Source organism: Dasypus novemcinctus, chromosome 15, assembly GCF_030445035.2.
Source record: "Dasypus novemcinctus isolate mDasNov1 chromosome 15, mDasNov1.1.hap2, whole genome shotgun sequence".
NCBI lineage: Eukaryota > Metazoa > Chordata > Mammalia > Cingulata > Dasypodidae > Dasypus > Dasypus novemcinctus.
The window spans coordinates 57162366-57306544 of NC_080687.1; the positions used below are offsets into that span (position 1 = coordinate 57162366).

Here is a 144179-nt window from a genome sequence, read left to right on the forward strand (position 1 = left end):
TGCAATACCATTGACTTCCCAATGTTACAACTAAGATCTACTTGTTATAATCATGTCTATTGTATTTTCAGTGAAGAATCTCAAGCCATGCCATCTCCAAATATCAAATACTATTTTCAAGTGGATAAACTAAAGAACAGAGACAGGAATTTCTAGTGGCTCTTATTTTTGTCTGCTCAGTCTTCCTTCTCTTCTTTTGGGTACATGACCCATGCTACTTGCATTTTGGTCCGGATTAGTTTCTCACTGAGAAAACAAGTACTTTACAAAGGGTTGGCTGAAATAATGGGAATTTATTGGATACAGTTTTGAGGGTAGGCTAAGTTCAAAGCCAGGACATCAGCAAGGTGATGCTTTCTTCCCAAAGACTGTGGTGTGGTGTTCTGGGGCTAGTTCCTGGCAATCCTTCAGTCCTTGGCTTTTCTGTCACATGGTGTTTTCATTTCCTGGGCTGCTCAAGCAAATATCATGCAAAAGACTGGTATAAACAAAGGGAATTTATTAGCTCACAGTTTTGAGGCTAGGAGTAAATTCAAATCAAGGCATCATTAAGGGGATGCTTTCTTCTCAAAGGCTCACATTCTGGGGCTGGCTGCTGGCAACCCCTTGGTCCTTTGCTCCTCTGTGCATGGCAATGCAAATGGCAGCCTCTCCTGGACTCTCAGTTCTTTTCTGGGTTCCATTGAATTTCATCTTCTTGCTTCTCATTGCTTCCTTCCTCTCTGTCTGAATTTTCTTCTGTTTATAAAGGACTGCAGTAATAGAAACTAAAAACCATCCTGATTGAGTTGGACCACACCTTAACTGAAGTAACCTCATCAAAAGGTCCTACTTACAATGGGCTTGCATCCTCAGGAATGAGTTAAGTTTAAGAACATGTTTTCTGGGTTGTACTGAGCTCTAAAACATCACACATGGCAAAGCACATTGCGGCACCTTTTCCTTCTGTTCCAAGTTCTACTGACTTCCAGCTTCTTGCTCTTCCTTTGGCTTTCTCGCTCATGTCCATTTCACTTTACTTACAAGAACTTCAGTCATATTGGATTGAGGCCCACCCTCATTCAATTTGAGTATACCTTAACCAGTAGCAACTTTCAAGGTCCTATTTACAACTGAGTTTACACCCACACGACCAGGGATTGGGATCTAAACATGCTTTTTGTGGGGGACATGATTCAATCCCCAACATGATCAGAAATGGGTTCATAACTTGAATGAGGCCAATTATAAATGCCTCATCTCAATGTCCAAAGTAATTGATCCAAGAAGAGGGAATTTCCCAAGCCAAGCAAACCTCAGTGCTTCTCTAAAGTAATCTTAAGTTTGACGCTAGAGTAATCCTTTCATCTCTTTGATCTTAGAGATGTAACTGATGCTGAAAATTTCATTAGCCACATTTCTAGCTATGGTTCCAGGTGACCCAGAAAAAAAGGCCAAACCAAAGAAAAAGCACAGTTGAGAGCAGGAAGGAGAAAGAGAATCCAGATAAGAACCTAAGTCCCCAGTTCCAGTAATCCTTAAAAACAGTTCCACACATTACCTTCTTATAGTTTAGATAAGGCATTCAAAAATGTCTTTCTTTTCCTTCAGCTAGCTCAAGCCTGTCACCTGCAACCAAGCTTCTTAGCTCATATGGCCAGACAATCTTCAGCAAAGGCAGAAAACAGTTCTAACTTTGTGAATGCTGGCACATCTATGCCTTAGGAGGCAAAAATGGCAACAAAATCTGAATAGTATTGCTGGTTTTTTTTTAAACTCTTTCCTTCCCTTCCCTTAGTTTTAGTCAGGAAATGAAAAAAAAAAAATTGAAAACAGAAGGAAAGTATTGGCAAAACAACAATTCTTAGCCCAATTTAACATCTAGTAATTTGACCTGCGAATCACTGGTCAAAACAGATTAATTCTTATCATACAGCCTTCTTCTCCATTGAATTTTCCAATTTTTTGGTCCTGCTTCACTTCTCATAAACTTTTTATGTCTGAAAGTTTCAAAAGTAATTCATGCCAGGCTGACTATAAGCATTTAGCTTGAATATCAAATTCATTTATATGCTGTTAGATATAAGAAGAGAAAAACCTCTTTTACTCGTGTGTAAGGTAAAACTGTAGAGCAAGACAAAAAAGGTAATATACATAAGAGCCAAATTTTTAACTTGGTCAATATTCTTCTGCTGTGTGCGTCTGATATGTTGCCTCTGAGAATTGAACTTATTAGTAGCCCTAAAGTAAAAAAGACAGGATATTTTTCAACAAGGGCCTCCACTTTGCCAAATATCCCAGAGTTTGTCTCCAAGGACTTGAAAAGAAAGGAAAGAATGAAGAACGGAAACCATAAAGCATGCAGTAAGGCTATCATCTAATTACTGAATGAATGGCACAGTTGTTTTGTCTGATTGCACTAAGCAAGTTATCCACTGCTAGCTTCATTGACAAAAAGGGAATCTACACAAATTATAGGGAAATTCAAACACTAAAGGAATGTTTTGGTTCAGAGGTTTGCAACGACATTGGCTTTGGTTTTTGGCAAAGTCTGCCTTTGCCTTATGAACTCGGCTCTGCTGGGTCAGCCCGAAGCATTCCCAAAAGCCTAGAAGAGGACAGACTTCCTTGTCATCTGTATCCCATCAATAAATTAAAGTGATGTTCTCCAGCTCGTATTTGTTTCTTGGCAGGCTAATCTACAATCAGAAAAAGAAAAGCCTTTCATTTGCGGACTCCAGCTAAGGAAGGAAGCTTTTGTATGTGAATTCACCGGAGACCAAAATATTAAAAAGTGGAAGAGGAAAACCATATGTTGCAGTTCTCCCAAGCAAGCAGCTCAAAGTCCTGGTTAAAGAGATGCTTTAATTTGTTATGCAGAAAAGAAATAATTTTACTATAAACGAGGATATACTAATAGCAATAATGATCCCACTGAATGTTATAAATATTGCTCTTGTAAGTGGTGTTCTGTTTTCTCAGATTATTTTTATATCAGAAAAACCTACAGGTTAGCTATTTCAAAGAAACTTAAGCTGGTCAAACATTTTTACATAATACTTTCAGATTTGCACTTCAATTAGCACGGCAGTGAGAGACCATAGAATTACTACTGAGTGGAATGGAGGATAATCTTCATAAACCCACATCTCCCTCTCTTATAGATAGTAGTCACAAAGTTAGCTGATACTTCATACTTGTAATAATGGAGTACAGAGTAATGTAAGAGGTAGGAAAGAGTCGCTATAATGATTTAGCTATTTTATGTAATCTGAACCCTATTTCATAGTCTATTAAATAATGTACTTTTAAAAAAACTAATTTATTAAAGTATATCACTCATACATAAACAATAACTGTATAATAATTGTTGCGAACAGTAATGTACCTTTAAGAACCTCTTCTTGTCTCTTTTGATTCTTGAAGGGTTAAAGTTGCCCTTGTTCATTTGTGAATGGGTACATTGGTGGTGTCCTCTTCCAACTGCCTATAAAGGATCTTAGCCTGACTACGTCTATGCTTGCTGTCCTTTTTATCTTTTTGAAGCTGCCAAGCAAGTAGATCCTACTTTAATACCTGTATCAGTTTGAATGGTTGAATGGGATTCTAGCACAAGATTTCAGTACTCTCTGACATGTACAAGTGGTTCAGTTTCTTGTAGAAGGGAATTGATTTTTTTTCTTTTGTGGTAGAGTCAGTTATAAAGATCAGCAGCAGACCAAAGTATAAGGATAAAATTAGTAAGAATGCAGGATAAAATATTCATAAAGTAGGTATGTCTGGCAGAAATCTGGATCTGGCTTTGGGTACTCAGTAGATAGTTGAATGTATACTTACTTAGTTTATTGGAGGGACCAACCCACAAGTCAGAGGATTTTACAACTAGTTCTAGCCTTGCGCAGTAGTGAATAATACAATCTCCAGGGCTAGGCTACCTGGATTTGAATCTTGACTCTTACCAGCTGTATGACTTGGGTTAGTTACTTAACTTCCCTAAGCCTCAGCTTCCTCATCTTAAAATGGGGATAAAAATAACACTTACCTAATAGGTTTGTTATAAGGATTAAATAAGTTAATCTGCCTGGCACATAATAAATTATTTTCTTTCTGACAATAAAGATCAGACCTTAGCCTCTCTATGTTCAGTTATTCTACTTATAAAGAGAGGTAATAACCAGAGCTCCTTACATCAGGGACGTCTCCAAAGAATAAATTACCTTATCTTTTAACCCATTTTGGCTTCCAGATACAGGAAATGTGTTATCTAAAGATGAGGCTCTAAATACTTCTGGCAAAACAAACAACAATAAAAACCTCTGGCCCCCATTGCTCCAGGCATTGAGCAATGGACTGCCAATGGCATTTAGAGTGGAATTTAAAGTGGTAGCGATAACATTCCAGCAGGGTCTGATTGTGAACAATTGAGTAATGCTTTCCACCAAACAGAATGACTTGAGGAATTCTCCATTAAAGGAACAAAGAAATTTTCTCTTAATTTTAATTCCCCTGAAGAATCCTTTGTCTCTTTTCTGTGGCATATCAAGCAATAGGGAGAAATGATGAGCCCTTGAAAGAGAGTCACTTTAAAAGCTAACAGCATGGGGGGTACATGGGAACCTCATATTTTTTTAATATAACATTTAAAAATAAATAAATAAAGAGATGGTAGAACCAAAAAATAAAACAAACAAAAAAAGCTATCAGCAGTTCAAGGTAGAGGAGTTTAATTTGTGCCTTTGGACTAATTATTTCTTTTTGAAAGAAAATTGCTTTTTTTTCCTTAAAGATTTATTTTAACATATTTTTCTCTCCTTCCCTCCCCATCCCCTTTCTCTCCCCCACCCCGTTTTCTGCTCTCTGTGTCCATTCCCTGTGTGTTCTCTGTGTCTCTTGCATTCTTGTCAGGCAGCACGGGAAATCTGTGTCTCTTTTTGTTGCGTCATGCTGCACTAGCTGTCTGTGTGTGCAGCACCACTCCTGGACAGGCTGCACTTTTTGCACACAGGGCAGCTCTCCTTGCAGGGTGCACTCCTTGCACACGGGACACCCCACATAGGGGGCACCCCTGTGTGGCACAGCACTCCTTGCATGCAGCAGTACAGTGTGTGGGCCAGCTCACCACATGGGCCTGGAGCCCCTGGATACAGAACCCTGGACCTCCTATATGGTAGGCAGACACTATCAGTTGAGCCACATCTGCTTCCCAGAAAACTGCTTTTTAAATAAAATAAATCTTTCATTTAGCTCTACTTTATTATTTTTTAAATTACTTATCGTCCCTGTTCTCTGTTATTAGTCATCTGAACAGCAATGAAGAGTTTATTCCTCTTAGAAATTCTTCCATAATCAAAGAATAGACACACATAGTTATGCTTCAAAATTCATTTTTTTCTTGACCCTCAAGTTTGAAACAATTCCTAAAACATATTCCAATTCAACCCATTGAAATTTGACACGCATAATAGAATAAATGTCCTGTATACTTTTCCCTCCAAGAATAAGAAAACATACCATCTCTGGACAGCTCTGATCATTTTTTAAATATTCCTTGGCATTAATGATTAAAAACTTGGTAAAAGAGAGAAAGAGGTGGGGGAGGAGAGAGAGAAACACAGAGAGAGAAGAAAGACAGAGAGGTGTAGGACGGGAGAGAGAGAGATACTTCACATTATACACAAAAATATTTTGTTGACTCAAATTGTGCATTCCTTTTATAAATTCAATCAAATCATAGAACACTAGAAGAGAAATTAATATTTATCATATCTTTGGAGAGGTGATGGCTTTTAATGTTTAAATGTAATAGAAACAAAAAATCTTAGACTTCACAACACAGAAACTTAAACTTTGTAGGCATCAACAAAGTAACTAAAATGATAAGGCAAACAGCTAAATGACCAAAAATACAGATAACCAATTAACACAAAAGGATTTACAAATAGGGAGGAACTCTCAGGGAAGAGGTGAAGTAGGGAGCTCTGGGACTCGTTCCTCACTCCAAAACACTATTAAACAGGCAGAAATTGTCTGAAACAACCCTTTTGGGGACATGGAAGCCAGAAGAATACTGCATGGCATCCAGGGAAGAGCAGGATGAAGAGTCTGATAAACTATGGTAAAGAACAGTAAATAGGTCTCTCCCTGTGGTGGCTGCCAGTGACCATCCCTCCCTCTCATGGCAGGGCATGTTAGGGCCCAGTCCCTGGCTTGCTGCTGCTGACAGAAAGAAACATAAAAATTCTCTTCCCCAAGACCAGAAGTGGGCACCACTGAACACTGATCACTTCTTCTGTTTAGAAAATTTGCATCACTGGGTCCTGATTCTGAGCTATTATTTCAACCCACCCTGGAGAAAGGCTGTGGCAACCATTGTTTCAACATTGACCCAGATTTGGGGGAGGAGGGGCTGGTGAAGTGGAGATTTAAAAACCAGTGCCTCTTCAGAGTTGCAGGGATAAGTTGCTGAAGGGCAGCATCTGTAGGCAGGCCAGGAAAGCCCAGTTTTAGAGAGCCATCAAAGAGGCTTCTAGCATTCTTCCTGATGCCCCGCTCCTGGCACTTTGCAGTTGATCTATATCCCAGTAATGGGTCCCTGGGCTTGTTTCATCTGGGAAATACAGACTTGGGAAATTCCTCTCCCTGGTGTGCTTCACCCCAGAATTGATCGTCCAGGTAAAAGCAGCTAGAGACAATAAAAGGAATGTAAAAAAGCTACTAAGGCTAATAAAAACAAACAGTGTGGGGACCCAGGACCTCTCCCCAAGTCTTCAGCACAACCCCCTGTATGACCTAGGCATAAGTTAAAGGTTAACAACCTTTCCAAGAAGGAAGAGAATGTATAGATGACAATCCTCTCCAGAGAGAAAATAATGTATAGATGTTATCATAAACTATGATCTTCCCAAAGCAGTAAACATCCTTGGTAAATGTCCTTCCTAAGAGCTTAGTGAAAAATATCACCATACCCCATGTGTACACATCACATGACCCTAGCAGGAATTCTGTTCTCATACCCTATGGAATGCCCTTGTTATCACCCCTATGGAATATCCTTGTTCTGAGACTCCTTATATCACCCCTCATTTCTCTTATCTCTGTGCAGAGCTCTAACCTCATTCATTCTTGACTGGCTGCCCTCAAAAGTTTCTCTCCTATCTGTAAGTCCCAATAAACCTCATGCCTGACTAAATGCCAAATGTGTTCTTTGGTCTTGTGGCCTCACCAACTCATGCCCTTCAGGAGTTGGATTGTAACAAACAGAACAGATCAAGATTCCCTGAGAAGAAACAGGGAAAAGGAAGTTTTCTCTTGGAGATGAAACAATTGCACAAAAATTCTAGCCAGAGCAGTTAAGGAAGAAAAACATATAAAAGGTATCCAAACTGAAAAGGAAGAAGAAAAATGCTCATTATTTGCAGATTACATGATCCTATAAATGGAAAGTCCCAAAAAAATCTACGACAAAACTACTAGAGCTAATAAAAAAGTTTAGCGAAGTGGTGGGCTACATGATTAATATGCAAAAATCAGCAGGTACTGGTATTCTACTATAGAATTGTTGTGACTCTAGGAATGGAAGAAATTATATCATTGATGTGGAGACAGTGGCCAAGAGAGTTGCTGAATGCATGGAGAGGGAAAAAGAGGTGTGATATTGGGGCATCTTGGGTACTTGGAGTTGTCCTGAATAATATTGCAGGGACAGATGCAGGACATTATATATCCTGCCATAACCCCTGGACCGGGAGAGATTGTAAACTACAACATAAACTATAATCCTTGCTGTGTAGCAATGTTCAAAAATGTACTCATCAAATACAATGAGTGTACCACAATGAAAGAAGTTGTCAATGTGGGAGGAGTAAGGGGTGTGGGGAGTAGGGTATATGGGAACCTCTTATTTTTTTTTAATGTAACATTTTGTATGATTTATATATCCTTTAAAAAAGATAATTTAAAAAGTGAATGAAAATTTTAAAAAAGATTAAAAAATAAATAAATACATATATATTTTTTAAAAATCAGTGTTTCTATATGTTAGGAATGAGCAATCTGAGGAAGAAGTCAGGAAAAAAATTCCAATTGTAATAGAGACTAAAAGAATCAAATATTTAGGAATAAACTTAACCAAGGACATAAAACTATAAAACATTGCTAAAAGAAGACTTAAATAAGTGGAAGTACATTCTATGCTCATGGACTGGGAGACTAAATGCCATTAAGATGTCAATTCTACCCAGATTGATTTACAGATTCAATGCTATCTCAATAAAAATCCCAACAGCCTTTTTTGCAGAAATGGAAAAGTCAATAATCAAATGTTTCTGGAAGGGTAAGGCACCCTGAACAGCCAAAAACATCTGAGGCAGAAGAAAAGAATTAGAAGACTCATATTAACTGACTTTAAACCATATTACTTAGCTACAGTGGTAAAGACAGCATGGCACTGGCATAAAGATCAATATATAGACCAATTGAATTGAACTAAGGGTTCAGATATAGACCCTCTTATTTATGACCAATTGATTTTGGCAAGGCTTTCAAGTCCACCAAGGTGGGTCAGAACAGTCTATTTAACAAATCATGCTAGGAAAACTGGATATCCATATCCAAAAAAAAAAGAAAGATGACCCCCATCTCACACCTTACACAGTAATGAACTCACAATGGACCAAGGACCTAAATATAAAAGCTACAACCATGAAACTCCTAGAAGAAAATGTAAGGAAACATCTTCAAGTTCTTGTGGTAGAAGGTGGTTTCTTAAACATTATATCCAAAGCACAAGAACTGAAAGAAAAATAGATAAATGGGACCATCTCAAAATTAAATTCTTTTCATGGCCCAATGACATTGTCAAGAAGTGAAAAGGCAGCCTAGTCAATGGGAGGAAATACTTGAAAACCACATATGAAACAAAGGTTTGCTTTCCATGAAATATAAAGAGATCATACAATTCAATGATAAAGAGACAAGCAACTGAATTTTAAAATGGGCAAAAAACTTGAATAGACATTTCTTCAAAGAGGAAATACAAATGGCTAAAAAGCACATGAAAAGTTGTTCAATATCACTAAAGAAATACAGCTCAAAACTACCATCAGATTCCATTTCATACCATATAGAACGGCCATTATTGAAAAATCAGAAAACTACAAGTGCTGGAGAGGATATGGAGAAATAGAAACACTCCTTCACTGTTGGAGAGAAATAAGTAAATAAGTCAGACACGAAAGGACAAACAGTGTATGTTCTAACTAATATGATCTAAATAAAATGAGTAAACTCATGGAGTTACAACCTAGAATATAGGTTACTTGGAGATAGAATGAGCGTTGAGAAGGGGAAGCTGGTGCTTAATGCTTGTAGAATTTTTAATAAGTTTGAATGTAAAGGTTTTGAAATGTATAGAGATAATGGGTAACACATTACAGTGAGTATAATTAACACAGCTGATTTATAGATGTAATAGTGGCTGACAGGGGTAGTCTCTGGTCATAATTATCAATAGAATGAAAGCTAGAGGATAAATTGGGGACTGTATAATATAGTGAACCTTGGTAGTGGATAGTACAAATCCAAGAGTGTTCTTCCATGAGTTAAAACAAATGTACATCATTATTACAAGGTATTAATAATATCGTGATATATATAAAAATACAACTAATGGAATTTATGGACTATAGTTTACAGTAATACTTTAGTATCTTCATCAATTGCAACAAAAGGATCATATCAATGGTAAGGGTCAACAACAGGGGGGTCTAAGAGAGTTTGTGATTTTTGTTTTTGGAGTAGTGAAAATGTTCTAAAATTGACTGTGGTGGTGACAGTACAACTCTGTAATTAGACTGAAAGTCATTGAGTGTATACTTAGGAAGGATGGTTCAACACATGGGACTGTACAACATGGTGAATCCTGTGGTGGAGGATGGACTGTTGTTAACAATACTAACACAAGAACATTCTTTCATGAAGTATAACAGATATACAATACGATTACATGGTGTTAATAATAGGGTGGTATATGGGGAAAATGCTTCTAATGTAAGCAATGGACTATAGTTAGTAGTAGTATTTTAATATTCTTTTATCAGTTGTAATAAAAGTACCACACTGCTGAAATGGGGGTATATTGGGAAGGGGTATGAGAATGTGATATTTTGCATGACTTTTCTGTAAACCTACACCTTTTCCACAAGTTTGTCCACAAGTGTTCTCTGTTATACAGTCCTGTATACTGTATACAGTATAAGACTGTATACAGTCTCTGTTATACAGTATAACAGAGAACACTTGTGGACAATGACTCCTATTAATATTACACATATAAGAATGTTCTTTCATGGACTAGAACAATTGAACGTTGCTATTACAAGGTGTTAATAATAAGGTGGTATACGGGAAAATATACTCCTAATGCAAACTATGGATGATAGTAAAAGTAGAAATATGCTTGATCAATTGTAGCAAAGTTACCATTTCAATGCTAAATGTCAATTATCGGGGGTATAAGGGGCATAGGGTTTTTCTTTTTGGGGTAATGAATATGTTCCGAAATTGTGGTGACAAATGCACAACTCTGTGATTATACTGAAAGCCATTGATTGTACACTTTAGATGGATTGTATGGTGGGTGTGTGAATATATTTCAATAAAACTACCTAAGAAAAAATTGTTTTAAAAAAGGACATACAAGTAAATAAGTAAAATAATAAAGGACTACTAATATATTTCAATAAAATTACCTAATAAAAAATTGTTTTAAAAAAAGGACATATAACTAAATAAGTAAAATAGTAAAGGACTTGGCCTCACACATAAAATTATGTAATTTTTAAAAAATATGTGTTTTATGCCTAATAATTATTTTCATTGAAATTATGTAATACAGTGGTAACAAAGTAAATATACACAGTTTTGCTGGAGATAAAAATTATACAATTCTTTGGAAAGAAATTTGCTGGTACACAGTAAAAATATTAAATGAATGAATGAATGAATGAATAAATAAATAAGAGTATAATATGCACCTTTACCAAGTAATCCTCCCTGTGGGAATTCTAGTCTATGTAAAAATCCAAGAGGAAAGCAGTTATGGCTTGACTGATAGAGCGTCCGCCTACCATATAGGAGGTCCAGGTTTCTAACCCAGGGTCTCCTGGCCCATGTGGTAAGAGGGCCCACATGCAGTGCTGCCACATGCAAGGAGTGCCATGCCACTCAAGAGTGTCTCCCAAGTAGGGCAGCCCCACATGCAAGGAATGCACCTTGCAAGGAGAGTCGCCCCACATGAAAAAAGCACAGCCCACCCAGGAGTGGTGCCGCACACACGGAGAGCTGAGGCAGCAAGATGACACAACAAAGAGACACAGATTCCCAGTGCCACTGAGAATGCAAGTGAACACAGAAGAGCACACAGCAAATGGACACAAGAGAGCAGACAACGGGGGAGGGGAGGGGTAAGGGGAGAGAAAAAAATCCCAAAGAGAAAAGAACCTATCTATATTTTCAAGTTCCTAAGAGTATGATTAGAAATACTAAAATATTGAACATAACTTAGGGTAAACCCATATCTCCCCTCAAAAGGACAGTTTAAAGCCATTTCAAAGGATTAATTTGGGTGCTATGTAGCAATATAAAAATGCTATGTTGCTGATTGGTCTATTTTACTATTCAATTGGCCAAAGAAAATTATATGGACAAGCCCAGAAACAGTGTAGTGGAGCACTATCGAAGGGTGCAGGTACAGGGAGCAAGACAAATTTGGACCGTGAGTGCAATTAATATACATACTTCAACTAATGTGCTTAGAAAAAGTTAAGCTTGCGTAGAAAGCCAAATTAACCTGTACTCTGACCATCTCTGAAACTTGTTCACAGGCATGTTTCTAGCAACCTGCATGGTTGGCATCTGCTGACGACAATACATAACCTACTTTCTAGGATCTGTGCACCTTTGTCAAGACCCTCTTTTTCTCTGTGTGCCCTTGTCAAGAAACTCTGGCACCCACAGGCTCTTGACAATGGTCTCACATGTCTCCATACACTATTAATAAAGACTCAGCACATGAGCAGGTTTCAAAATCCTGAAAAGTCCCCTGAATTTACAGAGAAATTCTCACTCACTTGTGCATCAGAAGGTACAATCACACACCAAAGTCATATACTATGTTTCCAGAGGCAGTAGCAATGGAAAGCTGACACAATATATACTTCTGGGAAATGCCAATATCAAATGAATCTGTCCACAGTATAACAGTGACCCATGTCGTGGAAGATGAACTGCAGTTAACAGTATAAATATGAGTGTCCTCTCATGAGCTGCAACAAATGTACAATACTATTATATGGTGTTAATAATAGGGGGTGTATAAAAAACCATTTACCAAATGTTAAGTCATGTTTGTAGTAGTAGTTTGATGATGTTCTTTCTGTAAACAAATGTTCCACAATGGTTTAGGTTGTGGTGGAGGGGTGCTGTATGGGATATCTGCACATTATGCATGATTCTTTTGTAAGCTCCCAACTTCTGTAATAAAAAATATGCATTAAAAAAATCAAATGTCTAAGCTATACCAAAATCATCTTCATGTTTTATTTTTTTTTCTGCAAATTCTACCCTAAAATATCTCTTAATGTTTCTGACCTATATACCAAATTCTGGCATTTTCAAGACATCTTAATAAAAATAACTCCCCTCTCTCTTGTTGCGAATATTTTAAAAATTATAAAGGCAGAAAGCAGCAGCAGATAGTCAACAAAAATAACACCTTTATGTTTGATAAAGGCAAAACTAGAGAATGTAATTTAGTATAAGAAACAAATGTGCCTGTTAGATGAACCAGAACCCTAAAATTAGGTAGAATTATTTACTCAGGCAGTAATAGTACTAATGGGACTTGGTCTTTTCATGATGGCAGCTGGGTGGTCTGTTCCAATAAGAGTCACTTCATGGAAAGCAGAAGTATCCTGCTTTCTGGATCTTGCTTCCTGCAGGCTTTTCCTCCCCACAGGAAAAAGAGTGAAACTCAAGCCAAGCAGTTTTCATTTATTCATCACAATAAATACATAAATCTAAAATCTGTTTTAAATAAATAAATGTTATCATGGGGACTTTTTAACTTCATGGTACTCTTGAGTTAATAGTTGTCTATCCCAAGCCTACAATTTTGTTTTTCCAAGTATTCTTAACATTTGACAAAAAAGATATGGAGCTGGTTCTATAATCCTTAAAATTTCCAATCTCCACAAACTGTTTGAATGATTCTACTTCCAAAGAAGTGAATGTTTCATCTTCCACCTGTCTCATCTCATTTCATCACCAATGAAAATTTTGGAAATTGTCATGCCATTACACACCACATGTTATTATTCACCCAATTGCCACTAGAAATGAATCATTATCAAGTGATCCAGTTCCAGAACCTGGCAACTCTCTTTGCCTACATACCATACTCTGTGTCAGAAAGCAGAGTTTGAGACAAAGATTTTTGTGAAAATAGTTCCAGGAAGGGTTAACAAATAAAGTCCAATATCTTACATGCATACTATAAAAGCAAATACTAGAAATGCACTTCGGTGAATAGTTGTGTATTGGTCAGCCAAAGGGGTGCTGATGCAAAATACCAGAAATTGGTTGGCTTTTATAAATGGTATTTTTTTGGGGTAGGAGCTTACAGATACCAGGCCATTAAGCATAAGTTACTTTCCTCACCAAAGTCTATTTTCACGTGTTGGAGCAAAATGGCTGCTGACATCTGCCAGAGTTCAGGCTTCCTAGGTTCCTCTGGGCTCAGCTCCTCTGTTTTCTTCACAAGGCCAACTGTAGACTATGAGGCTGTCTAGGCTTCACCTCTCTCCATGTGGTCAGCTATAGACTATCAGGCAAATGGTTCTGTCTCTTTCCCCAGGGCTTCAGCTTAAGACTTCAGCCTCAAACTCCAACATCAAAACTCCAACATTAAGAACCCCCAACTATGTCCTTTGCCATGTCTTTTATCCATGTCCTTTGCCAATGCCCTAATGATGTGGCCCAATCAAAGTCCAATCATAACTCAATTATGCCCAGGTACAGACCAGATCACAAACATAATCCAATATCTATTTGTGGAGTTCATAACCATATCAAACTGCTACACTCCACCCTCTGAATGTCAAAAAGACATTACAATATTCAAAAAAACCTTAAATCAGTAACAATGCAAGTACTAACTCATATCACAATCAATTTAAAGAAATACAGTTTGTCTTGGGACAAAGTCCTGTTTGCTATAGACCTCTGAAAGTCACAAAACAATTCATCTACTTCCAATACACAATGGACAGACAAAGGATAAACATTTTCATTACAATAAGGAGAAACTGGGAGGGAAACACAGGTCATGGATTCTCCACAGTTCAGTAAACCTACAGGGTATCCTCCATTCAATTTCAGTCTGAGAGTCATTCTTAAGATGATGATTTCTTCTCCTTGGGGCCATATGGGGACCCACTCTTTCCACTAGCTTTCCCAATGGTCATTTTCTTGGTTCCACCCTCATCAAGCATCTGGGTGTCCAGCAAGCTCCAGACCTCTCTCTCCAAGAGTGTTGGGGTGATTGCCACACCATACGCAATCTTTGGGTTAGAGTCTTAATCCCCCTAGCACAGTGATGTGAAGAAAACATTCCCCCTTTAGCATACAGGCTCAACACTCTCAGAGTAATGAGTTGACCACCTGGCCTTCCTTAACCTTTGGGGGACAGGTCCACCTCTCTCAGACCTATGGGGTGCTGACCTTAACTGCCCTAATTCTTGGGGAATGTGCTCCACCCTCTCTGTACCCTGAGACAGCAAAACTCTCCCAGAACGTCAGACAGGAACATCCACTCTCTTCAACTGTTGGGGCAAACTCACCCTATCTGTGCACATGGATGAGATTCCTCTCTTGGCCCAAGGTGATATCTTAATTCCAGATCTCAACTTCCATGGTTTTCCTCGTAAAGCTGTTTCTCTTTCAATCTCTCCTTTCCATGTCCTTTTTATTCCAGGCTGACAGTGGTTTTATTCATAGAGCTCTCTCAAAAACCTTGTTGGTTTAGCATACAAGATGCAGGGATCCAAGCCATCAGACTGTAACACTTTCCACAAGTCTTTCTGCGATAACTGAATCTTCAATCCTGATTTACAAGTTCCAAGTTTAGTTAAGTCCTCCAATGGGGCACTTTCATCTGGGAACTTGATTTCCAGAGGCTTGGAATTTCCAGATTCAGTTTCTGTTTTCTTTGAACCCAACAGTTCAGTCCTCAGCATATCTCTCTCATCTAGTATTTTGCTATACACTGCAAGCAGAAGCCAAGCCACATTCTCCAGGTTTACTTTGGAAATTTCTTTAGCTAAATGCCCAGGCTTACCATTTTCAAATTCTGCCTTCCACAAAACACCAGGAGTTAATCTTGCTAAGTTCTCCTCAACTTTAAAACATGGATTGCCTTTCCTCCAGTTTCCAATAATAGTTTCATCATTTACTTCTAAGGCATCATAAAAAGCATCCCTATTGCTATCAACAGTCTCTTCAAAGCACTGTAGGTCTTTTCTTTCAAGCATCTCACAATTCCTCCAAAAAATACCTCTTACCCATTTATAAACCATTACAGCATTTTGGTAATTGCAAAAGCACTACCCTACTACCAAATTCTGTATTAGTAAGCCTAAGAGGTATTGATACAAAATACCAGAAATTGGTATACTTAAAAAGCAACACATGGCTGAAGTCTAGACAATTATCTTCATTTCCAGTATTATCATTATTAGAACTCAGTCATTATTATCCTTAAAAAATAAATTGCCCTCAGTGTACTCAAAGGCATTATTAAGTCTACTTTTTAAAATGATTTCACTATTATGTCTTGCTTTTCATCTCTTCATGCAGTTTTAAATCACTCACCAAATTATGTAAAACTGGGCTTTGTCCTTTGGTATCTCTTTAAAATCTGAAAGCTATACCTACCTATTCTACTACTTCCCCATCTCTTTTAAATGGCTTACTAACGGCAATATCAACAAGTTGGGTCTTTTTGTAGAACTTCTGGGATTTGAATTTACATGGTCTAATTCCATTCTCAGAGACCTCAGTTAAAGATGTCCTAAAATGGACCCAGACTAAGATGACATGTTCTTCAATAGATATCTGGATATATGGGCTACAATATAGATAAAGATAGAGATAGGTTAGATAGATAGATAGATAGATAGATAGATAGATAGATAGATAGATAGATAGATAGGTAGATAGATAAATAGATAGATAGATAGATATAGACAGACAGACAGACAGACAGATAGACAGAACCTCACTATCTTCTTACCCCTGTAAATTTTGGTATATAAATTTTGTGGCAATTTTATTTTTTAGTAAAACTTTTGAAGAGTCTGATTCTAGCCCAAAATCTTATGTATGATATTTCAGGCCTAACTTTAGGTAATTACAAAGGCTATAATTGACTGACCTCAATGGGAATGCTGTTGTCCTCACACCAGACTTGGTGTACAGTCTGGCAGAGTTTGCAGTCAAGAAATCAGGTATCTAAGGCTGGCCATGCTCTCTGCACATCTTCATTTCTATCCCAAATGCCCCCATTTGGGGGCCTCCTGTGGCAGTCTAATATTATTTATGAATTCCAAAAAAGATCATTGATTATGTCTGTACACTGGTCTAGTTCCCTGATTGTGATACCCTTTGATTGTATTAGATTCATCTGATTAAAGTATGTATAGATTAGGGTTTTAATTCAACTATGTCATTAAAGCACCGGTGACTCAGTATTGAGGTTGAGTCCCAGGCCCTTGGGCTAATAAAATAGACTCTCAAATGGAAGTAGACACAGACAGACAGGAGAAGAACACAAAGGAATATAGGCAGTTCATTAAACATGGTAAAAGCCCAGGAAGAGAGATGAGACTATTGTCTATAGCTGACCTTATGAAGAGAACAGAGTAGCTGAGCCCAGGAAGAAATGAGCCTCAGGGAGAGACAAGCTCTACGCCAACCTACAGCTGAGATCAGAAGAAGCTGGGACAATGGAGCCTTAAGAGGAAGGAGAAAGGCTGAACCCTTACAGCCATTGCCAACCATCTTGTGTCAATACATAGCAACAGACTTTGGGTGAGAAAGTACCTCTAATGATACATTGACTTGGACTCTTTAGGCCCTGGTAACTGCAATTTTCTACCCCAAATAAATGCCCTTTAAAAAGCCAATAGATCTCTGGTACTTTGCATCAGCACTCCTTTGGCTGACTAATAACATCTCTTTATAAAGGGACCCTTAACCCTTCCCAGGTGTCTTTGCTGAGACCTCCTTATTGAGAAGTATGAAGACATTTGTTCCACTTTGACAGAGTACTAAGTGCTTTTCTACTCCTAGCCTTTCTCTCAGTCCCTGGGACCATAAAATGATGGGACCCCTTTGTTTGGGGTACCTTCTACAGTGATATCCCATCTGAGTTGACACATCTGATCCTCTACTGGTGTCATTCTGTGGGAAAAAGTGGAAAATTAGGAGAGTTGGCACTCTTCTTTCCTTTGTGACCTCTTGCTTAGACTATCACAGTAAATAAATAAAGCCTTAATTCTTGCTTTCAGTTTGGCTTATTGTCTTAATTGATCACCATGACACCTGGCACCTCTCAACATTTCCTTTTTAAAAATTAAGAAAGTTAACAAACATCACAGTTTAGAGCCATCATCATAACATGATAATATAATTGTGAGATGTGTTTACTCATGTTCACAAGTTTCAAAGTGCCAGTTAAAGTTCAGAGTAGTATTAGTCATATATTTATAAAAGTTATTGTTTAATCTCCATGTACAGATGGCATCTTTCACATGGTTCCTACCCTCATGCACATGCAACGTATACATAAAAAATTACATGAAGCACAATGGTGCTTAAAATCCTCCATGCCTCTGGTTTATTGCTCAGTCTTTAATTTTAAATTTTTACTTTATGAATGTTACCTTCTTCAAGTTTCTTTTGTCAAATACAAAGAAAATTTATATTTTTAAAGATTTTAAGTTTTTATGCCCTTTCTCATAGTAGCAATAATTTTAAATTGTTAAATTATTCAATTATATATCAGAAACAAAAATAAACTAGAGAAATCTTCAAATATTTGAAAATTTAAAAACAAACTTTTAAATAATACTTGGGTAAGCACTTCAAATCCAGGAAGACATGAAGATATAATAGAGGTGCTTTTCCCCAACTTCCTTCAAAGTACAACTGAAATGTTTGGATATTATATATGAAACAAAGCAAGAAAACAATAAAAGTTGGAGAGAAGTCAAACCAGCTGGGGGCCATGGGGCACAGGAAAACGAGTTACCTGGGTTTTATTTTTGCCTGATATATCCCAGACTGCTTGTTTCTTTTCCAAGGACCTCTACCATGTCTAATGGAGTCTTCTCCCTTTTCTCATGTATCTGCTTCTCTATGTGTTTACTTCCCAGGGCTCCAGCATCAAAACTCCAACTCTCTCTTCTGCATGTCATTTTCTCTGTGACTCTACACCAACTAAGGGGGAAGGGACTCAACATCCTACTGATATGACCAAATCAAAACCTTAATCATAATTTAGTTAAGTATAAGTGAAACCTCTGATTTAATACAATCAAAGGGAACAGACCAGTTTACAAACATAATCCAATATGTATTTTTGGATTTCATAAATAATATCAAACTGCTACACTTCCCTCAAACTGGAAAATTGCAAAACCAGTACACTGTGATAAATTACGTATATACATTTAACACCTAGAGTAACCACTATAATGTTATACAATTAGATACAATAAAAAACACTAGAGATAAATCAAAATGAAATTCTAAAAAAATGTCAAGGAAAACACAGGAAGGTGAAAAAGAAAACAGAGAAATTAAAAACAAACAAAATAAACAGAAAACAAAAAATAAAATGGCAGACTTAAGTCTTAACATATCAATAATCCTTCAGTCTGAAGTGAAAGGACACTAGAGAGTAACTTGAGTCCAAAGAAATAAAATACACTGGTAAAGTTAGCTATATATGTAAATGTAAAAATGAGTTGTAATGCATTTCTGGTCAGCACTTTTTTTCTATATGATTTTAAAGATAGCTACATAAAATAATAATAAATCAATGTCCATGGACACACAATGTATAACGATGTAATTTATAGCAATAGCAGGAAGAGTGGGGAATGGATCCCTATAGGAACAGTTTCTATGTAACATGAAGGCAGCAATGGAGGAATCAAGCAACAGAAATACCTAGAAAGCAAGAGCACATGACAACTTGACCCCTTTCTTATCAGCAATTACATTAGATATGGATTAGTTAAACTCTAATTAAAAGGCAGAGATAGGCAGAAGAATGGCTTTTAAAAAACCATGAGTCAATTTTTTGCTGTGTACAAGAGACTCTTTTTAGAACCAAAGGCACAAATGTGTTGAAAGTGAAAGAATGAATAAAGATATTCCATTCAACACTAACCAAAAGAGAACTGAAGTGGCCATACTAGTATCAGACAAGATAGACATTAAGACAAAAATTGCCATAAGAAATAAAGGACATAATATATTGATAAAAGGGTCAATACATCAAGAAGATATAACAATTATAAACATACATGTACATACCAGCAAAGTCCCAATGCCTGTGAAGCAAAAATAATAGGTGAAGTAAAAAATAATAATTGTAGTTGGAGACTTCACCACTTCAACTTTCTGTTGGCTAGAACAACTGGACAAAACATAAACCAAGAAACAGAAAACTTGAACAACATATAAACCAACTAGACCCAACATATAGAACTCTATAACCAACAACAGCAAAATATACATTTCTTTCAAGTGCACATGGAATGTTCTTCTGGATTGATGATGATAAGCCACAAAATGTATCAATAAGTTTTCAAAGATTGAAATCATACAAAGTATTTTCTCTCACCACAATGGCATGGAATTCGAAATCAATAGGAGGAAAATTGACAAATATGTGGAAGTTAAAAAACACACTCAACCAATGCATCAAAGAAATTAATAAATGCTTGCAGGTGAGTGGAAATGAAAACAATACACCAAAACTAATGGAATGAAGTGAAAACAGTGCTCAAAGGGATTACTGCTTTTATTGCTATGGCTGCATTAAAGTAAAACAATTTCAACTCATTAACCTTTCTTTTTGCCTTAATGAACTAGAAAAGAAGAGCAAACCCAAAGTCAACAAAAGGAAGGAAATAAAGTTTAGAGTGGAGATAAGTGAAATAAGAAAACAATAGAATCTATGAAACAAAAAAAAAATTGATTCTTTGAAAAGAGAAACAATATTGATAAACTTTTAGCTAGACTGACCAAGAACAAAAGAAAAATCAAATTACTAAAATCAGCAAAAAAGCGGGAACATTACTACCAATGTTTACAAGAATAAAAAGGGACTATAAGAGAATACTATGACCAATATATGCCAACAAAATAAATAACCTAGATGAAATGGATAACTTCCTAGAAACAAACTACCAAAACTGACTCAAGAAGAATTAGAAAATCTGAATATGCCCATAAGAGATAGAATCAGTAAAAAAAAAATCTTCCAACAACAAAAATGACCAAGACCAGATGACTTCACTGGTGAATCTGTCAAACACTTAAAAAACATCAGTCTTTCTTTAATTCTGCCAAACAAAAAATAGAGGAGGGGGAGCTGACATAGCTCAAGAGGTTTAGCACCTACTTCCCATATATGAGATCCTGGGTTCAATCCCCAGTACCTTTTAAAAACAAACAAACAAATGAAAAAGCCAACTCTTATTGGGGAGTGATGTAGCTGACTGGCTGAGTGCCTGCTGCCCATGTATAAGGTCAGGGATTTAATCCCTGGTATCTCTTTAAAAAAGAAAAAGAGGGAATGCTTCCTAATTTGTTCTATAATGCCTTATTAAACTATGTTTTAGGCCAAAAGGATGCTGATACAAAGTATCAGAAATATGCTAGCTTTTTAAAGGGTATTTATTTGGAGTAAAAGCTTACAGTTCCAAGCCTGTGAAAAGTCCAATTCAAAGCACCAAAGGAGTGCTTTCTCACCCAAGTCAGCTGCCATGTGTTGGAGCAAGATTGCGGGTGATCTCTGCCTGGTCTCTGCCTTCTCCTCTGAGCTGTAACATCTCCTGGAGCTCAGCTGAGGGCAACCATGCATAGGGTTTTTCTCTTTCTGGGCCTCTTACATCAGTCTTGGCTGTTGGGTCCTTTCCCAAGTTCAGCTGTAAACTATCAGGCCTATATAGAGGGCTGGTCTCCTCTCAAGCTGCTTCATGGGCCTGACCTCTTGGGGACTTTGTGATTAAGCAATCCTCTCTCTCACAATGCAGAATCAAACAGGTCAGCTTCCTTTTTCTTCTGTCTGTGTAAGTGTCTGTTTATATCAGACCCAGCAAGGGGGCAGAGACTCACCCTGAGTCACACCTCACTGACATAGTATAATCAAAAGCCTTAAAGCAATCTCATCAAGTAATCTAATCAATGGTGCCTCAACTGAACTTGATACAATCAAAGAGTATCACATCCAGAGGAACAGATTAGTCTACAAGCATAATCTTTCTCTTTTTGGATTCATAAAATAAACTCAACTGCCACATGCTAATACCAAAACAGAACAAGAAAGGAAAACTACAGACCAGTATCACTAACAAATACACATACAAAAACCCTCAACAAAATGATAGGAAACTGAATCCAGCACCATATTAAGAGGATTAGCATACACCACGACTTAATTCCAACCTGAAGTATATAGCCAGGAGAATGGAAAATAAAAAGTCATTCACAAATGTTTATAGCAGCATTTTTCACAACAGCCAAAAACTGAAAACAACCAAAATGTCCATTAACTAATGAATGGATAAATTAAATATGGCATATCCAGACAAATGGATATTATTCAGCCATAAATAGGAATTATTTACTGATGTATGCTACAACATGGAACCAGGAAAACATTCTATGTAAAAGAAACTAGATATAAAAGGCCACAAATTGCAGGATTCCATTGATATGACCTGTCAGAATAGTCAAATCCATAGACACTGAAAGCAGATTAGTAGTGCCATGGACTGGGGAAAGAGGAAATGGGGTTTGACTGCTTAATGGGTATGGGGTTCCTTTTGGGAGTGCTGAAAATGTTCTCTGATTCAATAGTGGTGATGACTGCACAACATTGAGAATGTGCTGAAAATACTGAACTATATACTTTAAAATAGTTAAAATGGTTAATCTCATTGAAATTTTACCTCGATAAAAAGAAATTATTTCTTCTCACTAAAAAAAAATCAATAAATAAAATAAAATGGCAGACATAAGCCTTAAATATCAGTAATTCCATTAAATGTAATAGTCTTAGTACACCAGTTAAAAGACATAGATTGACAGAATAGTTTAAAAAAATCATATGACTGTATGCTCCAAATAAAAAACTCACTTCAAATTTACCAATATTGGTGGACTTCATTAATTAAAATGTAGCCGAAATGGATAATATTAATATCAGAGAAATACCTGATAATATCAGACCAAAGAAAAGTTATTAGAGACAAAAAGGGCCATTACATAATAATAAAAGCATCAATACACAAAGAAAGCATAGCAATCTGATATGTGTATGCATCAAACAAGAAAGCTGCAAAGCATATAAAGTAAAAACTGAAAAACTGGAAAGAGCAATAGGTGAATTGTCTTTTCTAGTTGAATATTTCAACACTGTTCTCTTAACAATGGATACAGCAACTAAACAGAAAATCAGCAAGGATATAGAAGATCTCAGCAATATTATCAACAACAGGATCTCTTCAACATTTATTTAACTTTCCACACAAGACAGCAGAATAGACATTTTTTTAAAGAGCACATGGAACTTAAATCAAGACAGACCATATCTTAGTCCATAAAACAAATTTAGGAGCGAAATTATACAGAGTGCATTCTTTGGCAACAATCAATAAAGAGACCAATAACAAAATAATAGGAAGGAAGCAGATTTTGCTCAACTGGTAGAGCTTCTGCCTACTACATAGGAGGTCCAGGATTCAAACCCAGGTCCTCCTGACCATGTAGTGAGCTGGCCCACACACAGTGCTCAAGTGCACAAGGAGTGCTGTGCCACACAGGGGTGTCCCCTGCATAGGGGAGCCCCATGTGCAAGGAGTATGCCCCGTAAGGAGAGCCATCCCACTCAAAAAAATAAAAGCACAGCCTGCCCAGGAGTCATGCAGCACACATGGAGAGCTGATGCAGCAAGATGATGCAACAAAAAGAGACACAGATTCCCAGTGCTGCTGACAAGAATCCAAACGGACACAGAGGAATACACACAGCAAATGGGCACAGAGAGCAGTCAATGTGGAGGGAGGGGGAAGGGGAGAGAAATAAATAAAAAATAAATCTTAAAAAAAAAGTTAATAGGAAAAGATCCAAATATCCAAACACTTGGAAAGTAAAAGACACACCTATAAATGATACATTGGTAAAGAGGTAGTCATAAAACAAATAAAAACTTATTTTGAAATAAATGAAAAATTAAATACAATGTATCAACATTACTCGACCACAGTTCAAGCAGTGTTGAGAAGGAAATTTGTAGCATAAAATGCTTATATCAGAAAAGAGTAAAAGTCTCAAATCAATCATCTAAATTCTTACCTCAAGAATCTGGAAATAGAAAAGTGAAATAAAGGGAAGTGGATGTTGCTCAATGATAGAATGTCTGCCTACCATATAGGAGGTCCAGGGTTCAATACCCAGGGCCCCTGGCTGGTGTGGTGAGCTGGCTCACGTGCAATGCTGCCATGGATTGCCATGCCACAGAGGGGTGTCCCCCACATAGGGATGCCCTATGCACAAGGAGTGCACCCCGCGAGGAGTGACACCCCACATCAAAAAAGCACAGCCTGCCCAGGAGTGGTGCCACACACACGGAGAACTGACCCAACAAGAAGTCATGACAAAAAGAGATACAGATTCCCAGTGCCACCTGACACAGAAAAATGCAAGTGGATACAGAAGAACACATAGCGAATGGACACAAAGAGCAGACAATGGTGGGGGGGAAGAAGAGAGAAATAAATAAATCTTTTAAAAAGTGAAATAAAGCTAACACAAGTAGAATGAAGGGAATAATAAAGAGAAGAGAGAAAATCATGAAATTGAAAATTGAAAAGTAATACAAAAAAATCAATGTAACAGAATTGGTTTTCTCAAAATATCAATAAAATTGGCAAGCCTCTAGTAAGGACTAAAAAAAATGAACACACAAATTACTGATATAAGAATGAAATTAGGAATATCACTATACACCCTGCAAAAAGGTTAAAAGACTAAGGAGACACTATAAACAATTCCACACATACATACATCTGTTAACTTAGATAACATGGACCAATTCTTTGAAAAGCACAAACTTTAACTATCACACCTTATTAATTTTGAAATAGACACCTTGAATTTAAGAAAAATTAAATTTGTAATTTAAAACCTCCCCAAAAGAGTAACTTCCAGTCCAATATGATATCAGTGGAGAATTCCATCAAACATTTAACAAAGAATTAAAACTAGTTCTACACATACTCTTTCAGAAAATGGAGCAGGAAAAAATACTTCTCAGTTCTTTTTATTAAGCTAATATTCACCTGATACTAAAACCAAACAAAGACAATACAAAAGAGAAAACAACAGATCAATGTACTTCATGAAAATAAATGCAAAATTTCTTATCAAAATATTAACAAATAGAATTCAGCAATAATAAAATGAACTATACATGAGCAACTAGGACTTATTCCGGGTATGTAAGACAAGTTCAATATTTGAAAATTGATAGATATAATCCACTATAATAAGACTCTAAAGAAAATTCACATGATCATATCAGAAAAAAACCATTTGGCAAAATTCAACACTGATTCATGGTAAATGCTTTCCACGAAATAGAGGAGCTCTTTCTCAGCTTGATAAAAAGCACCTACAAAAGCCCAATAATTGGGAGCTGATATGGCTTGGTGGTTGAGTGCTGGTTTCCCACATATGAGGTCCCAGGTTCAATTCCCAGCCCTGGTACCTAAAAAAAAAAAAAAAAAAAAAAAAAAAGTTCAATAATTAACACTATGAATAAGAGTGACAGTTGAATAATTTCCTCCTAAGATCAGGAAAAGGCAACATGCTAATTCCCATCACTTTATTAAAAAGGTATGGGAAGTCCTAGTCAGTGCAATAAGGCAAGAAAATAAAATAAAAGGCATACACATTGGAAAGGCAGAAATAAAGCAGCCTAAATTTGTAGATGAAGTTGAAAATCTAAAGGAATTTTGAAAAACTGCTAGAACTAATAACTGAGTTAGCATGATCGTGGGATATAAGATAAATTTTTTAAAAAATATATTTCTATAGCCTAGTAATGAGTGTGTGGAAACTGAAATGAAATATACAATATCATTTAAAATCACTCAAACATGTAATAATTAAATCTAGATCTAACAAATAATGTGCAGGACTTGTAAACTACAAAACACTAATAAAAGAAATAATAGAATATTAAATAAATGGAGAGGTATACCATATGCATAAATTGGAAGACTCAAAATAGAAAAGATGTCAATTTTCCCCAAATTGATATACAGGTTTACAAAATGCCTATCAAAATCTCAGCAAGATTTTTTGTAGATATAGGCAAGATTATTCTAAAATTCATATGACAAGGCAAAGAAATAGAATAGCTAAAATAGTTTTTTAAAAGAACAATAAAGTGGGAAGAATAAGTTTACCTGATTTCAAAACTTATATAACTGAAGTAATCAAGACTATGTTGACTTGGAGGAGTGATATGGGCAAAAATTAATGCAGCAGAACATAGAGTTCAAAACATATACACACAAATATTCCCAACTGATTTTTGAGAAAGGTGAAAAAGCAATTCCATAAAAGATATATAATCTTTGCAACAATTGGTGCTAAAGTAATAGATATCAACAGGTCTAAAAAAGTGAATCCCCTGTCTACATAAAATAACATGACTTTAAAATGCAGTTTGACCTAATGCAAGGGGGAAATGGAAAGGAGAAATGAGTTTATATGGCTACGAGTCTCAAAAAAAAAAAAGAGTCTGGAGGCTGTCAGAAGGATTGCCCTTATGCACAACTGAGCAGAGTCTAAGAGACAGATAAAGTAGATACAACCCCCAGGTATTGGTTCCTTTGAGGGCTAAAGAGATCCATGGGTGTTATGGTCATGGCAGATGGGGTTAACTGCCATGTCAGACGGCCCTTCTTTGGAGCTGGTGTTTATGCGTGATGAAACTGGACTCAGATGGGATCTCTCTTCATAAGACTTTCATGCTACTGTGCTGGAGTTGTAGTTGGTGCCGGGGTTTAAGATATATTTAGGGGATCTGAATCTCTGGACTGACAATGTGATAGCCAGGCCCTGAGCCTCAACAGACTCCAGCACCTACAATCTGATTTATTGGACTCATCTCACTCAGCTAAGATGGAGTTGAAGAAGGACAACCACCACACCGTGGAGCCTAGAGTGCCTACAACTGAAAGCGGGAGGATTGCATCCAGTATCCATGTGGAATCTGAGCCTCCTCTTGACATAGAGGTGCAATGGACACAACCAATCCAATGTCCACAGAGAAAAGGTGGCATTGGAGTGGGAAAAGTGGACATGGTGGCTAATGGGCATGGGGAATGGCAGGAAGAGACGAGATTGGAGGCGTCTTTGGGACTTGGAGCTGCCCTGGATGGTGCTTCAGGGGCAATCACTGGACATTGTAAATCCTCACAGGGCCCACTGGATGGAATGGGGGAGAGTATGGGCCATGATGTGGACCATTGACCATGAGGTGCAGAGGTGCCCAGAGATGTACTTACCAAATGCAATGGATGTGTCATGATGATGGGAATGAGTGTTGCTGGGGGGGGGAGTGGTGGGGTGGGGGTGGTGGGGTTGAATGGGTCCTCATATATTTTTTTTAATGTAATATTTTTACAGAATCAATAATAAAAAAAATAAATTTAAAAAAAATAAATAAATAAATAAATAAGTGAATCTTGGGGGAGTGAATGTGTCTCAAGTAATTACATGCCACCTCCAGGTTTCATTCCCAGTGCTTCCTGAAAATATAAAAACAGACAACAAGCAAAACAAGTGAAAAAATCAACTCAGGGAAGCCAATGTGGCTCAATGGTTGAGTGCCAGGTTCTCACATATGAGGTCCCAGGTTCAGTCCCCAGCCCCAGCCCCAGACCCAACCCCAGCCCCAGTAAAGGAAGGAAGGAAGGGAGGAAGGGAGGAAGGGAGGAAGGGAGGAAGGGAGGAAGGGAGGAAGGGAGGAAGGGAGGGAGGAAAAGAAACCCAAGAATGGGAAACTTTATGGAGCATCTATGTTACCACTAATTTTAAAAAAGAGAAGGAAAAACTCAATCTAAACCACAGATCTCATATAAAATTTCCTGAAAATGGATCATATACTTAAATATAAAACAAAAAGCCATAAAACTTTTAGGAAAAGCATAAGAGGAAATCTTCAAATTCTAGGACTAGGCAAAGAGTTCTTAGACTTGACAGCAAAATCACATTATAAAAGGAAGAACCAACAAATGGGATTTCATCAAAATTAAAAACTATGAAAGACATATTTTAAAAATATGAAAAAATAAGCTACAGACTGGGAGAAAATATTTCCATGTCATATATCAAGCAAAGAACTAATATCTATAATTTGTGAAGAATTTTTAAAACTCAACAGTAAAATAGCGAAACAAACAAAATCATGAAGTGGATTGTATATAGCAAATAGGCACATGAAAAGATGTAACATCTTTACCCTTTAGGGAAATGCATATTAAAACCACAAGAAATGACAGACTTCTGGTCAACCTAGATGATAGTGTAAGACACCACAGGTTTTGCTTTCCCACAGTATTTTAAACAACTGTCATAAACTGGTAGAGGGAAGCAGACTTGGACCAATAGATAGAGCATCTGTCTACCACATGGGAGGTCCGTGGTTCAAACCCCGGACCTCCTTGACCCGTGTGGAGCTGACCCATGCACAGTGCTGATGTATGCAAGGAGTGTTGTGCCATGCAGGGGTGTCCCCCACATAGGGGAGCCCCATGTGCAAAGAGTGCACCCTGTAAGGAGAGCTGCCCAATGTGAAAGAAAGTTCAGCCTGCCCAAGAATGGTGCCACACACACGGAAAGCTGACACAACAATATGATGCACCAAAAAGAAACACAGATTCGTGGTGCCATTGATAAGGATAGAAGCAGTCACAGAAGAACACACAGCAAATGGACACAGAGAGCAGACAACTGGGGGGAGGGGGGAAGGGAGAGAAATAAATAGAAAATAAATCTTAAAAAAAAAAACTGATAGAGCTGTTACCCTCAAAACTCCAGAAAACAATTAAAGTGTCTTAGTACTTGGGTGAGTGCTGGATCAAGAAAATGCAACTTAATACTAGTAGGAGAAACTTATAACAAAACCATCCTGCCCTGTCACAAATACCCTCCCCAGCCTGGTGATGAGTTGTCCTGTGCTCCATTGTGGAACCTGGCCATGTTCCAGAGGAAGCAGAGTACCAACAAAGCACATACTGGTATTGCCTATATGTTAGTGCCAATCAATCAATGGGCAGTGTGAAGGAGTAAACCAGGACACACTTCTCTGTTTAACCTCCCTGTAGGCAGAAGTCACCTGCTCACAGTCAAAACAGTGGAAGAAAAAATTAAATCAAAGTGGCCTAGGTAAAAGGATTACTGCTTTAAGACATACAAGAGAGCACCATGAAGTGGGCAAGTCCGTTTCATAGTGAGTAGAGAAGTCATTCAGATTCTTGTAAATGGGGTAATACTTAATGCCAAGAGTACAAAGAAAAGACAGAGAGGACTCACACTTTAGCTTCAGGCTGACCATGGTAGGAGAGATGAACTCTGAAGGAGAGTACCAGCCAACACAAAGTCATTTTGAAAAGTCTGTTAAAGGTGTTTTGTTTTTGTTCTTGTTTTATTTTTGTATTTGCATTGGTTTGTTTTTGCTAACTCCTGGAATGCAAGGGAATTTTTGTTACATTACTAACTGGATGCAAACTTAAGGAATAGACAGCTTAGGGACTAAATTTCAGTTGACACTTTAAAATATTAAAATGTATAATGTGCAACAAAAGACTACAAGACAAAGAAACAGGAAATGATGTTTCATCCAAAGGGACAAGCTAAAACTTCAGGTGCCATCAATGAAAAATACTAGACTTTGGACATACCAGACAAAACTTTTAAAAAATTATCTTTGATGCCTAAAGAGATAAAGGAAAACATGAAGAATTAAAGGATAGCAAGAAAATGAAAGAATAATATGAAAATCTTAATAAAGATATGGAAATTTTAAAAAGAAACCAAAGAGAAATAATAGAGTTAATGACTACAATAAGTGAAATAAAAAATTCCCTACATGGTTTCAACAGCAAATTAGACCTGGCAGAAGAAAGAATCAATGAACTCAAAGATTAGATTATTGAAATACTCAGGCTGAGAATAAGAAAGGGGAAAAAAGAAAAAAAAGTAAACAGAGCATAAAAGACCTGTGATAAACCATGAAGCATACCAATATAGGTAATACATGAGTCCTAGAAGGAGAAGAAAGTGAGAAAGGGGTAGAAGGAAATTCCAAAGAACTAAAAACAGAAAACTTTAAAAATTTAATCAAAGACATAAATGTACATATTCAAGCCCGATGAAATAGATATTTTAAAAATCATAGGACTGGCAAATGGATGTAGTTCAAGGGGTTGAGCATCTAATTCCCATGTATGAGGTCCCAGGTTTGATCCCCAGTACCTCCTAAAAAAACAAATGAAAAAGCCAACTCTCATTGGGGATAGGATGTAGCTCAGTAGTTGAGTGCCTGCTTCCCTAGTATGAGGTCCTGGGTTCAATCCTCAATACCTCCTAAGAAAGAAAAAAAAATCATAAGACTGTATAATATAAACAGTGAACCCTAATGTGAACCCTGGACTATAGTTAACAGCATAATTATAGTAATATTATTTCATCAGTTGTTACAAAAGTACCACACTAATACCAAGTGATAATAATAGGGAAGACTGTGAGGGGGGGGGTTATATGGGAACACTGTATTTTCTGCATGATATTTCTGTAAACCTACAACATCTCTAATAAAAAAATAAATTAAAAAAACAGATATCACTATGCACCTATCAAAGTGACTAAACTAAAAAATTGTGGGGAAGCGAACTTGGCACAGTGGTTAGGGTGTCCGTCTACCAATGGGAGGTCTACGGTTCAAACCCTGGGCCTCCTTGACCCATGTGGAGCTGGACCATGCGCAGTGCTGATGTGCGCAAGGAGTGCCCTGCCACGCAGGGGTGTCCCCCGTGTAGGGGAGCCCCACGTGCAAGGAGTGCACCCTGTAAGGAAAGCCACCCAGCATGAAAGAAAGTTCAGCCTGCCCAAGAATGGCACAGCACACAGGGACAGCTGACACAGCAAGATGACGCAACAAAAAGAAACATAGATTCCACAACAGAAGTGGACAAAGAAGAAGATGCAGCAAATAGACAGAGAGCAGACAACTGGGGTGGGCAGGTGGGCGGGGGGTGGGGGGAGAGAAATAAATAAATAAATCTTTTTTAAAAAATTGTGACAACACCAAATACTACCAAAGATGCAAAGAAACTGAGTCTATGAAAAATTGTTGGTGAAAATGAAAAAGTTTCTTTTAAAAATACTAAACAGGCAACTATCATACAACCCAGCAATTTTACCCTTTGGCAATTATCCCAGAGCAATTAAAACAAACACTCAAAAAATTGTACATGAATGTTTAAAGCAGCCTTATTCATAATAGCCAGGAAATGGAAAACAAAACAAAACAACAGATGTTCTTCAATGGGGGAATGGCTAACGCAGGGATTCTTAACCTTTTTTGTTCCACAGACCTCTTTGCCAGTCAGGTGAGAACCACAGACCCTTTACTAAGTCCACAATATTTTGTGAATTATTTAATAAATATATTACAGCCACACCAACATGGGCCCATAAGAATAAAGTTTGTTTGAATTTCAATTTAAGCTCATGGATCCCTTGTTAAGAACCCCTGGTTCTATACTGTGTAATATTATTCAGCAATAAAATGGAACTAACCATTGATACACAAAACAAATTGGATAAATCTCCATAGAATTATACGAGAGTAGTAAGCAGATTTCAGGAGGTTATATAATATATGAATATATTTATGCAACATTCTTGAAATGATAACATTACAGAAATGGATATAAGATTAGTTACTGCAAGAACATAGTGGTGGGATGTGGGGGTTGGTAGGAATAGAGGGTATGGTTAAAACAGGGCAATATTAGGGATCCTTATGGTGATAGAAAGACTCTGAACCTTGACTGCATCAATATAGCTATCCTAATTGTGATATTAAATTTTATTTACACAAGATATTACAATTGGAAGAAACTAGGTAAATTGTATGTGGGAGTCTCTGTATTATTACAAGTCTGTATTCACTTCATGTGAATCAATAATTATCTCAAAATAAAAATGTTATTTAAAAAACATATAGAACTATGTGTACTGCATGATCATCTGAGTTAAATGAAAAAGACTGGAAGGAATTGCATTAATATATTACCAGCAGTTATCTTTTATAGTGGAATTGTATTTACTTTCATTTTATTCGTCATAATTTTTTAATTACTTGAAAGTCTTACCATAGTATGTATTGCTTCTATATTCAGAAAAAATGATATTAAATCCAGTGTAATGAAGAAAACAAGTGCCTTGAAAAGACTGGAAGAAAATACAATATACAGGTATCATTGGTTATTTTGAGGTAGGGGGATTATATACAATTTTCTTTTATTTCTTTATACTTTTCTGTATTTCCCTAATTTTATACAAGGAATATTTATTACTTTGTAATAAATATTAAAATTCTGTTTTAAACTTTAAAAATTTAACATAAGGGCAGAAGAGAAATTGGAAAACATTTTGAATCTTACTGAGAATGAAGAAAATAACACATCAAAATTTATAAGAGCAATTGTGGGAGATGGTGGAGTAGAAAGCTCCAGGGATCAACCCCTCCACCAGAATACCTATTAAACAGGCTGGAGGAGCAGTCTGAATCAAAATATTTCAAAATGCTGGAGTCTAGTAGAACATGGTACAGCATCCAGGGAGGAGTGGGAGGAAGACACTTATAAATTATGGTAAATACCAATAACTTCTGTGTGTGATGGTTGCCATTGCCCATAACACACTCTCATGGGCAGGTCGCATTGAGGGCTATTCCCTGGCATGGCATGCTGGTGGCAGAAAGAGACATAAAAATACAGTTCTTCAAGATCTGGCAGAGAGGAAATGATCCAGTCATGGATCACTACTTTTTATTACCTATCTCAGATTGCTAATGGCCTGGTTGTGAGGATAGCTATTCATCCAATCCACTTCAGACAAAAGTAGTGGGAGAGACTTAAAGACACTACTTTCTCTCATAGCTATAGAGGAGAGTTGAAGGGCTTTATTTGTTGGGCTGGAGCTGAGACAAGAAAGCACAGCTTTAGAGAGTCACGGGAGAAAACATTGTTTCCCATCCCAGGCCCAACCCTAAGAAATTCTGGAGCCAGCCAGTTCTCCCTTTGAAGGTCCCTGGCCTTGTTTCAGCTGCCCTGACTTGGGAAACTCCTTTCTGGAGTTCTCCCCGCAAAAGCAGCTCAAGACAGCGAAAAAAAGAGTAAGAAACAATTGAGTCAGCAGCTGGGGCAAGGTTTATCTGGCAGGGGAACACCTGGGAGGGGAAGGAGGTATTAGCAAGCACAAGCCAAGATTTAAGACCAGAAAAGATAGGGAGACCCTGTACTTTATATTTGCCTTGGGCCGAATTTCATGATAGGAAGGCTGAACTCTGAAGAAGAGTACCAGCCAAAGAAAAACCTATCTCCAAAGATTGTGAAAGGTGTTTTTTACCTAGGTTTGATTGGTTGTTCATTTCAGATACTCAGGATAATCTCTATTATATCACTTGCTGGATACAAATTCAAGAAACAGGTAGATCAAGGAATAAATCCCAGAGTTAACATTTTAAATATTAAAATACACAATGTGGTGAGCGGAGGCAGGATCCTGGCTGAGTGAGCTGTTTTGGGAACCTACAAAGTGGGAGACTTCAGGGCATCAATCAGAAGAAAGCATGACAAAAAGATTGATTGCTCAAGGTAAAACTGAGTTTCTGGTGCTTGAGGCTGGAGCTGTGGGATGGCTGAGCCCCACCCTCAGGGCAGGAAGCCACAATGATCCCTGACTCTTGCCAGTCACGCAACCAGAAGAGGTATACTCCGAGAGTGAGGAGGTTCTGGGGAAGGGTGGAGCGGGGTCTATCCTGTGTGGGTCCAATTGTCTGGTCCCCCTTTTTTTGAGCTTTTGAGCTTTGAGGAGCATACCAGGTGGCTTGAGGAGAAACTGGGAAGAGTTTATCTAACCACCCTGGGATAGGGAAAATTGGCCTGGGAGAGGGTAGAGCCAGGCAATTAACTAGTCCTGTGCAACTCCCCTAAGGGAAGGGGACAGTGGAAAGTGCTTAATAAACTTTCAAGGGCATATTTGGGGTTCCCTATGAGAAATGGGTGCTCTTGAAGAGGCTGAGACTCATTTTTTCCTGCAGTGAGTTAAGTAACGAGGGCCCTATTTGAATTTCGAAAGGGAACACAGGCTATTGCATGCTGCTGTCCTGGGAGAGAAAGCAGTTAGAATAAAAAGGGGGAAGGACAGATTCCTAATCAACAGTTCATCCAATTGCAAAGAGTCAATCCTGACTGAGGGAAAGGGATAATATCTTTCTGAAGAGCTAAGCAACCCAAAAAGAAAGTTTAGCTTAGTGGAGGAGTTTCCACCTTGAATATATAAGGTCTCTAGTTTGATTCCTGGATCTGCTTAGAGTAGTGGTGCCCTGGGTTATTAAACATCTAGCTGATATTTTAGGACAGGGAAACCATAGACATTATTCTTGTATTAGCTTTCTTTGGATCTCTTATTTAAAAAAAAAAAATTAGTTTTGTTTTTTAATTTAACTTAGTTTACTCACTAAAACCCACTTCAAATCTGCAGTGAGAAAGCTGCAGAGTAAGATTGATAAACACTGGCAGCCTGAGAAGCTATACAGGGACTTAAGAGGGAAGGCTGCTTTTCCTTTGTGTTTGGTTGACTCCTTGCTTATGAGTTTGTTTTTTTGTTTGTTTGTTTGTTTTCTTGTCTTTCCTCTTTATCCCCCCTTTTTTCTTTTCTTTTTTTAAATTAGGTGCTGCCAGCTTGTTTCTTTTTGCTGTGGCTCCTCTTCTTTGATTTCCTCTTTTCTGTGTTTACCAATTTTGGCTACCAATGCTATCTCTATTCCTTCCTACCTCTCTCTATCTTCTGCTTTCTGTTGTTGCTCTTACATTCCACCTCTCTCTGTTTTAGCCCCAGTTTTTCTGGCTTTTTATTTCTAACTCTTCTATTCTGTTTCCTATCTTTTATTAACTCTTTCTCTTTTTGTCCTTTCTTTTCTCTCCCTCTCTCCTCATCACCGTGGCCTATTAACTCATACTATATATTTCTCTATATTCAGTGTCCCATTTCATTGTAGGTATTCCACTTGTTTATTCCTATAACTCTACACAGATTACTTGAGTTAAATACTCATTTTCCTAGGACTTACATGGTTCTTCTGCTAACTTTTATTATCGATATTACTATTATTCTTTTTCTTTTCTTACCTCTTTTTCTTTCACTGGCCTAATCTTTTTCCTTCAAGGGAACTTAAGCAACAACAAGGAAATAGAATAAGAAGAACAAAATGTCAAAGAAAAAAGTTAACACACACACACAAACAGCAACTAAATAAAACCCTATACTAAAAGGAGAAGCTAATCAACTGAACAAATCCATTAAGATAAAAAGATGACCAGACAGAAAAAAAAAAAAAAATTACTAACCATACCAAGAAACAGGAAGACATGGCCCAGTCCAATGAAAAAACTAAAAACCAGGAAGAGAACAGAACATCAAACAACTAATCAAAGCTGTCCAAACAAATATCATGGACCAACTTAATGAAGTGAAGAAAGAGATTAAGGTTATTAAGAAAACACTGGGAGAGCTTACTGAAGAAATTGTAAACATACACAAAAAGATAATGGATATGGTGGTGATGAGTGGCCCAATCCACAAAGTCAAAAATACACTCTTAGCAAATAACAGCAGATTTGAACAGGGAAAGGAAAGAATTAGTGATGTGGAAGACAGTACATCTGAAATCAAACAGATAGTAGAACCAAAAGATAAAAAGATAGAAAAAAATCCAGCAGAGTCTTAAGGATTTGAATGCACAACACAAAATGCACAAACATATACATTATAGGCATCCCAGAAGGAGAAGAGAAAGGAAAGGGGACAGAAGGGGTGTTGGAGGAAATAATAACTAAAAACTTCCAACCCTATTGAAGGAAATGGTTGTACATGTCCAGGAAGTGCAGCACACCCCAAACAGTGTAAATCCCAACAGATCTACTTGTCAAATTATCCAATGCTCAAGACAAAGAGAAAATACTGAAGGTAGCAAGAGAAAAGAGAACCATCACATACAAGGGAAGCTCAATAAAATTAAATTCTGATTTCACATCTGAAAGCATGGAGGCAAGAAGGCAGTGGTATGACATCATCAAGGTACTAAAAGAAAAAAATTCCAACCAATAATACTCTATCCAGCAAAGCTAGCATTCAAAAATGATGGAGAGTTCAAAATATTCACAGTAAACAGAAACTAAGAGAGTAAGCCAATAAGAAACCACCCTTTGAGAAATACTAAAGGGAGTTCTGCAGGTGGAAAGGAAAAAACAGGAGAGAGAGAGTTGGGGAGAGTATAAGAACAACTAAAAAGACAAAAAGAGAAATAAAAACAGCATATAACATACATAAACTCAGAGAAAATATGGCTAATGTAAGTAATTCCTTGAGAGTAATAACACTAAATATTAATGGGTTAAACTCCCCAGTCAAGAGACACAGATTGGCAGAATGGATAAGGAAATATGACCCATCTATATGTTGTTTACAAGAAATCCACCTTAGACCAAGGGATTCAAGGAGGTTGAAAGTGAATGGCTGGAAAACAATCTCACAAGCAAACAAAAACCAAAAATATACAATGTGCAACAAAGATTTCAAGACAAAGAAACATGAAATGATGTTCCATCCAAAGAAATGGGATAAAAATCAAGAAAACGTTAATAAAGATCAAATTGTGGCCATAACACTTAAAAAATGATCTTCAATATGTTCAAGACATGAAGTGAAATATAGAGAAAGAATTAAAGGATATCAGGAAAACAATGAGTGAACAATATGAGGACCCAATAGAGAGAAATTTTTAAAAGGAACCAAATAGAGCTACTGGAATAGAAGACCACACTAACAGAAACAAAAAATTTCCAGGAAGATTTCAATAGCAGATTGGAGTTGGCAGAAGAAACAATCAATGAACTTGAGAAAAGACAATTGAAATGAGTCAAGCTGAAGAGAAGAAAGAAAAAAGAATTATAAAAAGAAAAAAAAATAACATAAGAGACCTGGGGGGCACCTTCAAACACATCAATAATATGCATAATTGGAGTCCCAGAAGATGAAAGAGAGAAAGGAGCAGAAGGAATATTCAAAGAAATAATAACAGAAAATTTCCCAAACAGCAAAATTTGCACATATCCACATCCAAGAAGTCCATAGAACACCAAACAGGATAAACAGGAAAAACAAGCCCCTTCACATACTGATCAAACTGACAAATGCAAAGGACAAGAAGAAAGTTCTGAAAGCTATAAGAGAAAAGCAGCAATCTATGTACTAGGGAGTCCCAATTAGATTAAGTAATGATTTCTCATTAGAAACCATGGAAGCAAGAAGGCAATGGGTTGATATGTTAAAGTTCTGAAAGCAAATATTTGCCAATCAAGAATTTTATATTAAGCAAAACTTTTTTTCAAAAACAAAGAAGAGTTTAAGATAATGGCCTGATAATTAAAAAAATATATATATATATATCCTGATAAACAAAAGTTGAGGGAATTTGTCATCTACTCTATAAGCAATGCTATAGGGAGTTCTTCTGGCTGAAAGGAAAAGACACTAGACAGTAATTAAAGTGGCATAAAGAAATAAAGAACTCTGGTAAAGGTAACTATATGGGTAATTATAAAGGCTAGTACTATTGTATACTATCTTTTGGTATGTAACTCCACTTCTTACTACCTACAGGTGCTAAATTGCAAGTGCATAGAAAGTAATGACAAATCTAATCTATGGTTTTGAAATACAGCATACAAAGGTTTAATTTGTTAAGAAGTATAAAAGAGTGGGGGGGATGGATCATAACAATTTATATGTATATTGAAGTCAAGTTGCTATCAAGTCAAATATGATTGTTATATATTTAGGATGTTAAGATTTAACCCCATTGTAATCACAAGAAAAATACATAAAAATATATATCCAGTAGAAATGAGGAGGGACTCAATATGGTACAATAAAAATTCAAATAAAAATGAAAGTAAGCATTAACAGAAGAACTGAGAAACAAAAAGGTATAAAACTTACAAAGTCTAAATAGCAAAATGGCAGAAGAAAGCCCTGCATTATCAGTAGTAGCTTTAAATGCAAATGAATTAAATTCTCCAGTCCAAAGGCAGAGATTCAAAGAATTTGTTTAAAAAAATCACTGAACTATATGCTGTATACAAAAGACTCACCTTGAATTCAAAGACACAAATAGTACTACACTAATGAAAGAAGTTGTTAATGTGGGGAAAAGTGTAAAGTGTGGGAAGTGGGGCATAGGGGAATCCCTTATATTTTATTATGTAATGTTTTATGTAGTCTAAGTATCTTTTCAAAATAAATTGAAAATATATATATTTAAAGACACAAGTAGGTTGAAAGTGAAAGGATAGGGGAAAATATGCCATGCAAGTAGTAACCAAAAGAGAACTAAGGGTAGCTGTATAATATTAGATAAAATAGACTTTAAGACAAAAACAGTTATGAAAGTAAAAGATGGCCATTATATACTGATAAAGGGGCCAATTCAACAAGAAGATGTAACAATTATAAACATATTTGCACCTAATAGCAGAGCCTCAAAATATATGAAGCAAATACTGACAGATTTTAACACTGAAATTTATGGTTCTACAATAACAGTAGCAAACTTTAATACATTATTTTCAATAATGGATAGAACATCTAGACAGAAAATCATAAGAAAATACAAGACTTGAATGATACACTAAACCAGCTAGAACCTAACATACATAGAGCAGTTCATCCAACAATAGCAGAATACATATTCTTCTCAAATGCATATGGATCATTCTCTAAGAAAGACCATATTTTATATCACAAAATAAGTCTCAGTAAATTCAAAAATTTTGAAATCATAAACGTGTCTTCTCTGACCCCAGTGGAATGAAGATGGAAATAAATAACAGAAAGAGAAATGGGAAGTGAACAACATACTCTTAAACATCCAATGAGTTAAATAAGAAATCACAAGGAAAACTAGGAAATATCTTGATGTCAATGAGAATGATAACACAACATACCAAAATTTATGAGATAGAGCAAATACAGTGCTATGAGGGAAATTTATAACTCTAAATGCTAACATTAAAAAAGATGTATTTCAAATAACAAGTCTAACCTCAAAACTGGAAGAACTAGAAAAAAAGGTTAAATTAAACCCCAAATGAATAGAAGGAAAGAAATAGCAAAGATTAGAGCAGAGATAAATGAAATAGGGAATTAAAAAAAAAAAAGGGGGGGGGGAGAGAATCAACAATACCAAAACTTGGTACTTTGAAAAGATCAATAACATTAGCAAACTTTTAGCCAGACTGACAAAGAAAAAAAAGAGAGAGGACACAAATAACTAAAATCAGAAATAACAAGGGAGACATTACTACCAACCCCATAGAAATAAAAAGGACGTTAAGAGGACACTATGAACAACTGTATGCCAACAGATTAGATAAACTAGATGAAATACACAAATTCCTAGAAACATACAAACTACCTACACTGACTCAAGAGGAAATAGATCTCAGCAAACCATAAATAGAAAAGAGATTAATCAGTAATCAAAACCTCCCAATAGAGAAAAGTTCAAGACCAGATGACTTCACAGGGGAAATTTACCAACTATTCCAAGAAGAATTAATATTAATATCAATTCTGTTTGTATTAGTCAGGGTTCTCTAGGGAAACAGAATCAACAAGAGATATCCGTCAACAATATGTGATTTTATAAGAGTCTCTCACATGATCCTGGGGATGCACAAGTCCAGGTTCCTCAGGGAGGCTGCAACCAGGGGCTCTGATGAAAGTCCAATGAAGGTTCTTGATGAGATCTAAGAGACATTGGCTGTCCAAAGATGAGCTGAGAAATTCTCACTCAATGCTGGAATCACTTCCCCTTTTAAGGCATTCAACTGTTTGGATAAAACATCACTCATTGCTGATGGCAATCTCCTTGATTGGTGTAATTGTAATCAGCTATCTATGATTTACCACTGCAGTAATGTCAATGGTGACTAAAGTCCATAAATTCCCTTGTATTACAGTTAGCCCAGTGCTTGCTTGACCAAACAACTAGGCACAATCACTTGGCTGAGTTGACACATTAGCCTAACCATCATAGTCCACCCCTTGTCAACTTGGCAACCATACACATTTCCATAAACCATACTTAGTCTCTAAGTAAAAACAGTAACTATATATATATTTATATAATATATATTAAATATATAAATATATTATATATTACATATATTAAATATATACATATATATATATATATTTCCACCTAACAATGTTCAAATCTCCTGCATACAACTGGAAATGCATTAATTCCATACAGAATAGGTGCAAGTTCTTGGGTAATATTCACTTTTAAACTTAGCATCCTCAAATATTATGACATGAAACTGATACAACTTGTTATATGAGAAGGGAAAAGTTTGGGGGAGAAGACAAATTTGTTTTGTGTACATATACAATCATCATCATAATGAAATAAGGAAGAAAGATTCTTGACCATTACAATCCTCATTTCTGTAACTGGTCATGTGGTCAAAGTTCATATTTATCACTACCTTCTTCCACTACCCATTCCATGTTTCCATTACCCTCAGCAAGCACTTTAGCTGGCCATGGTTCTTCACCTGGTGCGGTAACCCAAACTTTCATTCCTAAAGATTCTGGGCCATTATTAGTCCTGCTTGAATTGGGTTGTTGCAATTTTCCATTGACTTTAATCATAGGACATGGCAATACTAGGAGATGCCCTAGAGGATCTCCCTTATTCCAGGCAAACTATTCTTTACCTCCATTATGTAGATGCAGTCCTATTTCCCCTTGATAGTCAGGATCAATTACCCCAGCCAGTACAGTAATTCCCTTCTTTGACTGTTGATTCAGAGGAAAGAGGAGCCCGAAGTGGCCAGGTGGCAGTTTTAAGTTCCAGTTAAATGGAATCTTTGTTATGTTCCCTGGTGGAAGCACTCCTCCTTTTGGGACTAAAATCTGTACACCAGCAGAGTTTGAGGTTGCAGGGACAGGAAGCAAAAATTTTCCTAGGGGGTCACTAGGGTTCATAGTGAGTGGTGCCACTCCCATTTCCACCCCTTGATTCCTGGACCCATGGATCCTGGTTATGGGAGAAAAGGCACCATAGAGTGGACACTGATTAAAGCATACACAGCCTCCTGGAGAACACTGCCCCACCCCTGCAAGGTATTGCCACATATTTGGCACTGTAATTGAATCTTCAAAAGGCCATTCCACCATTCTTTCAATCCAGCTGCTTCAGGGTGATGGGGAACATGGTAAGACAAGTGAATTCCATGGGCATGTGCCCATTCCCACACATCATTTGCTGTGAACTGTATTCCTTGATCAAAAGCAATGCTATATGAAATGTCACGGTGGTAGATAAAACATTCAGTAAGTGCATGGATGGTACTTTTTGAAGAAGCATTGCATGCAGGAAATGCAAACCCATATCCAGATTATGTGTCTATTCCAGTTAAAACAAATTGCTGCCTCTTTCTTGGTGGAAGTAGTCCAAAGTAGTCCAAAGTAGTCAACCTGCCACCAAGTAGCAGGGTGGTTACCTTGAGGAATGGTGCCATATCAGGGGCTGAGTGTGGGTCTCTGCTGCTGGCAGATTGGGCACTCAGGAGTGGCTGTAGTCAAGTCAACCTTGGTAAGGGTAAGTCCATGTTGTTGAGCCCATGCATAACCTTCATCCCTACCTCCATGGCCACTTTGTTCATCAGCCCATTGGGCAGTGACAAGATGCCTGGGGAAAGAGGCTGAGAATTAGCCACAGAGCAGGTCATCTTATCCACTTGATTATTAAAATCTTCCTCTGCTGAAGTCACCCTCTGGTGAGCATTCACATGGGACACAAATATTCTCATGTTTTTTTGCCCACTCAAAAAGGTCAATCAACGTACCTATTTCCCAGACCTCTTTGTCACCAATTTTCCAATCATGCTCCTTCTAGTTCCCTGACCATCCAGCCAAACCATTGGCAACAGCTCATTAATTAGTGTACAAATGCACCTCTGGCCATTTCTTCTTCCAAGCAAAATGAACAACCAGGTGCACTGCTCAAAGTTCTGCCCACCAGAAGATTTGCTCTCACCACTGTCCTTCAGGGACAGAAAGGGGCTACAGTGCTGCAGTTGCTGACTTTCAGGTGGTACCTACATATCATGCAGAACCAACTGTAAGCCAGGCCTGAGTTTTCTCTTCCTCAGTCAACTGATTATAAGGGAGTCCCCAAGAGGCCAAAGCTGTAGGCTGGAAAAGAGAAGGTAAAATGGCAAAGGTGTTGACTATGAGTATTTGGGCTACTTCCTCATGTAACTTACTTGTGCCTTCAGGACCTGCTCAAGCTCTGTCTCATATATACCACTTCCACTTTATTATGGAGTGTGCTGTGCATGCTCAACTTTATGGTTTGATGGGTCAGACAATACCCAGTTCATGATAGGCAACTCAGGTCTTGTTGTAACTTGATGGCCCATGGTTAAGTGTTCAGTCTCCACTAAGGCCCAGGAGCAAGGCAAAAGCTGTTTCTCAAAAGGAGAGTAGTTATCTACAGAGGATGGCAGTGCTTTGCTCCAAAATCCTAAGGGTCTGCATTGTGATTCTTCTATAGGGGCCTGTCAAATTCTCCTGTGGGAAAAAGAGTTTAGATTGTATTTGAACTTTTTATGACCTGTTCCTTATTGTAAATGTTACACCTGTTCTATTGTAGATGTTGTGGTTATTCCTTAATGTAGATGTTGCAGTTGTTCCCTTTTATTGTAGATGACATTGCAGTTCAGATAGCAAACAGCTGCTCAGTAGTTTCCAATAAGTATGAGGTGGAAACTCAGTAATTTCCAATAAGTACAAGGCTCTCAGTTCCAGAAGCTGTGAGTCCCCTGGTCCCATATTTATCTCCTCTCTTGTGTCTTTCACTCTGCTCTTTATTTCATAAAGTTCTGTGTTGCCTTCCCTTTGAATCAACCTATTGCTGAACTGATTTTAGCAACTGGTGCCCAATGTGGGGCTTGAAGGGAAGAAGGTTCACAGCAACTGGTGCCTGAACAGGGTCTTGAAGGAAAGAAGGATTGCTTCAAGTGAAACTAAAGTATGGCACAGAGCCCTGAGCAGTTTGGAAAGTCTTTGAAGTCCTTGAGGGTTTGCTTGTATTTCTCCAGGAGACAGAGAACATACTGTGTGGGTACCAGCTCATCAGATAAAGCCATACCATGAACACCAAGAGACAACAAAAGTTCCTGTGGAACACAGAACATCCGGTCATGCAGATGGAGAGATGGACACTGAAAACTACATGGTTAGGTCTCATTCTGAAAATTAGAATGGCTTTATATCAAAGTATTTAAACTACAGAATTTGTTCAAGCATGGCATCATAAAGCAAGTATGACTTGGGGACAGAAAGATTAAGAAAGAAATTGAGAGGAGAAAAACTGGAAAAAAATGTTCAATTATAAAAGGAAACAATAAAGAAATTCTAGATTAAAAGATTTGGAACTGCTTTTGTGTTTATCTGTTCAATGTTAGTGAGTGTGTTGTAATTGTTTCAGTGTGTGTGAAAAAGAAAAAGAAAGAGAAAAAAGGGAGGAAAAAGAAAAAGAGATAGAAAGAAAAAAGGAAGAAAAAAGAGAAAGGAAGGAAAAAAGAAAGAAAAAAGGAAGAAAGAAAGAGAAAAAGAAAGGAAAAAAGAAAAACAAAGAAAAGGGAAGGAAAAAAGAAAAAGAGAAAAAGAAAGAGAGAGAAAGAAAAAGGAAGGAAAAAAGAAAGAAAGGAAAAGAATTGTCTGTATATTTTGTTAACTCTAGATGGTGATAAACTTTGATAAATAAAACTTTCTGAAAGAGCTCTATTCATATGGCCAAAAAAATTAAATAAGTGCTTATATTATTGCCTAAGTTTAAAATGTTAATGAGAATTACTATAAGTCTCTTCATAAAAAATAGTTCTTGCTTAAAATGAAATGAATAATTTATTTTTCTTCATTGGATAAAATGAAAGATGTAAAAGTTAAGCAAATATTGAAAAAGGTAAAAAGTTTGTGGGAATACTAACTGAAACTTAATAAGGTGTATTTTGTCTTAAAATAGAATGGTTAGTTTTATAAAATCAGAAATGGAGATATGCAGGACAGAACTGGTATGCATACAGCAAGTTGTAAAAGTATTGTGGTAGTATTCAGTGAGTTAATGTGGTTTGTAAAAGTAAAATGAATACAAAAAGTGCAAAAACTGTGTGAAAAGGTCAACAATGGACTTTTGCAGTTATTCCTTAAGGCTTTCTGCCCTGGCCTGATGGCAATAAATCTGACTGCATAGAAGAAAACCTGTGTCAATGACCCTACTAAGAAACAGCAGAGACTATTGTATTTTAAGGCCCTGGGATGGGCAAACAATTGGTACAAGCTGTAAGGTACCTGCTACTCTATCAAATTATTAAATGTTGTTTGGTTGGGTAAGACAAAACAATACTCTCTGCATTAATTGATAAAGTACAATTTTTTTCATGTTAATGAAGTTTGTAATATTTTTGGAATACTGAAAATCTTTTATCCCTCACTGACATGTGTTAATTGGGAAATGTCCTTCATGGGAGTAGGAGGACCTCCAGCAGGCTGCTTTAAAAAATAAAGAAAGAGGGAGAGGGTGTATATTGACTTAGCCTGTGAATTGGATGTGGCCAGCACTAATATTGGCCTATATAGCCTTGCCAGTTGGGAATTTTGAGCCCATGAGAAGTGAAAGTCTATTCATTAAATGTCTGCTAGTTGCAAGTCTTATTGTTTGTTGTTATATAATCTACTGCCATTATGGATTATGTATAAAATGCTTGAATAGTAATCAGAACTTTAATAATGTAACATATTGTGTACTTAAGTGGTTTGATGAACTGTAAGTGATATATAAATGTACCTTGTTAAATATATAAATCTCTTGTTTAAAGTTTGAACAATACTGGGACCGAATGTATTGAGAAAAAATTTAATGAGTATTGTTCAAACCTAAAAGTGAAAATATCATGCAGGAAGCTTTGTTAATCAGTGAACCAATGCCTTCAAGTGGCACATTCAAGATTCTGGTCAGCCACTGGTTCAGGACTTCCTAGCCTTAAGTTAGATGTTGTAAAGCATTGGAAAAGCATTTTATCTAGCAGAACACTTACAGGTATGATCCCCTATGACCTGTTCCTTATTGTAAATGTTACACCTGTTCTATTGTAGATGTTGTAGTTATTCCTTATTGTAGATGTTGCATTTGTTCCCTATTATTGTAGATGACATTGCAGTTCAGATAGCAAATGGCTGCTTGGTAGTTTCCAATAAATATGAGGTGAAAACTAGGGTTGAGGCTCTCAGTTCCAGAAGCTGTGAGTCCCCTGGTCCCATCTTTATCTCCTCTCTTGTGTTTTTCACTCTGTCCTTTATTTTATAAAGTTCTATGTCACCTTCCCTTTGAGCCAGACTATCGCTAAGGTGATCTCAGCAACTGGCACTGAACGTGGAGCCTGAAAAGGAGCTCAGCAACTGATGCCCAATGCGGGGCTTAAAAGGAAGAAGGCTCACAGCAACTGGCACCTGAACAGGGACTCAAAGGGAAAAAGACTCTCAGCAGGTTCCAGACAGCATCTCTATTTGCCACTGAAACCTCCAGCACCATTGGATCTGTTGGATCATAATGGCCCAAGTGGTAGTGCAGCTTGCACAGCAGCCTGGACCTGATGCAGAACCTCTTCTTTTTCCAGTCCCCAATCAAAACTAGCAGCTTTTCTGGTCACCCAGTAAATAGGCCAGAGTAGCACACCCAAATGAGGAATGTGTTGTCTCCAAAATCCAAAGAGACAAACTAAGTGTTGTGCCTCTTTTTTGGTCATAGGAGGAGTCAGATGCAACAGCTTAACCTTCACTTTAGAAGGGATATCTCTATATGCCCCACACCACTGGACACCTAGAAATTTCACTGAGGTGGAAGGGCCTTGTATTTTAGTTGGATTTATATCCTATCCTCTCTCATGCAAATACCTTACTAATAAGTTTAGAGTCTTTGCTACTTCTTGCTCACTAGGTCCTATTGAAGTGATATCATCAATATAATGGACCAGTGTGATGTCTTGTGGGAGTGAGAGATGATCAGGATCTCTGTGACATAGGGTTGGAGCATAAAGGTATACTGCTGGCCTTACCAGCTGAAAGCAAACTGTTTCTGGTGGTCCTTACTAATAGCAATTGAGAAAAAAACATTTGCCAAATCAACAGCTGAATACCAGGTACAAGGGGGTGTGTTGATTTGCTCAAGCAATGATATCACATCTGGGACAGCAGCTGCAATTGGAGTCACCACCTGGTTAAGTCAGTTTACAAAAAATAAATATGGCTGCTTTCTGTACAGGCCAAATAGGAGAGTTGAAAGGGGATGTGGTGGGAATCACCACCCCTGCATCCTTCAAATCCTTGATGGTGGCACTAATTTCTGCAATCCCTCCAGAAATCCAGTATTGTTTTTTGTTTACTATTTTGCTAGGTAGGGGCAGTTCTAGTGCCTTACACTCAGTCTTTCCAACCATAATAGCACTCACTCTACAAGTCAGGGATCCAATGTGGGATTTGGCTAGGTGCTGAATATGTCTACTCCAATTATGCATCCTGAAACTGGGGAAATAACCACAGAATGGGTCTGGGAACACACTGGACCAACTGTGAGATGGACCTGAGCTAAAACTCCATTAATCACCTGACCTACATAAGTCCCTACTCTGACTGGTGGACCATAGTGATGTTTTAGGTCTCCTGGAATCAATGTCACTTCTGAGCCAGGGTCTAATAATCCCTGAAATATCTGATCATTTCCTTTTCCCCAATGCACAGTTACTCTGGTAAAAGACAGTAGATCTCCTTGGGGAAAGGTGGGAGGAAGATTAATAGTGTAAATTTTGGGCAGTTTAACAGGATCCTTCCCCAAGGAGACCTGGCCTTCTCCTCATTCAAGGGGCTCTGAGTCCGTAACCTTTCTCAAGTCTGGAAATTGATTAATGGACCATGATTCTCTGCATCTGTAATTTGAGTTAGGGTTTTGTTCACTTGACCTAGAACTCTTCTGTTTATGCAGATCCAGAAGAAATTTAGTAGACTGCCCATCTGTTTCACTGCTAGGAACCCCATGATGTATTAGCCAAAGTCATAACTTTATGCTACTCAGACTATTTTGAGTGCTTTTTTGAATCTGCCTTTCATTGTGGTAGCCATGCCCACCTTTGGCGATTAACTGCCGATACTTGGCTTTTACCAGACTGACATCCGATCATTCCCACAGTATTTAAGGATTGTAATTCCATCACAGCCCTCCCTACAGTAATATCTGGACTACAGAAAAGAGCAACCACGGAGCTCTTCAGGAAAGATGGAGTTAGCCTTACAAATTTATTCCTCACAATCCTGGTTGAAGGTGTGTCCTCTGGACATTCCTGGGGTGGATGGGCAGCTCTCAAATGGTAAATTCATTCTATCATTCCAATCTCCCTGAACCTTTGAATTCCCTCTTCTACTGTATACCAGGGTAAATTAGGCATCTCAACCTCAGACATGCTAGGCCATCTTTTGGCCCATGCTTCAGTCAGCCACCCGAATAAACTGTTAGAGCCCTTTCTAACCCCTCAATCTACAGCCTTGAATCCAGAAATTCTGCTTAGTGGGCCCATATCAATAAATTCAGCCTGATCCAACTTTATATTCCTTCCACAATTATCTCATACCCTTAGTATCCATTTCCACACATATTCCCCTGGTTTCTGTCTATGTAAGTTGGAAAACTCATGCAGTTCTTTCTGAGTATACCTTACTTTGTCATGGGTCGCACTTTGTATTTCGCACCTTTGGGGGCTTGTTGTGATTTTAGTCTAGTAATAGGTCTCAAAGACAAGAGAGGTGGTGGGAGCAGGTAAGAAGGATTAGAAATGCCTTGCAAGCTACTGACCTCAGGACATTCCCTTTCATTTTCTTCTGGGGACACAGACTAATTTCTTTAGGCAGGAATTAGAAGACAGTTTCCTCAGGGCAGACTGGAGGGTAGCAGTGATGCTGGATCTTGGCTGGTATGTGCCTTAGGGCTGGGAGTAGGTCCAGACTCCCCGGGTCAGGCTGGAGGTTGGGCAGGGCAGGCTTCAGTTTGACTGGTACCCACCTCAGGGCTGGAAGTTGTTTCAGATTCCCTGGGGCAGCCTGGAGGCTGGATGATACAAGGTTGACAAGGTGTGGTCTCCATGGGGCAGGCCATCACAGGCTTAGCTGGTAAAGTCTCAGCAGAATTCAGGGTTCCAGTGTCTCCAGCAGTATTATCATCATCCCATATGTCCCCATGCCAGTTCTCTGGATTCCACTCTTTTTCAATCAATGCCTTCACTTTAACTGCAGAAATGCTGTGGGGCTGAGATTTTAGTTTCCTTTGAAACTCTGCTACTCATACAATGAGAGTCTAAATTTGGTTCTCAGATGTTTCAGGCCTATGGTTACAGGAGACAAGATTTTCTTTTGCAACACACTTTCCCATCATTCATGCAGCATTTAAGTTTCAAATTGGAAGCCTTTAACTCATCTCTTTCTTTTGTAACAGTATCCAGGGTATTTAGGAGGAGCCAGCCAACGTCATTATACTGTTCGACTCCACAAAATTCATGTTAAGGTGTTGAAAACACTCTCACCGTGATCCTTGTTTCTTATATGCAAGAAAGTATTGGAATCTATTTTGCATATCTCAATTGCCAACTCATGCCATGGACTGTTAACAGCCTCTTAGTTATTGGAAAGGGAACCATCAATAACATTGAGTCCAATTAGAGATGAAAGCCAATTGCAAAACTCCCAGAACCACCCGAGACACCCCATGTTTAAGATTCTGTTCCTCAAGAACCACTCCTTTGGGAAGCAGATTTGCCTCAACTGATAGAGCATCTGCCTACCACATGGGAGGTCCAGGGTTCAAACCCCAGGCCTCCTGTCCTGTGTGGTAAGCTGGTGCATGTCCAGTGCTGATGCACACAAGGAGTGCCATGCCATGCAGGGGTGTCCCCCACATAGGGGAGCCCCCAATGCAAGGAGTGAGCCCCATATGGAGAGCTGCCCCATGCAAAAAAAATGCAGCCTGCCCAGGAGTGACGCCACACACATAGAGAGCTAATGCAGCAAGATGATGCAACAAAAAGAGACACAGATTCCTAGTGCTACTGACAAGAATGCAAGCAGACAAAGAAGAACACACAGTGAAGGGACACAGAGAGCAGACAATGGGGGAAGGGGGGAAGGGGAGAGAAATAAATTTAAAGAAAATAAATCTTAAAAAAATAGAACCACTACTGGTACCAAGCTGTGTTAGTCAGCATTCTCTAAGGAAAAAGAATCAATAGGAGATATCTGTAAATAGTATGCAATTTTATAAGAGTCTCTCAGAGAAGCAGATGTGGCTTAACTAAGAGAGCATCCACCTACCATATGGGAGGAACTGGGTTTAATCCCTGGGGAGTCCTGGTGAAAAAGAAGAAGAAAAAGCATGCCCATGCAGCAAGTCAGTGCCTGCACGAGTGCCTACATGGTGAGCTAGTGCCCTGTGCAAGATGATGACACATCAAAAGAGAGACAAGGGGAGAGTCAAAGTGAAGCACAACAGAAAGCAGGAACTGAGGTGGTACAATTGACAGGGAACCTCTCCTCATCAGAGGTCTCTGGGATCAAATCCTGGTGAATCCTACAGGAGAGAAAATGAGAAGAGAAGGCAACACAGATAGCAAAAACAGCAGAGCAGGAGGAGGGGAATGGGGGAACACAAATAAATAAATAAATCTTCTTGATGAGTTCTGGGAGACATTGACTGTCCAAAGACAAGCTAGGAAATTCTCACTCAATGTTGGAATCACTTCTTCTTTTAAGGTATTCAACTGATTGGATAAAGCATCACTCATTACTGATGTCAATCTCCCTGACTGATGTAACTGTAATCAGCTATCTATGATTTACCACTGCAATAAAGTCAAGGGTGGGAAGTGGATTTGGCCTAATGGATAGGGCATCACCTACCACATGGGAGGTCCAAGGTTCAAACACAGGGCCTCTTGACCTGTGTGATGAGTTGGCTCACGCACAGTGCTGATATGCACAAGGAGTGCCATGCCACGCAGGGGTGTCCCCCACATAGGGGAGCCCCATGTGCAAGGAGTGCACCCCATAAGGAGAGTTACCCAGTGCGAAAAAAGTGCAGCCTGCCCAGGAATGGCACCTCACACACGAAGAGGTGACACAGCAAGATGACACAACAAAATGAGATACAGGTGCCTCTGACAATACAAGTGGGCACTGAAGAATACACAGCGAATGGACACAGAGAGCAGACAACTGTGGGGGGGTGGCGCAGGGAAGGAGAGAGAAATAAATAAAAAGTAAATCTTTATAAATAAATAAATAAACAAATGGTAACTAAAGTCCATAAATGCCCTTGTATTACAGTTAGCCCAGTGCTTGCTTGACCAAACAACTGGGCACAATTACCTGGCCAAGTTGACACATCAGTCTAACCATCACACTGCTTAAACTCTTCCAAAAATTTTAAGAGGAGGAAATACTCCCAATTTCATTCTATGTGGACAATACCACCCTCATACCAAAGTGAGATAAAGATACCACAAGTAAAGAAAGTTCCAGACCAATACCTCTTAAAAACATAGATGAAACAATCCTCAACAAAATACTTGCAAACCAATCCAAAAGAATATTAAAGAATTATACATCATGATCAGGTGGGCTTTATCCTAGGTGTGCAAGGGTGTTCAACACAAGAAAATCAACTAATAAACTAAAGGAAAAAACACATGATCATCTCAATTGATGCAGAATAGACATTTGATAAAATCCAGCACCAGTTCTTGATAAAAAATTGAGCAAACTAGGAGTAGAGGAAAACTTCCTTAACATGATATATGACATATATGAAAACTCACAACTAACATAACATTTACAAGTGAAAGATTGAAAACTTTCCCTTTAAGATCACCAACAATACAAGGATACCTACTGTTATCAATTTTATTAAACATTATATTGGAAATTCTAGTCATAGCAATTAGGCAAGACAGAAAAAAGGCATCCAATTTGAAAAGGAAGAATGAAACTTTCCCTATCTATAGATGACATGAACCTATAAATATAAAATCCTAAAAAATCCATAGCAAAGGTACTAGAGCTAATAAATAAATCCACCAAAGTGGCAGAGCACAAGCTCAAAACCCAACAGTCAGTAGTGTTTCTATACACTAGTAGTTAAAAATCTGAAGAAGAAATCAAGAACAAAATTCCATTTATGATAACAATCAAAAGAATCAAATATCTAGAAACAAATCTAATCAAATATATAAAGAACTTGCACACAGAAAACTACAAAACATTGATAAAAGGCATCAAAGGAGGCCTAAATAAGTAGAAGGACAGTCCTAGTTGATGGCTAAATATTGTTAAGATGTCAATTCTACCCAAAGTGATTTACAGATTCAAGGCAAATCCAATCAAAATTCCAGCAGCCTTCTTTGCAGACATGGAAAAACCAATGATCAAATTTATATGAAAGGCTAAGGGACTCTGAAAAACCAAAGCCATCTTGAAAATAAGAACAACGTTGGAGGGCTCACACTTCCCAATCTTAAAGCTTATTGCCAAGTCACTGTAATCAAAGCAACATGGTACTGGCCCAAGGACAGACATATAGACCATTAGAATCAAATTGAGGGTTTTGAAATTAACCCTCACTTTTATTTTCAACAGATTTTTGTCAAGGGTGCCAAGCCCACTCAGTGGGGAAGGAATAGTCTTTTCAAAAAACGGTGCTGGGAAAACTGGATGTTTCTGTGCAAAAGAATGAAGTTGAACCCTACCTCACACCATATACAAAAATCAACTCAAAATGAATCAGAAACCTAAATATATGAACCAGAACAATAAAACTCCTAGAAGAAAGCATAAAGAAGCATTCAGCTCCTTGTGTTAGACTTTATATGCACAAGCACAAGCAACAAAAACAAGATAAACAGGACATAAACACTAATAAAAACTTTTGTGCACTCTGAGGAAAATGCAATCACTGTTATTGCCATGCTCTGACTCTCGGCTTCTCCTGACTCTCTGCTGTTTACTCTCACTGAGGAACAAGTCAGTCAGGAAGCTGCACAGCAGCCACGGTTTTTGATGCACTAGAAAGATGCCTTTGGAACCAGAGCTGGTGATTCACCACATTAGAATCACCCTGACCAGCTGCAACGTGAAGGCCCTGGAGATGTTGTCTTCTGACCTGATTAGAGGCACAAAGGAAAAGAACCTCAAAGTGAAGAGACTAGTTCCCATGTCTACCAAGACTTTATGAATCACTACAAGGATCCCAAGTTCATAGACTTGGGATGGTTTCCAGATGAGAATACACAAGCAATTAATTGACTTGTAAAGTCCTTCCGAGATTATTAAGTAGATTACTTCCACGAGTATTGAGCCAGGAGTAGAGGTTGAAGTAATCTTTGCAGATGCTTAGGTAAACTATTTTTATAAACTGTCAGTTACTAAATTTTGTTGACTTTTATTCAGAATATTTATTTAGGAATGTACAGGTCTGTTATGAAATATATTGCACTTTGGAGGAGGTGGCTATCTTATGGTGGTCTACCATGTTCATTATATTCTAGGAATGGCCACTAAACCATTTCACTCAATGTTTATTCAAGTCACTTGAGAAGGCAGAGTTCTATTAACTAAATGATTTACTATGTAAGACCCTACCTGTCCATATAGAGCTGAAAACACTGATGTCTTAATATCTGACCAGAAATTCAATCTAGTTGGTATGAGGGAGCTACAAAATTTGTAGGAGATTTTTGGAATGATCTATAAACCAAGATTGAAAACCTAGTGAACAAATAGCAATCTGGGGAAGTCATAGACTAGAGTCCAGTCCTGACTTCCATTTAGGTCATTCTTTCAAAATGTTTTAGTATTTTGTTAAATGTTTGGTATTTACTAAAATCTCATTTCTGATGAAAAGAAGTAACAGAAAAGTGAACACAATTCCAGCACTTATTAACATTTAGGTTATATATATATATGTATGTATATATATATATGTATATATAATATATTTTGTATATTATCCCTGGAAATATTTTTTAAAGTACACAGTTCTCTTTCGATGTCAATACAAAGCTATGTCAAATTTATCACTGAAAAACATGTCCTAAGACTACAATTTATTTAGCCAAATTGTTGGCATAATAGTGGACAATTGTTTAACTACTAAGCTCTGTCTTTATTGGCTACTGTGAGGCAATTCCCTTGCTCTAGATCTGGAAACTAACTTTGAGAGTTTAACTTGCCCAAAGTCTGGTAGTGGTATAGTTGAGATTTAAACAGGCTCAGCAGTCTCAGAATCCATTCTCCTGAAGTTTCTGTTAGGGTTTTCAGTTTTCACTACTAGCATTTATGAGCTAATCCTCCAACAAAAAGAAAAAAAAAACTTTTATGACTTTATCATAAAAGTAAAACAACAACCCACAAAATGGGAGAAAAATATCTGGAGACCACATGACAGATGAGGATGTTATATCCAAAAAATATAAAGAAATCCTTCAACTAAATAATAAAAGACCAAAAAACTTTTTCCAACAATTGGACAAAAGACATGAATAGACACTTCTCCAAAGAAAATATACAAATGGGCAAAAAGCACAAGATGCCCAATATCATTAGCCATTAGGGAATTGCAAATCAAAACCCTAATGAGAAAATATTTCATATCTATTTGAATCGTTACTATTTAAACAACAGAAAATTAAAGCTGTTGTACAGGATGTGAAGAAGTAGGAATATTTATGCATTGTTGGTGGGAATTTAAAATGGTACAGTCACTGTGGAAAACAGTTTGGCAGCTCCTCAGAAAGTTACATATAGGATTACCATATGATCCAGCAATCCCACTTCTATTTATATACACAAAAGAATTGAAAGCAGAGATTCAAACAGGTATTTGCACACCGATATTCACAGCAGCATTATTCACAATTGCCAAAAGATGAAAATGGTCCCAGTATTCATCGACTGTCACGTGGATAAACAAAATGTGTTGCATACATACAATGGAATATTATTCAACCACTAACTGTAATGAAGTTCTGATACATATGGAAACGTGGATGGCCCTTGAAGACATCAGGTTGAGTGAAATAAGTAGACATAAAAGGATAAATATTGTATAAGCCCACTGATATAAAATAACTAAAATTAGCAAATCATAGAGTCAGAATCTGGAATATACATTGCTAGGATCCAGGGCAGAGAAAGGGAATGGGGAGTTTAAAGCTTAATTGTTACAGAGTGACTATTTGGGATAATGGAAATGTTTTGATAATGAATGATGGTAATGGTAGCACAACATTGTGAACATAATTAACAGCCTTGAAATGTATATTTGAATGTGGTTAAAAAAGGGAAATTTTAGGTTGTTTATATGCCATTAGAATAAAATTTTTTTTAATCCATAGTATTGTATAACACAGTGAGCTCTAAATTACATCATCAACTATAGTTAGTAGTAAAACTATAAAAATGTTCTTTCATCAATTCCAATAAATGTACTAAACTAATGCAAGGTGTTAAAAATAGAACAGTATATGGGAAATATATTTTTATGCTTGATTCTTCTGTAAACTTACAACCTCTCTAATAAAAAAAAAATGTGACTATTTAGGAAGTGTTTTCCTATTCAGAAATGTGAATACTGCCTGGAATAGACTGTTTCATCTGTCTGTCTGTCTATCTATCTATCTATCTATCTATCTATCTATCTATCTATCTTTCTAGTCAATTTTCTTAGGGGAACTCAACACACTGCAACATGAAGGAAATATTTGTTCTTCTTTGGCCACTACAACTGCTGATCTGTGATCATGTTTACTTTTTAAAAACCTACCAGACAGGTAACACAGAGCCTCAGATGGGGCACTCTTAGCTGGGAACCTTGCCAGTGCTCCAAGCACACTACACTTGCTGGAGTATGGCAAGCAAGTAGGGTGATCTATTGTGAATAGACACCAGCCATCTTTCCTCTTATCCCATACAGAGATATAAATTCTTTTGAATCTTTTGGGATCTTTTGTAATTCTGTTCTCACTATATTAATTTTTATCAGAAACAATACAGATTGAGAATGGGGGAGGGGGGGAGGCAATAGTAGTATTTTCACAACCATAGAAGGCTAACTGATTGAAAGTCGTCTGACCCTTTGCCTGTTTCCTATTGCTAAACAACACATTTATTAAATCATACCTAGAGCCAAATAGGCTGATTGTAGGCAACAAAGGTAACTTAAAGAGCTAAAGTAGGAATATTACAGAACTAGAGAGCTATGAGAATGATTTTCTGAGGAAAAGGATAACCAGGAAATTACTGGAGCTTTCATAACTTTGTTTGAAAGCAATGCAAGTATATAGAGCTGCTCAAATATATCTGACACACAACCCTTCAAATTTTGCAATATAAGAAGCAATATTAGCAGTATTAGCAACAATAAATTTAATATAAAATATTAGCAATGATTTACTAATAAGTTTGGAAACGGTCATGTTGAGTTTTATTATCAACAACTGCACATTCTAGTTCATGTATCTCTTTTATTTGATTTCTTAATGTCTATTTTAGTCAAAAGAAATGAAAATTAAATCTTGACATCTTCACTGCTATTTAAATCAATTCTTTAATGAACTAGATTCTACTCTTCTATAAGAAGAAATCCTCTGCCCTCTGGCCTACTTTCAACAGAGGGCCTGACTAGTAGCAACAAGGAGGGTTAGTGGTCTCCAGTTATAATCTCCACCTGGCCCTCTCCCTCCCACTTCATGATAAAGACTATGGATATTTGCTTATTTTTTTTCATTAGAGAAGTTGTAGGTTTACAGAAAAAAAAAAAAATTCATAAATACCGAGTTCTCATATACTACCCTATTATTAATACCTTACATTATTGTGGTACAATTGTTACAATTTTTAAAAGAACATTTTTATAATTGTACTATTATATTTTTTCACATTGAAGTGCTATGCAGATGCTGCTTCAAGGCCCATCCCACCCTGAGTTCATCCCTTAGAAAAATTCAGGAGCTGTCAGCAAATGGATTTAATTTGCAAGAAACTTGAGAAATTAAAAAGCACTTTTTCATTTTTAGTTTAAAAAATACTATAACAGCTTGTACATTACCTCTTATTTGAATTCTTTATCAATAATCGCATTTATTACAAACAACTTTGCCTAAATACCAAAAAAAATTGGACTACCTTGGATTTTATGAAGATTTTATATGTCATATATCTGAAGTGGTATTTCTGCCCCTTTTTTTGTAAGTATGGAAAACTAATATGCCCAAGTCCTCCCACCTTGTAAGTGAAAGAACCAAAACTTAGACTCAGTTTTTCTGCTGTCAAGTGTACCAAGCTTTGCATTTCTACTCAAAAAAATAATACTTTACATTTGCATAACATTTGAAAATATTGAAAACATTTCACATGCTTGATCTCATTTGATCCTTGAAGTGTTCTATGAATTTATTATAGCAGAGCAAGTTATTAGTCTCAAGTTTAGCATAAAAACTAAGACTGCAGCTGATTTACCCAAGATCACACAGTTTTAAGTGGCAAAGTCAGGTCTAGAATCTAGGCATTGTGACTCCTCACTCACATCGTATTTCAGCTCCAACATTACACCTCGTGCATTGCCTCTCATTCAAATTCTTTCTTGATTTATCTAATCACATTTGTGGCAAACAATTTTTTTTTTTTTTTACAGAAAGAAAATTTGAGTACTTTCGATTTCTTGAGAATTGTAGAATATTTGGTATTATTAAGATATTAGGATATTTAGAATTATCTTTTGCTGAACAGAACCCAGAATGATAAGCATTCATAATGATTGTGATGATAATAATGATGATAAAAATAACTGTCAATAATTCACAATGTGTTTTTGTAATGCTATATAGCTTTACAATCATGGCAAATCATGCCTAACATCATATAGAATGTTGTTGATATATTATTTTGGAAAAAAAAATTGTTTAGAGAATTGATTATTGCATAGCAAGCATTATGGATCAATATTTGAGAAGTTTCCTTAAATTATCCACTAAGCTTTTATTTAAAAGAAACAATTTAATTCTTCAGAAAAAAAAATGTGATAAATACTTTGTGAGCATAGGAAACCTTAGCAATGATTTGAGTGACTAGCAACATTTGATGTATTACACTCATCTTTCTTTGACATGGAGGTAAAATAAAGATTACTTAAAAGTCAGACTGTTAAAGATCTTGTCAAAAGAGTCTCAGTCATTTAATTTTCCATTCTAACAACAACCACAAAAGTGTGTACTTTAGCTACATGATATAGCTACTTGGAAAGGTCATTTGCCTAATTTAGGAAGAGTATAGATAGCCAGCCTTCCTTAGATAAGAATGAAACTGTTACTCAGGGGTGTAAAAAAAAAAAAAAAATGCTCTTCTAACTTTAATTTTAATATCAGTGAATATAAGGACATTTATAAAACAGTAACAAGGAAAAAAAAACAGTAACAAGGGGAAACTGTTCTCCTTCCATTAGACTTTTTATTGATATACTTGATAAGGACTAGTTTTGCTTTGCTTTTCAGGGATAAGTTGAGAAAAAAACACAAGACATCAGTAGTCTTAGGAGAAAAACTGCTTCCATGCTCTTAAGTATAAGCCTTTTAGTTAAATACTTCAAATTTTGAAGAAATGAGAAAGGTAAGCATGCATTCTATTACACATTTCAATAAACAGGCAAAAACTCAACCATCAACACATTATTGTATGCTTGAATATGCAACAAAATTCATGCTGTGAATATTTTACCTCGGTCATATTTTAAGAATCTTTTGTTCTAGAAACCAAAAGTAAAACTTCACATAATATATTATATTAGGGATTCTCTGTGATTAACATTCTGGACTATTGTAACAATAAGAGGCCAGATGTGACCACATCTACCTTGTAGAAAGCACTGAGGAGTGGTAGGAGAACGAATCTCCCATATTTGCTTTATGCTCACTGCTTTTGCAAAGTCCAGCAGATGAAAAACAGTGGTCACTTGTTTGTGTTCAAATAGCCAGAAAACTATCACTGTCTCTCTACCATTTATGCAGAATCTAAGTTCTAAATATTTAAAGAAAGAATGAGGTGGCCCTTCTCTTCTGTTCCACCTTTACCAAACCTCTATGTCACTTAGAACATTACTTACAGTATTCTGCAATCCAAAATTATGCAGGTAAAGGCAAGTTTGCTCATTTTTACTTAACCAAATAAATTTAAAAATAGATAAAACACTTTATTTCTGATAACACCATCTTAATTTTCATATTAATAAAACATTTTTAATTACTCAAACATGAGAACTGGAGATGTATATGCTTATTTGGAAGAGAACTACTGAATTTATTCTCCAGAAGAAAAAGCAGACCTGAAGCATCACGTTGCACTGGAACGTTTTAAACATGTTGACATGTTATCTTCTAAACTTCAACGAAGCTGCCTGTACAAACTATTTAATGAATATCTGCCCCTATTAAACAAGCAAGATATCTGATGTATGAGAGAAGCCAGAATCTGAGTCACTTCATTTCTTTCTGTTGCTTCCAGTTGCTAGCATAGTGGCAACTCACACAAATATATTTCATGTATCCATGTAGGCTCTCATCATTGAGTTGATAAGCTCATATTTTTTACCTCCATACAATGGTGTTACTTGCGCTTTCCTGACCACTTTCTGGGTGTCATATAGGAGGAACATGCTGAAAAGAACCAATTTACTGTAAACTGCCATAGAGTACAGAGCGGCACCCACCACTGTGGTTCATGGAAGAAACGTAGATCCCAGTGAGGACACAAAGACAAGACCAGATCCACTCCCAGGGATGCACCCATGTTCGTGAACTTCTTGCTGGGAGCACACATGGCCATGGTAGAGAGGCCACCCACAATTCCTGTTGTATACTAAGTAGCTCTAATGAGAAAAGGACCTCCTAAGATCACCAGGTGGGCCACCAGAGCACTCATGACACCAGAATGCAGCAGCCACACCAAGTGCTTCAGGCTGGGGCTCTGGTCATAGGGTATGGACCATCCCAGCATGGCGGCTCTAACCATGGCTGCAAAGGTGGCAGCAATGGTCTTCAAGAGCTTCTCATCATGAAGTTCATAAGAGAAGGAGATTTATTTACTGCCAAGGCAGACAAAGCAGTTAAACCAATACTTCTGCTAAGTACCTATAGGTAGAATGAATTCTATCCTTCATGTATTAAGGCCAAATTACAGGCTTTTCAATAGCTCCAATCTCATTAGACATTCCCAAACCATAGTTGCACAATGCTCCAATACCAACAGCAGTTCTTCTAGCAGTAAAACATCTGCGCATCTGACCAATTTTAAGTATTTTTTTCTACAAATGACTCCAGTGCTGCATCTTTGAGTTCTTGGCCAGTTTTACCATGCTGGCATATTCCTTGTCCTGCTGACATATTCCTTGCTAGGTATTAAGAGCCATTGATTCTTTGTGATGGAGTTCTTCAGATCAGGGGAGCCAATTGTGAAAGCTGTAGAAAACTCTGGAAGGTAGTGTCCGGAGACACACAAAACTTGCCACCAGCATGGTGGTGCACCAGGTTTACCAGGTTTACTGAAATGCTCAGTCCCTAGTCACCTTCACCATGCAGGTCCCCTCTGGACCGTGGAAATTCATACTTGCCCACCCCTCCCCGGTACCCTGCTGACCACATGGTAACCGTTCTTTTGAAAAAGCTAGGTTTTTTCTTTTTAAAATGAATTCCTATTTCTACCAAAAAAAGGTATGTGGAGCGTGTGCTTGTGCATGGATGTATGTGCGTAAATAAAAGTTCTTTGCCACCTATCAGGCATTGTTCACATACAGAGAATTATTTTTTATTATTTACCTATTAGATAGCTTAAAATATCTCATTTGCTTGGTTCCCTTTAATCTTTTGTGTCTTACTACTAGGCAATAGAGTTTCATGGATAGTAAAGGTGAAATTCCCAAAAAATATTTTTAAGAAAAAAAAAATAAATCCCTGTGGTGCCAAAGTTCTGAGAGTTCCATGTTGTGCAGTAAAGCCATAGCTTTGAATCGGTGCCACGGCTCTAGCACCTTGTGCCAGATACTACATTTACTCAGGGTCATTTGGGCAAAAGTAATGAGAAATATTAAAACAATGTTTATGTAGCAGATATGCAATATTAATCATTTTAGGTACATTGGTGATAAGGATAAGGACTGAGTTGTTTTCTCTTAAGTGGAAAATTACCAGTAGACTGTGTATTTATGTTCCCTACTTAACTTTATTCTTTCTTCATGAAGCTCTACTATAAATCATTTTGACAGGAAAAAAAAAAGAATACCATCAGAAATGTTTTCTAAAAGTGATCTGAGAGCCAAAGACACGTGGTAGTAAATCATAATTATGTTATCTCGTCTGTTAGTTCTATAATGAGATAAATGGCCAAAGTGGGTGGGCAATAATTACAGTCATATGCACATAAACCCAATATCATGGTATCCCCAAATTCAATAATATTGAAAATTCTTATTAGCCTGCCCTCAAGCAGCAGACCACTACCCAGATCCTACCTTTCACAGCTTTCCTCAGATAAATTCTAAAGCCTTGCAACTATCAAGTGACACTTCACAGTTCTGCTTAGCAATATAACATAAGCTCATCTCCACCAATACATTCAAGATGAGAGTTGTCTTGAATTCTGAATGTGGTTACCCTTGATACCCACTGAACTGTGCCATCCTCAAACCCCCACTCTGTTTATTCAGTCCTAGTGACTGGCTATTCTTCATTAGTTTATTCCGCAATCATTACATTGAATCCTTAATTTCCCCATCCAACTTTTGCCCTTCCAGTCCCCAACTGGAAGTCTCTGAAACTCCATTTCCTAATTCCAAACTGTAGACAGTATCCACAATAAAGGACTATAAGTGATTGTTAGGGCTTAGTTCAAACTGGAAAAGCCTAAGTAATCCATGGTACCCCTACAAGGAGTATTGCAACAATTTTCAACTATCTCCTTTAGCATTTTCTTTCCCTTGGAGAATTTTAAAGACAGGGAGGGTGAACTAACCTTACTGCCTTCATCATTGCTGAAGGCACTTTAAACAAGCTGTCTCACCTGAGTCCCAAGCAGGTATTACACAGATTTTCACAGAAGAAAATTGGGGCCCAGAGAGCTCAAAGTGAAAAAAAAAGTGACCGAATCACGATTTCTACTGTTGGCAATCTAATTTAATATTTCATGCTCCTTCCAAAGCTAACACCCTGCCTCTCAAAGAAAAGACTGGGGCCTAGGTCAACAACTCCTTGGGCTTTCTAAGTGAGGAACGAAGGGCAGTAATTACCAAAGTAAAGAGGATTGGATCTCCTATCCTTTCATGTGGGATGAGTTATCTTGAGGCCGCTGTTGAATAATACAATAAATTGTTGCTAGGCTCGCAATCTGATTTCCATAAAGCTTTCTCTTGGATTGTCAAGTATTTATTTTAGGCATAGGAGACTACATCAATGTATGGGATTGTAGATAAAGATTATAAATAAAGAGGACAGAGATGTTTACTGTATTCCTACTATGGTTGGTACACTCCCGATTTGTGGGAGAATCTGCTTTTCACCCCAAAGATCAGGGCTAAGCAAAATTCCTGGTGTGCTTCTCTCAGCATAGGAAGTGGAACTGAATTCATAAGCACACAGAGGACTTGAGCACATTTAACTTTGTTACTTTATAGTACAGCAGAGTAGTTAAGAATGCAGACTATGGAACAATGTGGCCTTGGTTCAAATCTGGACCCTTTTACTTACTAACTGAGACAAATCATTTAAACTTTCTGTACCTCAATTCTCTTATGTTTTAAATAAGGAGTGTCATGAAGATTAACTACTTTAGGACATGTATTCAGAAAACTACAAAACATTGCTAAAAGAAATTAAGGAAGACTTAAATAAATGGAAGGTTATTCTGTGTTCATGGACTGAAGACTAAATACCATTAATATGTCAATTTTAGCCAAACTGAATTACAGATTCAATGCAATTCCAATAAAATGCAAACACTCTTTTTTGCAGAAATGGAAAAGCCAATTATCAGATTTATTTGGAAGGGTAAGGGGCCATGAATAGCCAAAACTGTCTTCTAAAAAAAAGAATGAAGGGAAGCAGATGTGGCTCAATCAATTGGGCTCCCATTTGCCATATGGGAGGCCCCGAGTTCAATTCCCAGGGCCTCCTGGTGAAGGTAAACTGGCCTGAGCTGACAGCACATGCCACTGCAGAGAGCTGAGAGCAGCCAGTGAGCGCAAACAACAAGGGGGGAAGGGAATAGATAAATAAAGTAAAATAAATAAACCTTTAAAAAGAAAAAAAAAGAACAAAGTTGGAGGGCTCTCAGTTTCTAACTTTAAAGCATATTACTTAGCTACAATGGTTAAAAAAACAAAATAAAACAGGATGGGACTATCATAAAGACAGACTGACTAGCCAATGGAACCAAGTGAACAATTCAGAAATAGACCCTCTCATCTACAGTCAGGTGATTTTTGACAAGGCTGTCAAGCCTTCCCACTGGGCTAGAATAGCCTGTTCAACAAATGGTGCTGGGAGAACTGGACATCCATAGCCAAAAGAAAGAAGAGGACCCCTATCTCACACTTAAACAAAAATTAACTCAAAATGGATCAAGGACCTAAACATAAAAGCTATAACCAAAAAACTTTCAGAAGAAAATGTAGGAAAATATCTCCAAGATCTTGTTGTAGGTGGTAATTTCTTAAACCTTACACCCACAACATGAACAACAAAAGAAAAAATAGATAAATGGGACCTCCTCTAAAAATTAAACACTTTTGCACCGCAAAGGATTTTGTCAAAAGGGTGAAAAGGTAGCCAACTTAATGGGAGAAAATATTTGGAAATCACATATACAATAAGGATTTAATATCCACTATATATAAAGAGATATCACAACTAAACAATAAAAAGACAAACTACCAGATTAAGAAAATGGGCAAAAAACTTGAATAGAAGAAATCCAAATAGCCACCCAAAAAAAAAAAAAAAAACACAGATGAAAAAATGTTCAACATCACTAGTGATTAAGGAACTGCAAATTAAAACTACAAAAAGATATCATTTCACACCTATTACACTGGCCACTATTAAAAAGTCAGAAAACTACAAGTGTTGGAGAAGATGTGCAGAGATAGGAATGCTTATTTACTGTTGGTGGCAATGTAGAATGGTCCAGCAACTATGGGGGACTGTTCAACAGTTCCTAAGGAAGTTGAATATAGACTTACCATGTGACCTGAAAATACCACTACTAGATATATACTCAGAAGAACTGAGGGCAGTGACAGAAACAGAAATCTGTACACCATGCTCATAGTGGCATTTTTCACAATTACCAAAAGAAGGAAACAACCAAGGTGTCCATCAACCAAAAACTGGATAAGCAAACTGTGATATATATACATGATGGACTATTATGTAGGTGTAAGAAGAAATGAAGTCATGAAGCATATGACAACATGGATGAACCTGGAGGACATTATGCTGAGTGAAGTAAGCAAGACACAAAAGGACAAATACTGTATGATTGTGCTATTATGAACCATATATATTGTGTAAATTCATGGAGTTAATAGTTAGAATATAGGTCACCAGAAAATAGAATGAGGGTAGAGAATAGAAAGCTGGAGGTTCATAGGTACAGAATTAGTGCAAATGTTGTTTTTAATCTTTGGAAATGAATAAAAATGGTGAAAGTACATCATAGTGTTTGTAACTAGCAGAGGTATAATATGGATATGACCGTGATTGAAAGGAAAAGTCTAAGGTCATGTATATTACTAAAAGGAAAGCTAAAAAATATACCATGGGACTGTTTAACATAGTGAAACCTCATGCATTTCATACAAATATTGATATTATTGCACATATAAGATGGTTTTTACAAGATATAAATAAAAATAAACTAGAGAAACAGAAACAGAATAGCAGTTATATATGGTAGGGGAAGCATAGAGAGATTGAAAGGTGATTTTTTTGTTTGTTTCTTTGTCTGTTATTTTTATTATTATTGGAATAATGCAGCTACTCTGGTAGTGATTGGAGTGATGAATGCACAACTGTGCGATTATACCAAATACCATTAATGGTACACTTCGGGTTGATTTATGCTTTGTTAATATGTATCAATAAAATTGATTTGTTTAAAAAAAGATTAATGCATATAAAGAGCTCAAAACACTATCTTGCACATAGTAAAGGTTCAATATATGTTAATATTAGTTTGTTACATAGGTACAACACTTGCAGATTTTTTTTAAAAATCACTTATTTACCTAAATGAATGACAAGAATTGGCATATCTGTGTCATCTGATTCCATTATCAGAATATAGAGATAAAGATAATTAATGACATCAGTGGAGACAGCTGTATTCAAAAGGTTTTCTATAAATGGTGATTGTTTCATTAATTGTTCATAAAGTAGCTTTATTTTCAAGAGTTAGTCAATCTGCCATTCAATTAATAGTCATTCATTGAGCATTTCCTATGTGCTGGGTAATGCCATAGGCCACCTAAGGGTAAGGACTGATGACACAATTCTTGCCTTCTAGGTTTTATGATAGTATAATGGAGGAAAGAGATAAGAAAACAAATAATTACAGATATACATCTGTTTTAGTCAGCCAAAGGGGTGCTGATGCAAAATCCAGAAATCTGTTGACTTTTATAAAGGTTATTTCTTTGGGGTAGAAGCTTACAGTTATCAGACCATAAAGTATAAGTTACTTCCCTCACCAAAGTCTGTTGCCATGTTGGAGCAAGATGGCTGCTAACATCTGCAAGGGTTCAGACTTCACCTACCTCTTAAGAATCTGTGGTCCCAGCTTCTTCCAATATTAGCTGTAGGCTGGGATAAGTCTCATCTCTCCCCAGGCTCGTTTCTCTCCAGGCTCAGCTGCACTGCTCTCTCCACAAGTCCAGCTGTCGACCATCAGGTTAACAGTTCCTCCAAAATCCTGGGTCTCCAATGTCAAAAACTCCAAACTCCCTCTTCTGCCGTGCAGTTTTCTCTGTGAGTCCCTGTCCCGTTGGGACTCAACATCCTACTGACGTGGCCCAATCAAAGCCTTAATCATTTTTAATCAATTAAAAGTGAAACCACTGAGTCCAATTCGATATAATATGCCCAGAGGAACAGACCAGTTTATAAACATAATCCAATATCTATTTTTGGAATTCATAAACAATACCAAACTGCTACAGCATCTAATACTGTAACCCACACTAGGGAGATAATACTTATTGAATTACTAAATGATTGGCTAAATGAATGAAGTGATAGAATTGGAATTTGAAAAGCAGAATACCAAAGAGGGTACAAATAACTTGGCCTAAAGGATTAAGGGAGACTTCACAGGGAGAGATATCTGAATTAAATTTGTATCAATCAAAGAGTACAATTAGGCATGGGGCCAGCGGGAATCAGAGCAAGGTGGGCTGAGTGAGGCACCAACATGTTCCAGGCCCCTGAGGGTGAGGACGGCCCAGCATCATCTTTGATGATGCACAGAATAGACATCTGAAACCACCTGGTGGGAAAACCAGTGACATTTTTGAGTTCCCCACCACTGTCACTTTCCCCAGCTCCTAGCCCATCTTCTGTGCACTAAGAGAATCTGCCATCTGCAGGTAGAGGGACATTTAGGAATGACCAAAATATAGCAGACAAAGTGATCAAGACAACAGCAAAAACAGCCTATCTTTGCCATGGGATAGGGAAAACTCTAACACTAGGTGGAGTGGGATGGGGGTGCACTAGATAAAACCCGCTTTATCAACTTGATAACTCTGCCCTTAATGCAAGCAGATTCAGCCAGAGAATACCTACCACTGCTGAGTCCATTGTCTTCTCTTAATTTATCCCCAATGCCTTGTTCTTCAGACTTTTCTGGAAAATCTCATTTGCTTTTTCTCAGCAGCTTTCAGCAAAAGGCAAGAAGTCTGAAATATCCAATTTTCTACTATCTAAAACCTTGGCCAGATTTTATAGGGGAATTCTATCTTTTTTCACAAGAGAGTGGTTTTGGTCTCTTGACATGTTTTTCTTTGCAAACTGTTACTTTTTCCTGCCACGAGCCTTAAGTCTAGGACCTTGCTTATTGCTAACTATGTGAAAAGCTGCACAAGCTATGGTTCATCCTCTACTGAAGATCCACTGAGGTCTGGAGACATTTTTAATCTAATCAGATATGTCCAGGCAATGGGGTAAAGTGTCATACTTTATTCCTGTCTTACTTTATTCTTGTTGATGGGAAGAAGAGATGCTTGAGAACCTAGGATTCTCAAGTTCAAATTCTTGAGCACTATCTGAAGAGATATTTTTTAGGTATCAGCTTCACATAAATGACTGTTTCTGACACCTTTCTGGGAAAAAGTCAGTTACTCGGGTACACCAAAAAGGAGGAAGAGGAGCTGCACAGGCCAAGCTTTGTAAAGCTTTGCTGAACCTCCAGGTCATATCCACAAGGAACGTTCAGCAAGAGAATGAGGTGTGGCAGCCAGGAGCATCAGTAGGTTAGCAGCAGGGTCAGGACAGGCCAGGCCTGTGATACTCTCCAGCACAGATAACTGGGCCAGCAGGAATCGGGGCCTGTTCAGCTTCAGCCAGATGTTCTCCCAGGCAGCTTTCAGGCTGCAGTCTCAGTTTCCACAGTTGAGTCATGCTGGGCCCTCAGTTAACAAGGAGGGGACCTCAGTGGTGGCAGCTTCGGGGATGAGCACCCATGAGGCCCACACCAAGTGGTGGAAATCGCTTTGTCCTTATTAAAATCAGTCACGTAGTAGCTGGGTGGGTCCGCTTCCCCTTGGCCCTGCTACTTACTTGCCGAGCACCACTCCTCGCCTGGCAGGCATAGCCGCTGCGTGTGCAAAGGGAAGCTCGTTCTGCCAACTTTGGAGACAAGAACTGCTCCTTGCCTCCAATTTCCAAATAGTTTGCCTCATAGTCATTTGTAAGAAAGTTGTTTGGAATTCAGAGCAATTTTTTTCTCCATTTAAGAACAGTGTACACCGGTGAAAGAAATTGTTAATGTGGGGAAAAGTGGGAGATGGGGGGAGTGGAGTCTATGGGAATCCCTTATATATTTTTTATGTAACATTTTATGTAAACTAAGTATCTTTTTAAAAAAATTAAAAATATTTTTTTTAATTGTTCAGTGTTGTAAATGGTGGTTAGCTACTTAAGCCCAAATGCCCTACCTCGTGTAATTTATGTCAACGATATATTCTAATGAAAGAAATGAACTACCATTTGTAACCATAGCTTTTATGAGGAAATGATTTATGAATTCCATGTAGACTGGCGAGGAAGAAGCTCCATGTTCCAAGCTGACCCCAGTTACTTTCCCCATTTCCCTGCTGTCAGCCAACGGGAGGAAAGTTCTTCCATTTCCGTGCCACTTGCAGGAATTTCTGCACTGGGGATGGGAAAACAGAGTGGGAACAGTCTTTGGGGAATGAGGGAAACATGAACATGAGAGCCCCTGGGTGGCAATGACAGAACTTCCCACCTCACCCCTCCTCCCGTCTTTCCCCCCTTCCTTGCTCTCCATGATGGCGCAGGAACAGGATTCAGACCGTCTGGGTGGTCTGTTTGCTAGGAAAAGTGGGAAGAAGAATCACGGTGTGGAGGCCGATGGGGTGTTCTTTTGGATTAGGAAGACATTCCAAACACTGAGTACTGTCCATATTTGGCAGATTCAAACCTCTTAGCCTTCTGTTCCCAATCTCTAAGCTGCCTTGAAAAATACTAGTCTCTGTATTTTTATTAAACCTTAAAACTTTTATTTTTAGTGCCTTTGGTGCCAACACTTTTCTAGAGCTGTAACAAGACAAAACAAAGACCTGTACTCACATCTCAACGTAATTTTGATAGGAACATTTTGTTATTTTCACAAGGCAGAATTGGGTGTAATAGTTGAATGATACTTAGCAACCAAGTACTCAAGAAAAAAAAGTACAATTAGAACAGCTATTTCAACATGCAGAAAGAGGAAACCTTTTAGAACGCATTTCCTCATTGGAGTATTGATAGAGAAAGGAAAAAATTTGTAATTATTCATTATGGCATGTTTTTTAATTGATCAGTAGAACCTGCTTGTATCTATCCCAACCATATCTTTGATGGATAAGTCAGGTTTTTAGAAAAACCCTTTCTTTCAGCTCTGCATCATCTACACCAAACTTATCTCCTCTAACACTACCCCACAGACATGAAACACACACACACATATCTCCAGCAAACAATGTTCACCTGTTTTTACCATTTTAAGAAAAACACTTCTTAAAATGTTTTCTTATGAAAAAAACTTAAATATACATATAAAAATAGAATCCTGAACATCACTACATCCATCACCGAGCTTCAATAATCATCAGTTCATGGCTAATCTTATTTCATTTAACCACAGCCCATCTCCCACCTCCTCCAGGCATGCAACTGGATAATTTTGAAACAAACCTTCATATCAGAGCATGTCATCCATTCAAATGTTATTTTATAAAATTATAGATAATAATATTTATATAATTTATATATAAATGTATAACTATATTTATAATACGATTTAGAATATTTAAACTATATTAACTATAATATAATTATTAATGGTTAAGTGTGATATACATTAAATATTTAAATCTATTACATGTAATAATATAGATATATTATCTCTCTATGTATAAAAGATAAGGACTTTTTATAAACATAATCAAAATACCTCTATATAACCTAAAAAATTACCCCCAAAAATTCTTATTATCACTAATATGCAGTGTTCAAAATTTCCTATTGACTGCATGCTTGTTTTCTTCACAGACTATTTCTAAATAGACTTTCAAATTATTTGTGACTTGCAGTGGGACCCATAATTCATGGTAAGGCCCTCAGAAGAATGGATACATCTTTACTGGAACGCCTTAGGAACAAAATGAGGCCCATGAACCATCTACCCTAAAAAGGTCTTAAGCTTTAAGTTGGCCTCCTAACCTCACTGGATTCTCATTGCCCTCTAGAAAGGGTATGACCTATAACCAGGCAAAGTCCCCTTGCATTCTGCCAGGATATTCCATACTTTCGAGCAGAGGTTTGTCCAGGGGCAGGGGTAAAGCACCTGGACCCCATTAGAGGCTTTATTTGTCACAATGTAGAACCTCAGGAGCTCACACTTTTCTGTCTGATGTGGGAGTTCAATGGTTAATATGTGGAATGAAATATTTAATAAACACATCAAGACTCAGTATCATCGTCTACATTACATGTCCTGACATGTTTGACAGCCTGGTGACTTTATTTTTTATTTTTAAAATTTTTTTAAAGATTTTATTTTTATTTATTTCTTTCCCCTTCCCCCCTGTTGTCTGCTCTCTGTGTGCATTTGCTGTGTGTTCTTCTGTGTCCGCTGGCATTCTTGTCATGCAGCACCAGGAAACTGTCACTTCTTTCGTTGCATCATATTGCTGCATCAGCTCTCCCTGTGTGTGGCTTTACTCCTGGGTGGGCAGTGCTTTTTTGTACGGGGTGGCTCTCCTTACAGGCGCACTCCTTGCACGTGGGCCACCCCTATGCGGGAGACACCCCTACATGGCACAGCACTCTCTGTATGCAGCAGCACTGCGCATGGGCCAGCTCACCACAAGGTCAGGAGGTCCTGGGTATCTAACCCTGGACCCTCCATATGGTAGGTGGACACTTTATCAGTTGAGAAACAACTGCTTCACTAGCCTGGTGACTTTAAATTAGCATGATGGCTTCTTATTTTCTCTCTGGTGCAAATAGAAGTTGATCTGTGAAACCACTTCCCTCAACATCTGTCCATTCCAATCCTCTAGGAGTGGGTATGGGAGGATGGTCCTGGAATTGATGTGGTTTTTATTTTTATTTTTTCTTTCCTAAGGAGATGGGGCAAATCATTACTTAAATGTGAGGAAATTATAAGCCCCAGCCCCTCCCAAACTGGGCTATTATAAGGGTGGATGAGATGGAGTTTGCAAGGCTTCCCCCTGCCCCACCCAGGCGTTGCTCCACGTCTGCCTGGGGCACTCACCCTAAGTGTGAGCCTGGGTAGGGCTGGGGGGACAGGGGAAAGACAGAGGTAAAAATAAGTATTGCAATTTAATCACCAGCTTTTTTATTCACTTGTCAAGGGAAGAGTGTGGCAATGCACCATTTTCCTGGTCCCCTGGATCAGCTAAATTGTAATGCCATGGCAGCCAAGAAATGGTTCAGTTCACGTTCAAGACTAGAAAAGCAACTGGGCCTTGGAGAGAAATGCTAGCTTTTCCCAGATGTAAAAAGAAAACATACACCTAACACTCCAAACATGTGGCCATTGATTTTATTTCACTAGAACTCAAATTTTATCACAAGTTATTAGTGTCATATTTTTCAGAAAAAGCATGTTCTTCTCTCAAAGATTAGTTCCCATGAGCCACTCTTCTTTTTCTTCCATTACACTAAGGAATGAACTAAGTTCTCAGGTATTCAGGGCATGAAGGCATATGTGGGAAGGTTAAGGAGACACTTCACCCCCTGGTCTTTTCCCTCCTTTGGCCCCTGTCCTAGGAGGCTCCTGGCAGAAGAGCACAGTTACACCATTTCAGAAGTCATGTATGCATAGTCCCTTCAAGGGAGCTGAGTGGTGGCCAGTACTAGAGGGGAGAGCAGCTGCACGTTTCCCTGAGTCATCCAGACATTCCATCTTTCTGGGAATTGTGGCCAAGAACATTTGTGGAGCCAGATAAGGGAATGCAGGAGAGCAGACCAGGTACATGTTTCTTCTCTATGAAAATCTAACGTAGATGCTGAGGAAAAGAGAGAATGCTTCATTGAGTATTTAAATAGGTCTTATTTTCCAATAGCAAGAGAAAATATGTTCCTGCTGGACTTCCCCACCATCCCCACTCCCCCCACACATACACACACACACTCACACACACACACAGAGAGTTCCTTAGGGAACTCTAATTAGCAAATGTATAGCCTCATTTCCTCTCACACAACAGAGAAAAAAAGCTGTAAAAAGATTGTGAAATTACATGCCCCAAGTCATGTAATATCTGAAACTAGAGATAAAAGGGTAAGGGGTATGGGGGCAAATTATTATCTTGGGGTCTTCTGCTGTCATTTCTAAAATTTCCCACTTATAACCCACTAACAGAATCAAGTATTAGAAAAAAAATAATAGATTATAGAACAAAGGGATTAAAATGAGGTATTATCCATAGCTACCCACAGAAAAGAATTTTCATCTAAAAACAGATTTAGTTTAAACATGTAATCTTTTAAAATATATTTTTATTATAAATTGGAATCTAGAGCAAAGATAATGTAATGGAAAATAATCTTAGCAAACATGTAACAGGGTTTCAGAATAATATGAAAATAATGACTAATTCTATCCATTTCTGAAAAATAAATAGTATTTGTTAACAATTTAATAGCCTAATATAAATATTTCTTCTATGTAATTGGACAGTAATTTTAAATTGACTTATATTACCTACTATTAACATAATCTAAAAGTGGCAATAGTGCAACACATTTGACAGTAAAGGGAGCTCACCAGTGAGTCCCCATTTGTACAGACAGCCCCCTCCATACTTGTATAAAGTAAATGCATTGCCAAATCATGCTACCCAAATACGTGCATTATAAAATGTTGGATGTAAGATAAAAAGCCGATATTCACTTTTCAAAATCATTTTATTTTATATGTTTGTAGGCTTTTTTTTCCAATCCTTTTCTCAGTGTTTTTCTCCTTTTTAAAAATAAATAATAGAATTTTATGGGAAGTAGATGTGGCTCAGGTGACTGGGCTCCCACCTACCACAGGCGAGGTCACTGGTTCAGATCCCAGTGCCTTCTAAAGAAGACAGAGAGCTGATGTGATGGGCAGGTGCAGGGAGCTGATGCAACAAGGGACACAAGGAGGAAAACATAATGAAAGACGCAACGAAGTAGGGAGCAGAGGAGGCTCAAGTGATTGGGCACCTCCCTCCCACATCAGGGGACCCAGGTTCGACTCCTAGTGCCTTGCAAAGAAACAAGGAAGACAAACAGTGACAACAAGTGCAAACAACAAGGGGAGAATAAATAAATAAAATAAATCTTTAAAAAAAAAGAATTTCATTACACAAAATTTAAACCGTGTAGGAATACACATCATGATTGATAGGAAAAGGGCCCAGAAATACCTCCCATAAGGCCAAAGAGTCTAATGGTTCCCAAGCAAACACTGGATTTAGGCTGCCTGAGTTCAAGTTTCAACTCAGTTAATTGCTATCTATATGATGTTGGTTGTGGTATTTATATCCATGAAAAGAGATAACTGTAAATCCTACCTCAAATGTCATGAACAGTGAATAAAATAATCCATATAAATTACATGGTTATAGTTGTTAGCATATACCAAGAACCTGATAAGTATTAACTCATCATCATCATCACCATGTTTAATTAGCAACCACCTTCAATGATTTGATTTAATTTTCAAAGTTATTTTACAGTTCTTAGTGACTTGAACCTTCTCTCAATTCACTTTTCCTTGACAGATACTTAGATTCACTGTTTCTGTGAATTCCCAGGAACCAAATTCTGTAAATAGTGGTTAAATTCCAGAACAAGAGGGAGGAGAAAATTAGGACAGCATCTGCTCCTTTTCTCTGCTACCCATTGGAATTTCTGTACTCAACAAACTATTTTTTTACTGTTACTTGGATCAAATTCAATCATCCTATTCACATATATGTTTACCTGGACAATTTTGGCATAGATTAGAAAAAAGTTTGCATTGATAGATCATTCCACTTTAGAATCTAAATGGAACCCACCTCTGCTGCCACCAAACCCAATATGTCTCCTCTGCCCCATGGATCCCACCCCTACCAAACATGTTCACTCTCTTCACTCCACTCCCACTCAACAATCGCTGATCTAGCCTCCCTGAACTCACAATCCTGGTGACACTAAAAGCTTGAAAAAAAAAAAAAACACATAAAGTCACTAATCCTTGGGAAAAGACTGATGATGCATGAGTAAAAGACTAGCCACGGAACAAAAGGGGTTGCTACTGGGGACAACTGCTATTAGAGGTAAGCTAGAACCTTTACAATGTACGGTGTTGTTCCTGGCATCCCACCATTGATGCCTACGTTTGGCGTGCTCTGACACTCCTCAAGTCTGGAAGTCGTCAAAGTGGGTCATGCATGACCAACCTATAGTTGTATGAGAAGAAAATGTTAAATTCCCTTTGTATCTATATCGATATGCATCTACAGTGAGTTCTGCTATTACACTTATTTTGAGAATTAGATCTGTTCCAATGTGACTGATACATTAAGGGAAAGTTTCAGCACAATGTCAACTTCACATTTGGCAATTTCATCTGCCAGAAACACTTGGCGAATGCAGAAAATGGCACCTCACTGAAATAAACTGCACTTGAATACACAGAACAGTCAGTCACATGCACACACCTCCCAGCACACTGAGTTGCCTCAGCCTTCCACATCTGGCATTACAGCTCTCCGTCTGATTTCAGATAACCCTCCTTCCAACAACTCCCAAGCTGCAGCTCTTCTGTCAGCCAAGTGGCCGCATGACAACGCAACCTCTCTGCTCTTTAATATCCCCCTCTTTCTTCTCAGTCTATTTTTATTTTTCCTCCCTATTCTTTCTGGGTTTTTTTCCTCTTTCTTTATTTCTCTTTTTCTATCTCTCTTTTGTTCTCTTCTCTCACACTGGGTGGAAGGCATGGGAACAAGGTAGACAGGCTTTAGGGAGCAGCTGTAGCAAACGCTTACTTCCACAAACAAATTCGAAGTATTTTTCAAGGCAAAGTGACATATTTATTGTAGTATTGATATATTTCTTCACTATTTACCATAGATAAAACTGCATTACCCTTTCTATTATGGTCGTATTATTTTATGCCGCTAAAGAAATTTTTCAGTGTTTGCCCCTAAACCCAACCCTATGGTTTCTATTGCAAGATTCTGCACAGCACAGAGCTTCTTAGGAACACAATGGTAGGTTAGAGCTGAACTGACTATATCTATTTACATCTATCTATAACTATCTAGCTTTCTCAAAGGTATCTGTTATTTATTCAAAAAAAAAAAAAAAGAAATGGGTAAGAACTATTTGCCTAGAGCAGGTCTGTCCAATAAAAATATAAAGTGAACCACATAAATAACTTGATATGTTTCAGTAGCCACATTATAAAAAGTAAAAAGGAACAGGTGAATTAATTTTAATAATGTTTTAAAATTAGCCAAAATATTATCTTTTCAACATATAATCAATATAGACATGTTAATGAGCTATTTTAATATTTTTTGTATGGCTTTGAAATCCAGTGTATATTATAATACATTTCCTATGCTCAACAGCTACATGTGCCTAGTGGTTATTGTACTGGACAGTGTAGGTCTAGAGGATCTCTGCCTCTTTGACCAGGAGGAGGGGATGGAGGGCAGAGAAAATACACTTCTTTCACATTTTGTCTTCGAGAAGAAAAATAAAGCTAAAAGGTAGCTTCCATTAACAAGGGTTTAAAATAAACCCACCAGCCCTTAGATGCATCCCAACTTGATTTCGATTGGTGCCTTGCTCAGTGTCAGATTTGAGCTGGTCCAAGGGTGGGAGAAACGTGCATCCATCTAAAGAGATAATCATTCCGTGTGCAACTCCTGGGAGTAGAGAGAGGGTTCTCTCTTTCTAAACAGCTTCTTCAAGACTAGGAGCCTTATGAGCACAAGAGTACTTCTTTGATTTTTCTAATAGTTCTAACAATAGGAAGTGTGGTTTAAAAAATAGCTATTGTGACTAAAATTAAGCAAAAAAACAAATTTAGTTGTAAGTTGATTCATATACAACCAATAAAGTCATAAAGAATTTATGTATAAGGAAATAAATTTTTAAATAACTTATCTTAGAAATGTAGGACTTCAGTGAAAAGTTCTGTGTGTTCAATTGCTTCTAAGTATAAATTTGATCACCATCAGCAAAATGTCCTCATGGTTTTCTGAATATTTTTAGAGCAATTCTTTCTCCAAGGGAAATACTATAGAGAAGCCTAATATGGAAAAGCAAACTGCCTTCCCTTCCCCACCCTCATATGGTAACTCAGTGGATTCGCAACAGCTCTGAAGCATCACTGGAAAAACATACCCTAATGGCTTTGTCATATAGAATAATCTGGGCAGAAAACTAAGTTTAAAGTGCTTGGCGAAACACAAAAGTTCTTCAAAAACAGCTCTGCACTTAAGAAACTTAAAATATATCATCTGAACAGACAGAATTAAAAACAAATACACAGAAAATTAAAGACCTATTATTTGGTTCTGATGGTAAATGTAAAAGCTGTTTAAGGAAGGGGTGTCTAGTCTCTTTAATCTCTAACCTCCAAGCTGAATGACTTTTGCATAGGCTAAGTGAGCATTAGCCCATGTAGCATGGTTGGAGAAGCAAAGGGCAGAACCCCATCCAATAACATCTCCTAAAATCCCTCCTATGGTGCAATTAACTGTTTGGCTTCTTGGTCCTGATGAAACACGCACTCATGTGGGCAAATCCTCTCCAGACTCAGGACAAAGGAATGTAGCCATACACTGGAGTTAGTGTCAAATCAGACTGAACCTGATTGCTCCTATTCCATGTTCCAGAAGAAGGATCCTGCCTGGAATGCTCCTAACTTCAGAGCTCAGCCATAGGAACTGAGTCTTGACTTTACTGTGCTTCATTCAATGCTTGGTACTCCAGGTCTTCCAGCACTGGAGTCCTAGGGTTAGCCCTCTCAATACAACCAGACCTCAACACACACCACTCTTTCCAGAGCCTGGAAGTCCCACGCCTGAAATCCAATAGCTGTGACTCAGTCTCTGCTATTTGAAAGTGCCTTTCCTTAATGGAACCACTTGCCTAAACCTCTGTTAGGACGGAGTTAGGATGCTCTGGCTCATCTATGATAGAAGACCTGCTTTTCTATACTGATTTGTGTTCTCCTACAGCATTCCCTGAGGCCCCTCACCAAGATCACTTTTAAAGAGGAGAACAGTTCACTATGAAGGGAATACCACTACTGTTCTTCCCTGCTGAATAGCACACCCTCCTCATTGCCTATTGCTTGGGGCACTCTTATTCTCCACCCCATTCCCAGGTACCTGTGCATTTCCTGGAGGCTACCCCTCTTTGGTCTAGTCTCTTACGAAAAGTCATTAAACCTACCATTAAAAATGTTTCCTTAGAAAGCTTATAGAGTCTCCAGATCTTCCTATTAAAATGCATCTACTCCTAGAGGAAATAGGTTCATAAATTCTATCAGCTAATACCTTAACTGACATCTACCCAAAGGCAAAAGCACGAAGAAGTTCAATATGTAGAGAAAGATTCTTCACATTAAGCACCTTTAAGACAGAACATAAATATTATAAAGTAAAATATAATACAGATTAGGGGTGATTTAATACAAAGCATTTTTAAATTAATAGTATATATGGCTTCACATATGGGATCCATGAAAGAGAGGATAACTTGAGAACAAACTAATGAAGTCAGTGAATTCTAAGAATCCTTAAATTTTAAAATCAAGATGAATTAATTAACTAGGCAATTCCCATATGTTTTTTATATATGATAATATAGACTACAGTGATGTTGTAACAAAGAGCTTAATTTAAAAAAAAAATGTTTTCTCCAAGCAATGACATCCATGCCTACCATCAGTTTTGCTTACTAGTGTGAATCTGATGTTCAAAAGCCCACCTGATTATTAGATCCATTACTGAGAGAGTTATCTATGTGAATTAATCTCCACTCAAAACTTCTCACTAAATTAAAAATAGCTGTGTTTTATGGCCTACATAAAGGAGAAATTCATCTTTAAAATGATTATAAATATCTAGATCAACTTCAGTATCACTATTAAATATTAGGGAAGGATCCACTTTCACAAACTACAATGACACTTTCTGTTGATCCAGGATAAACTTGTTCATAGGAAAGATGTTTAAGAACCAAATAATCACCGTAATTTTCTTTGCTGTCCTTTCATTTCCCAAGTCAGCCAGATAACTGTTGCAAGGAAACCAGCAGAGGGAGCACCAACCACTTTTGTGTGTGTGTCTGTGTGCGCGCATATTATAAGTCTGGTGTGAATGAGCACTACAAACAAGAGACTGTTTTTTGTGGCTTTTTGATTGGCAAAACCCTTTAAAACTACAAATATCATTTGTTACTGCTAAATTTTCTATTTAAGTTTTATTAAATCAGTATTGAAACATTTTCCTTATTAATGGTTTAATTTTATAAGTTATATATATATATATATTTGTTGTAAAAGAAAGAAAAAAAGCAGAAAAAAAAGTTTTCATTTAATCTCCCACCTCCCCTCCGGATCTTCTGTGTGTATACTGGTGTGTATATTTTCATACACTACTCATAAAAACCTATGAAAAAACATATATACATACATTTTCCTATGTAGGATCTTTTTGTTTGTTCACTAAAAGAGGGGAGAAATTACTCAAACACCCTATCTATTGTAGCAAAATAGCATGAAATATCCTAGTGAGTATGTAGTTTGTTCAACAGCACATGTGAAATAAACACAATATCAGATGATATAAAAACTATGTACAGTGAGTCAAAGGCATCCAACACCCTAATTTCCAAATGAAAAATCTAAATACGCATGAATGAATAATTGGATCTGGGAAAACAAATAAGGAATCCAGAATATACAATCCTCTTCTTAAAATGGGATGAGAAATATTAAATGGTTAATTTACAATTTACAATTTATAATACTGCTTACTTCACAAAACAGCAGCAATAACACCCACTCAAGGATTTTTAAAAAATGAAATATATTAAAGCACATTGTTTAGAAATCAATAATTTCAAAATGTAAGATATGGGCTATAGTTAGTAATAATTTTTGACGATGATCTTTCATAGTTTGTAACTAATACAACAAATGCAAGGTGCTGATGGTGGGTGATGTATGGGAGCCCTGTACGATGTTATCCATGTTTGTTTTGTAAGTTCACAACTTTTATTATAGACTTATTGTTTAGGTAGCTTCATGTATGAATGATATACTTCAATAATTTTTTTTATTTAAAAAAACCACAGTATTTCACGAGTTTTCATTGAAGAGACCAAATTCCTCTCCTCTCAAAGTCACACTCCACCCATTTGCAAGGTTGAATTTTAAAAAAAGAAAAGGATGTAGCCATAGACCAGGCTTTCCCTCTCATCCTATGGAGAATCCTTTAATTTGACTACAGGCATTCCGCAAACTCCTATCTCCATTCAACCCCATCCCTTCCAAAGAGAGGCTCTAAATAAGGGGTCCCACTGCCCAGACAGCCTTCAAACCAAGTGATAGTTGGGAGTATGGGTTCATCTTTCTGATTCCTGTAAATTTTCAGAAGCCTCCACATCCCTTACCAGTGTCTTCCCATCCTGCCCCATCATTCCAAATACCTTCCTTGTTTTCTTCTATGTCTGCACCTTCACATTGCACATAGTCTCCTACAGGGGTTCTTCATCTTTGCCAATTTGATCTCATAGCAAGGTTCCCGTAGAGAAAGGAAGGAAACTTTGCAAAAAGAGGAGAGAGAGAAAAAGAGGGCTAGATGGGAAAAGAAGAATAGGAAAGGATGGGGAGGGGGGGCAATGACAAGGGTAAGAGAAAGGAAAAGCACTACTCACAGGCTAGGGAGAATTATTTCTGGGAGTGAAGACATTATTAAGCTGTGGCTTCCTTTCCATCTCCCAGGAGCAGAAAAAGAGGTCACTTTATCTGAATTTATTTCTCGTTTTACTAAGGGCTTTAAGCATTTAGGAAATCTTTCAATAACCACACCTTTGCGATAAGAGCACAGTGTAGTGATCTTCATTTGATCGATAAGGAAAACTGAGGAATGGGGAAGTCAAAAGCCTGGCTCCCTGTCCCAGGAAACGCAGTTGCAGAGTTAGGATAAGACTCAGGGTTCTTGACTCCAGCCTTTACTTTGTCCACAAAGTCAACACAAGCAGTCTAGATTTGTTATCTCACCCCCTTCTGTCTCAAAGCCTGAGTGACAAAGAGCGCTTAGTGTGATACCGAGTGTAAATGACAGCACAGGAAGTCCATTCTCAGGGCAAGCTGTGAGACTGGCAGCTGAGCAGGAGGCCAGAAAGCAAGTCTGTACAGAGCACTTCCAGTCCACACTCGCTATCTCACCCCTCCTGAGGCCAGAGTCCACAGCGGCCAAGTGAAGGAGTTGCTGCGGCTACAGGAGGGCACCAGCAGGTTTAAAGTCCCCTTACCTAATCAATCCCTGAGCATCACTTAGCAAAATGAAAGTCTGTGACTTAATGGGAAAGAAAGGAGTACTCGACAGCACTGGGTATTATTTATAGTATTTTAAAAATGATATTGTATATTATAAGCCACATATGAATTATGACATTTTTTTTATTATGTACTAGATAATATATTGCTTACAAACTATGTATGTGAATAATGGGCAAATTTTGAAGGAACACTCTTTTCTGACATGGTACCAACCTCAGTTAATTCCACTCTTTGAAACATGTTAATACAGTTCTCAAGAAATTCCATCCAGTCACGTAACACGTTTGAAGCTTAAAATGCTGAAAGTGGAGAAATGTTACATGAAAGCAGGTTCAGTATGAACATCAGCCATATATGGAAGAAACATTTATTTGAAAACCACACCCACTGCTGGATTCACACATATATCTGCCAAGACATTATATATGTACAAAGTGTGTCACTCTAACTGTATAGTACAAAGATGGGTTATTTCAGCTATTATGATGTTGTCACTTACTGCAAATACAAAAGAAAATGAAGCCTACAATGACCTCACTCTACTGTAAAGTAAATTTCATTATTTTGTTCCTCTAAACATAACTTTCATTACAGGTATTTTACTATAAACAGATTAACAAAATGATGGGAAAAATGTATCATACATATGTCCAAAGTGTAATTTATCATTCTAGTGTACTGCTAAATTGTGATCAACAATCCTTTTTAAAAATTTCATTAAATAGTGATAAAAAATATCCTATAATCCTGTACCTAATTTTAAGAATCACTGTTTAAGTATATTTAAATTGATTGAAATAGAGTACATTAAAATTTGACAGATCTTAAAATGTATGCCTTTAATTCTTACTGACCACATGTGAAAGCTAATCACTTAAGATACACAATCATTGATCATAAAATATTTTCATTTAAAATGAGTTTCTGTTCAAAATATCAGGCATATATAAAATAAACAGCAATCATCATAGAAGGGAATTATTTTTATGATTCTTATTTATACTTGTATTTCTAGTAATTGGATAGGGTCAATCAGAGGTTGGCAGGTTTTTCCAGAGAGCAAACATATTCAAGGAGGGAAAGAGACAGATGGAGAAAGATACAAAGACAGACACAAAGAGAGACCCAAAGAGATGGAGAAAATGCAAAATGCACTTTCTTAAAATATCAGACTACTTCAATTGTGACATATGCACTAGCTTGGGGTTTCTAAATCAGCATACTGAAGAAAAACTGCCTTGTCATCAGAACTCCAAAATATATGGATCTCAGGAGAAACAAACATGTGGAGTTATAGATGATCTAAATCCAAACTTTCTCTGTGGAAGAAAACAAATTTTCCTTGTATAATAAGTAGGGCCTCCTTGATCAACCCGTTTGAAACTATTCTAAGGACAGGGTAGTAAACTTATTTTCCTTTTGAAAGAGGGGGGAAAAAAACAGATGAGGGACACTGGTTGCAACAAGCTCCATGCAAAAATAAAAAGCCAAAATTAAAAGACTGATGAAAGTATAACATTAAAAAAAGAAGTGTTTAACTGTTAAATCATCCAAATTGCTTTGCCAAATTTTGACATGCTTGATTTCCTGTAGTAAAAATCTCCCCCTTTTTTTTTCTGTCTTTGAAAAAAAAAAGTGAGGAAAAATAACCAGCTGTTCCTTGTATAGTTCAGGAAACAAGTTTGATTTATTACTTTAAGGTTATTTTTGAATGAGCTGCTTGTGGCAGCCAGAGTGCAAGAGAAGTCACTGAGGCCTGTCCACTTGAAGGGCTCAAACTGTTTCCTGAACAGCCCTTCTTCACTCCTCACCTCCGACGGCTATTATTGACAACGTGTGACTGGGGCCTTCCAGGATTTTAAAACAGCAAGGGTCCCGGCCAAACAATCGGGCTGTCAATTACCTTTTCCCCTGTTGTGAAAAAGGGGCCCAAGACAATGCAACTTCTCAGCGGGAGTTGTGCAGCTCCAAGTATGTAACCCACTCTTGCACAGTTCAGCATTCAAAACCAAGTAAATGGTTGGTGCCTTCACTTTTGTCTGTGTGTCAGCTCAAGCCAGAATTACTGGAAGGTGTAGATGTCTCCATGGAAAGATTTTTAAGTTCTGGCTAGGACAAAACTGACTCTGTACATTGTTATCTCTGGGCTTCGTGGACGCTCTTTCTAAAATCCAAACCCACACAAAGAGACCCCTCTTCCCAGCCCCCTTCAGTGGGCTTGTCCTCGGGGAACGCCCAAGCTTCTCTACCTATATTGTGGCTTAAAAAACTTCCTGTGGGCATTGATCACTCGCTGTGAGGACTGTCCATCATCCCGCCCCTTTGTTTGGCAGTCACTTCCATTCGAATTTGACTGACTGAGGAGGCCTGAGTTATTTGTAAAGAACAACAAGGCTTTTCATTCATAATTTTAGTAGGGGGACAGGGTGCTAATGACTGGGCTTGAATAACCGGGAATGTGGTATTCAAGGCAGGAAGAAGCCCAACCGGCTGCCAAATGAGGGAAGGAGAGGATGGATGTAGGTGAAAAGTGCCTATGTAAAAAGCTAAACAATGGCATGAGGATCACACATGTATACAAATACAAATCGAGTTTCAAAAGGTGAGGGAATCAAAAAGATGGAAGCAGAAAGGTGGGCAAGGAAAGTCTAACAGGATTTTTATTAACTTTGGGGTCAAGTTACATGCCAGAGTTTACAGAATCTGAAACCCATAAAGTGTCTACAGAGGAAATGATCTTTTCTTCCACTGCTGGTTCTCCTATGAAAACAAAAACTTTTAAAAGGAAAAATAAAAGAAGTAAAACTGGCTTTCACTTTCTCTTGGTACCTTCCATATAATCACACAAAGAAGGTTTATTTCTAGGGGTACTAATCTGATAATCATTCTGGGTTCCAAAGCACTGACCTTTAGGAGTCTCTAGTCAAATTTTATGTACATTCGGCACAAATACAATATATAATGATGCTACAAACTCGCTCCAAGGAGAATTTGTAAAAATGTAAATTCTGATTGAATATAACTATATATAGCTTAACAATCACTATATAGCTAACTATTATGGGATTTATTTTTCTTATGAAAATAACAAAAATATGCTTTGGGTTATTTTGAAGAAATCAAGTTATATTGAAGCTTTTTTAAAGAATGCATGATTTCAAACATAAATTTGTAGAAAATAATCCAAAATAACCGTGTTGCACATTTTTCGTCTTTGTGAATTAGCAGAATGATATGAACTGCTTTTTTCCCAAAACCAAGAGGAAAAGTGAAAAATGTTTCAACGACTATTATAAAATGCTTCCTATGCCTCTTTTGTTAAAGAAGTCAGATAAAGGTCAAATTGAACAATAACAAGTGCTGATTTATATAGAGTTCATCAACAGTAAATTTTCAGGCAGTGAAATTATATCTAGGTTGAGTCTATTAGGACTAAGTTTCTTAGGGAGCACTTTTGGGCTAATGAGGACTGAGGTCAAAGTTCAGACCCTAGGTTGGGTGTTTACTTAGCTCTAAGTTTCTCGGTCATAAATTGACCTAACAAACATTATTTAAAATGTGAGGAACTAACTACAACTAGAAGCCAGTTAATATCCATTATCTCATTTCATGTTGACAACCATCCTCTTCTGACCACTGAAGAAATGGATGCCTTGCAGAGACATTTCAGGACTTTTCCATCTATTTCCACTTGAGTGTCCAGCAAAGGCAGAGACACTGAATGTGCTCCTGGAGAGTTCTAAAATTAAGCTAAAGTAGACCTTGAGTGGGGTTTTATTAATTTTTTTGTCTTGTGTTTTAAGAATGTATGTGAACTCAAAGTAAAATGGACGTTTTGTCTTGCAGCTTCCTGTGCTCCCAGCATTTCCCCATAAGTCCTTGGGTTTTTAAGAACAGAATTAATGAACTTGCCCCAAGCCTTAGAATTAATGATTGGTTGAAATCTTAATCACACCCCAGTGACTCTAGTTTCAATGCAGGTGAAGCCACCATGCTCTTCCCCAACATTAGCACCAAGAAAGAGACAAGCCATGACTGGCCCAGGCCAAACTATGAAGCATACGAGGGCTGTTCTTTGGCTCTTGCAAGCATGAGTGAGCCTGCTCTAGCGCCTTTCTCTAGCCATACTTTGTTTAATGTCATCTCCATTTTTTCTGCTAGTTCTCAGTGAGCTGTGAATTCCTATTATACTTTCAAGTTATAATAATATAATGACTTTCACATATTGAGGAAGTCAGACTTCTTCAAGAGTTCTACATCCATTTTTCACTAATTCTCACAATAAGGCTCTGACACAGGAACTATTAATATTTCTACTTTACTGGTGAGGAAACTAAGGCACACAGAGACTGGGTAATTTATACTAGGACCCAGCCAGATCAACCTTGTGAAGGATTTGCCATCTAATTTTTTTAAAAACCTCCCCATAGAAAACTAAAGGGCAGCCAGGATGTTCAAAGCCACTGATCTAGATAACAAAACCAGAAATCTTGCTATTTGAAAAACTATATAATAATATTTCAATTTAATGTGGCTAACTATATATTAGCACTTAAAGCTCAATTCAACTTCTATTTGGTGGTGTAGACACATGCCATATTTTATACAACTTCTATAGAGATAAATGGAATGAGAATGTGGGTCATCTTAAGGATGAGATACAGCCTTTCTGAGAAAATATTGTAAATAATTGAAATATCTCAATAAATAAGGCACCAATAGATTTTGTAATGATTTTCTGACTCCATTTCAAGTATTACTATGTTGTTATTTGCTTATTTTGCTTAATTCCAGATAAAATACAGTATGGGACATATTTATACTGAAAAACTATTTGTTGTTTATCTGAAATTCAACTTTAACTGAGCATCCTGTACACTGGTTAAAAATGGCAACCCTTCCTTAATTTGGGGCCAGAATTTTCATGTTTCAAATCAATATTTCCCATAACATCATCTTCCTTCATCATCTCTCATCATCCCAACATATCTACCTTCCAAACTCAGCATTATGGTTATACCAATAAGCAACATGACTTTATTATTTATACCAAGTAAATTCCTGATGACTTGGGGACGTAATGTGAAAAGTAAGATTATAAGATTACTAAAAGGGTCAATTTTTAAAAAATAATTTGGATGCTAAAAAGCTGTTTTAAACAATTGAATGCAGCCAGAAACCATAAGTGAAAATATTGATAGCCAGGAGTTTACATAAAAATTATATGGCAGCAACAAAACAAAACATAAAACAACATAACTTTGAAAGAAAAATGGAAAGTGGGGAAATAGTTGCATCTTAAAAGAGGCCAGATAAAAAATTAAACAAAAGAAAAGCACTCCAATAAAAACATGTACAAAAGACATGAAATTGAATTCACAGAAAAAAATGCAAAGTTCAGTGAATAAAGAAGAAATGATCAACCTCAAATGCAGAGAAATGGAAATGAAAACAATAAAATAAGCTACACCTAAGAGATAAACACAGATTAAAAGTTTTGACAAAACTCACTATTGGTGAGGGTTTTGGAGAAGTCACTTTCATAAACTGTGATTAGAAATGTAAACTCGAGTAATATTTTAGGGATATCATTGGAAAATATTATCAGAAATTTTAATATGCATATAATTTGACTCAGAAATTTTTATTTTCAGAAATCTATCCTAAGAATGCAACTACAAGGTATGACAGATATGCAAAAATATGTGTACCAGAATATTCATTACCTTAATTTCCAGGCTGCTATGACAAATACCACACAATGAGTGACTTAAGCAACAGGAATTTATTGGCTCATGGTTTCAGAGGCTAAAGGCATGCTTCCTCCAGGGGTCATTAGGTTTCGGGCTGGCCAGCAATATCTTTGGAATTTTTGACATTCCCATCACATGGCGATGTCTTCTTTTTCTCAGGGTTCGGATGACTTCCCACTTCTTGCTCCTCCCCACAGTTTTCTCTTCCGTGTCAAATTTCCTTTGCTTATAAGGACTTCAAGATTAAAGCCCGCCCTCATTCAGTTTTGGCACACCTTAACTAATCATATCTCCAAAGTCACCTATTTACAATAGGTTCACACCCACAAGAATGGGATTAAGAACTATTTTTTTTTTGCAGTACATAACTCAATCTGCCACATTCAATACAGTTTTATTTATCTTAGCAAAACATGTTCCCACACCCCCAAAACTTAGACTTTAATGACTAGAAATAGAGGATTTTTAAAATAAATATTCACCAAGTACTAACCATGAATAGTTCTTGTACTCCATTATAGTTATATGTGTTGTTTGATCTTTTAATTTTCACATTGGATATACAGAAAAAAATAATTTTTTTTTTTTCATTGGAGGGGATGAAAGGAAAAAAAGTAAATCAAGGCCTGTTATCTCTGGATAATTTTGGAAGATAAAAAATTCGGTATAATTGATAAAAACTGGTCATGAAAATATACTAGAGATTCTTGGTAAAGTCCCCACTCAATTACTTGAAAGCATGTTAAATCCCTCCCAACTGCAGCTGATTTGATATATAATCCCTGGGAGCCAGGAAGCTACTGGCCTCCCTTTGCTCTTAGGTACCATTGGCCCAACTCAGGTTTTTTGGTGTTTTCTTAGGTTCCAAAAGCATTATGATCCACTAATAACTTGAAAATGAGCCAAGAATGTAGAACATAAAAACAACTCATTTTATCAATTGTATGAAGTTCTTGGGAAATGGATAGCAAATATGAGAAGAAAATCATTTGCCTACTGCCACAAACCCTGATGCTGCCTGAGGTTGAAATGCCCCGATGATGTCTCAGTTATACTTATAGATTCTTTAATGAAACTCAAAATATTTCAGCTTCTGTCTAGAACTGCCTTATCCAAATTCCATTATAAAGTTAGAGTACTACCAACAATGATTTTTAATACCCACACTCTTGTTACATATTCAGAGAATTTCAGCTATCAAATAAATCACTAAAAACTGTACAGCCTCAATGAGAGAATGAAATACCTATAAAATAAATGTACAGTCCTCTAAATAGCCAGGGAAAACTGGAGTCCAAAGAGGTAAAATAACTTATCCACTGCCCTGCTCACTTGCTTCTTTCATGAACCTCTTTGACTCTGTGGGCTAACAAATCCTCAAGCATCAATAGCATACAATTTTAAAAACTGCCTTCTTAGATTGCCTCAATTAGCTTTCTAGTATTCTCATGGCTATTTGTCTCATCTCCCCAATTAGACTGCTAGCTCCTTGCAGTCAGAAGCTAAATACTTCTCATTTCTAACCAATGAGTGAAGTGATGGAGCCAGCAGCAACCAGGTTAGGGAAAATAACAACAGGAATTCTGCCTCTTGAGAACCACGGCATGTTAATTATAAATAAGAGGGATATGTGTTTTACCAGAATGCTGAAGACAATATGATTTATTATGTAGTATGACTCTAAACCCAATAATTGTGTTTATTATTATTGTGAGTCATGTGTAAAGTCACCTTGTAGGATCATAATAGCCTAAAGAATTTATATCAAATGAAATGTCATGGCATTTTGGTATACAACAAATACCTCTGCCACACAATTCATATAAGTAAATGCATATCTTCATCCTATCAGTGGACAGGATTTCAATACCATTTTAGACACTGGGCTTCATCCCAAAAATATACAGTTAATTCTCTGTTGGGTAAGATCCCGAAGACTGAGGCCAGTCTGAAATGAGAGGGGACTCATATTTCTCAAGCCTACAGATTACTTGAACAAGTAATTCAATGAGTAGACATTCCAGTCAGAAGCAACCACATCACTAATCAGGTCCCTTCTTCCCTAAAGTGCATTACCTACTTAGAGAAGGTCATACATGAAAATCAAAATCAATGTATGGTTAAGGTTTCTGTAGAAATACTATTACTAGCTGAATACAGCTAATAACAGTCATTAAAATTTGTTCTAAATCTATATATTTTCATTATTATGTAAGCTCAAACCAATAGATAGATAAAATAAGTCAAATGATGCTTACTAATTAATTTTAAAACTTTTTGAAGATATGGAGGCAAAGCAGCTAATTTTACCAAACTACAAAATCCAATTTAACTGCAGCTATTACTGCTACTTATTGAGAGACTCCCATATGCTAAGCTTTATAGCTTTATATCATCCAATTCTTACAGCAACCCTATAAAGTATTATTGCCCCCTTTTTACAGATGGGAACTTAGGTTAATCATTAATCAGGTTAAGTTAGTCATTCAATCATTTATCCTATTTTAAAAAATAATAATATTTGAGTTCCTTTTAAGTCTTAACCAAGCCCTTCAGTGCTGGGGATAAAATGGCAGGCAAAGCCAGACTTGGATACCAGCCCACATAGAGATTACGATACAGTGAAGAAGACAATTTTTAATCAAACAGTCATTCAATTACATGTATAGTTGTGGAGAAGAGGGACATAAGAGCAAAAGGGGGGATTTGACCTACTCAGAGAGATCAGAGAAAACTTCCTTGAGAAAAAGACTATATAAAGTAGATTTGAAAGATATGTAGGAGCTAATAAAACAAGAGTCTAGCATGTGCAAAGGCCTTGCAGGAGAGAGGCACTTTTGAGCAACTGAAAAGTGGCCTTCATAGGAGGAGGGCAGAAAACAGAGAAGGGTAGTATAATCAGAAGTTGGGAAAGGGAGAGAGGATGGTTGAATCTATATCCTAGGAGTAATCGGAAGCCAGTGGAGGACTTTAAGGCATAAGGAGATCATGATCAGATTTACCCAAAGGCACCTAGATTAAATCCAAAACCTCATCTTTTGAACTCCAAAGCCTATGGAATCTATTATAGCATTTAAGGGTTCAACCTTGGACATCACTTCCTTTAGGAATTATGGGTTTAAAAAAAAAAAACTAATTGAAGATCTAATTTCTCATTTTGCCTGCACATGATTTTAAAATCTTTAAGGGTGTGACGCAAGTATGTTTCTGCAGTATCAAACCCGGATGTGAAGAATATTTCTCAAGATGGCAAAGGGATTTTAACAAAGAAAAAACAGTAAAACTCATTCACTGACATTTCGTGGCTTCCTTGAAGTGGTTTTAAAAATGTGTTCTTGAACAACCAATCCAATGTCCACATAGAAGAGGTGGCATTGGATTGGGAAAAGTGGACATGGTGGACGATGGGTATGGGGAAAGGCAGGAAGAGATGAGAGGTGGAGGCGTCTTTGGGACATGGAGCTGCCCTGGATGGTGCTTCAGAGGTAATCACCGGACATTGTAAATCCTCACAGGGCCCACTGGATGGAATGGAGGAGAGTATGGGCCATGATGTGGACCATTGTCTATGAGGTGCAGAGGTGCCCAAAGATGTACTTACCAAATCCAATGGATATGTCATGATGATGGGAACGAGTGTTGTTGGGGGGGGAGAGGGGGGGTGGGGGGGGTTGAATGGGACCTCACATATATATTTTTAATGTAATATTATCACAAAGTCAATAAAAAAAAAAATGTGTTCTTGAAAATTAACAAGTACTAACTGCTTAAATTGAAATGACAGCCTAATACTTCATTTTATTTATTAATATACCTATATTTTTTCCAAATGCAATTTTCAGAGTAAGAAATTCATGAGTATACTTTTGGGGGGGGGGAGGTAGTTTATAAAGGGTACTTATTTGGGGTAGAAGCCTACAGTTACTAGGCCCTAAAGGGTCCAACTCAGGGTACCATAAGAGTACTTTCTCACCCAAAGTCTATTGCCACATGTTGATGTAAGGTGGTGGGTGATGTCTGCAAGGGTTCAGCCTTCCTTCTCCCTCTTAAGGTTCTGTGGTCCCAGCTTCTCCCTATCTCAGCTGTCGGTTGGCATAAGGCTTGTCATTCTCATCACCCTCCCCAGGGCTCATTTCTTTCAGGGCTCAGCTGCTCTGGTCTCTCCACTAGGTCAGCTGTAGACTATCAGGCTCATCTCTCTTCCCCGGGCCATATCTATGGAGCACTCTCTCTTCCTGCTTGTCTGCTTCAGTGTTCTCCTTCTCCGTGTAATTATGCCATGTGAGGATCTGTTTTATCCCCAAAGGAGCTGGGACTAGACACTGAGCTGCACTCTAATGATGTGGTTGGATCAGCACCCTAATCTTAACATAATTTAACCAGACATCTCAGCTGAATCTAATATAATCAAAGTGTTATCATGCCAGAGTTTACAAACATAATCTATGTTGCTTTTTGGAATTCATAAATGATATCACACTGCTACACAAGACTACAAACTTTTATCCTGGGGTTGTACATTCTCATAACTATACATTCTTTCATTCTTTTTTTTTTTTTTTTTTAGAATACTAGTAAGTTTATTTTGGTGCATAGTTTGTTTCCCAATCCTGAGGACTTTGGGATGGTGAAGCCCACTCCAACATTAATTAAAGGGGGCTTCTATCCCATATATCCAATGGATGGGACTCTCCTGCTTGCAGCTGTAGGCACTCCGGATTCCATGGTACATTGTTTCTCCATCATCTCTTCCCCATTAGTAGTCCTGGGTGAGTCCACTAACTGGAGAGTAGGTGTTGCAATTTCATTGAGATTCAGGGCTTAGCTGGCTCATGGATAGCACAAAGATTTAAGTTTCTTGGAGTATACCTACAAACTCTAGTACTAATTATACATTCAAATAGAAGGACAGAAGAGTCATGCATAGGGAAAACACTGCTGAGTCAAACTCTGTCACACTGGGGAGCATAAATACCAGATTAGGGCCCACTGGCAAGGACCAAATTCCTGAGCTATCTGCCCTGACTATAGTGTCTGGATGTCTCCATATTCCTGAGGAGCTTCGCTATTTGGGGTAGTATCTATGCTGTCAATGAGATCCTGTTGAGATGTGCATAAGTGCTACCTCTGGAATGGCCTCCTGACTCACTTTGAAGTCTCTTAGCCGTACAAACTCTCTTTGTCTTTAGCTTTTCTGCCTCATGAGTATACTTTTAACTATACTATCTACCAACCCATCATCAGCCTGTTTATTAATTTGTTATATATTTTAGAAATGGGTATTCCCTTAGCTTTCCTTTCAAATACATAAAATTTCCATAATTTCTTTTTTCACTTGATAAACACATACTATTTCAGCTATTAAAAATCATGACCTTAAAAAATCATGGCCTTGCAAACTTGTTTCAGTCACTTCCTGATAATCATGAAAAACACTGGTAATTTCCCGGGCAACAGAATGACTCTTAAAATCTGTCATTAAAAAATTTAGGTGCCATACTAATGAAAGAGGTTGTTGATGTAGGAGGAGTGGGGGCAGTGGGGAGTGGGGTATATGGGAACCTCTTATATTTTTTTAATGTAGCATTTTTGTGATCTATATTTTTTTTAAAAAAAAGAAAAGAAAAATAAATTTTTAAAAAATTTAGGCAGCAAATGAGCGCCCCCCTCCCACATGGAAGGTCCAGTGTTCAGTTCCTTGTGCCCCCTAACGAAAACAAACCAACAACTAGGGAGTGGACATCAAGCAAAAACAATAAGCAGACAACGAGCAGACAACAAATAAACAAAAAACAAAGAGGAAGGCAACAAACAAAAAAACAATAAGCAGACAATAAACAAAAACAAAATGAGAAGGGAGCAGATGTGACTCAAGCAGTTGGGCGCTTGCCTCCTACATAGGAAGTCCCTAGTTCAGTTCCCAGTGCCTCCTAAAGAAAAAAAAAAGATGATGAGCAAAAAAACCAAGCAGACAATGAGTATAAACAATGAGCAAAAACAATGAGCAAACGGACAATAGAGACATCTTGGGGAAGAGGGGTTTTAGAAACTCTTAACTTGTTTTAACAAAATTAGGACTTGAAAACTATTCACTTATTTTAATTACTTTCCTAAATTTCATTCATTCATTCAAAAGCATTTATTGAGTGTCTAATGTTTACAGAGATCAGCATGAAGAACAAGATGGCGAAGAATCTTCTATTTCAATTCCAGGCCCAAACAAATAAGTCCAAGGCAACCCTGATAAAAAGTCCCCAGGTTCCTGGAGTAATCTCTTTTTGAAGAACCACACCCAACACAGAATATGTATAAAAAAGCTGTATTTTATCTAAACCTCAAATGATTCAGGATTCACTATGAATTCAAAACATTTCCTGTCCAAAGGAACAAACAAATTAAAACTGTGTGCAATCATATCCCTTTGACCAAATTGAACATTTTTAGATCTTGATCTGTTAACTGCTATTCATACAAAGCTGGCTGGTAGGCTCAATACCGTGGCATCTGGACAATACAGATGGCTATAGTAGAATCTATCTGACTACCACTTCCTTAGAGAACAAACTGAACATTCTCTAAAAGTATCCAAGTGACACTTTTGATCAAGTGTCACTGCTATTATGCTTGTCCAGTACTTTCCAAATACTAATTCTAAGCTGTGATTTTCACCTACATGAAGCTATAAAATCAGGGTTAAAAAGATTCCTGAACAAAAGCGATTATATGTTTAAAAAACAAACAAACCTAGAGTGATTCAGAGAAAGGCAAAGTAAGAATGCACTGTCTCGACAGATTAGACTTTGCACCCATCACTCTCACAAAAGAAGTTTGATCTTCAAGGGACAAATATATTGGAAATACAATGAGAAATATGTTGGCCAGCAAGGAAACTGTTTCAGGTTGGTTACAGAACTCCAGTTCAAATCTGATTTTGCACAAATGTAGTAAGAATGTGTGAGACTCCAGAAGGAAGATTCGTTGATTAGCCACTAGAAAGCACCGGGTGGATTTCAGTTGACTATAAGATCTCTGACTCTACAACCAGCAGACACAGCAACTGCAGCAACAAGCAGAGCTGCAATGAGCAGATGTAGCCAGCAGGGAGCAGAAATGGCTCAAGTAGTTGGGCACTCACCTCTCACATAGGAGGTCCAGGGTTCAGTTTCTGGTGCCTCCTAAAGGAGACAACCAGGAGACAGAGGAGGGAGCCATGGGGGAGGGGGGGAGGGGGTGGGAGGTGGAGACAAAAGAAAAAACATTTTTTAAAATCTCTGAAAACGACCAGACCAAAAGAAGCATCCAGCCCAAGGTCTACTCATTGGGACCACTGCCCCTTATCGTAGGATAACTCCAGCTCCTTCCCCCAGTTTAGTTCCGGATAAAGAAAGTTAGATCCTGAGATAAAATGTTCTAGTCCTCCAAAGGTCTAGATAAGAACTCTAGCGGTCTACTTTGAATTCCTTTGTATCTTTTATTGCAGCCATTCCTAATCCGCCCCCCCCCCCCCAGAGACTATCAACAGAATCCAAGATATCAAAGCAATTCAAAAAGGGCTGCCTCTAGAACTTTGCTGAACACATTTGAAAAAGGGCTTCATTGTGAGGATATACCGACCATTCTATCATTATTCGTAAGTATATCTTACAAAATTTTAGCCCGTCACATGAGAATCAATTTGGGGGGACTACACACCAAATTGTGCGCATGCATGCAAATTTAACTCCTCTTTTGGATTATAACTCACTAAATAAACCTTTTGTGGCACAACACAATAGCCCCTTACACTAAATGAAAGTAAACGTAAATAAGAAAGCATCCAACAGATTTGTTTTTACCTTGTGCATCAATCATAGGTTAAATGTTTTCCCCACCAGTGTGCTGGATGGTAGGGGGGAAAGAGGGGAACTAGATGGCAGTGAATTCCTTTTAGCTCACGGAAGATGAATAGGAATTCTTAGATTCTTCTTTATTGACGCAATAAAAATGTAAGGTGCTCTAACAAGTCGGAAAATCCTAACGTAAATTCCATTTTATACTTTGATCCCTGACCACGTGTCTCCTCAAAGCTCCTGCAGAGCTGGTAGAACAGCATAGGCACAACTGTCTCGGAAGAAGCACAACCTGGCTTTGGTCCCCAGAACTTTGTTCTTGTTAAAAACGAGGGTTCTTGAGTTCTTAACCTAAGTACGTCATCTCGCGTTCTAAACGAACTCACTCTGCGGTCCGAGGAAAGGATATGGAAAACTACCTTTTGTGGCGATTACATTATAAAAGTGTTTTTACTCTTTCTGAACCACCCGGCCTAATGCACATTTTGTAAGGCAATCTTGCCTGCCGAGGTCGAGAGCTCGGGGAGAAAGCAGCCGCAGCCCAGCGCCAGGCGGGCGCCACCTGGTGGCCAGACTGGGCCGAAAGCGCAACCACGACTGTTCACCCCCGGCTCAAAGAACTTTGGCGGCCGGTGCGGGGGAGGCCTCGCCACAAGGCGCCTGCACCTCCTGCGACACCACGGAAAAGGCCGACGTGTCCTCGACCATCCTTACCCGAGGGGTGGGGGAACGCCGGCCAGCGTCCGGAAATAACGCTCGCCACTTCCCTCTGCCGTCTCTGGTTCCAAACCCCGGGCGAAGGGGAAGAGCCCTGGAGAAACATGGAGAAGGTAGAGGAGAGTGCATCGAGGCTGGGAACGCGCGGAGGTCATTCTAGACCCAGAGCTCGGGAGAAGCCTGTGAATGCCAGGGTAGTTGCGAACCGGTGTGGACTGGAGGTGGGCCCAAGGGAATCAGGCACCACTTTTTCCTACCACTGTTTCAAGAATTTCTAAAGCTGCTTGGGGTCAAGATCGCAGGTGCTCCTCGAGAGCAGCCACTTCCCTATAAAGTAAAAACATTTTTTTAAGCCACTACATAGAATGAAATATTAGGAGTATGTGTTTTACATTTCCCACTGGTGCGTCCACGTGGAAACACGTTTCTGAGAGTAAATGAGCAGCAGCTAGAACAGAGCACATGTAGATGTTTTCCATATTTGTATTTCTATTTATTTTAAGTAGGAGAGTACAGTCAGCCTTCAAAATAGTATCAAAACAAAAAAGGTTCTGGAAGTTAAGAAGACTCGGGAATGTAGTTATTTTCCAGGAGAAAACCTGCAGTGGAACATGAACCTATTTCAAAAGCCAGTAAGGTCGTCCTCCTTAATGCGTGCATTACTGAATTAACTAATTTTAAAATGGCTTAGATTGCACTGCGTCAAACAAAACATTAAAAACGAGCTTCAAAAGCCTCCATTCATGGTAAACCTTCCTTTAAAAAATAAAAACGAATATTAAACCGAAAAACTACCAATCGACACAATCAAACGCAAATTCCAGCAAGACCAGAAGGGACCCGCAACCCGAATCTGCATTCCCCGATCCTCCAGTACCCGTCTCTGGGGTGGGGGAGGCGGTTTGTGCTGGTGCCTGGTGTATAATCGGGTTAATCCAGGAGACAAAGAATAAACCAATAGCCCTCCCACCTCACTTCCCGCTCCCCTCCCCCTTCTCCGCCGGTCGCCTCCTCGCGGGGGAGAACCGAAAAGGAGAGAGGTGGTCTTGAAATTGATTCCGGAAAAAGTCTTAAAACCTGCAAAATCTGCAACTTGTTTTTAACGCTAACATTGCAAGTCGGGATTCGTTTTAAATGTTCAGTTCCCTTTCCTAGCTGCGAGGAGAAAGTTCCGTAAACCAGAACAAGCCTATGGCTCGTCCTCATGGCCTCTGGGAAAACCTTAAAGTGAGTATTTCCTGGCAACTAGATAAACTGACCCCGCCGTGGCCAGCCGAGCCCCGCGGGCGTCCCGCGTGACGACGCCCGGGCGGCAGGACCGTCCTGGGGACGCGCGGGGCGGCGCGGTTGCCCTTTTGAATGCCTCCTGCGGCTCGGAGCGCTGGCGGGCGCTGGAGTGTGAGTGAATGTAGCCCCGCGGAGCCAATGAGCTGGGACCGGATGCGATATATCCTCTGGGACAACAACTGCTCTGTTCCGCCTCGGATCCACATGACGCCATTTACTGCTGCCGCGGCCGCCGCAGAGCTCCCTGCCTCCTCCGGAAAGGCGAGGGCGCAGGCCAGCGGCGAGCCCCCCCGGCCGGGCCCCAGACCCTCCTCCTCCTTTACCTCCTCCTCCTCCGCCCCCACCGCCCCCACCTCGGCCTCGCGGCCGCGCCTCCGCAACGCCCAGTCTGCACGGCCAAGAGCTGCGCGCCGGAGCGCGAGCGGAGGAGAGGGGCCGGCGGAGCGCGCAGCGCCCAGGCCCCCGCGCCCGCCCGGCCCGCGCCCCCGCGTCCCCGCGTTGCCTCAGCTCCGACGCTGCCGGGGCCGCACGCCTGGGCGAGTTGGCTCTAGGTTCTCTGTAGGGCCGTTTTCTTTTCTCGTTTGCTCATCAGCCACGGAAAAGGACTCGCCGCGGGCGCTTCGGCCTCCTATTCATTGAGAAAAAGAGGAAATACTCCGCGTGCGCTCCGGTGGAAGAGGGGAGTCGCCTCCAGCTCGAACCCCGGTGTGTTCACTGGCGGGCAACTTGGCTCCGGATTTTCATTTCTTTTTCCCTCCCGCCTATTGCTCTGAACTTGGACAGAAGCGGTTTGGAAAGAAGGGGGGTTAGTTTGCATCGGGCTGGATTTAATTGCACATCGCAGGAAGAAGAGAATCCAAGGGACAGGGGTTGGTGCAAAGCCGCGATCACGGTGAGGCGGGTTTGACTCTTCCCCTCTGTCGCCGTAGCCGGCGCGTAGGAGGCAACATGGAGTAGGTGCTGCGAGACCGGGAGTGGGGTTCATTAATTCTCGGGTCTCCCTTTCTCTAATCCCCTAAATCCCATCCACCCCCTGCCTCCCGGGGATCCGGGGTGGCTGCTCGCGAATCTGTCTTGCTCCGGGCACGAACTGCTTCGGTGGGGGTCTGCGGTGCGTGTCCCGCGCTGTGTCCCCGCGCCCTCCCCAACCTGGCGACCCCGCGCGCCCGCGCTCTGGGGGTTGGGGCGGCGGACGGCTTGCCAGGATTCTGTTCCCAGCTCTGCGAGGGCCGCGAATTCAACGCTGAAAGCGGGAGAGAAGGGCAACGCTGTTTTCCAGGTCGCAGTTGCAGGCGCCCGGATTTATAACCTGTTCCTTCTTTCTGGGGAAGGCAAGTCCTGAACGAGGTTGTGCCGAGGCAGAGTCGCTGGCCGGGCCGAGAGCGCGCGGGTTGCTCGCCTTACGGGGTCCACGAGACCGGGCGTGTGGGAAAGGGGCTGGGAGCATGGGTGGAGAGAGCCCCCGCCTCTGCGTGGTGTGGATGGAGACGATCCCGGGGCCAGTGGGGGACCGTCGCCCTACCCGGCGCCGGGTCTCTGCGGTTCGGAAGTGCAGCATTCTCTTTTCCGTTCTTCGTGGTCAGCCTGGGTCACCCTTTTTATTTTTGGAAGGTTGGGCTGACCCAACACAGGAAGAAAGTCATCAAGTGGTAGAGATCGTTTTCCATTATCGGAAAATAGGTCACAATAGAGGCTATTTTCAATTTCCTTTGAAGACTGATCTACTTTCTTGTTGTTACTATTTTTTAATTTCGGAATCTTGTGTTTTTACAAAGCGGTTTCTGTGTCGGTTTGCCCCACCCTAGTGCTGAAGTCTTCGCCCCCCGCCCCCAATCGTAGTCTGCTCACACACTGTTCTTAGTGGGAGTTTCAGAGCCCTTTAAAAGCTGGGGGAGACTTAGGGACCGCAGAGTGGTTGGTGGAGGGCAGTGGGGATACGAAGAAGGCAGCCAGAGCGCGGCAGAAGACACGTTATTTAAGAAACAATTATTTTTTTTTAAGATGCTGCTTTCCGCTGCAAGCAAATCTGCCCCCGAAAGTTTTCAGCCCAAAGATCTGGATACTGCACGTCAGTCATGTGCTGCGGGGCCTTGAAAAGTGCCCTCTCATAAGAATTTTTTTCTCTAGACCAGAAGGGGATAAGCGTGTTCAGATTGCTGGCAGTGCCAGCTTCGGTCAGTGTTTAGTGGAGTCGCTGTGTGCGTGGGTTAAACCTTGGTGTCTGAACTGTGTTATCAGAGCCAAGGCTCTCTTCCTCTCTGCAGCGGTGCTGGAAACTTCTGCCCTGCGTTCGAGGGCCTTTGCAAAACACCCTGCTGTGAGCTGAATGGCCTCCACCTGGGGGTGGAGTGGCTCTCGTTGGCGGCTGGACGCCAGTTACCTGAACTGAGGGTTGATTTAAGCGGGGGTAGGGGGACGGGGCATGTGTTCTCCTGCGTTTTGTGAGAAGTCCCCTTCCGAGATGCTCTCGCCCCCCCGCTCGCCTGTCGATCTCTGGAACTTGCGCAGGGGGAGGGGGGGCAGCTGGTGTCTGGGGAGTGTCATTCCGCCCCGAAAAAGTCCCCCGGGGTTCCGCCTGGGTCCCACCTGCTGGGGACCGTGTTGGGGCGCAGATAGAGCAGATAAGCCGAGAGAAAGCAGTGAACTACGTTGTCTTACCTGCTTTTCTGTTGGAGGCGAGGAGATCCGGTTTCCAGCTTTGCCTTATTCCGAATTGGGAGGAGTGTGTCACCTGCTTTGATCCCTGTGGCTCTTTCCTTTCTAAGCGGAGGTTGGGTAATGGTCCGTTTTTGCTCATTTTACTGTTGCTTTTCATGTAGACTTGGAAAAGGGGGTGATAGTTTTGAAACTTAGAGGGATTGCAGTTTAAATGACTCTTTTCAGAATGCATTCAGATGTGACACGTCTTTTTTAATCACTTTGTTAATGTTCCCAACTATAAACGTTTTTGGAAATGGGCAAATCAGTTACGATTTTGACATAATTAATTTCTAAAACCGGGAGAAGAGTAATCATTTAGCTACAGATTTTAAGTTTTTCTCCCTATGCTGTCAGGCTGTAAAATATTCTCACGTAGTTGGAGAGTTGAAAATAAGTTCTTGTCTTGTGGGTTATTGTTTAAGTTTGACTTAATGTGTTTCTGGCACCCAATGGGATTTAAATTGACTTGTTTTTAATTCTATAACTTTGTGCTGCTTTATAGTTACTAGATAATGGCATGATTTATGTAAGATTTTTCTTACTTGAGGTTAAATATTTACTTGTTTATGTGTCATATTCATCCTACAGAGGTTGAAAAAACCTTAGAATACTGAATAAATCATAGTCCAAGGTATTTGATGTAAAAGCAGAATTTAAAGTAAAGCCTAGAAATCAAAGACTGCATTTCTAGATATTTAAGACAAATATGACCACTACAAATTTCAACCTATTTCAAATTTTGAAAAGGTATTCAACTTTTTAAAACGTTGGTAGCAATGTTGTATTGAAATTCCAACATTAATTTCTTGCAATTTTTACATCAGATCTGAACTTGGCAATTTATGTTCATTTGAATAAGGAGTTATTTATGTGATTGAAACAAAGATCGGCATTGTGTCGCTGCACATCATGGGATTAAAGAATTGTCAGTACCCAGCAATACGTTTTACTGTTTGGTGCATCTATTGATCTTATGGCTATACTAATACTTCCCCACCCCCACTTCATTTTAAATCTTGTTTCTCAAGGGTAAGTGGGAAGCAAAGAGTCAGTTCAGATGGGTGGCGAGTGGGGAGTATCCTAGAGTGTAAACCGATCTCTTTCCTCTTAGTTTCCCCAGGAGTTCAGATGTGTTCTAAGCCTGCTGGAGTGACCACACTTCCAAGACCCGATGGAGGCCAGAGCTCAGAGTGGCGGGTCACAGCCCTTGCTGCAGACACCCCGTGACAGTGGCAGGCAGCGTGGGGAGCCCGACCCCAGGGATGCCCTCACCCAGCAAGTGCACGTGTTGTCTCTGGATCAGATCAGAGCCATCCGCAATACCAATGAGTACACGGAGGGACCTACCGTGGTCCCAAGACCTGGGCTCAAGCCTGCCCTTCGTCCCTCCACACAGCACAAACATGAGAGACTCCACCTGCCCGAGCACCGCCAGCCTCCCAGGCTCCAGCCCTCCCAGGTCCATTCTTCTGTGCGAGCCCCTCTGTCCAGGTCCATCAGCACAGTCAGCTCAGGGTCTCGGAGCAGTGCAAGGACAAGTACCAGCAGCAGTTCCTCTGAACAGAGACTGTTGGGGTCATCCTTCTCTTCGGTGCCAGTTGCTGATGGAATAATCCGGGTGCAGCCCAAATCTGAGCTCAAGCCAGGTGAGCTTAAGCCGCTGAGCAAGGAAGATTTAGGCCTGCATGCCTACAGGTGTGAGGACTGTGGCAAGTGCAAGTGTAAGGAGTGCACCTACCCGAGGCCTCTGCCGTCAGACTGGATCTGCGACAAGCAGTGCCTTTGCTCAGCCCAGAACGTGATTGACTATGGGACTTGTGTGTGCTGTGTGAAAGGTCTCTTCTATCACTGTTCTAATGATGATGAGGACAACTGTGCTGACAACCCATGTTCTTGCAGCCAGTCTCACTGTTGTACACGATGGTCAGCCATGGGTGTCATGTCCCTCTTTTTGCCTTGTTTATGGTGTTATCTTCCAGCCAAGGGTTGCCTTAAATTGTGCCAGGGGTGTTATGACCGGGTTAACAGGCCTGGATGCCGTTGTAAAAACTCAAACACAGTTTGCTGCAAAGTTCCCACTGTCCCACCCAGGAACTTTGAAAAACCAACATAGCATCATTAATCAGGAATATTACAGTAATAAAGGATTGTTCCCTTTTTTTTTTTTTTTAACACATATGCAACCAACTAAACAGTTATAATCTTGGCACTGTAATAGAGGGTTGGGATATTCTTTGCTGCTTGCAGTGAGATGCTTTTTTTTGTCTGTGTGCCATTTTAACTGATAGGCTTGTTAGAACTGCGGAGCTCAAAATATGAGATATGGAACTTGGTGACCCGCATATTGCATAAGCTAAAGCAACTCAGACACTCCTAGGCAAGTTTTGTTTGTGAATAGTACTTGCAAAATTTGTAAATTAGCAATTGACTTTTTTTCCATTCTTTTCTCCAGAGATAATGTGCTATATTTTTGTATATACAATAATATTTGCAACTGTGAAAAACACGTTGTGCCATACTACATGGCACAGTCACAAAATATTATACTAATATGTTGTACATTCGAAAGAATGTGAATCAATCAGTATGTTTTTAGATTGTATTTTGCCTTACAGAAAGCCTTTATTGTAAGACTCTGATTTCCCTTTGGACTTCATGTATATTGTACAGTTACAGTAAAATTCAACCTTTATTTTCTAATTTTTTCAACATATTGTTTAGTGTAAAGAATATTTATTTGAAGTTTTATTATTTTATAAAAAAAGAATATTTATTTTAAGAGGCATCTTACAAATTTTGCCCCTTTTATGAGGATGTGATAGTTGCTGCAAATGAGGGGTTACAGATGCATATGTTCAATATAAAATAGAAAATATATTAACGTTTGAAATTAATCTGAGCTGTTTTGTCTTATTTTACCTTTGTTTCTTGAAGTGAAAAAAAAGCACATTTTATATAAAGGCTAGCATTTTAATGATACAGTTTTGCTTATTTATCAGATTTCTTTTATGATTGCTACTTTAAAGTAAAGTGGAGATTTGCTGGTTTCCAGAGATAATTCTAGCAGTTGAGAAATAACATTTGACTCACTTATCTGTATTAATCATGAGAGTTTATTTTGATTTGATTTTTTTCTATATGTTTCTTTTTTTGCCTTTGTTTTTGCAAATTTGCTTTCTTGCCTTTGTTTTGCAGGGTTTAAAAAAAAAACCTCAGCACAGATTTAATCAGGGACTACCATAAAGATTAACATTTAGACTTTTTCTATGCAGATAGTATTCCATCATTAAGAATGAAAGCCGTGAGGATAATTCATGACCAGAAAAAAACAAGTTTAGTTCAACAAACGTTTGGAATGTCCTCTGTGCTTTAGACATTGATTATACACAAATCAATTCTTATGATTGAGGCAGATACATTTTCTTGACTTGGCTGATCATAGCTTTGTTTTTTCCAAACTTTTTTGTTCTAGATCTGTAAGTTCACTTTGATACCAAATACCTTATATTAAAAAAGACATGAAAAATAATATATAACTTTCATCTGACCAGTATTTGATATCATGAAGTTTCATCCTATGTTTAATTTAGGCCCAAGGAGGCCAATTTAGGGCCCTGTCATCAATCAAAGCCATAAAATTGTTAGATTTTACCCTAGGATGCTCTGATAAAAACTCAATGTGTTTACTATTGTCTTTTGGGAGCAAAACACTGCAAGCTTTTACAAGCCCGTCTTGACAAATATTAGTTGTTTTTAATTTGTAATAAGTCACTTGATTAATCTGTGGCTGGTGTGTGTGTGTTTCTCTGAAAGGCAAACCGTTTGCTGCCAAGAATCACCGGAAGTCTAGGAAATGATTTACCTGTCATTATTGTTTAAGCTCTTGTTTCCTGTTCTGAGGCTCCTTTTCTTAGGCCAAGAGGTCTTAGTACAAGTTGTCCTCTGTTTTGTTTTATTTTTAATTAGTTTTCAAGGAACTATATAGCCTCCAAAACTCAGGTATGACTATAAAGACTTTCAGTTTCCTCTGAATTTCCTTCAAAAAACCACAAAGTTAAATTCATTCAGAAATTACTTATTCTAAGTTTCAACTTTGGGATGCAAAATATTGTGATTCTAATACTTAAATTTAACCCTCGTGGTCTAGGAGGAATTAGAATAGCAGAGAATAGGGCAGGTGCCATATTCTCTGCAGTTGTCTAGATTTTAGATTTTCTTTGGTATAGAAATTGTGAGAGACTTTTTTTTAACTGCATAGGGACTTTGCAAAGTACGTTCTATAGACAAATTACAACAGATAAAATTGGAGTGTTTTTTAAAAGGTAGATTAAGAACCCTTCCAAAGTTACTGAATCAGAATCCCTGATGGTATGGCATAGGAAATAGTTTTTTAACTATTTCATGAGTGATTATACAGTTTGAAATCTGATATGAATCATAATTCACCAGTGTGAATATTAAAACATAATGATAACCAATTGAAGTTAGAATAAGATTGATGTAAGAGTATATAAGTCTTGATGAAAATAATTGGCGTAAAGATAAATAGAAAAATTGGATTTCTCAAGGAGCTTCCAACCTATTACATGTTGAGTTTATAAACTGGTAGAGTTCTTTGGGATTTGGAAATTGTTTATATCTAAACAGATGGAAAATACCTTTTTCATTCAGTGTGTTCAAGAAGAGAGATGAGTTTTTAAAATGTTACTTGCAAGTTTTATGTCTAAAGACCTGGGATATGGAAGAAAATCTACCTCAAGTTCTCAATTTCCATTTAAAATTCATGAAAATTCATATTGTAAATACAATGAGGTCACCATCCGGTAGCCAATTTTGTATGCGATAAAACAAATACAGCAGACATGCCAATCAAAGACTGTTGAACATTTAGGGGAACTTCAATAATTTTTGCTTTTTGGCTTTTGATTTTAGAAATGTGCATTATCAATATTTGAGATTCCTTTAAGAATGACTGTCAATTTGATTTTGTTACGTAAGACATTCATTTTTGTTTTCTGAGGAGATTTTAAGGCCCTGCCAACTTTCTGCCATGTTGGAACATGCCCTGGGGATTGCCTGTGAAAGAAGGTAGCCAAAACCCAGTGGAGTTCAACCAAACTTTTTGCATAAGTTTTGTGGTTTTGTTTTTGTTTTTGTTTTTTTCAGGAGAAACCAGGGATCCGGGAATTGAACTCAGGATCTCATATGCGTAACTTTTCCTTCAACACACTAGAGGACATGACTCCAGAATATTTGTTAAGATACTGGTGATGTCAAATACATAAATTTGCTCTTTGCATTGTGCTATGAGGTATTCGACAGGCAGTTGGCTTGTTTGATGTAATTTGTTAGCTTCTGAGCATCTAGGACAGAGGTTGTCTTCCTAAATGTGCAGAAGGCCAAGTGTACCTGTTTGAATTGTGTAGATCAAAAATAAGCCTATCTGCTTTTCATGTATGAGGTCCCGGTTTCAATCCCCAGTACCTCCTTAAAAAAAAAATGAGTTTATCATCTTTAAATTAGTAAAGAAAAACGAGTAGTAACTAGCCCCATCAGTGCTACATCCGTATCCGTTCTTTGGCGTCCAGTATCTAGTAAGGTAAAAGTCATCAATTTCTACTTTAAATTTAGGCAATTGCCTCACTTCTCTCCCCTATATCCTAACTCCCCATTGCATTTGGACCAGAGCATAATTTTAAAATAAGGCCTATCTGATTTGGCTCAGCTGATCATCAGAGTGAAGCTATACATCTGAAATAGCTAATTATTGCTTTGGCCATTCACAGGAAGATAAGCCAAGCAGACTAAACTGACTGGATTTTATTGGATGCCAGTCCTCACACCCCACTCCTTTTCTGGATGGGAATATTCACAAGAATTGGAGTAATGGTGCTATTGTGCTTTTTTTTTATATCATGAGAGACAACCATTAAACGGGAATACCACTGATTATACTACACCTCTGGCTAAAGCTAAACAAAATACTAGTTTAACTTAGAACCAAAGCAAAACGCTTGCTAGCAAATGTTTCACGTTTTTTAATTAATACTGCAGCTTGATCTAAAGAAATTTTAAAAGCCAGTTACTTTGGCAAATGACTTTTTTTTTTTTTTAAATAAACGATTAAAGGAGATTATAATGAAGCCTGTCACTTTGGCCTCTGTCTTGACTAGATGGGACACGTAAGACTTGAGCAAACCTTACAGGAGTTTATTGCTCAAAACAGTTGCTAATACACAGAGAAGTATAATTTGGCTTAATACAAGAAGCCCTGTGATATGGAATTTGAGCACCAAAACAATTTGGCATTTTTATTTAACATTTATTTTTTAATGTCTTGCTTACAAATCATAGGACTAGATCTAAGGCAAAAGGAAAGAGTTAGCAATTCTAATGCAAGAAGGTCATTTGTAAGTATGGTAAAAGCAAGATGCAATAGATGTAGAATTCGGGGAAACCATTGATTCATTTTCAGTAAGGAGTTTGGTCTCCATGTCTTTGAAATGCTTGCAGCTATTTCAATAGTCAAGAATTTCTGCTAAAAGAGATGTACCAAAATCAGTAATGCTCACTAAATAAAACAAGTCATGTTCATATTTTAAATCCTAAATAAAATGTTGGAAATGTTTTTGGGCAACAATATTTGGGCAGCTGTATTTTGCTATGTTTATTCTTAATTTTAAGACTTTTGATTCGCTAAAAGCCTCTCTTTTAAGAACTACAGATGGAAAAAAAAATACATTGTTAAGAGATATAAATAAGAAATAAATTGGGAAGGCTCTTCTATTGTTCTTGCTAGAATTTGCTTCTGTTATTAACCAGCAATTTTAGCTAGCTTCTGCAACTAAAGAAGGATGAAAAATTGTGAGGCATAAAATTAGGGATCGTTAAGATGTGAAAAAAATGAAATGTATTAAGTGATAGTGTGAAAGTGGTTGAGCTTTGGAGTAATTCTTCCAGTGCTACAGTACAATGTCTGCTCAAGCCCACATGGCTCTCAAGACATCTCCAGCAGCTAAACTGGATTTTGTACCCCAAAATAATATCTAATTTATTGGCTTACATCAAGAGAGCTTGCAGTCATGCAGGACTCTGGTAAATATCATATGTGTCATCGTTCATTGCCCCAGGTTCTTAACAGGCTTAGTGTGCCCTTCCCAGTCGCAATCCCAGCTTTCCTGCTCTGAAGTAGGCTCAGGTGCAGGGCAGCTGGCCCGAAAAAACTGCTCCTGAGATTTCCATTTGAAAGACTCATCTTTTCACATTTTGAACAGCATATAAAGTGCATATCAAATAGCCAATGTGAACATAGCAAAGCCTTGTGATGTGCAACATAGCATGTGCTGAGCAGTATAGCACATACAGAGCTTTGGGATAAATTTAGTTCCTGCTGTTTGCAGGACTAATTACTAGGACATCCCAGGAGACGTTTGTATCTGACCCTCACTCTACCAAGGAACTGGCTCCGGGACCATGAGCAGCCAGAGCATTAATATTTGCATTTTTTAAGTCATCTCTATTCTGACTTTCACAATCAAGATGGAAATAGATCAATTTAGTTCCAAATGTTTGTTAATACTATAAACTTAAACTTTGGAAATACTGAAAGTATTCTTTTTTTCCAGCTCATTGGTTTGATTCTAATTATCTGTGAAAAGTCAGAAGAAAAGAATCCAATAAAGGTAATGTCTGCAAAAGGACTTGAATGACTCTTCAAAATTGGGGTAGTGGATAGGAGTCTACAGACAGCAGGGTGTGGAAGAAAAAGGAACTTGTCCAGGTAGAAGAAAAAGAACATGCAATAGTCAATGGAGCAGAAAGGGAAGTTAACAGTACCAAGTGTGGTCTTAGCATAAGGCGGGAAGAAAAGAGTGTTGTGAGGCAATGAGCCTGGGAAGATCAGCAGGGGTCAGACCAGGAAGATTTTGTGCCAACCAGTAAGTCTTTTTTTTTTTTTTTTAGATTTATTTATTTCCCCCATCCCCCTTGTTTATACTTGCTGTGAATGTTTGTCGTCCTTGTTTTTCTTTAAGGAGGCACTGGGGGCCGAACCCAGGACCTCCGATGTGGAAAGGAGGCACCTAATCACTTGAGCCACCTCTGCTCCCTGCTTTGTTGTGTCTCTCATTGTTTTTCCTCCTGGCATCTCTTGTTGCGCATCTTGCCACATCAGCTTGCCATGCCTGCCAATCGTGTCAGCTCACTGCCTTCTTTAGGAGGCACTAGGAATCTTTGCCCCCTGCTTTGTTGTGCTTCTCGTAATGTTCCCTCTTCTTCTGTCTCTTGTGGTGTCAGCTTGCTGCACCTGTCCATTGCGCCAGCCACTGTCTTCTTTAGGAGGCACTGTGATCTGAACCAGCGACCTCCCATGTGATAGGCAAGAGCCCAGTCGCCTGAGCCACATCTGCTTCCCACTAATGATCTTGATGGTGAGAGAAAGATGCTTGAATCTCTTAAGCAGGGACTTGATACCAGTCCCACCAAAGTGTGTGGGGTGGATTGAAAAGAGGCAAGACTGAGAAAGGAATACCTGGCAGAAAGTTGTTAGAGTCTTCAACTATTTTAATCCTGGGAGCCCTTATTTAAAATTAAATGTTTTAACTGTTATGTTGGATAAACAGGATGTGTGGCATGTAATCACAAAGCAATTTTGTTGTGTTTTTTTTTGCATTGTCTCTTTAATTTCTTTCATTGGGGTTAGTTTTTCCCCTGCCCCTGAATAAAACTCCAAAACTTCTTTGGCATTGTTAATAAAGAGTTCTAAAGTCTCTAGATCTAATTACCATTTTCCAAGAAATATAAGGGCCAGAGGAACATGATAAATGATACCCACAGGGATGCAATCAGTGAAATCCAGACTGTGGGAAACATTCCAGAGCAAAAGTCCTGACTTCCACAACAGAAAATTAGAAAATTGCAACAAATTTCAGTGTGTGGATTTTATTGCAATCTTAATTAGAAAATGAGTAAATTGTTGTTGTTTTAAGTTCTACAGTCACATTGTATGGTCCAAAACATATCCTTAATTTAGTAATTAAAAATTTAATTCCATGTAATATGAAGACACTGAACTTGATGATTCTCATCTTCCCCAGCATGGAACAGCTGCAGACAGGAGTTAAATAGAGGGCACCTAGAGGGAGCTTCCTCACTGAGCACTTTATTTTTTCTCTTCTTTTTCTCTGTCCACCAGGGATGGAACAGTGGGGGAGGAATGAGAGGAAGAGGGAAGTTCTTACTTGACTGGTACCATTTCATGCTTCTGTGCACTTGGCAGGTGTTTGCAGCTGGATCTTGCTCTGGTAGTGAACACTTTCACAGTTTCTCTCTAGAGCAGGGTTTCTCAACCTCAGTACTATTGGCATTTGGGTCAAGATGATTCTTGGCTGTGGAGGGCTGTCCTATATAGGTTGTTTACCAGTATCCCTGGCCTCTATCCACAAGAGCTCAGTACCACCTGTACCCCCAGGTGTGCCAATCAAAAATGTCTCCACATATTGCCAAATATCCCCTGGGTTGCGGAAAAAAATTATTCCTGAATGGCCATCAGTGTACTAGTATGTACTCTTCTCTGGGATTTTCCTCACTTGTGAGTTCCCTTTCTAAGAATGAATCCATTTGTATTTAAGGTGTTGCTTTTTCCTTCCCCAGTGCCTGGGCATCCTGTTGTCTGTTCAGCCTTCTTGAGAGCTTCTTGGATAGTACGTAAGACAAAGCTCTCTTGAGCGTGGCCCACACGCGGTCCATTGGAAACATTCTTCCACCAACTCTTGGCACGCAGGCTGATCCCAAAATAGCCCCCTTTTTCCTGGTGGACAAATTAGCTAGATAATCGATTTCTCTCCCTTTCAATTTTTCAAGTGTGTATCAGACACCAGTCCACGGTATCCTCCAAATAGCAGGGATCACTGAACAAGCTCTCCAAGTGGTCCCAGCAAGGCCTTTTACATCTGGCTTGAGGCAGTATACATGTGAGGGGAGAGGGTGACTCACAGCACACCAGCAGCTCTCTTTTCCAATATCCCTTTAATTCTTGCCCTTGTCAAGAATTTGTTGTGAGTGAGGGGTTTCTCACCTTCATTGAATATATTTACATCTTCTCCTATTACCTCACTTTGGAATATTCCTCAGTTGAAATTTCCATTAGAAGATTCTGTTACACTCACAAACTTCAATACAGCAAACAGAAAATGATAAAGCTGCTCTAGGAAAGCAGAGGCCAGGGTAATCTGTACACTTCCTAAAATGCGATGGCAGGTGCTGAGGAAAGCTGGTAATATAAAAGATTTCTCTTTTTACCTTGGCTGTCAGGAAGCTCTGAAGAAAGCATTATTCAATAATTGTAGCTCCTTGTGACTTAACTTTTCTAATATAATTATCCTTTCATCTTTCTTTCCAAATCACTTCCACCCCCAGACTTCTCCTGTTTTTTCCTATCCCAGGTATTAAAAATCATATGCATAATCTTTTTTCCCTCTTGAGTATAAAATTCATAAATAAATATGATAGGAAATTTGGAGAACACATAAATGCATAAAGAAAAACAAATCATCCTGATTCTATCAACCCAATAAACCATTCTTGAAAAGATTTAATTAAAAACTTACCCTTTTACTTTTTTATTGAATCTAACAAAACAAGGAATTGTTTTTCATAATGGGCCCCAGACCACACCTGATAGTTTATGCTAAAGAATGACTCAGGGTGGGGCTAGCCACACTAGTAGCCTTAGGGTGGGGAGTGGCCACACCAAAAATGACAAACCATATAATAAGGGGGTTGGGACTTTGAGCCAGGTAATACCAGCCTGACTTCCAGGGTGGGGAGGAGGGCTGGAGATTAATTTCTACCACATGGGCATTGATTCAAGCATACTTAATTATTAAAACCCAAATTAAAACTCTGGTCACTGGAGGTTCTCTGAATGACAGTACATACTGCTAAGCCAGAAGCGTGATGCATTCTAACTCTAGGGGAGAGGACAGGTGAATTTCATAACTGCGTCCCTTCCTAGACCTTGCCTTATGTGCTCCTTTTTTGGCCTCCTGCTTTGTCTCCTTTTTTTGTTTTCCTACCTATGGTGGTGTTAGACATTCCAGGTTTCTGTTCTCCACAAACTGGCAAAAACTAGCAAAGTCATCATACTCAGAGCTCTGGAAAGTACTTTAAAAATTACAGTAACTGGACAAGTGCCAAATCAAGAAAAAACTTTGAAATGGTAAGAAAAACTTACAGTATTCTTGCTGGGACCTCCCCCACCACCTTCCCCAGTGTGTTATAGAGTTGGCCTGTGATTTCAGTGCAGGTCCCAAGTCCATGTTTCAGAGGAAAAAGAATAACCCCAATGTGCATACCGGTGTCCACATATGCCTATGCCATTCTATCTGACAGCATCCTGAGGAGTAAACTAGGACTTGTCTCTGGCTACCATCTCAGAATGTCCCCTGAACACAGAAGTAGTTTATGGACAGGTGAATCAGTGTAAGAAACAATCAAATTGCAATGGCTTGGAGCAAAAGATTACTGGCTTTAAGACTTACAACAGAGCATCCAGGAAAAAGAAAGATCATTTCATAGGGAGAAGGGAGGCATTTGGATCCCTGTAAACAGGGAAATCCTAAGGTCACTAGCACATGCCCAGGACAAGACACATCGTCAGAAAAGACCGTGGAGGACCTGAGCTTTTGCCTTGGGCTGATCAGGTTCTTTGGTAGAAGGGCTTAAGCTCTAAAGGAGGACACCAGTCAACACAGAACCATTTTACAAGAACTGTGGGAGGTGCTTTTTGCATTGACTTGTTTATTTTGTTAGCTCCTAGTATTCAGGGAAATCAGTCATATCACTAGTTGGATACAAACTTAAGAAACAGACAGCTTAGGAACTAAACTCCAGAGTTAACATATTAAAATATTAAAATGTACAGTGTGTAACAAAAGATCACAAGACAAACAAACGAACTGAAAAACAGGAATTTATGTTCCAACCAACAGAAGAAGATAAAACATCAGAAAACATCAGCGAAGAGAACCAGACTTTTGGACATACCACATGAAGACATCATGTTGAGTGAAATAAGTCAGACACAAAAGGACAAACAGAGTGTGATCTAAGTTATATGAACTAGTTAGAATATGCAAATTTACAGTTGGAAATTAGGATGCAGGTTACCAGGGGCAGAAGTGAGGGTGGTGAATGGGGAATTAATGTTTAAGTGGTAAAAAGTTTCTGTTTGGGATGATAGAAAAGTTTCAGTAATAGATGGTGGTAATGGTAGCACAATATTTTGAATGTAATTAACACCATTGAATATATATTTGAAAGTGGTTAAAATGGAAATTTTATGTTGTATATATGCTACCAGAATAAAATTTAAAAACAAAACAAATCAGGGAACTGGATATAGCTCAAGTGGCTCAGTACCTGCTTTCCATGTATGAGGTCCTGGGTTCAATCACAGAACAGCACAACACAAAGAGTAAACCCTAATGTAAACTATGGACTATAATAAATAATATTATAACAACATTGATTCATCACTTTTAACAAAGGTACTATATTAATGCAAAAATGTAAATAATAGGGAAAACTGTGTGTAAGGGGGGGTGATATATAGGAAATCTCTATTTTCTGTATCATTTTCTGTAAACCTACTATGCTAATTTAAAAAAAAATCCTTTGAACAGTAAGTGCTGTATTTTCCATTAGAAGATATTTTGCCTTAAAAAGAAAAAAAAGAAAGAAAAATATCCTTTTTTTTTTTAAGATTTATTTATTTATTTCTCTCCCCTACCCCCCACACCCCGGTTGTCTGCTCTCTCTGTCTATTTGCTGCGTATTCTTTATCCGCTTCTGTTGTTGTCAGCGGCACGGGAATCTATGTTTTTTTTGGTTGGGTCATCTTGTGTTAGCTCTCCGTGTGTGCGGCACCATTCCTGGCAGGCTGCCCTTTCTTTCGCGCTGGGCGACTCTCCTTACAGGGTGCACTCCTTGCGCGTGGGGCTCCCCTACGCGGGGACACCCCTGTGTGGCAGGGCACTCCTTGTGTGCATCAGCACTGTGCGTGGGCCAGCTCCACATGGGTCAAGGAGGCCCGGGGTTTGAACCGCGGACCTCCCATGTGGTAGACGGATGCCCTAACCACTGGGCCAAGTCCACCGCCCCAAGAAAAATATCCATTTTTGACGCATCTATAACATTTGCCAATTAAAAGTAAGAATGAATCTCTAAAAATGTATTCTAGAGGAGGAGGAGTGGGTATAGCTCGGTATTTAAGCACCTACCTCCCATGTACAAGGTACCAGATTCAATCCCTGGTACCTCCTAAAAGTGAAACAAACAGACAAACAAATGAAAAAAACAACTCTTCTTGGAGAGCAGATGTAGCTCCATGGTTGAGCACCGGCTTCCCATGTATGAGGTCCTGGGTTCAATCCCTAGTACCTCCAAAAAACAAACAAACAAGCAAAAATATGTGATGGACTTCCTTTTGCTCTTTGAACTAGATCTGCATGATCTAGTGCTTTCTTACTATCCCAGTATCTACCCTTTTGGCCCTTAGCTCTAGCCATAACAGATTGTACTTTGTCTCTTTTTTTGATGCCAGCTCTTATTCCTACACATCCTACACAAGTACAATGACATTTACATGGAATTTTCTCCAACCTTAGCCCTTATTCTACATCCATTCCCCTGAAAAACTCTTATTCTTCCTTTCGGACTCAGTGAAAATGTCATCTCCCCCTGGAAACCCCTTCTAAGCCTTCATCTAGAGAAGGCCCCCTTGAGATTTGCTGCCACATTATTTGTCCTTCTCTTTGATAGCATGTATTACCAATATAGTCATGTATCTGTGTAATTACTTTTTTAATAGCTTTCTCCCCATTAAAATCTTTCTGTCTGATTTACATTTGAATTCCCTGGGTCTAGTCCAGCACCTGGCACATAGGAGGTGCTCAATAAACATTGATGTATGAATGAATAGATGAATGAATTCCATATCAAGTAAAGATACCCTGAAGATGTATAAGAAAGAAGGGTATGAAGAAGTAGCCATTTTGGAAAACTCACTCACTTTATATGGAATGAATTCAAAGAGTTAAGAATTTAATTAAAGAAGAACTTAACTTTCCTTCTGTTCTGCTCCTAGCAGTGAAGGATTTGTGACCATTTGTGTGGAGCAGCTGCATCATGCTATTGCTCTTACTTACTTACACATCTTTCCTTCTACTGAGCTGATTGCAAACTTTCTTAATAGAGGAGTGAGGACTTCTTTTTGTGTCCAGTGCTTATCACAATGTCAGCACAAGATAGATGCTCTTGAATATCATTTGAATGATTGGATTGTCATTAACCACAATCCAACCATTACAGAGATTTGTCTTTATAATGATATTATGGGTATACATTTCTTATCTTAGATTCTCATGATCCTTTAATATGATTTTTGTTTTCCTTAGCCAAGCAGGCCTCTACACTTGTTTCATCAGTCCAAACAGAAATGTGACCAGACTTTTGTAATTGGCAATGAATTAGATGACAAAAAATGAAAAGAATTTTATCATTTTTTGTTTAGTCTTGGACAACTGTCAAATAAAACTGCTCCATCTCTCACTATCTTCAATGCCCCAGAGCATTCAACCAGCTTGAATCAAAAAGGTCCTCAAATGCCCTGAAAACAGATGCAAAGTCTAAAAGATATATACTTATACTCATAAAGGGGAAAGGAAAAAGGAAAAAAAGCACCTTGATTTTCTGGTTATGCTGGATAGAACTCCTCAAATCTTACTGTGCTTACCAGTCACCTGGGGAGCTTAAAATGAAGATTTTGAATGATAGACTGGCAGGGACATGAGATTATGCATTTCCAAGAAACTCCTGGTGATGCCAGTGACATGGATGCTGCAGGCCTTCTTATGACCCTTTGAATAGCAAGAATGGAGGGAAAGGCTTGGTTCTTAACTAGAACAATTATTAGGTTTCCTCTGTCTTTAGGGCTGCATCAACACATCATAACTGCTTGGTGATAGCTGGGTGGGACTTTTAAAAATGGAACACCGAGTCTCCCATATTGAACAGAAAGCCATATTTATGAGCCATATCTCTTCCCCAAAACTGATTTATTTAAACTATCACTAGGGAAGTGGATGTGGCTCAAGCAATTGGGTTTCCATCTACTATATGGGAAGTCCCGGATTTGATTCCCAGGGCCTTCTGATGAAGGCAAGCTGCCCCACGTGGCAAGCTGGCCTGAGCTGAGAGCTGGCCCATGCGGAGTGCTGGCCCATGCAAGAGTGCCAGCCCGTGTGACAAGCTGACCTGAGCAGAGAGCTGGCCCACGTGGAGTGCTGGCCCACGCAGGAGTGCTGGCCCATGTGAGAAGCTGGCCCAGGCAGAAAGCTGGTGCAGCAAGATGATGCAACAAAGAGACAGAGGAGAGACAAGAGGAGACACAGCAGACCAGGGACCTGAGGTGGCACAAGAGACTAAGCGCTTCTCTTCCACTCTGGAAGGTCCCAGGATTGGTTCCTGGTGCTACCTAAGGAGAACACAGAGAGACACAGAAGAACACACTGCAAATGGACACAGAAAACAGACAACCAGGAGGGGGAGGGGAGGGTGGGAAGGGTGGTGGAGTGGAGGGGAGAAATAAGTAAAAAATCATTTTGTCTGTGTGTGTGTATGTCTGTGTATGATTTTATGAAAGGAATAATTTAACACCTTAACTATCTATTAGAGCTTAGTGTGTCTCTAGAAAAGCACCAAAAATATTTTGATGCAATCCAACATAATAGTCAAAACGATGAACTTTAGAGCCTGATAGATGGGATCTCAGCCTAGTGTCATCACTTGCTGGCTGAAGTCATTGAGTAGATTATTTAACTTCTCTGAGCATCACTTTACTCACATATACAAGAGGATCATGTGCTTTTGTTTGAGGGTGGGGGAGGTTGTTTATTTCATAATTAAAACTATGCTCTATCACCACTGCCTCCTGAAACTGTTCTGTGTAAGCATCTCCAGGAAAAGGGATATTTCATCCCCAATATCAAGCACATTTCTTTGGTTTGCAATATTTGTGGCATGAATACTTGCCAATAAACAAAAACTCTTAATAAATAACAGCTTTGATTGTACCCAGCCACCTCACTTCCTTCATAGAGTAAAATAGGATAGAAATAAAACCATTTTAGATTAAATATCATTGTGTATCAAAGCAGCCTATCTTTGTTTTTTCCCAGAGAAGTCCTAGGCCAAGAGCTTAATAAAGAAATTGGGGCCGCATCTGTACAAATCAGAGTAATTCTTTACATTTTATAATATAGTACCCTGGTGTTAGCTCATTACTTTCACATATATTATCTCATGTTTATTTTTGATCCTCACAACAAAACCTGAGATGCTTGTACATCAGATATTACTATTCCTATTTTACATAAAATGAAATTGGAGTTTCTATAGATGAGAGACATGCTCCAAACCATATAGTAAGCAGTGAAAATATCTTGATTCAAGACTAGACTTTTGATTCCATGTCTAGAGTTCATCTATTAAATGTATTCTGCATTGATAATATTTTTGTTCTGGCATCTTCATACATGGGTAACAAATTGCTATTTAAAATTAGGCTACTCCAAGCTATCTTTTTATATGAGATTGAACATAATTTTTGCTATTGTAATTGTCATCACCATTGCTACTATTCCTTTAAATTACTTGATTAGTAATAGATCTCATTCAATTACTACTTAGCAACTGTAAGCCTATAAAATAATGAAATAATGAATAGATGAATTACTATATGAATTACTTAATTTGGAAACTTATCTAAAGAGAAAATAATGAAAATATATTTCTAGAATCTCTATTTGTTATCTTCTACCAACCTTAAGAAGTAGTTAAACAATGTAAGAAAATTCTGTCTTGGTCCTTAAACTTAAGAACAATTTATTTAATGGTTTACTGAAAGTTCAATTCCCAGGTAAATTATTATGGTGAATTTAAAAACTAAAATACTGAATTTCATATTCTTTTTCTATGTGCTAGAATTACTAAATATAAGGTTTCCCATTTGAGGGTGCTTACCACTGTAGCTTTCTTCCCATATAGAAAACAAAAAGATTTTGACATGTTGAATGTGGCAGATCCATTTTAATTGTTTTCATAATACATCTCACACATTATTAAACTTTAAAAAGTTACTTCTTTAAATGTGATTACTAAAAAGAAGACAAGAATCTACTTAAACTTTTTCTAAGTTCAACAGATTTGCAGGCACATATTATATATATTATCATCTACTTCCCTCCCTCTAAAAAGTCTCCTTTTCTAGGTCTTTGTTTTTTTACATTGGACTTTCTTGTGCATACATTGAGGGGAGCAAAGAGGTAAGAATTTGACTTAAAAGGCCAAACCTTCTGTTAGTTACCTGCCTACCTTGGAACCAAGCTGAAACTTTAAGAAACAACTTAAATAGTAAATAAACTCTGCTGATGGCTATTAGATTGCTAGTTAGGAAATTAGGGTAGGGAGTAATTCTAATTATATAGAGAACATTGAAGAGAGTGAAATATTTCAAGAATAGGAATATTCATTAGGAACATAAAATCAGCTTCTATTCTATTCTATTCTATGCTTTTTCATAAGGAGGTTATATAATCTCCATTTTCAAATTTTGCATTCCTTTTTCAGTAGCAAAGCATTTTTTATTGCCCCAATCGAATCAAAACTATGCTAAAACTCCATATTCTGCGGAACCTAACTATAAACTATAGAAGTTTATAGGAGAAAATCTTATCATTGTATTTGTTCTGTCACTTTCTCGATGAATGTGAATTAGCACTTCTTCTGCTACTGTGGCCTAGATTCTTTGACCCTTGTTTGTTTTCCAACTATCAACAACATGAAAGCCTTTAATACAGAGAAGACTGCTATTTGTTAATTTTTTAGGTAGTATAACATGGTAGCTGAAAGAGTAAACTTAGATGATGAGAGAGGAAAAAAAAGGCACTTTCAAATTTCAAAATACACTTCTAAGGGTTCTCTCTTAGAGAGGAACAGACAGAACAGACACGGTGGTAGTCACTGGTCTGAGCAGGAGGCAATGAGAGTCCACCAGCTGATGGCGGGGGAAGGAAGGCCCCGTGCCTAGGAATTCTGTCTCCTCTCCTTCACTCAGTTACTCCTCGCTCTGGTTTCTCCATGTGGAACAAGAGCAAATTATATGAAGGTGTTGTCATAGATTGGGTCAACATCACCAGTCAGTTGCTGGGAATATGCATGCTGGTAGGAAGCACATCTATAACCAAGACTCCTCTGAGTCATTTTATTTATTGACTTATTTGTTTACTTTTCTAAAGGAGTAATTTTCCACAATAATAAATAGTTCAAATTATTTATTTATTTTACTTACACTTTGGTGGAGGATTTCAGAAATAGCATGAATTTTGAAGTCTGTGATGCCCTAAATTGATCCCTGCTCTAGGAGATGAAAACTGTGTGACCTTGGGCAAATGTCCTAACCTTGCTGAGGGTCTATATCTTCACTGAAGGGAAAGCAATACTTCCCTCTCAAGTTTTAAAAGAATTCATGATCAGATAAAGTATGTGTATTAGTCAGCCAAAAGGGTGCTGAAGCAAAATACCAGAAATTGGTTGGTTTTTATAAAGGGGAGTCTCTTTGGGGTAGGAGCTTACAGATACCAGGCCATAGAGCATAAATTACTTCCCTCACCAAAGTCTATTGTCACATGTTGTAGCAAGATGGCTGCCAATGTCTGTGAGGGTTCAGGCTTCCTGGGTTCTTCTGGACTCAGCTCCTCTGTTTTCTCCACAAGGTCAGCTGTAGACTACAAGGCTCTCTAGGCTTTGCCTCTCTCCACAAGGTCAGCCGGAGACTATCAGGCAAACGGCTCTGTCTCTTTCCCTGGGGTTCCAGTTTAAGACTTCAGCATCAAACTCCAACATTAAGAACTCTCAACTCTGTCCTTTACCATGTCTTTTATCAACACTCTAATAGCTTGGCCCAGTTAAAGCCGTAATCATAACGCCCAAATACAGACCAGATTGCAAACATAATCCAATATCTATTTTTGGAATTCATAACCATATTAAACTGCTACAATCTGTAAGGACATTTTCAAACCCAGCACCTTGCTCACGGTGGGTGGTTAATAAGTGTTAGTTCCTTTACATCTCCCAACTCTTTATTACCCTGATATAAGAGCCTAGCCTGATAGCCATGATTTTGGTAATTCAGCTTTAGATTTGTAGCTAAGCAAGACAAACTGGCTGCATATAGTTGCTTCCTCTCTTCCTACTATCGTGTCCTCTTGCTCATGAGGGAGGACTGCAACAAAATTCATTATGCTTCTGGGGAGTCACATTGCTTCTCCCACTTTCCCAGGGTGACCAGCATTTCCCTGAGCTGCTCCGGTGTCAGGGAGGCAACTGCCGCCTAACTCTGGATGAACGTTTGGTTATTAGATCTTGAGGTCCAGCATTATCTGAGGTGTAATCACTGTGGTAAAGCACGAGCAACTCTAAGATCATATAGAACCTCAGTAAAATCCAAAAATTGCTGGGACTCTTCCTTTTCAGTGATGTGATTATATTGTGATGTCCTTAAAGGACCAAGTTAACGATTCAGATAGCATGTTCTCCTGTACCAGGGGACAGGCCCTTGTCTTGGACTATCCGGAGGAACACCACGGTTCTAGTACATTCAGACCTGCCATGCATGCAAGGCAATGGCAGTACAGTGTCCTCAGCTAGCGACACGCATGCTATACCCAGCCTAATATGAAGCTGCATAACTATTCCAGCTCTACCCGTTTCCTTACACCCTCCCACATACTTTTCTTCTGCCACCATGACTGCTATCTACCAAAATAACATGAGCAAAGCGACTAAGCTACTTAACAAAGCATCTGCCTAGAGTGTATCTTATTCCAAGATGACCATACTACTTATATTTCTTCAGTTTTTTTTAATCACCTGTAGGAGTTTGAAGTATGTGAATATAAATTTCTCATTGAAAGGCAATGAAAAGGATACTGTGTTTCAGTGAAACGCAGCGTTTTTTGAGCAGTTTGGCAGCAACATATCTTACAGTTAAAATTCCAGGGCAACAAATGCCACCTCAAGAAATAGTGATTTGCCCCTTCTATTGAACCTATAGTTTGTACTAGAGTTGATAGGTATATGTCCAAGAGACTTAAATCTTTGGGCTGTCCGTGTGTCAGGTGGACCCTGAATCTCAAAAAAGTTGGCCCACCTACTCTACAGTTATCAGACTCACCCAAGACAACTAACAAGGAGATGATGATAGACAAAGACCACCCCAAGGAACAGAGAGAGTCTGCAACTGCAAGCAAGATAGTCTCATCCATCTGCCCCATTGGATCTAAGCCCACTTTCAATTAGAGGCAGAATGGAGCAGGCATCACCATCCCAGAATCCTCAGGATTGGGGAATGAATGATGAGCTAAAGTAGACTTACTTTCATTCTACTATAGACTTATCGTGATACTTGCAATGGAAGAACTTTTATCACTGATGTGGAGGCAGTGGCCACTGGAAGTTCTGAGGGGAGGGAGAGGAAAAAAAAAAAAGGTGTAATATGGGGGCATTTTCACGTCTTAGGTATTATCCTGAATGACATTGCAATGACAGATACAGGACATTATATATCTTGTCATAACTTACAAAATTGCTCAGGAAAGAGTATAAATTACAATCCACACTTAGTGGCAATGCTCCAAAATGTGTTCATCAATTGTAACAAATGTACCACACTAATGAAGGATATTGTTAATGTGGGAAAATGTGGAAGGGGTAGGGAGTGGGCCATATGGGAATCCCATACACTTTTTATGTAACATTTTTGTAACCTAAGTATCTTTAATATATATGTGTGTGTGTGTGTATATATATATATATATTTAATTTGCATTTCAGAGAGAGAGAGAAAAAGAAATAGTGACTTTCACAATTGCCAAAAGGCAATAACAACCCACATGTTCATCAACAGATGAATAGATAAACAAAATGTGGTATATGCATATGACCGAATATTATTCAGTTATAAGAAATGAAGAAGAGCAGATGTGGCTCAAGGTTGCTTTCTACATGGGAGGTTCTGAAAACCAAAAAAACAAACAACAAGCAAACAAATGGAAAAAAGCAACTCAAAGGACCCGATGGGGCTCAGTGGTTGAGTGCCAGCTTCCCACAGATGAGGTCCCGGTTCAATCCCCGAGCCTGGTAGCTAAAAAAAAAGAAGAAGAAGAAATGAAGTCACGACATATACGACAACATGGATGAATCTTGAGGACATTATGTTGAGTGAAACAAGATAGAAAACAAGATAAACAAGATAGTGAAAAAAGGACAAATGTTGTATGACCTCACTAATATCAACGAAATATATGAGCAAAGTTCATCCATGGAGATAAGAGCTAAAAGATTGGTCACCAGAAGATAGAATGAGGATAGAGAATGTGGAGCAGAGGCTTAATTGTTGCAGAATTTGTAATAAGGTTGATTGTAAAAGTTTGGAGTAGCATGGAGGGATAATAGCATGTTGAAGTGAATGTAATTAGCATCACCAATATGGGTGTATGATTGTGGTTGAAAGGGAAAGTTTAGGGTTATTTACAGTATGAGAGCTGAAACAAGAAGGCAGGGTATCGCCTTGTTGGACTTTAAGTAGGAGTGTTCATTTCAGGAAACTCAAATTTTGCCTTTCCATGCATATCAGCAAATGACTGGAAAAGAGCTGGGATTATTGAATTTGGAGTTACAAAGAAATTTTAGTAAGTAGGCAAATTGGCAAATATGGATCCATGAATGAAGATTGACGTTATCTATTGCTTACTTTAAAAATAATAAAAATCATCTTTCTTAATAGTTAATGTAGGGATGGGTATACACTGGTGACTTCAAAGGTCTAGTCTGTGCACTAGACATTCGTGGCGGCTCAGTGAGCTGGATCATGAGAGGAGAGGAGGGGCTGAGGTGATCTCATGAGCACTTTGCTTTCAACATATAGTATAATTTGATAGTTTATGTGTTATGAGTCAGGTGCATTTTTGCATTATATTATCTAGTGTAAACTAACCTCATCTAACCCTGACAGCCCAAACAAAGGCCTGAATATGTCATTCTAATAACGCAAGCAAAGGTTAACAGTAAGAAAATGACAGGGTTGATATGTACTCCTAGTCCAAGATCTTCATTAGTCATGTTACAAGGAAAATATGAAAATAGTCTGATAGGAAATCAGAAAAAAAATGTGTGAAACATGGAATTAAGTTCAATATCATTAACAAGGAAACTCACCTGAAGTGTTTATTTTATATAGTAGTTCTATGTGAAATGTCTTTTTTCTATCAATTTGAACTATCAAACCAGTTATCAGAATTAAATGAGTCAAAAATCATATTTTTAAATGACTGTATCACCAAGCACTAAAATGATTTAATTAAGTATATTTCATGATGGTGCTTTTATCATTTGTAGTAAGAACAAATTTGTTTTTGTACTGTTAATAATACAATAAAGAATTATATTTAAAATATTGATCGTTCTACCTTTATCATATTCTTTTTCATTTTTATTTTTGCTTCTGTTTTATAATAGAAACAATATATTAAAATAATAATACTTGCATAGTTATAAGTTTATGTGTAACATGGTATACTCTAAATTTTTACTGATGGGTTCATGAACAAATATGTCTGTTATCATTGAGATAGAGAAAAATTTAGAGCATGACTGGAGGAGCCCTTCTTTACTATCAATGGGACTTTGAGAAAATGTCTCATGTTCCTTACCTGTAAATTGGGGATAATAAGAGTACCTGAAACAAATTGTTGTTGTAAGGATTAAATGAAAAGTGCATATATCATAGTAGAAAGTGCTCAGCAAATAGTATGCACTGTTAGATATTACCGATTTTTCTTTTTTTACTGCAACACTTCTGAAATGTTGTTCCAATACAAGTTTCTAGAAAAGTGTCTGTATGTATTTGAACACTGCTGCACATTCTTACCTTTTCTCAGAGATTTGCAAGGCAAATTACTATGTTAATGGTTTTGAGGTTTTTTACATCAAAAAACACTGTTTAATTTTTTTTTTTTTTAGATTTATTTGTTTCTCTCCTGCCTCCTAATTGTCTGCTGTCTGTGTCCATTTGCTGTGTGTTCTTCTCTGTATGCTTGTCTTCTTTTTAGGTGGCACCAGGAACTGATCCTGGGACCTTCTACAATGGGAAAGAGTTATTCAATTTCTTGCACCACCTCAGCTCCCTGGTCTGCTGCATCTCTTACTGTCTCTCCTCTGTGTCTCTATTTTGGTTGCATCATCTTGCTGTGCCAGTTCTCTGCTCAGGCCAGCTCACCGTGTGGGCCAGCACTCCTGTGTGAGCCAACTCTCCACTCAGGCCAGCTCGCCATGCAGGTCAGCTTACCTTCACCAGAAGGCCCAGGGAGTTGAGCCCTGGACCTCCCACGTGGTAGACAGGAGGCCAATCACTTGAGCCACATCCGCTTCCCTAACCTGTTTAATTTTATTGAATTCCTCATTTCCCAAATTATTTGACCCCAGAAACCATTTTTTAAAGAAACATATATGAACATATCCCAAAACACAGTTTGGGAAAACTGCCATTCTAATTATTTATATCATGCCTTAATGTTTTTCTGCTGCCTGTATGTCATTAATATTTAACTTCAAGTTGGTTGATATAAATAAACCTTCAGTGTCTAGATCCATACATTGAGAAAACACATGCTTAATAAATGAGAGCTTGTTCTGGTCATAGCATTTCTCCTTATTTAGAGTTCTTCAAAGAAATTTAAGGGAAGAGGACATGGCTCAACTGTTAGAGCATCAGTCAACAATATGGAGGGTCCAGGGTTTAATCCCAGGGCTTCCTAACCCACGTGGTGAGCTGGCCCACATGCAGCGCTGCTGCGTGCATGGAGTTCCGTGCCTCACAGGAGCGTCCCTGCGAAGGGGTGCCGCACGCACAAGAGTGCGCCCCACAAGGAGAGCCACCCTGTGTGAAAAAAACACAGCCTGACCAGGAGTGGCACAGCAGGCACAGAGAGCTGATGCAGCAAGATGACACAACAAAGAGATGCGGTTTCCCAGTGTCACCATATAATGCAAGCAGACGCAGAAGAACACATAGCAAATGGACAGAGAGAGCAGACAATGGGGAGAAAGGGGAGAGAAATCAATAAAATAAATCATTAAAAAAAAAAAAGAAATTTAAAAGACAGGACAATTTAATCAAATAATTATATAATGCTTTTGTTAGGGCATGAGATGGGGATTCTACTTCCATTGGATTCACTTTCTTAGGGTGTTAAAACATGTCAGCAACTCTTGACTCCTATTTGATAGAGCATGAATCAGGTATAAACATTGCTGAGCATAAATTTAGCAATAGATTCTCCAAGGATATTTTTTAAATTTATTGTACACCACTGTTACTCTTCCAGAAGAAGGAGTATCCATTTCTATCTCTAGTCATTACAGGTTCTTTTTATTTTTTATTTTTGGTGATTTTAAAATAATGCCATTTCCATAGTCTCCTGGATATTAATAGCATGTATGGGTATTTCTGGGGGGAAAAAGTATATAATATGAAGTGAAAAGCAAAATATAATCTCTTTAAACTGCTTTAAGAAAACTTAATAGCTTTGAATAAGAATAACAATTTCCAGGAATAATAACAATTCTTAGGGCATTTTTCTCTTTTTTTTCTGGTTAAAATAGACTATAGAAATATGTTTAATAAATCACTTAAATGTCTAAATAAAGGAAGCCACATAACTTCCTGGACAAAAAGAAATATTTTTATTAATTGATATACTTGTAAGAACAAATACATCTTAAATATAAATAATTATAAAGTCTCAAATAATTTATTCTTCAGAGTAGCAAACTTTTGAACAATATCCAAGTTTTCAACATTGTAAAGAAGATATAATTTAATACTCTGTTCTTTAAATTACAGGGATGATGAAAGATACTTTTTCTTTTGAAATGCTGTCATAGTTACTTTACAAATTTTCTCAAGTTAAAAGCCAGATTTTTCATAATTAGATGATTAATGAGTCCACTTCTTCAGTTCTTGGGTCACATAAGGGTCTTTACAGATATTTCCTGTGGTTTATTTATTTATTAATTAAAAGAGTTATTTATTTATTTCTCTTCCACCCCCACCCCTCCACTGTTGTCCGCTCACTGTGTCCATTCACTGTGTGTTCTTCTGTGTCTGCTTGTGTTCTCCTTAGTTGGCTCCGTGAACCGATCCTGGGAACTTCTGGAGTGGGAGAGAAGTGATTACTCTCTTGTGCCACTTCAGCTACCTGTTCTACTATGTCTTCTTATTTTCTCTCCTCTGTGTCTCTTGTTGTGTCATCTTGCTGCACCAGCTCTCTGTGTCAACCAACATTCTTGGGTGGGGCAGCATTCCTGCGCTGGGCAGCACTCCCACGCAGGGTTGCATTCCCGTGTGGCACATTTTCACGTGAGGCCAGCTTGCTGCACAGGCCAGCTTGCCCTCCCAAGGAGGCCCTGGGGATTGAACCCTGGACCTCCTAATGGTAGACAGGAGCCCAACTGGTTGCCACATTCATTTCCCATTTCCTATGGTTTATGAGAAAGAAGAACTATCCTTCCATTTCCTTTTTTTCTGCCTAAGAATGTAGCAGTGCTGTAGGTAGCCATACCACCCTGGTTCTCATTAAAACCAGTTGTTAGTAAGTTTGGTCCGGATAGGCTATAGTCTCTTATTTTCCTAAAGAGCCTTCTACAGATTTTCTTCCTGGAACTCATAGTTGATTGTGTTTCTCTTCTGCTCAAAATTCTTCCATAGCAATACACAACCTCTAAAAGTTCATATGCTCCTTCATGTATGTTCAGCTCTATCTGCCATTGTACTAGCCCTCTCCTTCCTACCCCGACTGTTTTTCCCCAGTGTATACCTTAAGTTCTTGAAACAACAATTGCCAACTATTATTCATAGTGTTCTCTCAGCCTAGTAAACCCAACTTCTACCACTCTTGTCATCTGTGCCTTTAAATCCCACTGTGAATCCCACCACCTCTAGGATGACTTTCCTGATGCCCTGAGCCCTGAATTATCATTTTCTTAAGCTCACAGCATCTGTTGGAGCTTGAATCATGTCCCTTCTCACACAAATCATGTTCAAGTCCTAACCGTTACCTGGTCCTGTGAACACAACTTAATTTGTATATAGAACCTTCAAAGTTCTCATCCTGTTAAGATGAGACCAAATAGAATCAAGGTGGGCCTTAATCCAATATGACTGGAGTCCTTATAAAGAGAGGAAGTTTGAATGCAGAAGCAGAAGCCACAGGAGGAGTGAGGAGGAAACAGCAAGAAAAAGATCATCATGTGAGGGATGCAGAGATCAAGGAGTGGTATGGGAAAGAAAATTGCCACCTCTTGTGAGGGCCTCAGGAAACTGATGGATTTAGGACAAAACCAGGTTTCAAACTGCATGAGAAGGCAAAAGGTTCACAGACAAGGTGGAGGCATTGCAAAGGCCATGGGGAAAGGATTTATAGATGAAGAATGGTAAAAAGATGGGGTCAAAAAAGTGTTTTACAGAGTCTCTTGGGAATCAGAGTTCTTGGGACTGAAGAGTAAGCTGGGATTCTTAAGCTTCTTGTGGCTGGAACTAAAACTGGGATAAAGACCATGTTGAGATTCATCCTGATGCTTACAAGGAAGTTATACTGAGGCTGTGAATGTTGAAAGGACCAAGAAATAGGAGGTCTTGCACAGAGCACACCATGTCCCTTGACATCTTCTCTCTTTTAGGTTCTATCCATAAAGGCCTAAAGGCCACTATTGTAGGGTCTCACTTGGAGCATGTACCTACCCATTTGGACTCTGTCAATGCCATTCTTATTCAGAATTGTGCTAGAGATCCTATCTAATGTACTCAGGTAGGAAAAATGAATAAGAAATGGAAATACCAGGAAGGTCAGAACAATATCATGACCATTTGCAGATGATATGACTGTTTACTTAGAGAACCAGAGTGAATCTTATGAATAACTATCAGACTTAATAAAGAGTTCAATTAAGATAATATATGATGCAAGAAATACAAAGAGGGAACAGATGTGGCTCAAGTGGTAGAGTTTCCACCTACCATATGGGAGGAACTGGGTTCCATCCCTGGGGCCTCCTGGTGAAAAAGCAGGCCTGCAAGGCGAGCCAGTGCCCATGCGGCAACCTGAGTTCCTGTATGGTGAGCCAGTGCCCCACACAGGTGAGTCATGCAGCAAGATGATGACACATCTAAAGAGAGGCAAGGGCAGAGTCAAGGTGAAGCACAGCAGAAACCAGGAACTGAGGTGGCGCAATTGACAGGGAACCTCTCTCCCCATCATAGACCTCCAGGATTGAATCCTGGTTAATTCTAGAGGAGAGAAAATGAGAAGAGAAGACAATACAGACAACAAAAACAGCAGGGCAGGAGGAGGGGAAGGGGGGAATAAATAAATAAATCTTTAAAAAAAAGAAATACAAAGAAAGCGCAATAGCTTTCTTTATAAGGCAAAAAACAATTATACAATGCATGCAAGGGAAGAAATATCCCTTTTATAAGAGTAACAACCAAACATTGTGTATTAACTTAATAAAAATTTATATGGAGAAAACCATCAACACTTACAAAAATACAAGAAAGTATAGCTTTAAGAAAAAAGGAAATGTACCATATTTATGAATGAGAAGTCTAAGTATTTTTAAAGACATCTATTCTTCATGAAATATTTATCAATTTAATTTTTTTCTATTCCAATCAAAATGAATTTTGCTACGGCTTTATTCATAAATCCTTGTAAGTAAATATAGAAAATTGGCAAGGAAGTTTTGGAGCAGGTTGAAATGAGAGAGATTTGTCCTACCAGATTTAAAACTATAAGAGTAAGGTAATTAACACTATTGTTATTAGTGCACCAATAAAGAAAAAGATCAATAAAAAAGAATACAGTACAGAAATAGTCCATGCATATAAGGACAGTAAAACAAAGGTGACTTTAAAAATCAAAACAGAAATGAAGCATTGTTCAATAAATGATTTTGAGGCTAGTGATAAGTGTTGGAAAAAAATAATAAAGTTAGCCCACTCTTTACAGTACAAATACATTCAAAGGGAATTAACATTCAAATGCATAATAACCAAGATAGCATAAACAAGAAAAACAAATACTAGAAGAAGAAACATGAGATTTTTTTTCTTTGAAATACAAAAAGGCTTTTATTAACATGACACTGAAGCCAGGAATCATAATATAAAGTGGTGGTAGTGGCTACATAGATTTTTTTTCAATATCTAAATGACAGTAGCATAAATAAAGATGAACAACAAAATTTGGAGAAATAGATACAAAAACATACACATAAATAGGAAAGAGATAAGCCAAATAATATGAAATGGACAAACAATATGAACAAATAATTTAAAAATAACAGTACAAGTAAAATATGAAGATATTCAAACTCACTGACAATAAAAGAAAGAAAACTGAGTCATATTTTATGACTACAAGACTGGCACAGATTAAAAATAAGATGATTTCCACCATTGGTGAAAACAAGAAGAATCGACAATTGAAGAAATGAAAACTGCTATGTACATTCTGGAGAAGGAATGTGAAGTTTATATTAATGTCAAAAAACATGCATATTTTCAAACCATAACTGAATTTCTAGAAAATTATCCTCAAGAATTATTAGACAAATGTTCTAAGATTTATGTACAAAGATATCCATTGCACATTTTATAATAGCTACTGTCAAACAATCAAAATGGCTGCTAGTAGAAGATGGCTACATAAATTATGACAATTATATAACAGAAAGTGGTTCCATTGCCTGCATAAGGATGCCATATGTCTAGATGCATTGTTAATATGAAAAAATATTCACAAATGTATTAAAAGTGCAAAAAGCAGATCACGAAGTAGTCTGTATTTAAAATTTCATTCTTGGGAAATGAATGTGGCTCAACCAATTGGGCTCCAATCTACCATATAGGAGGTCCAGGGTTCGATGCCCAGGGCCTCCTGGTGAGGGCAAGCTGGCCCACACAGACTGCCAGCCCACGCAGGAATGTTGACAAACGCAGGAGTGGCTGCCCTGCGTGGGAACGCCACCCAGTGCAGAAAAGCTGCCCTGTGTAAGGAATGCCAGCTGACGCAGAGCAGGTGCAGCAAGATGATGCAACAAGAGATACAGAGGAGAGAAAATAAGATGTAGCAGAGCAGGGAGTTGAGGTGGCATAAGAGAGTAATCGCCTCTCTCTCATTCTGTAAATCCCAGGATTGGTTCCTGGAGTCGCCTGATTAGACTATAACCAGAACACACAGCGAATGGACACAGAGAGCAGACAACGGGAAGAACAGAGGGAATAGGGAAAGGGGGGAAGATAAATAAAATAAATCTTTAAAAAGAATTTTCATTCTTGCAAATATGGGTGTGTTTATGTTCACATGCATGTGCAAGTGTTTGTGTGTTTTATTTAGGGTAGAAAGACATACAACAAAGGTTAACAGTTGTGATTTTGTCCAAGGATGAAATGTGCATGACCTTCATTTTTGTTTTATACATTGCTGAATCATTTACTATGAGCACTCTATTGTTTTTGTTTTTCTATGTGGTTTACACATTTTAAATGGAGAAGAAATTTAGACTGAAAATGAAAACTATAATAGAATGGGGTACATTCTACATTTTCGTCATTTTTGATGGCAGAGTGAGAGCAACTTTCCATTCAAGGGGTTGAGAAGAGATTAACAGAAGGGAGAGCAGAGCTGGTTATTGAAATATAAATAGTCATTCCTGTGGTATTCAAGTGAAGAGAACCAAGTATATTAAGGCTAAGAGGTGGATTAAAGCTTGGGTTTAAAGAAAACCAGTGGCTATAAAGATGAAGAAAAAGAAATAACTTTGGGAAGGAAAGACTACCGGACCTGGTGGCCAGTTGAATGTAGCTGACGAAGATGAAGTTAATGATGTAATTTCATTTTCCCCTTGTTAACAAAGGTAATGTTGATGATGCAGTCTGGTTTTTCAGGTTAGATAATAACACCAGTTATAAAGCTAGGGAAATCATGATGTAGAGTAGTTCTGGATGGAGAAGGTCATGCATTCAGGCTTTGACATAATTTGCTTGAGATAAATGTAGAATAGCCAGGTAGATTCCAGGAACTCTTAAATATATGGGTTCATGATCCAGGTGTGAGACAGATTCTCTATGAGTTTGTAGCCTACTGAAAAGTGGGCCTTGGCTTTGTGGGGAGGGATGAGTGGTAGCAGGCAACCTTTTATTCCTATCCAGCTAGCTTGGTCTTTCTTTAGCTTTACTCCCTGCTGTGCAGCAGCCAACAGCTCTCTCCTCACAAACCAGTTGAGCTCCTCGACTCAACCTCCCTAAGGCCATCCTCACTCTGAATAACCCAGCTACAAAGAGTAGCTCTGAAAGAGTCTTAACATGGCTTGACCAAATAGGCACTAGACTGAACTACTTACAAAAAGGATCTCATATAATCCTCACAACCTGATTACCTTATATTTATAGATAAGACGTTGGAGCTCAAAGATGCCAGGAAATGCCAAAGATCACACAGATAATAATATGTACATAGACTTCTTTTATTCAAATTTGGTCTCATTCCAAAATTTACATTTGTATTGACTAATTTCCACCCCATTGCCTCTGTATTCACCACAGTTCTGCAGGGCTTGCTTCTTTTAAAATGTACAGAAATAATCAAACAAACAATAAACAAAACAAGGGAGGTGGGGAGAGTTACTACTCTCTAGTCCCAACCTCAACCTAAAGAGGAGACTTCAGTGGAGATTGCCAAGAAAGTCCTTTGACAAAATGATACCTAACTTTTATAAAATATCTTTCATAGAACTGTTTATCAGATATTAATGATCGTTTTCTAGATTTCTTACCTAGAATTTACAGGTGATGGATTTTAGAGAAGAAACTTACCAGCAATTACCTGTACGTGAAAGTAAAGGTAGTAGATAAATACTTTTCTGTCACCTATGGAGAACATAGATGTCTGATATTTTAACCTTAAACCACTAAATAAGTTTTAGGCATTAATATTGGAAAAGTACTATTCAAGACATTAAGAAAGAAAAGATAACTTTTGTCTTCAAAAGCTTACATATCACAAATACTAATTAACACCATGTGGTGTTAATAATAGAGGGCATATGGAAAAAATATACCAAATGTACACTATGGACCATAGTTAGTGGCAATAGTCAGATGTTATTCTTTCAAAATCCACAACAAATGTTCCACAACAAAGTAAGGTGTGGGTGGAGGAGTGATGTATCGGAATTCTGCACATTATGCATTATTGTTTTGTAAGCTTACAATTTCTCTAGTAAATCATATATATGTATATGTGTATATATATATATATATAAGCTTGCATATCACTGGAGAAATAAGAGTAAGAGAAGAGCAAAGTAATGCTGGCTTTAGTTGGAAGTACCATTATAAAAAACAAAACAAAAGAAAACAAAATTTCTGAAGTCCTCTTTCTCCTATGGAATGGAAATGCTGTGAATATAATTCTATGACATATATAAAAATTCATTTCATACATGCCTTTCCCCACTCCCAACACACCATAAAAGTTGTCCATCTGAAGCAGGCTAGTAAGACAGGGAATCAATAGACAGATCTGGAACATGGCAGAGTCCACATGGACATCAATAACCCCCAAGATGGCTGCCGGAAGACCCTCATCCCCAAGATTCTGTTATCTAGAACAAAGATTTCTTCTTGGAAGCAAGGAAAAGCCCTGGATATTCCTCAAGGACTTTTTCATTGGTTCCTCACTGGGGATTGATGGGTGGGGTAATCAGTCAAAACAGCAAACAGCTGGAACCCCTCCCCTGCCATTAGCAAAGGGGTGGAATAATTAACAGATTAAAAGCCAGGCACAGGCCTGAGCACACGTGTGCCCCCATTCTCCTGCCCTCTGCATGCCGCTCTGGCCATTTTTCCTCTGCCATGTGGCCACGCAAGTAAAACCTGGGCATTTATAACTTATAATGGGAAATTGTAGTCTGTAAATCAGCCCTCTTTATACCTTTTCAGCCCCTTCCTCTCTACCTGGGACCCCTGCTCTGTCATTTTCTCCCATTTCTCTTCCCTCCCTACCTAAAGAAATTACTGGCCTAACTCACCTGGCATGCTCTTGAAATTCAATTCTGCAGCATAGCAAAGAACCTAAATAAGATCCAGTAACATATCTCTCAGCTTCCCTTTCAATACCACCATACAAATGTCACTTTTGGATATCTTATAATTTATTTCTTACACACCTTCTCTCTGTTTCAATGACATATGTCTTCTGAGCAACTTCAACTTTATCCAAACTAACCTTACCAATAACTTAAAGGCAAAAGCTGAGCATGAGTCTAGCTGGAAGAACACAGACCTATTTAAGAAATTATCAGTTAATAGTGAAGCAGTTATGATTCTATAGTAGTCTCAGAGTTAAAGTTAGGATTGGACTTTCTAAACTGGTAAATGAATACTTAATAAAAATAAGAAATCAGATAAAATATATGGTATAAAATAGCTCTAAGTCAAAATTGCTGTAGTAGTCAAAGTCTTGAGTTTTATTTTTAACAAAATAGTGTATTTTTAACAAAATAGTGTTGTTACTTCTTTGTTCCTCATTGTCTCCCAGAAATACACTGCAGCTCTTCTTATCCTGAGCCTGTTTCTCACCACTGAGGTAGCATCTCGCTTAGAAGATTCCAGTTTTAGCTTGAGAATTTGTGTCCACACTGCCGGTGGTGACTTGGTCTGTAAAACAGTTTCTGGATATGCATGGCACACACACAAAGCTTTGGAAATCTAGAAAAAGCTTTGCTCAGCCATTTGATTTCATAATCGTTATAGAAACTCGTGCCATGACTATGCCATTGATTGCTAGATAAGGTAACCAACTAGAAAATAAGATCCAAGTTTCCATCTGCACTTACCTCTGAAGTCAAAACTTAGCCAAGTGTAAATGCAGTAAAACATGATTTGCATTTAGTGACAAGTAGTGACCAAAAGAAAAAAATAAGGGATGAAATAGTCAGCTTATGTGGATCATTCATTTTTATTTTAAACAAAAAGATCTGCAGTAAATTATGCAATGCCATAGGTTCTCTACTGTATTTTGTCAGGCATATGCTTTAGTGAAACCAATACCTAGTTTTATCATTATACCTTATAAAAGGAACTCAATACTTTTTTTTTTTTTAATCCTGAAACTCTTAATTGCAAAGTTCTATTATTTTGTGAGGGGTAGTCTCTAGAAGGCAAAGAGTTAAAGACGTCTCTTTAAATGACAAAAGCTGAACACTTTACCCCACTTTCAGTCTCTCATCTATTCATCCTGTTCATTGTGAAGGAGTTCAGCTTTCTAAGCTCGTCAACTACCTGCCCCTAATTTGTATTCCTAGGAAGAGGCCTGGCTGGTTATTTTGCATTTGTGTGCTATTGTCGAGAAGCTTCGTTCTCTGGGGGAGGGGAGAGGAGGAAACTCCGGAAGGAATGGATAGTGGGTGGGGGTGAAGGTGCAATTTTTACTGGGAGAGTCATGTTGAATTTTAACCTTGAATGCCTCATACATAGCTTCTAACAAAGCTTCCTGATTAAGAGGAATAAGACATCCTGTGAAAACTCTTGTGTTTACACACATTTGAACCAAATGGGCTAGCCAAGAGGGAAATTTGGAATTTGGGAGACTATTTAGTTTTATAGTAATAACTAAAGAATAATAATGGGCAAGAACTTCAAAATATATGAAGGTTTCGGAAGAGCTCTTGTAAGTCATGAAACAGGTAGATCCGTTGCTTTCAGAAAGAAAGGGAAAGAAGGAAAATATTCAATATTTTACCAAAGTAAAGAAAGAATAACCTGTAAGAGCATTTTTCCTTCATTGTTAATAGAAAATGTTAATAGAAAAAGGTTTTAATTAAAATAACTTTATCAGAATTCACTGTACTTTACAAATATTAATATCCAGATTTAGTTCACCCCGGGAAGTTTCTTTTTTTTTTTTTCAAGTAGGAAGTACTGAGGCTGGTTAGGGAGAGAGGGAAAAAACCTGGGATAGAGAACTGGGCTGTGAGACCCCGCCCAGAAATCCCCTGAGGGAAGGCTTCTACTAAGAACAAAGCTGCAAAGACCCCTTGAGACCTTGACCATGAGGACCCATTTGGAATTCTTTCTGGGGTCAAGGGGAAGCCCAGGATAACTCCAAACAGGGCTCCCAATCGATCTTGAATAACTGCAAACAAAAGGCCTTCCCATTGGTCCCCTGAGAACTATCAAGTGGGGATCTTAAGGCAACGAATCAGAACAGCAAACAGCTGTGGGCCCTCCCCAACTTCAGGAAAGGGGAGAAGGAAAGATCTTAAAAAGGCCTAACCTGGGTTCCCACATGTGCATCCCATCCTGTAGCATGGCCCATACCCACGCCTCATGGTGTGTATACGTATTTCTTTTCTCATTTCTTAGTTTCTTACTCTTTACTCCCTTGCCTACCCTATGGCATGTCCTTAATTCTTTTATGTGATAGAGCCAAGAACCAAGAAGCCCCAAACCCAGAGCATTCCACTAACAGTACAGGGCCTTGAACCTGTGACCTCATACATGGAAGTAAATGCTCAACCATTGAGCTACACCTGTGCCCCTCATTTTGTTTCTAAGGGCACAATTCTATGAGTCTAAATGAATGCAAGGCTTTTGATCTTCAATTTGAGGAGCAAAATAATGATGTGCTATCATATTTCTAACTGAGTAAACAACAGAGCAATGAAGACCGCCTGGTTATGAATAGTCTATATCCTCTAACTTCTAATTAACTAGACGGGGTGCCAGGATACCTCCCAGTAGGAGCCTCCCTGACCCACTGTGGAGGTGTTCTTATTAACAAGTATGCTAAAGGAAAATTTCATTTTCTCCTAGCTTCATCCAAATTCGACCTTCTAATAAAAGCATAGAACGTCACTGGCTTTGCCCTGTCTGTAATTGTTAGAGGTTGTTGTGTGGCCCTTTTTGAAAATGAGAGTAAGTCACATCATTTGACATAAAACAACAACAGCAACAACACAACTTAATGTGCAATCCCGATAACATCTTCTGAGGGAGAATGCAAAAGAATCTTGGAAAAAAGGGCATTAATTTGGGATATTGCAGCCTAGTGAGCAGAATTCTGAAATAAAAGGTCAGAAATCACAGATCAATGTTCACCTTTACATCCATCTACTTTGTATAGGCCTCTCAAATAAACACTGACTCTGACTTGGCATGTCCTTGAACTCTCTGTCTCACTTCTTTTATTTCTAAAATTAGGTTAATTCTGTACAACAGAATAACTAAATTTTAAAAAGTTTAAAATACCTTTAAAGTTATCTCAGTTTGCTAGGACTTCTGTGGCAAAGTACCACTTACTGGGCAGCTTAAAACAACAGAAATTTATTATCTCACTGTTCTGGAGGCCAGAAGTCAGAATCAAGATGTGAGCAGAGCCATGCCCCTCTCAAGTCTGTAGGGTTCTGGCAGCAGAGTGCCTGCAACTCATGGTGTTCTTTTAGCTTGTGGTATACTGCAATCTCTGCCTCCATCACATGGCTATCTTCTCTCTCTTTCTCTCTCCATGACCAAATTCCCTCTTCTTATAATGATGCCAGTTGTATTGCATTAATGACCCACTCTACTGTACAGTATGTTCTCATTTTAACTTGCCTAATTCCATGTATAATGACCTGATTTAGGTCGTATCCTAAGGTACTGGGGATTAGGACTGCAATACAACTTCTGGGGAGCCATAATTCAACCCATAATTGTTGCTTTACATCTGGTTCCTCTGAGGTTTACCAACTTGACATAATAATATCTGTCTTACCATGCTGTTTTATTTTCTTCCCAAAAACATGCTTGATGGACTTTTCTTGCAATAGAAACAAGCTGTTTGCCACAAATACATGAATTCACGAAAAAGGAAAAACATTAATGTTTTGATCTGAAGCCTCTTGTTAAATAGACATAGTCTTCAAGAATACCACAAGGAAATGTGTTTCTTGTTTGGTCATCCCAGTCTGTTCTGGGATTAGAGTCTAGGCAATATTCTAATGAACTGATTTTCCCTGTCAGATAAAGCCAAGGGTTTACCATGTGGTCCTTTCCTCCATTAAAAGAACTGAAACTTGGTCATTCTACTCACTTACTATTATTCAGTAATTCTGTTAATAAATGATTATTAGCACATTTTGTGCCAGGTACGATGGTGGGAAGAGCTGTATCTCCAAGGTCATTGCAGTCCAGGAAAGGAGGCACCCAAAGTAATTCTACTACAGAATGACAGGCAAAAACTTAGGTGTGTGCACAAGAAGTTATGGAAATTTAGAGAATAGAAAAGGAAAGAGCAAAGAACTCTGGAAAAAGCAGCAGAAGTGTCACAAAGAACATTCTGAAACCAGCAGCTTGGATATTCTAGCATGGAAATTCTGACTTCTGAGCATGTATTCTCACCCCAAGAATATAGATATTAAACTATTTTCATTAAAATAAACATTAGATTTAAATTTTAAATGACCATCTTACAATTTTGTAATGTATGAAGTGTCTGCATGAAATTGAGCTATTTTCTTTTCCTACTACATACACATTTCTTGGTCAGTGTTTAACAGAAATACCAAAGGTTATTCTATTTTACTTTAAGACCTGATTGATCTCAAGGGAATAGAGGCATCAGAGTTTTTTTTTTTGTAAATGGTATGGGCTTAATTATATATTGAAATTGCTATCCTTTGACAAGCAGAAAAACATTTTTTTAGTTATAATTAAAAGTGTTTTAATAAACAGAAAACCATGTCCAACGCTTTTTCCCTTCCTCTCCATTGCCAAAGAAAGGTTCACTCATACATGAACTCTTACTTATGCAATTATAATAGCCTCTCATATTGTTTCTCCTACTTCCTCTCTCTTTCCTGCTGCAGACTACCTTTCTCAATGCTATCTGATTTGTCTTCAGAAATAAATACTGTACAACATTTCCTCTTTATAAACCTCCCTTACATGAGTGAGGCAGCCCTACCCAGCTGAAACTCACTTATCCCCCAGGCCAATCTCCTGAGCCCCTCCCCATTTCCCTAAAGTTCTAGACCTGTGCATCTCCCTGAAGGTCCAGACCTGTGCTCCCTCAGCCCTTTGCCTTTAATGACTCATGGTTTTGAATAGGTACTTTTCCTTACCAAAAATGATCGCCTTATATTTTTTTCCTCTGTCACATTGTCACTTCTGTGAGGCTTTCCCAGCCCCCTCGCCCTAGTTGGCCATGGTTTTCTCATGTTTCCACATCCTTTGAACATAATTTCTAAATTATCAGAGAATTCATTTATAGCTTGGCAAGTACTTACTTACAAGTTTCTATCTCCCACTAAACCAAGAGCTTCTGATCTGAAACCTCTTCTGTTCACCTTTTATGAACATTGCTTAGCTTTCAACAGAAAATCAGTGTATAAATGAAATAACCTAGATATTTTGTTTTATTATTAAAAATTGTCCTGGTGAACTGAGATATAATGGGGTTGAGTAGGAAGACTTTTCTGTGAATGTTGAAAAATTCAAGTAGGAGTATGTAACGGAGTGGAACAAACATGGCCAGATACTGGTCAACTTTTCGGTGTAAGTATAACACAGAAGTGGGCTAGTACATTAATGCCTGTGTGTGTGTATAGCAACTGCTATAATGATCTCTTTCACAAATACCAGCTGAAATAATTAAATGATGTATGTTGGAGAGGTAGACATTTGAAATGAGCTAACTCATAATAGTCTATACAGCAATAGAACTGGTCATTTTTAAGATCTATTTCTGTTCATTTCTTTTCTAGATTATTTGGAATATGCTGAGATTCTGAGAAGATCTGAGAAGACTTTAGGCCAGGACTTAGGCAAGAAATACACTCAGAGAAAAGGAAACAGATTACATACCTAAGCTGTTTAATATTTTATGTAAGTATCATAGCATTAACCTTTTGTACTTTGTTTTCATTCTTGCTGAGTGAGAAGATGTCCAAGGAAATCAAGGTTTGAGAATAATCTATGCCTGAGAATAAAGTATCCACAAAATGACAAGAAATCATACTTTTTAAATAGTTTATACAAGAATAGATACTATGTTCATTGTGTACTTTGCTCTATATCTAGGAAATAATGAACTGTTTAGCATCTTAAATGTATATTGTACTATAATCTTAGGGCAAGGAGATTTCATTGATGTATACCATCTACTTTGTATGTGTATATGTATGTGTATGTGTGTACTTCCCCAAATACCTGATCATTTTAAATTTCCAGCACTTTTTATGGACAAATTCATCTAAGAATTTCCACTTTATAAGTTTTAATACAATTGTAGATACACTCTTCTTGAAAACCCTAAATACTATTAAATTTTCCTATCTAGTATTCAGAGGTCTTCAAACTGAATAATCTTGATATTTTTTAAAATTTATAAATCTTTCTTCATAAAGAGATTTAAAAATTATACTGTGATTTGGACCAGACAAAATGTTATTGAAGTTAAAATATGTTTCAATCTTCCTGTTGACGTAGGTTAAAAGATTTCCTGCTCAGCAGTTAGTGTCTTAGTTCGCCAGTTCTACTATGACATGTTTTGAAGGCTAGAAGTTCAAAATCAAGTTGTCATCAAGGCCATGTGGATTGGAAGTGTCTGGATGCTGACAGACATCTGCCACATGGGAATCTCTTTCTCATTTTCTGTCTTCTCCTGACTTCTGGCTTCTATTGCATCCTCTCTTCCTCTCTTCATAAGGCCTCCAGTATACTGATTAAGTCCTACCCTGATTCATTTGGGGCACACCTTAAATTAATGATAATATCTTCAAAAGGTCCTATTTGCAAACAGGTTTACACCCAAAGGAACAGGCATTAAGATTTTATGTCTTTATGGGGACATGATTCAATCTCCAACACTCACAATGCGAATCATGTCAGATATCAGTAGTAATTTTGTGTTTTTAGAATTATTCAAATCTGGATAGATATTAACAGATTAATTTAGTTAGAACTGTATAAGTGCATTGAATATGAATCACAGATTTTGATATAATAGATTGTAGCCCAGAGTTAGCAAATCTGGATTCAGTATTGAATGTGAGTCTGTTAAAAGCAAAATGCTTCACATTTGGCTTTTTTGTCCCCTTATTCCCTGGGGATGATCTCATATGCTCTAATTTATGATGTAGAAGGAACAAAGGAAGCTGTGAAGAGAGAATCTCTAACCCATAACCATGGATAAGATTGGGCTTGAGTGTTTCTGAGAATGAGAAGGAAATGGCTTTGAAATTACTTCAACTCGCCATCACCACATATGGTTTCTTCATAAGAAATATGAAAACTCTCAACCCTCATAGCAGCATGCATTGGAGGAAAGAAGAAGGGATATATATATATGTGTGTTATATGCATGCACACATAAATAAATAGTTTGGTAATGAAGCGCCCATCATTTGTTTGGCATTATGATTGGGCTTAAAGAAGTTTAATTTCATAGTTCCTGCCATTTGTTCATCTACTCACTTATTTAATCATTCATTAAATATTTATTGAGAGCCTAGTGTGTTTAAGGCACTGCAGATACAAAGCTGAATACAACCTGGTATTTGAAACTTCTAATTTCAGCAGAAACACCAAGTAGCATAATCAAAACAATTAGCTAATTTAGTAGTATTGGAAGGTAATTTAGAAGTGGCATCTGTATTACTCAGCCAAAAGGGTGCTGATACAAAATATCAGAAATTGGTTGGTTTTTATAAAGGGTATTTATTTGGGGTAAGAGCTTACAGATACCAGGGTGTAAAGCATAAGTTACTTCCCTCACCAAAGTCTATTTTCATATGTTGGAGCAATATGACTGCCAATGTTTATGAGAGTTCAGGCTTCCTGGGTTCCTCAATTTCTGGGACTTGCTTCTCTTTCCTCTGTGTGCTTACTTCCTGGGCCTCAACTTAAGGCTTCAGCATCAAACTCCAACATCAAAACTCTAACATCAAAAAACCCTCAGCTCTGTCCTTTGCCATGCATTTTATCTGTGGTGGGTGGGGGCTCAATACCCTACTGGCACAAGAGGTTTACCTGGTTATTTAATCAAGTAAACTTCTGAATCCAATATAATCTAATACACCCAGAGGAAAAGATCAGTTTACAAACATAATCCAATAATTCTTTTTGGAATTCATCAATAATATCAAACTGCTACACTCCACCTTCTGAATTCCAAAAAGACATTACAATATTTTTTAAAAACCTTAAATCAGTTACAATGCAAGTACTAACTCATATCACAATCAATTTAAAGAAATACAGTTTGTCTTGGGGCAAAATCCTGTCTGCTATAGACCTCTGAAACTTATAAAACATTTACTTTCATTACACAAATGGACAGACAAAAGATAAACATTTTCATTACAATAAGGAGAAACTGGGAGGGAAACATGAGTCATAGTTTCTCCACAGTTCAGTAGACCTGCAGGGAATCCTCTGTTATATTTCAAAGTCTGGTAGTCATTCTTAAGATGATGGTTTCTTCTCCTTGGGGCCATATGGGGACCCACCCTTTCCACTGGCTTGCTCAATGGCCATTTTCTTGGTTCCACCCTTATCAAGCATCTGGGTGTTGATCAAGCACCAGACCTCTCTCTCCAAGAGTGTTGAGTGATTGCAACACCTGACCCAATCTTTGGGTTACAGTCTCAACCCCCCTAGTACAGTGATGTGAAGACAACATTCTCCCTAACCTTTGGCATACAGGCTCAACCCTCTCAGAGCAATGAGTTGACCACCTGGCCTTCCCTAACCTTTGGGGGACAGATCCACCCCTCAGACCTGTGGCGTGCTGACCTTAACTGCCCTAATCCTTGGGGAGTGTGCTCTGCCCTCTCTGTACCCTGGGACAGCAAAACTCTCCCAGAACATCAGACAGGAACATTCACCCTCTTCAAAAGCTGGGGCAAACTCACCCTCTCTGTACACATGGGTGGGGTTCTTATCTTGGCCCAAGGTGATATCCTAATTGCAGATCTCAACTTCCATGGTTTTCCTCTTAAAGCTGTTTCTCCTTCAATCTCTCCTTTCCATGTCCTTTTTATTCCAGGCTAACAGTGGTTTTATTCATACAACTTTCTCAAAAACCTTGTTGGTTTAGCATTCAGGAAGCAGGGGTCCAAGCCATTAGACAGTAAGACTTTCCACAGGTCTTCATGAGATAATTGCATCTTCAATCCTGATTACAAGTTCCAAGTTTAGTTAAGTCCTCCAATAGGGTACTTTCATCTGGGAGCTTGATTTCCAGAGGCTAGGAATTTCCAGAATTAATTTCTCTTTTCTTTGTTCAGTTCAGTCCTCAGCATATCTCTCTCATCTAGCATTTGCTATAAGCTGCAAACAGAAGCCAAACAGCATTCTCCAGGTTTACTTTGGAAATTTCTTCAGTTAAATTCCCAGGCTCTCCATTTTCAAATTCTTTCTTCCATAAAACACCAGGAGTTAATCTTGTAAGTTCTCTGCAACTTTAAAACATAGATTGCCTTTTCTCTAGTTTCCAATAATAGTTTCATCATTTACCTCTAAGGCATCTGTATTAGTCAGCCAAAGGGGTGCTGATGCAAAATACCAGAAATTGGTTGATTTTTACAAGGGTATTTATTTGGGGTAGGAGCTTACAGATATCAGGCCATAAAGCATAAGTTACTTCCTTCACCAACATCTACTTGGAGCAAGATGACCGCCGACATTTGCGAGGGTTCAGGCTTCCTGTGTGCCTACATTCCTGGGGCTTGCTTTTCTCTGGGTTCAAGGTTCCTTCCTTCCTGGTGCTGGCTTTTCTTTCCTCTTCCTGCTGACTTCCTGGGGCTCCCGCTTAAGGCTTTGGCATCTAACTCCAACATCAAAACTCCAACATCAGAAACCCTCAGCTCTTCCTTTGCCATGCCAAGGGTGGGGGCTTCATTACTTAATCAAGTAAACCTCTGAATCCAATATAATCTAATACACCCAGAGGAAAAGATCAGTTTACAAACATAATCTAATATTTCTTTTTGGAATTCATCAATAATATCAAACTGCTACAGTGTCTTTCTAAGTGTATAGCAAAGCTTCAGACCAAAGGAAACCATCCTTTACGAAGGCCAAGTTGGAGCTGTGTTTAAAACCTGAAAGTCAGGAAAGCTTAATACTTTCTATAAAAAATAAAATGGAATTTGTCTTGCTCACTAATTATGAATCTACCCTATGCCTCACAGAATTTATTCAAAGAGAAAGTTATAATTTCATGGAAAAGAGAGGTGACTGGTATGGTGTAATCACTGAGTACAAAATTCTCCAACTTGGTTTTTTGATTAAGGTATCTCCAAAACCAGGGTTGAATGAGTTACTTAATCTTTTCTCTCTCTTTTCCTGGGGAAGCAGTTTCAGTAGCCTTGTTACCCATCATTCCAGGTACAAGTACTTATAAATGGAATCATTATGCGGGTAAATTGTAATAGATTCGTTCTTCTCCTTATTCCTGTGAATGATTAGGATCTGTTCAAAGGAAGGCTACCTCAGGGAAAAGTCTTGGCAGATGACATGTAAGGAAGGCATTCACACTTAGGGTGACCTAGAATTGGTGTCACAGCCTAGAAAGTGTGTTCAATCTGGGTGGTAAGGTTGTTTAGACCAAGTGTAGTGATGACGGCCATCCACAAGATGAGAAGTTGGGGCTCAGCTTGGCATAGAATTTCAGAGCCTAAACAAGGTTCAGAAAGTGCTCATGGGGGCAGGATGTGTGGGGAGTGGAGAAGGCCTAGTGGAGTCCAAGAACTGAAGTGGGATAAAGAGGACTTCCACGTGTTGGGGTTGTCCCAAAGAGAGATCATACATCAGATAAGGGTGAGAAGAGCTTCCATTCAGAGAAAGGGGGGTCATGGTGGCAATGGCAAGCAATTGGTTATGTACAGGAACCAATCTCCCAATTGATCGAATACATAAATATATGAAGGATAATGTGAGATAGGCTCTTAACTTCCTGAGAAGAAAATTAAAAATAAGGAAAGTGAGAAAACTACAATTAACCTTATGATGTTGGATAGGAATTGGATTTTTTAATGTAGAAAGATAGAAATAGAAATAAACATAAGCTGTGAATGTCTGTGCATGTGCATACATATATTCCTAATTCTGTGAAAGGGCTTGGGCACAATGACACTCTCACAGCAATGAGTACTACTAGAGCAGAAATTCAAGCATCTAAACAGCATTTTCCATGCAAAAGAACCAGAGAACTGGGAAGTGGACTTGGCCCAGTGGTTAGGGCATCCATCTACCACATGGGAGGTCCGCCTTCAAACCCCGGGCCTCCTTGACCCGTGTGGAGCCGGCCCATGCGCAGTGCTGATGCGCGCAAGGAGTGCACCCTGTAAGGAGAGCTGCCCAGCGTGAAAGAAAGTTCAGCCTGCCCAGGAATGGCGCCGCACACATGGAGAGCTGACGCAGCAAGATGACACAACCAAAAGAAACACAGATTCCCGTTCCACTGACAGCAGCAGAAGCGGACAAAGAAGAACATGCGGTAAATAGACACAGAGAACAGACAACCTCGGGGGGGGGGGGGAGGAGGCAGAGAAATAAATAAATGAATAAATAAATCTTAAAAAAAAAAAAAAAGAACCAGAGAACCTTGAAGAAATGGCTGATTCCAGGACCATAGTGCCAGAAAACAATTGTACCAGAAAGTAAGGAAAGCATCAAACAATGATGAGAGGCACTGTGGGAAGATGGCAGATGGAGTAGAAGCTCCAGGAATCAGTCCCTCCTCCAAAGAAACTACTGAACTGGCAGGAACTATCTGAATCAACACTCTGAAACTGCAGTCTAGGGGAACACTGAGAGCAGGGAAAAGGCTGGAATTTGCCATAAAGTGCAGTGAGTTTCACCCTCCCTGTAGCAACTACCACATCCCCCCTGGGCTCCTGGAAAGCAGCCCTCAGGACTAGAGCTCTGGCCCCTGGCTCAGCTTGCTGGTGGCAGGGTGGGTCATAAAGGCTAGTCCTCCAAACACCAGCAATGTGCGGTCTGCTCCCAGGTCTCTACCTTTGGTCCTTACTTCACATCACTGGGGGTCCTTTCTGAGGGCAGCTACTTCCAACCCCAGTGAGGCAAAGACTGCAGAGGAATCTTAAAACAGTAAACTTACTCAAAATACAGAAAACAGTTCAAGGGCTGCATAAACTGGGCAAGTGCTGAATCAAGAAAACACAGTTTCAAAAGCCAAAGAAGAAGCTCCTGGTACCCTTGCTGGCTGGCCCCTCTTCCACCTCCCCGACAACACAGAGTGGAGACAGCTTGTACTCCTATTGTGAGTCTCTGCTCCATTCCAAGGGAGCACAGTGGCCCCTGTGTGTGCATCCTGGGGTGCATGTATGTCAGTGCCAACCCAGACTGAGCCAGGAACATGTTTAGAGCTTGCCCTCCCAGAATTTGTCCTGAGGGCAGAGAAGTCAACTGCTTGCGGACAACTGGGACAGTGTGAAAAACAATTAAATTTAAAAGGACTGGAGCAAAGAATTACCTGCAATAAGTCACTCAATAGAGCACCCAGGAGGGGGAGGCATTCTGCTCTGAAGGGAGTAGAGGGGACTTTCACTCGGGACTCCTACAGACTGTAAACAGGGAATTCCTGGGCGCTCCAGCAAGCACAGACCTAGGAGAAGAAGCAGTTCCCAGGTTCCAGATCCACACAGGCTCTGATAAGGTACAGAGGACCCTGAACTTCACTTTTGCTTTAGGTTGATGGGCTTGATGGGAGAACTAAGCTCTGAAGGAGACACCGGCAAAGCAGAGCCAATTTGCAAATAGATTGAAAGGTGGTTTTTGCTAGGCTGATAAAAAAAGAGAGAGGAAACAAATATGTAAAATCAGAAATGAAAAGGTGGACTTTATTATTGAGCTCACAAAAATAAAAATGACTATAAGAGAGTACAATGAACAACTGTACACCAATAAATTGGATAACCCGGATGTAAAGAACAAATTATTGAAAATACACAAAATACAAACCTTGACTCAAGAAGAAATGCAAGATCTCAAAAAACCAATAACTATAAAAGAGATTGAATCAGTAATCAAAAATTTCTCAACAAAGGAAAACTCAGGAACAGGTGGCTTCACAGGTGAATTCTACCAAACACTCCAAGAAGAATGAACAACAATCCTGCTCAAAGTCCTCCAAAAAATTGAAGGAGAACACTACCTAACTCATTCTGAGGCCAACGTCATCCTCATATCAAAGCCAGATAAATATACCCAAGAAAAGAATTACAGACCAATATCCCTTATGAATATAAATGCAAAACTCCCCAGCAAAATACTAGCAAACCAAATCCAACAGTACATCAAAAAATAATACATCATATTTGGGTGGGATTCACCCCAGGTGTGCAAGCACCCCTTCTTGATGAAAACACTTAGAAAACTAGGAATAGAAGGAAATGTCTTCAACATGATAAAGGGTACCTATGAAAAAGCCACAGCTAACATCACAGGCAATGATGAAAGACTGAAAGCTTTCCTTCTAAGATCTGAAATAAGACAAGGATGCCCACTGTAACCACTGTTATTCAACACTGGACTGAAAGTTCCATTAGAGCAATTAGGCAAGAGAAAGAAATAAAAGCCATCTAAATTGAGGAACTGGATGTGGCTCAAGCAGTTGAATGCCTGCCTCCCACATGGGAGGTCCTGGTTTTGGGGATCAGTGTCTCTTGAGTAAACAAAAATATACAACAAGCAAAACAAGTAGAGAAGGCCAACTCATGGGAGCTGATGTGGTTCAGTGGTTGGGCACCAGCTTCGCACATATGATATCCTGAGTTTAATTCTTGACCCTGGAACCTAAAAAAAAAGAAAAAGTCATCTAAAAGGAAGAAGTAATTAATTTTCCCTATTTGCAGATGGCATAATCATCCACACAGAAAATCCTTAAAAACCGACAACAAAGCTACTAGATCTAATAAATGAATTCAGCAAATTGATGGGGAATCAGAAGAGTTTCTATATACTGGTAATGAACAATTTGAAAAAGGAATCAGGAAAAAAATCCATTTATAATAGCAACTAAAAGAATGAAATATCCAATAATACAACTAACCAGGGATATAAAGGACTTGTACATGGAAAACTATAAGACATTGCCAAAAGAAATCAAAGAAGACCTAAATAAATGCAGAGACATTCCATATTAAGAGATTGGAAGACTAAATATTGTTAAAATGTCAATTCTACCTAAAGTGATTTACATATTAAACTCAATCCCAATAAAAATTCCAACAACCTTCTTTGCAGAAATGGAAAAGCTAATCTTAAAGTTTATAGGGAAGGATAGGGGCCCCAAATAACCAAATCCATGATGAAAAAGAACAAAGTTGGAGGATTCCCACTTCCTAATCCTAAAACTCATTACAAACTAATCAAAACAGA

The 144179-nt window shown here is 38.4% G+C and overlaps 1 protein-coding gene, 1 long non-coding RNA gene and 1 pseudogene across 7 annotated transcripts; 1 reads left to right on the forward strand and 2 right to left on the reverse strand.

The window, feature by feature from the left end:
• Positions 1-24815: 24815 nt before the first annotated feature.
• On the reverse strand, positions 24816-97592 carry LOC139436530 (uncharacterized). 3 transcript variants are annotated; one of them, XR_011645820.1, is made up of 4 exons: positions 97508-97592; positions 93560-93656; positions 92152-92191; positions 24816-25102 (listed from the first exon to the last, which is right to left on the reverse strand). It is a non-coding gene; the product is annotated as an uncharacterized lncRNA (long non-coding RNA). The 3 variants fall into 3 exon arrangements; XR_011645818.1 differs by lacking the exon at positions 24816-25102 and adding an exon at positions 41291-41461 and having other exon boundaries at positions 97508-97591; XR_011645819.1 differs by lacking the exon at positions 24816-25102 and adding an exon at positions 70248-70720.
• LOC101419825 (growth hormone-inducible transmembrane protein pseudogene) lies at positions 58397-59428 on the reverse strand (annotated as a pseudogene).
• Positions 95064-100443, forward strand: SPRY2 (sprouty RTK signaling antagonist 2). 4 transcript variants are annotated; one of them, XM_058276512.1, is made up of 2 exons: positions 95064-95554; positions 98661-100443. In XM_058276512.1, the coding sequence occupies exon 2, from the start codon at positions 98721-98723 to the stop codon at positions 99660-99662; it is 942 nt and encodes a 313-aa protein (XP_058132495.1). In that variant the 5' UTR covers positions 95064-95554; positions 98661-98720; the 3' UTR covers positions 99663-100443. The 4 variants fall into 4 exon arrangements, with proteins under 4 accessions (XP_058132495.1, XP_004448826.1, XP_058132494.1 ...); XM_004448769.4 differs by having other exon boundaries at positions 95071-95741; XM_058276511.1 differs by having other exon boundaries at positions 95278-96180.
• Positions 100444-144179: the final 43736 nt, after the last annotated feature.

What these genes read in the sequence shown, in the direction of transcription:
- SPRY2 (XM_058276512.1), top strand. Translation starts at nt 98,721, where the DNA reads ATGGAGGCCAGAGCTCAGAGTGGCGGGTCACAGCCCTTGCTGCAGACA.